This window comes from Anopheles moucheti, chromosome 2, assembly GCF_943734755.1.
Source record: "Anopheles moucheti chromosome 2, idAnoMoucSN_F20_07, whole genome shotgun sequence".
NCBI lineage: Eukaryota > Metazoa > Arthropoda > Insecta > Diptera > Culicidae > Anopheles > Anopheles moucheti.
In genome coordinates this window covers 42557653-42694241 of record NC_069140.1, presented here as the reverse complement: position 1 = coordinate 42694241, position 136589 = coordinate 42557653, and the positions used below count along the sequence as shown (strand labels likewise).

The 136589-nt window shown below is 43.8% G+C and overlaps 22 protein-coding genes across 29 annotated transcripts; 9 read left to right on the top strand and 13 right to left on the bottom strand.

Moving 5' to 3' along the window:
- Positions 1-2733: 2733 nt before the first annotated feature.
- Positions 2734-3967, bottom strand: LOC128297814 (protein D2-like). 2 transcript variants are annotated; one of them, XR_008287250.1, is made up of 3 exons: positions 3543-3967; positions 3133-3465; positions 2734-3068 (listed from the first exon to the last, which is right to left on the bottom strand). XR_008287250.1 is itself a non-coding variant. In XM_053033514.1 (2 exons), the coding sequence occupies exons 1-2, from the start codon at positions 3965-3967 to the stop codon at positions 3315-3317; spliced, it is 576 nt and encodes a 191-aa protein (XP_052889474.1). In that variant the 3' UTR covers positions 2734-3314. The 2 variants fall into 2 exon arrangements, 1 of the variants encoding a protein (XP_052889474.1); XM_053033514.1 differs by having other exon boundaries at positions 2734-3465.
- Positions 3968-48802: 44835 nt separating this feature from the next.
- Positions 48803-50126, bottom strand: LOC128296711 (sorbitol dehydrogenase-like). The gene is made up of 2 exons (XM_053032186.1): positions 49177-50126; positions 48803-49097 (listed from the first exon to the last, which is right to left on the bottom strand). The coding sequence occupies exons 1-2, from the start codon at positions 50082-50084 to the stop codon at positions 48914-48916; spliced, it is 1092 nt and encodes a 363-aa protein (XP_052888146.1). The 5' UTR covers positions 50085-50126; the 3' UTR covers positions 48803-48913.
- A 274-nt stretch (positions 50127-50400) lies between these two features.
- Positions 50401-51736, bottom strand: LOC128297222 (sorbitol dehydrogenase-like). The gene is made up of 2 exons (XM_053032829.1): positions 50709-51736; positions 50401-50634 (listed from the first exon to the last, which is right to left on the bottom strand). Exons 1-2 carry the CDS (start codon positions 51617-51619, stop codon positions 50451-50453), a joined length of 1095 nt encoding a protein of 364 aa, XP_052888789.1. The 5' UTR covers positions 51620-51736; the 3' UTR covers positions 50401-50450.
- A 1114-nt stretch (positions 51737-52850) lies between these two features.
- LOC128297474 (sorbitol dehydrogenase-like) lies at positions 52851-54110 on the bottom strand. Its single transcript, XM_053033118.1, has 2 exons — positions 54011-54110; positions 52851-53942 (listed from the first exon to the last, which is right to left on the bottom strand). Exons 1-2 carry the CDS (start codon positions 54071-54073, stop codon positions 52914-52916), a joined length of 1092 nt encoding a protein of 363 aa, XP_052889078.1. The 5' UTR covers positions 54074-54110; the 3' UTR covers positions 52851-52913.
- Positions 54111-55201: 1091 nt separating this feature from the next.
- On the top strand, positions 55202-56956 carry LOC128306530 (sorbitol dehydrogenase-like). Its single transcript, XM_053044103.1, has 3 exons — positions 55202-55716; positions 55785-56595; positions 56664-56956. Exons 1-3 carry the CDS (start codon positions 55623-55625, stop codon positions 56839-56841), a joined length of 1083 nt encoding a protein of 360 aa, XP_052900063.1. The 5' UTR covers positions 55202-55622; the 3' UTR covers positions 56842-56956.
- Positions 56957-57127: 171 nt separating this feature from the next.
- LOC128298095 (uncharacterized) lies at positions 57128-58379 on the top strand. Its single transcript, XM_053033830.1, has 4 exons — positions 57128-57347; positions 57424-57812; positions 57883-58036; positions 58106-58379. The coding sequence occupies exons 1-4, from the start codon at positions 57209-57211 to the stop codon at positions 58213-58215; spliced, it is 792 nt and encodes a 263-aa protein (XP_052889790.1). The 5' UTR covers positions 57128-57208; the 3' UTR covers positions 58216-58379.
- Positions 58380-58854: 475 nt separating this feature from the next.
- LOC128299572 (phosphate carrier protein, mitochondrial-like) lies at positions 58855-62295 on the bottom strand. Its single transcript, XM_053035575.1, has 4 exons — positions 62212-62295; positions 60441-60872; positions 59767-60107; positions 58855-59692 (listed from the first exon to the last, which is right to left on the bottom strand). Exons 2-4 carry the CDS (start codon positions 60798-60800, stop codon positions 59347-59349), a joined length of 1047 nt encoding a protein of 348 aa, XP_052891535.1. The 5' UTR covers positions 60801-60872; positions 62212-62295; the 3' UTR covers positions 58855-59346.
- A 994-nt stretch (positions 62296-63289) lies between these two features.
- On the bottom strand, positions 63290-67272 carry LOC128299404 (phosphate carrier protein, mitochondrial-like). Its single transcript, XM_053035365.1, has 4 exons — positions 67152-67272; positions 65612-66017; positions 64173-64513; positions 63290-64082 (listed from the first exon to the last, which is right to left on the bottom strand). Exons 2-4 carry the CDS (start codon positions 65984-65986, stop codon positions 63737-63739), a joined length of 1062 nt encoding a protein of 353 aa, XP_052891325.1. The 5' UTR covers positions 65987-66017; positions 67152-67272; the 3' UTR covers positions 63290-63736.
- A 463-nt stretch (positions 67273-67735) lies between these two features.
- Positions 67736-73880, bottom strand: LOC128310792 (sodium-independent sulfate anion transporter). 2 transcript variants are annotated; one of them, XM_053047511.1, is made up of 6 exons: positions 73816-73880; positions 70011-70220; positions 69517-69945; positions 68495-69446; positions 68224-68421; positions 67736-67927 (listed from the first exon to the last, which is right to left on the bottom strand). In XM_053047511.1, the coding sequence occupies exons 2-6, from the start codon at positions 70170-70172 to the stop codon at positions 67917-67919; spliced, it is 1752 nt and encodes a 583-aa protein (XP_052903471.1). In that variant the 5' UTR covers positions 70173-70220; positions 73816-73880; the 3' UTR covers positions 67736-67916. The 2 variants fall into 2 exon arrangements, with proteins under 2 accessions (XP_052903471.1, XP_052903470.1); XM_053047510.1 differs by having other exon boundaries at positions 67736-68421.
- A 201-nt stretch (positions 73881-74081) lies between these two features.
- LOC128296980 (V-type proton ATPase subunit e 2-like) lies at positions 74082-75013 on the top strand. The gene is made up of 3 exons (XM_053032519.1): positions 74082-74270; positions 74343-74390; positions 74466-75013. The coding sequence occupies exons 1-3, from the start codon at positions 74173-74175 to the stop codon at positions 74605-74607; spliced, it is 288 nt and encodes a 95-aa protein (XP_052888479.1). The 5' UTR covers positions 74082-74172; the 3' UTR covers positions 74608-75013.
- Positions 75014-75202: 189 nt separating this feature from the next.
- LOC128309992 (probable proline--tRNA ligase, mitochondrial) lies at positions 75203-76813 on the top strand. Its single transcript, XM_053046518.1, has 3 exons — positions 75203-75334; positions 75401-75664; positions 75732-76813. The coding sequence occupies exons 1-3, from the start codon at positions 75242-75244 to the stop codon at positions 76752-76754; spliced, it is 1380 nt and encodes a 459-aa protein (XP_052902478.1). The 5' UTR covers positions 75203-75241; the 3' UTR covers positions 76755-76813.
- On the bottom strand, positions 76338-77871 carry LOC128309994 (uncharacterized). Of its 3 annotated transcripts, none has more exons than XM_053046521.1 (3): positions 77558-77871; positions 77361-77480; positions 76338-76477 (listed from the first exon to the last, which is right to left on the bottom strand). In XM_053046521.1, exons 1-3 carry the CDS (start codon positions 77702-77704, stop codon positions 76451-76453), a joined length of 294 nt encoding a protein of 97 aa, XP_052902481.1. In that variant the 5' UTR covers positions 77705-77871; the 3' UTR covers positions 76338-76450. The 3 variants fall into 3 exon arrangements, with proteins under 3 accessions (XP_052902481.1, XP_052902479.1, XP_052902480.1); XM_053046519.1 differs by lacking the exon at positions 76338-76477 and adding an exon at positions 76764-77296; XM_053046520.1 differs by lacking the exon at positions 76338-76477 and adding an exon at positions 76764-77296 and having other exon boundaries at positions 77361-77474.
- An 81-nt stretch (positions 77872-77952) lies between these two features.
- On the top strand, positions 77953-79332 carry LOC128297607 (leucine-rich repeat protein 1). Its single transcript, XM_053033285.1, has one exon. It carries the CDS (start codon positions 78024-78026, stop codon positions 79308-79310), a length of 1287 nt encoding a protein of 428 aa, XP_052889245.1. The 5' UTR covers positions 77953-78023; the 3' UTR covers positions 79311-79332.
- Positions 79333-79431: 99 nt separating this feature from the next.
- Positions 79432-81284, bottom strand: LOC128299416 (60S acidic ribosomal protein P0). The gene is made up of 3 exons (XM_053035376.1): positions 81225-81284; positions 80914-81007; positions 79432-80615 (listed from the first exon to the last, which is right to left on the bottom strand). Exons 2-3 carry the CDS (start codon positions 80965-80967, stop codon positions 79722-79724), a joined length of 948 nt encoding a protein of 315 aa, XP_052891336.1. The 5' UTR covers positions 80968-81007; positions 81225-81284; the 3' UTR covers positions 79432-79721.
- A 349-nt stretch (positions 81285-81633) lies between these two features.
- LOC128305832 (protein arginine N-methyltransferase 1) lies at positions 81634-85425 on the bottom strand. The gene is made up of 3 exons (XM_053043452.1): positions 84950-85425; positions 84099-84868; positions 81634-84008 (listed from the first exon to the last, which is right to left on the bottom strand). Exons 1-3 carry the CDS (start codon positions 84963-84965, stop codon positions 83127-83129), a joined length of 1668 nt encoding a protein of 555 aa, XP_052899412.1. The 5' UTR covers positions 84966-85425; the 3' UTR covers positions 81634-83126.
- A 95-nt stretch (positions 85426-85520) lies between these two features.
- On the top strand, positions 85521-87265 carry LOC128297127 (zinc finger protein 431-like). The gene is made up of 2 exons (XM_053032696.1): positions 85521-85676; positions 85752-87265. The coding sequence occupies exons 1-2, from the start codon at positions 85569-85571 to the stop codon at positions 87111-87113; spliced, it is 1470 nt and encodes a 489-aa protein (XP_052888656.1). The 5' UTR covers positions 85521-85568; the 3' UTR covers positions 87114-87265.
- A 764-nt stretch (positions 87266-88029) lies between these two features.
- LOC128296943 (protein RRP5 homolog) lies at positions 88030-95008 on the top strand. The gene is made up of 6 exons (XM_053032478.1): positions 88030-88216; positions 88282-90542; positions 90615-91668; positions 91759-91807; positions 93498-94379; positions 94456-95008. Exons 1-6 carry the CDS (start codon positions 88124-88126, stop codon positions 94794-94796), a joined length of 4680 nt encoding a protein of 1559 aa, XP_052888438.1. The 5' UTR covers positions 88030-88123; the 3' UTR covers positions 94797-95008.
- A 2230-nt stretch (positions 95009-97238) lies between these two features.
- Positions 97239-104033, top strand: LOC128308158 (uncharacterized). 2 transcript variants are annotated; one of them, XM_053045464.1, is made up of 5 exons: positions 97239-97674; positions 100509-100875; positions 100955-101108; positions 101182-102274; positions 102360-104033. In XM_053045464.1, the coding sequence occupies exons 2-5, from the start codon at positions 100754-100756 to the stop codon at positions 102926-102928; spliced, it is 1938 nt and encodes a 645-aa protein (XP_052901424.1). In that variant the 5' UTR covers positions 97239-97674; positions 100509-100753; the 3' UTR covers positions 102929-104033. The 2 variants fall into 2 exon arrangements, with proteins under 2 accessions (XP_052901424.1, XP_052901425.1); XM_053045465.1 differs by lacking the exon at positions 97239-97674 and having other exon boundaries at positions 100298-100875.
- Positions 104034-104143: 110 nt separating this feature from the next.
- Positions 104144-110652, bottom strand: LOC128310405 (eukaryotic translation initiation factor 2 subunit 3-like). Of its 2 annotated transcripts, XM_053047036.1 has the most exons (4): positions 110488-110652; positions 109861-110035; positions 104736-105846; positions 104144-104650 (listed from the first exon to the last, which is right to left on the bottom strand). In XM_053047036.1, the coding sequence occupies exons 1-4, from the start codon at positions 110563-110565 to the stop codon at positions 104590-104592; spliced, it is 1425 nt and encodes a 474-aa protein (XP_052902996.1). In that variant the 5' UTR covers positions 110566-110652; the 3' UTR covers positions 104144-104589. The 2 variants fall into 2 exon arrangements, with proteins under 2 accessions (XP_052902996.1, XP_052902995.1); XM_053047035.1 differs by lacking the exons at positions 104144-104650; positions 104736-105846 and adding an exon at positions 106584-108851.
- A 402-nt stretch (positions 110653-111054) lies between these two features.
- On the top strand, positions 111055-112906 carry LOC128296827 (protein SET). Of its 2 annotated transcripts, XM_053032327.1 has the most exons (3): positions 111055-111284; positions 111367-111766; positions 111841-112906. In XM_053032327.1, the coding sequence occupies exons 1-3, from the start codon at positions 111279-111281 to the stop codon at positions 112176-112178; spliced, it is 744 nt and encodes a 247-aa protein (XP_052888287.1). In that variant the 5' UTR covers positions 111055-111278; the 3' UTR covers positions 112179-112906. The 2 variants fall into 2 exon arrangements, with proteins under 2 accessions (XP_052888287.1, XP_052888286.1); XM_053032326.1 differs by having other exon boundaries at positions 111055-111766.
- Positions 112907-113296: 390 nt separating this feature from the next.
- Positions 113297-114414, bottom strand: LOC128310499 (ATP synthase subunit O, mitochondrial). The gene is made up of 3 exons (XM_053047148.1): positions 114339-114414; positions 113708-114154; positions 113297-113643 (listed from the first exon to the last, which is right to left on the bottom strand). Exons 1-3 carry the CDS (start codon positions 114366-114368, stop codon positions 113488-113490), a joined length of 633 nt encoding a protein of 210 aa, XP_052903108.1. The 5' UTR covers positions 114369-114414; the 3' UTR covers positions 113297-113487.
- Positions 114415-115410: 996 nt separating this feature from the next.
- On the bottom strand, positions 115411-135978 carry LOC128299452 (elongation of very long chain fatty acids protein 7). The gene is made up of 8 exons (XM_053035428.1): positions 135375-135978; positions 122116-122297; positions 118708-118815; positions 118497-118577; positions 118239-118401; positions 117221-117357; positions 116590-116748; positions 115411-116491 (listed from the first exon to the last, which is right to left on the bottom strand). Exons 2-8 carry the CDS (start codon positions 122254-122256, stop codon positions 116294-116296), a joined length of 987 nt encoding a protein of 328 aa, XP_052891388.1. The 5' UTR covers positions 122257-122297; positions 135375-135978; the 3' UTR covers positions 115411-116293.
- Between the last annotated feature and the right edge of the window lie 611 nt (positions 135979-136589).

The window sequence follows — 136589 nt, the reverse complement described above, 5'->3', positions numbered from 1 at the left end:
AAAATTTAATTCAGTTGCATTCAAATAACTTCGCGCTATTATGGGTAGAAATATACAGGCTACATCCCTTTCTGGTGGCATCAATTATAATTTTTGTAATAAAAAAATGTGTTACTTCTATTACAAAACTCATACTTTTCTATCAACAAACCTCTCATCCTACCTGCAACGGAAAAACCCCAAATACTCCGGACTTTATCGGGATTTTTTCTCAACACTTTTATTGATCTAACGTTGATTGCCCTGTATGTTGCACCGATTGAAAATTTAACAAACAGGAATTCTTTTTTTTTTTTTTGAATTCACTGACTAACCGATAGAACGTAAAGTAAGCAAAAACGAGACCTGTCCTTTTTGTCACACAATGTCGATGGTGATGCGATGGTGACTGGTGACAAAGGCATGAATATCGAAATGAAACTAAATATACCACCAACAAACATGATTGAAGCAAGTTTCTAGTTCGTTTTACTCCATCTTTCCCCTCTGTGCCACAAATCAAAGTGCCACAGTTTATCATGTTTCAAATCGTTCACGAACAAAATATAAACCAAACATGTTGATATTGCCTACAGCACTCGTAAAGCCTGGCCAATCAGATAACCAGCGTGCGTCAGTGTGTGGACCTGCTGCCAAATGCAATACCAATTTGAAACATGTTACTTATATTGCTGAATTTTCTGTATTTTTGGTTTTTTATTCGTTCGCACCTGCGAATATACGCGAGCTGTACGCTTAGCGCGAACGCAGTTTCTATTTCGCATATTAAAATTTTGTTTACCTTCCATCATCCACCGGTCGTTATAACGCGGCGTTTGCTAACGGGTTTGGGTGGTTGGCGCATGGTAATATCGCATTCATCGCACTGAAGGGATTATCCGCCTCACAGTGTACCCACCACGTTGACCAGCATGTACGTGAAATCATTATAATGAACAAACATGCGGTGGATGAGCGTATGAGTTTCACAGCGATGGTACAGTTGGGAATCGAGAGCGTTGATTTTTTCTTTCTACCAAATTGTATCCAATTCCCACAACCCCCCCCAAACGCTGGGGGGGTTCTATATTCGTGTGCACTGGAATTTTCCGGCCTTTACAAATTTGTTTTTTTTTCTTCCTCTTTGTCCCATAATAATTGCGTTGATGATGTTTAATCTATTTACTTGCCAAAAACTCGTATCTGACATGTTCCGTTTACCGCTCGACACTGGTTGTGCCGGACGAGATTAAGGTAGCATGGCGCGGAGTGGCTGTTGATGCACATCTCGAAAAGAACCACGACAGCCCTCGATTTGTGGAACATGTCGCTATCAAACCACTCCACCATTATATAAAACGTGTTGGGTACATTTTTTAGAAATTCCATCTGAATGTAGCTCAACAGCAATGCGGAAGCGCTTGGGCAAAGAATCTTGGAAGCGAAACATTCTTTGGAAATATATTGTTCCCCAACGCAGATGGTATTAAATTCTAGCAGCAAGTTATTCACAATGAAGTTTAACATACTTAGAACAAATATTTTAACTAAGCAGATGCGTAAAACAATCGTTAAAAGATGAATTTATTTATTTTTTACCATGGTGCGATGTTGGTGAAACGTGTGATTATTTAATGAATATCTGCAATTCATAAATCTTGCCAAACTTTAAACATCTTTTCTGAAATATTAAAGTCCTTTCAAATATGTTCGTCAAGGTGTGACATTCTATTCATTCCTTTGGCAAACTTTAAATTTAAAACCTATTTATTGTACTAAAGCTCGAATAATCAGTCTGTATCATTCTTCTGCTTGATTTATTCATTTAATTTTTAATATTTTAAAAATAAGGATTGTACTGCTTCGCCCTCTTTTTCTATCATGTATTTAATATCTTACCGAAATAAAGCTTCACACAGCAACATTGTGATATTGCAACAAAAAGTATCATCAAAATCCTACAATGATGATATAACTGACTATATAAGGTGTGACTTTCGCCTTCCCATCAGACGCTCCAGCAATGTTTTGCATCGAAATGTATGCAACATTTGACCTACACGTCCACAACAGTTGCTAAATTACATTATGCATATCCATCACTCTCCACCAGAAGCAGAATAACACCACAGTGTTCCATGTTCGTACCACAGCATCAATGCGTCAGGGTAGCATGTCCCGCGCTATGGCTACACAAATTCAATCATTCCCTTACACGGTTTAGGCAACGAGATCAGATGCAATTTTCAACCACGTCCATTGCCCATCTCACCATCGCCCCCCAAACGGTGCTCCCAACTCGGCCTCAAAATGGAGTGCTACCGTGAAACATTGGCACACTCCAAATAACCTTCACGGTTGAAGTTAGAAGCAAGCAAACGCGTCATCACTTCCACACCGCGAAAGTACCAGAGAACCCCGCGATGGCAACGTAGAGCAACTTTTCCTCTCCGGGTGCGACTGTGGCCGGTAGTGCAGGAACCGCTTCCAGCTCGTCTGTAATGCACCAAGGGTAGCGCGTTTTTGCAAGTCTGACTCATCCGTCGTAATTCAATCTGCTTAATAGTGGCTGTACTGTACAGACGAACATGGACGAACATTGGATACATTCCGCAGCAAACTTCTTCCGTCCTCAACTCCAGCACAGTATTCAGCAAATTAACCATTAAAATTCATCAAATTAAAACATCACAAGTAGGCGCACTCTTTCTTTCGCTAGCTTTTACGATCTCTGGCTATATTACCTTTGTGCGGAGATTTTCCCATACCCGCAGGCGATACACTTTGACAAGCGATACTTTCATCACGAACGCGCGAACCGGTCGCAACCCCGAAAGCTGGGGGGGAGGAGGGTCAGCGCCAGGTCAATATTTATTCGAGCGCCCGGGATTAAAGGGTTTAATGATTTTAATATTTCAACGCTTGCAGCCCTTTCGCGGATCTAACGCATAGCAGCGTACGTCGCCAACAACAACATCACAGGCGCAATGTATAGCCGGTCGGTCAACATTGGAAGGTCATTGCCGGTCGTATAGGCGCGTGTCTGTGCCTTTCGGCCAAGTGGTTGAACACAATCAGGATTGGCGAATCTGTAAACGTACAGTAACAGGTACCGAATGGTGATTTGTAAACAAGGCGACCGTTTGACAGTACAATGAGTGGCGTTGTTTAATTGAGTTTTGATGATCATTGATCGTGTACCGTTTTTGTAACGTTGAACTTCATTACGCAGTGCAATGGCGGTTGTAGTGTTGGTGGCGTTGTTGATTTTGATTCCAGTAATTAAATTTTGACCGTGCACACTGCACACTGTTTGAAGTATTCCGGTCATACATTTAGTAATCATCCGATGCCGGAAATCTGGCCAGTATAACCGGCACAAAATCATCGTACTGCGCGATGAAGAAATTGCCCGCCACTGGACTGCCTAGGCTGTAACGACGGGCAAAATCTCGCGTACTGAACCGTATCCGTGGCGTTCGATTTCTGTGAACGAAAGATATTGTACTTAGTAAAAACACGCCACACAAGCCCTCGTTACAAAGCCACGCCACAAAACGTACTTGTTCGAGGTGCGGGGTACTTCCGAGTAGTCGTTCCATGATTGCTGCTGAAATACGAGAAAGATGTACCGGTGGAAGCCTACCCCGGACCGGGGAAATACCGGAATGTAGTCGAACAACGTCTCGCCATTTTGTACGTGCCGGCCGGGGATGTTACCAACAAGCCAGTGTGCAAACTCCCGGTTCCACGGTTCCATACGGCTCGGTGAGTCCGGATCAATCATCACGAGCGTGTAGAGTGCGGTCGGATCGGCATACCACTCCACCTTCGGTTCATCCCGCACTTCCGCCGGTGTCAGCTCCTTGCCGGCGTCCACCAGCTTCTTGGCGCGGTACACCACCTTAGCGAACGCGTCCGGTGCACGGTCGATCAGCACCGGCACGATGTCGTGCTCGGCAAAGAACTGTCCAATGTCTACCTGCATCACTGTACCGGCCGGTAACTGGTAAAACACTAACATCCGCGCTCAGTTTCAGTCCACGCCAATACAATGCGGAACACCGATAAGACACACTGAAGCGGGGCACTCTATCACTACGCTTGGCCGGACTATCACGGGCCGATCACGGTGAAGGTTAGTCCGAGTGGTAATACGGCCACAACTACCATCAAGCCCATTTGCCAATAATAAGCAGCATCCGTGTGGCGAACCAGACCGATAACCGCACAAAAACAACCCCCCAGGCCTAGGGTGAACTTCAAACCGAGCGAGAGGGAATCAGGGAACTGCATTAGACTGTGTGCGTCTTGCTGGTCACACATACAGCCACTTACCGGGTTAAGTGCAGGGATGCTCCGATGCACCACTGTTTGCAGCAAACTCGAGTGCACTTCGCTTATCAGCACTTCCGATCGACTAGATTACCGCACCGTTAGCTCATCCGCCACTGGGCCTTTGTAGGAGTCGACGCTACTCATTAAGAAGACGGATGCTATTTTTAGCCGGAATCATTCACTTGCTTCCGCAGTCAACCAATCGTGTAAGGTGAGGAAGTAGGTCAGTTAAATGTGGTTTCAACCATGCAAGCTAGAAGTACAAAAAAAAACAATAACACTGTTATTAAAATGATAGCAAATCCATATTTCTTCGTAGTTTATCAAAATGTGGAGTGTAAGAATAGTTTTTACACAAATTACAAATTGTTCTGATATAGATAAAGCTTTTTATTTAAATGATCGTGATGTTCTATATACCTTCAGCCCCCGAGATACGCGGTTCCTCTTATACGCGGATTCGCAGATACGGGGTTTGGACAAATGAGCAAGTTTATAAGTCTAAAGTAGTCTAGTGGTCTAAAGCTAGTAGCTAGTAGTCTAAACAAAAAGGTGAAAAATTGGTCAAAAATACTGTTTTTGTCATATAAAACATTTCTTTCTAACTTAGTTTAATGTAATCTTTCTAAAAATCGCTTGATTCGGTGAATAAATTAGGTGCAGTGAAGGAAGTCGACACTAAGTCTTTGAAGTATAAACGAAATTGCACCAGGATTCGATTTACGCGGAAATTCGTGTTACGCGGATTTTTTCCTGGTTATAGCGATCCGCTATAATAGCGTATCTGGGGGACTGCCTCTATATATATTGTATAATGATTTCAAAAAATTCAATTCAACATCCATAAATTACGTCACACTACTGGGGCTGTTTACTTCCAGCATGATTTGTTCCATTATGGGTTACGTAATTTGAATTAGAATGCACTTGAGGTTTGACATACATATTGATGAATATGCACCCCCCAAATAAAAACGAATGCCACATGTTTGAAAAGTTAAACAAATAATCAGAGTTCACTGCGCACCCGAAAGATCACTATGAAACTCTTTTCGGTAAATAAGAAGAAGCTATATTTTCCGAAAGCAAATTGGAAACTGCCAACTACAAAATTGCTTTTTGAAATTATTTTATACAATTGGATTGGATATTATTGGACTCTTTAAAAAATTCAAACAAAATTAAAACAATACAATTGTTTGTTTAAAAAAACGCAGATGCTCAATATTCAGTTTTTAAAAAGAACCCAGAAATTGACAGCGAAACGTCGTCGCGTGTTTTTTTTTAAAGTATTATATAATCCAATTAAATTGTTTTAAATATTCAATACTTTTATGATTTCCACATCCTGAAGAGAATTCTTTTCATCCAGTAGATTAAAATATGTTTTCTTTGAAAAAGTTGTTAATTTCTCGTTACGTTGTATACGGATCAGCCCTGTTCAACCTTGAGCCTTATTTGTTGTGTTTATTACAAATTATCAAGTATGATTAGAGACTGTTAGATGATGTTTATCGATTTCAAGAGAGCTCAAATCACAGTCCCGGATAAGTGCCACTGTTCATTATAATCTATCCACCTCAAACCGGGAGCATCAGAGCATGCGACTGCTGAGTAGTCTTTTTGCTTGTTCGAAACTTTGCTTCGCTTTCGACTTTTCGAATGATCGCTAGGGGCCGCCGCTAGGACAACAAAGTGTCGCTCAAAACTTTTCGACACACTGTGGCACAGCTGACCAACCAACAATGACGATTAGCAGCAATGATTCGCAATGTTTCGCCATCGTTTCAATCCCGGACCGGCCTGCTGTTACGCTTCCGGTGGATCTTACTTTACGCCACGGCGCTGGGTGAAAACGGCCGTGGCTGGCAAATTGTTGCATATTTTCCAAGTGTCCCTTTGCGGCAGTCCCGCTGACATGCCGCATAAAAACCCTCCGCCCATACCGGGTTTCCCAATCTCTAAAACTCTTATGCGTGTACAGTGTCAGTGGTTGCCAATAAGCGGAGCACGGGTTGTGGAGACGAGTTTGGCGCAACGGTGGTCGGACGGAAAGGAAAAATTATGAAAGCACCAACAATCCCAACCGTCGTGCGTCCATCGTTTCGGACTGCCAAATTGTTCGTCTGCCCCGTCGCTCCGTTGCGTCCCCTTCGCATCGTAAAACCCAGCATCCGGGAATGGCATGCCGACACAGCACGGAACCCACATCAAAGAGAACTTTTTGCAGCCTGCCTGCCTTCGCTGCTACCCACTGCGCAGAGATAAGCGCCGCCCTGTCACGGCCGTCACGGGGTAAGCAGAGTTGGTTAGAGTCTGCGGAAGACATTTTTGGCAGTAGTACACCCGCAACGGAACTTCATTAGCAGTATCATGCGGATGCAGACGGGCAAATTTTGGCGAGAAACGGTCAACATCTCGGGATTTGGGAATTGGTCAACGAGAAGGTTGGCAGAAGCAATGCAGGGAAACCACACGGTACGCAGCAATGGAAACATTGCTATCGAATGCCGTACATTCAATGCCCTCCGCATGACGTAGTGTACGGTGTGTACCTTTGACGAAGCAGTACCATAATGCTGCATGTACGTACCTGTGGTAGCTGCGAGAACTATGCGAGAACGATACAATGCATGATTATTACTGCCATCGGTGCAGTGAGGAGAGTTTATTTCCGTTCGCTATGCGATTTTAAACCACCCTGCTAGACTGCACCAATCCCTATCTAACCGAGCGCCATTGTGTTGAACAATATTGAAGCTATGATGAGCACGGACGGAATCGTACAACACTTGTCGCCATGTAGGACGTGAACGTGAAGGCTAAGTTTGTTGATAAGACAGCACTGGGAAAGCTTCGAGCAAGAGATTATCCTTGCAAATTTTGCCTCATTTCATATGCTTGCAGCTGAAAGACTTCCCCCGACATTGTTACGTAGCCTTTAAATTTGAATTTCGATTCAACGAGCTTGCAACTAACACCGCACTGAATCGGATGATGAAATAATTATTTATATTTGTTACATTATATTTATATTTATTATTGTATTTATAATTATTGTAGCAAGATGGAAACTAATGGAAATTATTTTAAAATTAATGCTAGTTTGAAATTTGTATATTATTCACCGAATGACGGAAAGAGTAAATTTGCAATCGGTGCTTAAAGTTGAGCTCTCTTGCAATCAATGCGGGAAAATCATGTTCTACTGTTAGTTATATTATTACGAAGCATTTCAGCATTTTATTCATGACGCCTAGGACGTATTGATTAAAGTTGTTGGAATCTAAATCAAGAGCACAATTCAATTCAAGAGCCAAAAATTCAGATTTTAACTCACTTAAATCATATTTGTCCATAATTCACTTTCCAGTCAACTTTCCTATATAAAATTCGAAAGTTTTCCTAATTTTGACTGTTAGATCGATATCTTTTCCTTTCTGAAAGATTATGTTTTGCCCATTCCTTGCTGAATCAGTAGGAAATTATTAGCTCTGTTAATTCTACGCCACATTACAGGTGACTTTTTGTTTAGCCAGAACGAATGTGTTAATCGGGTGTGATGGCTAAGCGCATCGACTGATGAAGGTGTTGGGGTTTGTTTCATTTTTTAAGATTAATTAGTAGATAGATGTTACACACATTTGCTCAGCTGATTTAATATCTGTTACAATGTCATATTTTAGCTTCCAATAGTAGAAAATTTATTGATCGTTCATTCAATAACGAATCGATCCAGAGAGTTTGTACCAGAGGGTTGTGTTTGGTGCCTTTCATGAAAGCACTCAAGACTCTAGGGCTGCTGTTAAGGCGATTGTTTCTACTGAATATATTCTAGCTACATACTAATGCTAACAATAATTCATAATAAATTCACAATCAGTGGCCTTGCCTTCAACAAATCCATCTATATGATATTTTTTATAGTTTTCCGCAACTTAACCACATACATCGAAAGACACAAATCATACTAACATTTACAAAAAAGGTGGCAATAAGAGCTAATTTTAAATATGTTTCATTGCAAAATATCACCTCACCGGCAGATTAGCTAAAGTAATTAGCCTCATCAAACCGTATTGTCTGTTTGATCCCAAAACTGCTGGTAAGATCATACCCTTTTATATGCTTCCCACTGTTAATGAGTAGAGCATACAGTGTATCACTTTGTTCCCAACTCGTTGTTTTTCATCACGTCCACGGCATGAAACACTATCCATGAGCATCATTTAAATTTCACAGCAATGAGAACCATACCGTACAAGCTCTATTCTTCCTGATTCTAACTTTTGCAAGATGATTTCCTTTTTCATTAGGACCACTTCCACTAAAGGTGTCCCGGGCACATACCTACTAGCTTTGCGCTTCATTAGAATGTGGTTTTTGTGTTATCTTGTGCTTTTTCTTTCTTCCTTTTCCGATTTGGATTTCATGTACATCACTCCTGCCGTGGTTCGATTCCCAGCATTCCGGTGTGTGTATGTGCTTCTTTGGTGCCATATTTTACCGACCGGATGTGTTGCTACTTCGGTTTAGTGCTGTTGCGTGTCCCTGAATGTTCTTTATGCATATTTATTCATCCGTCTATTTTCACCCCGCGTTCCCCGGGCATCCCCTCCGTGGTGTGTAGACCGTTCGGTATGGTCCAGTGATGCTCTGCTCTAGCAAATCGCAATCGCAGCCACCATCATTCGTTCTCGTCAGTTGAAATGAATTAATTTATTTTATCTATTTCCCTGTGTTCCACCGCAACTACTCGCCGACCGCACTTCTCGCAGCACCAGCATCAAGCATCGTGCGAACGTACGGCCGGCCAGCCTGCCAGCCAACCCGCCCACGGAACAACTCCTGTGTCGCATGTGTTACCGTGTATACCGTGTGGCTTATTTTAACCAAAGAGATTCTGTTGGAGCGAAAGCACAGCCACGCAGTGGTGCTGTGGTGCGGGTGGTTCGCACTCCCGGACGGACCAGGAAATTGTATCAAATCATTACGAACGCTAGCATTTCCTCCTTCTTCGTTTGGCAAGTCTTCAGCTAACTGGCGGTGTACCTCACACCACCGTGTACGATGACGTGGCTTCTGTTTGTTTAATATTAGTTTCGCAAAACATATACACAGCAACACACACACACACACGCCAATGTTGGCACCATTCTAAATGCACCCCTCCAACATGCTCTTTGCTCGAGCGAACGAGAGAACGGATATGCAGTACGGGAAAAGAACAGTCATCAGTTGTTTGTCTTTCACACCCCCATTCCCATCACGATGCCTGTCCGTCCGCTGCCCTTTTTGGGCAACCGTGTAGTGTAATCAAATAGTATCAAAACTATTTCACCCCAATGCCGCAACCACTTCCCGACTATCGGGGATGAGGAGGAGAGGAGTGGGACCGAACTAATTCGAGACAGATGATGGTCCTTCAATTATGTTGCAGAAACATTTAATTTATGGTACACTTAACTAACGACCTTTCCGATACTACCCAAGCACGGCCTGAGCATTGGCGTTCTGAGCATTGATAATCATATAATCCGCAAAGTCAGTGAAGAAACATTTGGTTATGTAAAAAAATGATGTTTTAGCTCGGTTTCTGTCTGTTCTGTCTGTGAACTGGATTGGCCACGAAAATGTTTCACAGTTCAGTTGGTGCTAGCACAAACTGCTGACCCCTGCGGGAAGGAAGTGTTGAGCAGGGGTAGGGGTACCACAACCGTTTGCTTCGAGCAAATATTTAAATTTATTTCTAACACACACACACACATACACACGGTTGCCCTGACTTTTTGACTACAGATTGAGGTAATGTCCACCGAAATTCACCTAATAAATTCCTTCCCACCCAGCATCGTCTCCCAGCGTCGTGTGATAAGTTTTCGCACAGTTTCGTGAAAGACTCCGGAAACATGTTGAACGCACGTCTGAACACCAGCCGGTATGTGTAGGTGTGTACGGCATTGGTTGCCTGTCCTGTGGCGTGGAAAACTGTGCAGGTAGCAGCACCGGCAGCTTTCTTCTCTGCCGTGTGCCTTTCGCTGCCGGTACGCAGATGATGTTCAGCGCGCGGGACCTTGCAGGGCAGTGAAAACAACATTCTCCAGGGAAAAACGAACACCTGCTTGACTTGCTGACACACGTTAGCAGTCAACGTTGGACGATCGCCTAGAACCATACCCGTGCCACCCAGCACAACCCCATGTGGACCCTACACCCTGGGTGAAGAAGGGCAAATATTTGACCGAGAAATTTTGCACAATTGCAAACATTCTTACATATTTATGCGTCGTCCACCGTTTCTGTATAAAGCCTGGTTTGGTCTTCCAATGATGTTGTGTCGCACGGACGAAGGTGACACCGCCGTGCTTGTGCTTTAAAAGTTCACCTTCCCCTTCGGCCACCTTTTGGGCGGATCGGGGTGTGTAGGCGACCAAAACAAACTGAACAGCGCCCGTAAGCCATGGTCATGTTGACATGTTTTTGAATGTTTGTTTGGTAAAGCTTTCGCTCACGGTTGTTATTGTTTTGGGTGGTTCTTTTTTTTCTTGCTTATTTTGCATTAATTCTTTCGTTCGTTCTGATCGTACTAATCTTAAAACAATGCGTACCATTTTATGTTTACCTTGTCTGTATAAAACTGTGACTACACATTGTTTGTCTTGTACAGTTCCTAATCGTTCGAACTCATATTTTGAATTTAAGCAAAAAATAAAAACAAAAAAAGAATAGTTTTTAACCCTTCAGATTTTTTTTAAATCACTTCTATTATTTTAACTATTAGTTATTTTACGAACATGTTTTTTTATGGTTAACCACATTTATGGTCCAACATATTAGTGTATTCATAAAAGTTTCTCGATCTAAAGACTTAGTCAGTAAAGCGAAGTATTTCTTCTTTATCGACACAATACAACCACAGAGGTCTAGGCCTAGCCTACCGTTTCTGGCTTTCTTTGATTCAATATGCCCCGTAGCCAGATAGTAAGCCGGAGTATTGATCCAGATGGGATTTTGGACCAGTCCTGTCGTGTGCAGACCGGCGCCGCTACTACTACAACACCGGGTCGCACTTTAGTGGTTTTAAAAGAACCACCAACATATTCGAACAATTTATCTGGATCATTATGTGTGCGAGGTTTTGGAATATGAGATCTCTTTGTGGTTTTATGTATTTTGTGGGAACATATAATATTATCTACCTGATTTTTAAGAATAATCACGACAATGCTTTGTTTTTTAATATACTTTTTTAATTTTTTTATTTCATTCTCCAACAACAATGGTCGTTTCTTTGTGTATGGGACTATAAAACTACAATGCAACAAGAACTGTATATAATGCACATGATGCACTCATATTACATATTGCTCTACCAACACGCTCACTTTGATTGTATTGCATACGTTCACGCCACCTTATAACTATCATTAGGCAGCAGAACTATACTGCTGCTAATCAAGCATCGTTTCTACACAAAAGATGCCAATTTGCCATCCAATATTCAAGCTACACCTTCCGTCGCTAATGTTTCCAGCAATGCTGTACGAGCTGCAAACAGGAAGCATGAATAATTTCCTACCCACACCGCAAAAAAGTGCAAGAACAATCCTTATCCCAGAGTGCTCATTTATACTAAATGAACCATCACCGTTTTTGCCAGCCCGGTTTCGTACCCGGAACCGGCGCGTAGGGTTCGCCGCGCTGAAGCAACGGAAGAAACCTTACTCTGGCCTTTACACGGCAGCCCAAACCCAACATCAACATCAACCCACAAACCGGAAGCATCCTTATTTTCGTTTCGCTGCGGAAAGGGTAGGCGCGCGTGGCTGGAGAGTGAACACAGTTCATCCCCCGAATGGTGGCAGTACTGATACTGTGTTGCTAGCAACATAGGGGGGAAAAAATGGAAAATTCCCCAAAAAAAATCTCTAAAGTAACTTGCATGAGAGAGGAATAGTTTATTCATTGCATGGTTTGTTTTTTTTTTTTTGTTTGCTTCTGTCTTGGAAATCTTTAACCGGTTCGCTCTTTACCCGAGCACTGGAACAGCAGGATAACGCCGAATCGGAATTCAGCATAGCATCACCGTCCCCGGAAAGCATCACAAAAAACAATGCTCAAAATTAACGGACCAAACTGGCCAGCTGGACGCCCTGATGAAGCGGGCAAAGAATTCTTTTTTTGCTTATTAGGAGAAAGCCGTTTTAGTTGTCTTTCACACAGTACCTTTGCTTTCTGCTTTGGTTGAATTTCTCTATTTTCATTAGCTCATCTGCACCACAAGATAACGACAGTGGATGGATGGTGTGGCCTCCCAGTTCCCATCCCATACACTTGAGGGTAGGGAAATTCGGCGAAAGAGCGATTCTGCCACGGTGGGTGGCATTTCGGGATGGGTCAATTAATGGAATGACCTGACCTCAGTCGCCACGCCCGGTTGTCCGGGGGGTGGGAGGGTGGAGTCTTCGCAAACCCCTAATTGCGCACCGACCGAAACCTGACCGACCCGTGCCGTACTAGCGCGACCGTGTCTGGGAAGCCTCCTTCTGATGAGCTGCCCTATATACGCTCTATTATCATTCAATTAAGTGAATTGTAAATTTGTGCCCATGTTTGTACGCGGGTCGCTGTAAACCCGTCACACTTAGCCGCCATGGAGTGAATAGTGAAAATGGTCTTCATCGTTCCGGCAAAGCAAAGCCAGATCGGCGACCCAACAACACCGTTGCACCTGACATGACAGGATGACCATCAATTTCCTAATTGACCGCTGAACACGCGTCACGGCTGAGCAAACTGTGGCGATGCTGCGGTCCCTGTCTTTATGACGATTGCGTTTAATTTAAGCGATTAAGCACAGCACTACAATCAAGATATTCTGCGCTTACCTGGGATGTCGTGCGTGCCCCCGGAGGGCAATGAAAATGTAAATCATAATTAAAGGTCTAACAACATTGAATTGAAGATTTAATTTTATTTGTTGCTTTATTTAGTTGAACACGATCGATGTAAATGAATTTGAGAAGCAATTGCGCAAAACGTATGGCTCCACATTACACGGCTGATTAGATGAAATAATAAGGTGAAATATTCATCAATACTACGGTCAAATTTGTGGCCAAAAAATTTATGCACTTCTGCTTACGATGCTTTACGATTCATTCACCCATCAATCAGATCGTTTGGATCTTTTCTTATGACCTCTATAGGAAGAGTTTTTCGTGTTAGTGCTGATATATTTAGCACTTTCGGGATCTGGATCGTAATGGAAAATGTTTCTATTATAAAATCATTCAAAAGATTCATTATGATCAAATAAAATCATAAAGCAAGCTATTTTTGAAATCGATTTTATCTTTCAGAAGTTATAGAAATATGGAATTAGAAATAGAAATTGCGAAACAATTAGATTCCAAAATTCCTATTTTAATCAATAATTTGTAAAAAAAATAGTTTGAGTTTGAGAAAAACCAATTTTGAGTTTGTCAATGTTTATTTCGAGTTTGAATGAAAAGTTAAACGAAACAAAACTTAAACACCACAGTGCTTATCACAGTGGTATCAATTTCCATTGCATTATTACCAGCAAGACTCTTTATTTGTTAGCATCTCTTGTCTCTCATGACATAAAACTGTCATAATCACCGTGAAAACCATTCACCTCGACGATTTTATTACAACAGCGAACGAATTTAAAATTCCCCAATTTCAAACCCCAAAAAAATGCTTCAAAAAAATACAAACAAATCCAAACAAAGTATAAAAAATACACACACACACACACACACATTTTGTTTCCATTCATTTCCCAACGTAATGCGTCTTTTGCAAAATTTTATCTCACGAAAAGTGGCTGAAATCGCACGACCGGATGATTGCACAACCTCCACCACGCGTACGGGGAGCGTTGCCATAGCACACACTCGACACTAGCCGTGAAAAAACGTGCAGACTGGGGCGTGAAGTGTTTCAGGGGGATGGTTGGCCTGAAAATGAATTTATTCAGCGTACCGCGCATCATCACCGGCAGCGGCACGGGTACTCCAGCAAACAAAAAGTGGCAAACTTTTTTCCGCTCCGTGCGCGCCACTCCGTGAAATCGTGACACAACGCTGCGCCGTGGCCTGCCCGCCCGCAGCCTTCCATCTCCCTGAAGCCGTGGAAAACTTCCAACTGACTGGGGTGGGCCTTGGGTGGGTGGGTAAAAAGGGGGATGAAGTGAGCGGAGGGCAAATGGCAAACAATGCATGATGGGTACGCTTTTCGGTGCGTACTTTTCACACTTCACCAAAATGTACGTTTAATGTGCGTACGTGTGTGTGTGATCGACTCAAAGATTTTATTTTTCGCCAAAGTCAAAGATCATTTGCCAACGCATACGTTTCAAGAAATTTATGCCATTACCCACACATCTGCTTCACTCTATTCAGCCTTGCCATTTTACGGGGTTGACGAACAATTTTCTCCTTTTTTCCGTCACTCTTTCTCTTCATTCAGACTTCAGATGCGTACGCTTTTAATACACGCTTCACCTCATCAGGTGTGTTTCATAAAACGCATCATCATTCTGATCGATGAATGTTAAAATGCTCAACTCGATACACACACCAAGGCATCGGACTAACCGGCCACGGTTGCATTCCTCACTGCGAGCGAAAGCGTGGAAGAAAACGTAACAACAACAACAAAAATGGTGTCTTCTCGCTCGGTCACGATGGGAACGTATCGCGTCACGGACCGAATGTCCAAGATGTCTCCTATGCGGTGGCCACTCTTATGCTCAGCCCGTCACTGTACCGTTACTTGACACCGTGCGACGGTTGCGTTCGTGGCAGGCAGCATGTTTGCTCCGGAGCATGGTTGCTACCCGGGTGAGTGGGTCTTCGGAGGAGAGTTCGATAGCGAGTAACGTTTGTTATTCGCATCCACTTCAAACAAAAACACACCGACAACAACAAAAAAGCGCAATACATTCCCCCATTGCACAGGTACCGGAATGCGTTTTACAGTACAGTACGTTCCTGCCAAACATCAAAACGGGTGTTGTTTTCCCTGTGCAGACAGGCACCACTGCAAAGGACACACACTGAAGGATTTTCGGTTTTTGAGTACAGACACGGAGGAAGGAATTTCGATCACTCGGTTCGTATGCGAGATGGCCCTATATCGCTTAGCCTTGAAGTCTTCGCAGACGTCGTACACATTTTCGACGCAAGCTCTTTGATGTGACGCAGCACAGTACGGGCGCGATCCCCGATCGGACGACGAAATTTCGGGTGAAAGCTTCCTCTGCCCTCAATCGCATTCAAAATCCCATTCTGAACGAGTTTTTTTGTGTTTTTCTTTTTTTATGGATGACAAAGAAAAAAAACACGTTCATAGTTCGTCATCAGTTTTTTTCCATCGAGTTAATTCAACGTTCCAATGTGTCACGAGCTTCTTTCTTATCGTGAGCGAAATATAGCGATATATGGCTACTGCGAAAGAGCTTTATTCGTTCATGTTCTACAGTGTTCACCTTCCTTCAAAGGATACATTTACACAGCCCGAACCATCGCAATAACATTATCGTTAGCAGTTACATACCGTGTCCTATGCGTTGTTTCTATTATTGAAGGTATAATCTGGACCTGAGCTGATGGAGATAAGCCGCTTATACCATGTTACACTTCAATGTAATCGTTTTGATGCGCCTAGCAGAACACTTAGTCATAAACAACATCAAAACGTAAATTAGTATGAGAGCAAATGACCTACAAAGCCTACAAAAAAAAAAAAGCCAAACCGTTTGGCAAAAGGGAAGTTACATTTTTGCGTGTTATTAAAATTAGCTAACGCTGCTGCCTGAGATTGTTGCGCTTTTCCACAGGTTTAGTTTAAAAGTTGTAACGATCTGGATTTTTTATTCTGCTTTATTGTTTGAAATGTAAAATATGAATCATAACAATCGTTTTAAAACAGAATAAATCCCACATAAAATCATCGAAAACCACCATATATGTTAAACGGTTCGCAATAAAAAATTTTTTAATACATTTTATTACAAACAAATCATGATTTCAATCCAATAAGCTACCGCTGTGGTTGATGCAAAATATAAAGAGGTAACAATTAGGACAAAAAATAATAAAACCCTGTTCGGAACTGATTGGTTCCATTTTCATGTAGCATGTACAATAGCAACAGCACTTCTCTCGTCCAATCTAGTAGTACCACGGAACAGTACCACCGTTCCATCCCATATGCTAATTAACGAGTACTGGCGGTCAATGTTGGAAATGGAAAAATCCTTCCCTTCCTTTTCGTCCGCAGAATCCGCAGAAAAAGTAGCTGACAGACCGGAAACCGCCCCCAACCGGTAGTCCCCAGTGGTCGATTATGCATGGGATTAGGATTTCACATCCACCGCAAACATCATCCACATGTGCCACGGGGAATCTTTCACCACATCTGTTAATTTAGCAAACAAAATAATCCACCACCCTTTTCCGGCTACCCATCGCTAACCTCACCCCTCTGTCCCACCTTCAACGCATTGTTCCCGCCGTGCTGACTGCCAGACTGAATGAGTTCCCGGCGTGGGGCAAAGCGGAGATGGCAATTTGCCATCCCACCGTACGTAGCCGCGCGGCTTTCATCGCACGAGCCAAACGATCATCCCCTTTTCGTCGGCAGCCAATCACTTTGTACTGCGTGCATATTGCCTTCGCCGTGCGGCAGGTGTGCGTGCCCACCGATCCGTGGAATCATTCAGATCGATTTAGCTTTTTGAGGTACGCCACACAATGAGCTAACCGCACGCTGACCGTTACCATAACAGACCGTACGACGCTCTACATCACACCGTGTGAAACCGCAACGCATAGCAAGGACTCAAACCGTTCCGATACGAAGGGTTGGATTTGACGGTGGATTATGTTTTCGATATTTCTGTCGGTTAACCAAAAACAAAGGAAGCGTTTTTATGCGCCAAAGCGAAATGGTTTGAGCGCATTAGCACATACTTCAAACAATAGTTCCGCTGCAGAGCGAGAGTGCTAGTGAATAAAAAAGAACTTGTGCTTATGTTTACGTTTCAATAATGTACACGAATATCTATGGAACATATTAAGCTAACGCAATATCCCACACAAATACTACAGCAAAGGTGGTTACACTATTTTAATACGCGCACAATATTCATATGAGACTCTGCATCACCTTCATTATGGCTTTCCACTTAATGTGTCACCTTACTGCTTTAAAATTGCTCTGAATATCTCGAATGTAACGGATGTTTGTAGTACTACATAATATCTAAAGATCAACTTAACATAAAATGTAAAAATTATTTAAAGTTATCAATTGGAAGATCGTTATCAATTGTTGATAATAAAGAATCATTTCTCATATGCTTGCTTTAATTGTTTTTATTTTATTAAATAAGCTTGAATTGCTGGACCATTAGTTAAAAATCTGGATTTTCAATGCAAATCTAAGAGCATTTTATAATATTCGACTTTCTTGCACGAAATGCTTTATCGATTTCTGATGTAATCAGTGAACTATAGCTTAACGCGATGTCAAATGTGAGTTAAAACCCGTGCAATAGACGAGGGCTATCAAATATACGACTTTCTTTTATCTTTATTCTTTTTCGCTATGAATGACTCTGCAACCAAAGTGCCTAGCCTACCTTACCCAAAGAATCAAATGTGCATGACACGTGGTCGGCTATTCATAATACGCTTAAGTAACAAATTCACCACCAGACAATGCACATCCAGACCAACAGTTCTTGTTTTAAATAAGAACAAAAATTTAGAATCCTATTTCAATTTCATATATATCCAAGGTGTCATTACAATATTTTTCAATCATTGAGTTAAATTTTCAAACCTTTTTGACTGTTTATTCTTTGTCATACATTAAAACATTGCCTTAAAATTAAATTAAATTTCAATTATCCTAAATTTTTTTACAAACAAAGAATATAATTTTATTGTTTTGCCTAACCAACCCATGCTGACGAATGTAACCAGTGACATCAAATTTTTCTGGCATTGTCAAACATACACAACCCTTCAAACGTGCCTCCAATGTTTAGGCTATTCTAGCGTGATTGTTACTATGACACAATTTCTCACTTCCTCACAAGGGCGCCCTTATCCCCGGTGCTCATCCGGCAGCGCATCCTCAATTATCCTCCCAGCAACATCCGCCCGGAGAAACTCGCAAACCTGACGCCGCCGGTGAAGAGTGAAATTTTCATCCCATCCACGCGTCCCCAAGGGCACTTGAGCGCCGAGATATGTTGTTAGCATAGCAGCCTTTGATGTTGCTTATCAACGGCACATTACATCGTTAGAAGTACCCGGGGCCGTACCGGGCTTCTTAAAGTTCAGGATCGAGAGTTTTGCCTAAAGCTTCAGTCAGGGGGGGGGGGGGGGGGGTGGGTTGGTTTCTTTTTCTTCACAATTCTCCTGCATCCACGTTTGCCGGCGTGCCTGAAAGCTTTCCATCGCACCCGGCATTGCCCTCGGGTTCGGCGGAGTTATTCTTGTACGACGCGCCGGAGCACTTTGATTTACGCCTCGTTTATCATTCGACACAAAACCACCGGTGTTCACGTGTAGCACCAGTTTCGTCCTACGGGTCAACTGTGTGCGTGGAGCGTGGCGTGGATGGGTGAGAGAAAATGAAAATTTAATTAAATATTTATTCCGATGCTGTTCGTTCGCAATCTTCGCCGGGGTACGGTAGCTTTGTGTAACATCTTGCTGCTGTACATAATTTATCCGCACCGCCACTGCCACTACTACTGCACGGGCCATTATACGGAGGGAAAGGAAAAGAAAATATGCTATCCCGCTAATCATTATCCTTAACCAGCGGGTTTCCGGTGGCCAGCTGGAACTTGCAAGTGCTCCGTCAAGGACAGACTACGAATAAACACCCCGGTCTCAGGAACAGGAACAGGAACAAAGTGTCTCAGGAAAGGAAGGCGAAAAACTAACGAACGCCAACGGGCGAACTTGGCCGGGGCCGTTTGCTGTCCATCCTGGCTACGTCATAATATTATGATTCAAGCCCGGCACCCGGCACGTGCACCAGTTCTGGTTCATTATTTTCTGGACAATTTGTATTTAAATTAAGCCCGTACTTTTCGAGCAACTTCAAACACGACGGAAAGTTGGGGAATGTACAAGTCCACTTTTCCGATGCGCTACCGCACCCGGTGAGGTCCTTCCTGATGATCGTTTCTGACATTTGGGAGTGTCAAGCGATTCGGCACCGGGCCGGGTGTCTCATTTCGTAATGTTTCGCGTACTTCAGCACGTTCTGTCAGCGACGCTCGGTGCGGGGTGTGCGGGATGAAAGTTTTATTCTTGTCCATTTTGACGCAGGGTAAAGGTTGCGCTTGAGAAGGCACGATGTTCAAATGTTTTAAAGCTTTGCAAAGTTGTAACACGAAGTGCAACTCCAGCACTAGTGCACGTTTGCAATTTGTAGCGTTCTATTCCCCCCGTTTTACTTGCCATTCTTTCTACACTACGTCCGCTGCAGTGCAATTATTGTATCGGAGGGAAAAAACGAAACAACCTTAAAATGGTCACTTTTTCTACAAAATTGCTCCCACTTGTTTGAGAAGTCGTTTTGGACACAGACGGGGTGAAAGCCAGCAAGCTGAATGTTGTTAGATTGCCAAAACAATCGGATTACGTCCTGGCCATGTAGTTTTACTTCACGCGGAAAAAAATGGCTTGTTCAGCAGTCGGTGCCCCCCTTAAGTTGCATTAAGTTTTCGTAACCAGACATGCTACCCGTAAGACGCACTGAAAGAACAACCAATACCGGAAAGAAGCAAACGGCTTGCAAGTGCGATATCCTGTAGCCGGAAATGAACCCAAGCATGGGACGTACTGCGTCCCGCTCGCCAAGCAATCGTTCACCTCCAAACGCGTTCCATTTTCCGTTTTTTCAGCACATTTAAACCGTTCCCTCGCAAAAAAAGAAATCATAAGCATTAATGCGTTTCTGGTGCGGCTTAAAAGAAAGTATGCCAAACAACCCCAGTGCGCACAGGGCGCAGGGCGGGTTTCGCTTTGACAGTTAAAGGCACACGGAACCGAACGGCCGATCGCCGTGCCTGCCCCGAGTCCAGGTCAAGTGAAATGCAATGTTCGCTGAACCCGTACCCGGTACCGTCCCGGGGCTCGGGATCCATTATAAATATCATCAATTTTCCTTTTGCCCAAAGCACGATGTCATCCTGGCCGGAACAAAACGGAGAGAAACACTTGCTTACCGGTTTTTGGCACCGATTTGCGCTACAATGCAATTTCCCCCCCACACCCATAAAGCGCACGGAAATAAGATTTACGTGCGCGAGGCAGTGAAGTTTGCTGGAAGCGGCAAAGTAAAGGCATTATGCAAACGACTGACATGAACCCACTTGGGGGTGGGGGGTAAACGGGGACCCGAAACCGAAGGAACGGTTAAATCTCGACCACAAATAAATCATGTCACTTGGAATATTGCTCCAGATAATGGTGAATCCGCCGGCATTGTTGGACACTGATCGTGCAACAACTGGTTCGCCGAATAATGCTGCTTTGCCAATTGCTGCTAAACCACTGCCAGATAATGGAGTGTTTTGCATTTATCGCGTTTTGGGTTGGATGTACCATTATTGCGATTTTACTAAGTGTGACAGAAGCGTTCAACGAGAGCGTTCATTTTCATTTGTAACATTGAAAAAAAAAAACAAACCCCTGCCCGGGGACACAGAAATGGTTTCTGAAACTAGTGTCTTAGAGCGTGTCTTATCAGTACTTTTTTATGTCGTAGCATTGAAAACAAATTGTCAACAAAAATATTCTCGAACAAACTTCGGTTACCGCTTATCAATATTCGTACCAATGCTTATCTTGTGTAGGTTGTTATCAACTAGCACAAATATAGACATTGAAGATTCCACAAAACATCTTCATTTAACAAACCATTCTTGAATTAATCTCCTCTTTATAATTGTGATGACCAATCAAATGAATGTCTCAAGAAATTATAATATTGTTCCAAAATTTCATCAGTTACTTACGTATGGGACACTCTAACCGCTTCGTAGTCTTAACCTGCTCATTGTACAGTGCCATCATCTGTTAATCCATTATCAGACGCCATTACTCCATCTCAATCTGCCATAGACCTTCTCATTGCGATGACTCCCTTGTCGCCCTTCTTTGCAGGGTTAAAAAGCCTTCTCAGCTTATCACTGTTAAACTGACGCCGAAGAAGTATTAGACAGCTTTAGACAATGTCCAAGTCTCAGAGGTGCCTATCAGTATTGACACAATTAGAAGGTTCCATAACTACCTAGCACATATCTCATCAGCAATCGAGTCGAACGGTCCTATTCACTCAAAATAGGTGAAATTTTGGACTAAAATTTGAAGAGTACGATCACCTACTTGTAGATGAACTCTGCATAATTAGGGTAACAAATTATTTTTCTACTGAATCTTATAATTAAATGCATCTATAACGTAGCCGAGCCATAACATTTCTTAAACAAAATCAGCTACCATTCACAAAAGATGCCAATGTACGTATTTTGGCTTCAGAAAGGCGAATGAACCATACACTCCAAGGTGGCTAATTTTCAATCTAGCTACGTACCATATCCGAACCTCCGATTAATATCCCCACAGACATTTCTTAAATATACAAATCTTTAGAATGAAGGCGTACAGGATAAACAAAAAAAAGATTAGAAAAACGCATCCCCATTGCTGCACTGGACTGGAAAACGATGCTGTTTAGTTTATTGTGCAGCGGAAATTAAATTTCATCTACCATTCAAACAACGCCGGAAGCGATTTTGTGCGAACAGGCGGAGAACTCCCACTCCCCGGCAATGTTGGCGTAGATGAACAGCAATGGAAACGCAGCAGAGCGGGCGGTTTCAAAAGGAAAACCATCATCTTCAACTTTATTTTCCGAGCATCCGAGCGGGCTTAGCAGTACTGTGCCACACCGTATTTCCGGAAAAGAATGAACCAGCAGCACTGGTACGAGCGTAGGTTTTAAGAAATTAATTTCATAGCCTGCCACTCGGCATCCTGCACTGTCGCGAAAACCAGACCCGAATAGTGTACCTTTCATTTCGTGAACGTTCCATCGGATTGTTGCAATTGTTTAGTCAGCTGCTCGGCTCGCACAATGCGCGTTATGCAGTGTGTACGGCTAAATTATATCACCGCCTCAAAAGGATGCTTCCAGCGCATCTTTCTTCTGATCTTTGTTTTGCAACACGAAGATAAATACGGAATGTGAAACATTTGCTTGCATTTGAGGGCGCTCGGTATGCAGCAAAAGTTCGACTGCCGGTTCGGGCGATGCACGGTATGGATGCATCTTAATCATGCACACAGCACAGTGAGCACACAGCAGTATCAAGTTTTGCAACGTACGAATATTATTTAAAGACATGTGGGCGTCCCGGTTTAAGCGGATTACGCAACGACTAATGTTAAAAACTGTTTTACAGCAGACATATTGTGTTTCATCATTTCGCGAACAGAGCACGAAACGGTACAGTGCATTGTGCCATCGTACGACAACTTCGCCATCACTACAATGCTCCACAAAACCGACCATTTCGAAGTGTGTCAAAACTGTTTCAACCACACTACCCCGCTAGCCAGATGACTCGTGAGCTGTTCTCGTGTGGATCTTTTTTTCCTTCTTTATCTACTGTAGTTCCTCAATCCGAATGCGATTACACCGGCATCGTCGGTAGGAAGGGTGCCAAAAACAAAACCATATAATGAACACCGCCGGTCTCTTCTCCCTTGGCCTTGTTTTTCACCATCCCCGATGTACTGATAGACTGAGGAAAATCATCTCAAACCACCCCTCCCAACTGTCTTTTTTTTCTCTCGCCACACCCATACCGTGTGCAAGGCACTGGAGGGAAACCGGTAAATGGTATGTGGCGTTACTGTGTTCCGGTTTGCTGATGATGAGACCGGAACGGCTCGGTTCGAAACGAAAATGAAAACGAAAAACTTGCCACTTCCCAGGAAGGAATTTATGGACGTTTGTATCCATCGAATGCAACTGCCAGTTGACATACGCTCTTGCCACGTCGTATGGCAGGGCAAAGAAGAAACTCGACATTCGGGGTTGTTTGTGGGCGCCAAAGTGGGTCACAGAGAGGTTTTGATACACCTGTTTGTGACATACACACACGTGCGGAGCTACAGCCATACAAACCTGAAGATCGTGATCGTGGCCATTCGGCGCTTTCTAATAAAAGTGGACTGTCAATGTTTTATTTTTTTCTCCCAGGATTAATACAATTAAACCACGATGCTGCACCGTATGTTTAATCCCGTAATACGCACAACATGTTTTTGATCCAGCGAAACAATGCCGCAATTCCATCAGTATGCAGTTCGGTGTACAGCTTAGCAATTCCGTTTATCCCGTTCAGCAAATGGTAACAACAGCCAACTTAAAAAAATAATAGTCTACTACTGCACAGAGACATTCCCTTTTGGACGAATGCTCCACGTGGATTAATTCATTCCGGTCTCACAAAAAATAAATGTTTCTCGAAGTTGTTCTCCCGCCGATAGAGGAAGGAATAGCGAGCCTGTTTTAGTTTTTCGTTTCCAAACAGAATGAAAAATGCTACTCGCGATGGCATTCCCCTTTTGTCATTCCACTCATCGGACTTGAATTTCTTCACAAACCTTCTCCCCGTCACCCATTTCTGCAGCGATCCGATCCCACAAAATCCACAAAACAAAAGAGCCCACCTCTTGAATGTCCCTTCCGGTGTCTTCGGAAACCTTGGTGCCTTCTTGATATCACCACATCCGGCACACTGGGACGACCGGGTCGCAAAATCTAATTCGACATTCCGAAAATCGTTCCGAATCCGTCCCGGGGCTTGCTGGATGGTGAAGGTGAAAGGCACAAACCGGAAACGAACCGATTTGAGCCAACTCCCACACTCCTCGACCAGTGTCTTCCCCAATGTTCGGGAATGATCGAGAAAAAAGCATTCTCAGCAAGGGGGGGCCCCATCCTAACAACCGGGAATCCATTGCTCTGCGTCTCCGTACCGGATTTGAAGCGTTAACTCCGGTGAGGAATGTTTTTCTTTGTTGTTTGCAATCGTACCGATCGGGCAGGCAGGGCCTTTGGTTTTGGGTGTCGGAATTTCGGGTCGCCACTGGATTCATCCGGAATGAACGGAAGAAACGGATCGGCTAAACTGAGCACTAACTAAAAGTGGAATTGGCATCAACATTCTACCGCACCTTCGGTAACGATGCTTTCCGTCGGACGTGGAATTTTAGTAGCAACATTAGAAGCTTCGAATACGGAATAAGAGAGATTACTATACACAAGCCAGACATTGATAGTGGTATATCTATTGATATTGATATTCCATTTCGGTTAGACGAGGTTCTCAGGAGTTGTGGAATATTTTTGTTTTGGTAAAAAATAACGCTTGTATCCAAAGTTGCACCATTAGTTCTACTATTTAATAATTCTTTGAAGCTATCCAATGAGCTATAAACCTTCTTTACTGCTTAATATTTGTTGCGTAACGTTTATACCTTCATAAAACCATCAGTTTTAACCTTCAGCATTAAAAGCACAAACGCGCATAGAAACCAAAGCAGTTTGAGTTATTTTAAAACAATCAAAATTAATTACACACTGTATAACAAAAAAGGACACTACCACATTATTACTTAAACCATATTATTACTTAATTAACATAATTATATTCCCTCAACAGGATGCCATTTGCACATACCATAATAAACTGGCCTGGACTGTTGAGGTACGAAACTAAACTACATATATCCTAGGTAACGTAACTTTATACCTCCCGAAAACATCCCAAACATTCACTGGAAACATTCAAGAGGATTTTTGGTTTCATGATACCACCATTGTGATCACCGGCACTATGGTTAGATACTGATGTCGACATGATTCTCCCGAGCATTGGTCACTCGGGGGTACCGTGAATAAATTTGTTTCCATGCTTATGGTTCACCGTCAGCTGACGTCCACAACTTCAACCGAATCTGGTTTATACCCATATCGAGACCGGACGTGCTTGAACAATTTCACCGAAAATCCGGACACAGGACTAACGCAAAAAGGAAAGGATTGTTTGTGTGTGTGTGTGTGTGTGTGTGTGTGTGTGTGTGTGTGTGTGTGTGTGTGTGTGTGTGTGTGTGTGTGTGTGTGTGTGTGTGTGTGTGTGTGTGTGTGTGTGTGTGTGTGTGTGTGTGTGTGTGTGTGTGTGTGTGTGTGTGTGTGTGTGTTTTTTTTTTTTTTTTTTTTTTTTTTTTACAAGGAGTTTGAAATCTTCAAAAGACACCACTAGGGGCGACATGGGATTTTTACCCAGTAAAAAACTCTCCTTGGACCCTCTTTGCACCCTCCCACGGGATCACCTCGCGGTATTACTTCGTGGGAGGGGCAGTGCTGTGGCACTCAGTCTACGTAGGACACGCTAGCAACAATAACACTCACGAACACGCACATTTCACAGACGCTCACTGTACACACATTTCAACGTTGAACACTGAACACTCAGGCGCGACCATTCAGCTGGTCCTCCCTCCACTTCCGCTGTAGCTCCACCAGGATCAGACGCATCGTTGTAGCTGTGGCTTCCCACAGATCACCACTCTGTAACATCAACTGCATCAGGTTCGATCGGCATACCTCCGTTCCGCATTTGTTGCTCAGCTGCTGGCGCTCCTCGGCGAATCTTGGACAGTGGAACAAGACGTGTTCCGCCGTCTCATCAACGTCCACGCACGCTGAGCACCGAGGCGAGGAAGCGTGCCGGAACCTATGTAGGTAGCTCCTGAAGCAGCCGTGACCGGACAGGAACTGCGTAACGTAGAAATTCACGTCACCGTGCTTCCTACCCAGCCATGATGTCACGTCCGGGATCAGCGAGAAGGTCCATCTCCCGCTCGTTGCGCTGCTCCAAGCGTTCTGCCATTTCTCCATCGACGCAGCTCTGTTTATCGCTCTCGCTGCTGCGGTGAGTGGTTCCCCCGATCGTGCTTGCCGAAAGTTCTTCCGGTCCTCCTCTAGGATGATACACAACGGCATCATGTTCGCAATCACGCATACCGCTTCATACGATATGGTACGGTACGCACTAGCAACCCGCATAGCCAACCGCCTATACACCTTGTTCACAGCATTTTGGTGCTGCTTTTCAGTCAGGATGTGCGCCCAAACAGGCGCTCCATATCTCAACATGGACGTGGCAACGTTGGCATGAAGAGACCTGATGCTGCTGCTCGGTCCTCCTATATTTGGCGTAAACGATGCCAATGCGTTTGCGGTGTTCATGGCCTTCCTGCAGGCTTCCTCGAGATGGTCCTTGAATCTCAGTCGGTCGTCGATTTTAACCCCAAGGTATTTGAGATTCCTGACAGACTCAATGCGTTCTGAGCCTACCATTATCGATGCCTTCTGAACCTCCTTGTGGCTGCTGATGAGTATGAACTCGGTTTTCGCGTGTGCAATCTCCAGCCTCACTGACTTCATCCACTCGTCGATCGTTCCGACAGCGTCCGTGGCTAGTAATTCCACCTCCTCGATGGACTCGCCGGTGACCGTCAGGGCGATGTCGTCTGCGAAACCGGTTAGCTGTGCCCCTGGAGGTAGTGCAAGGGTTAGCACGCCATCATACATGACGTTCCACAGGGTGGGACCAAGAACTGATCCCTGTGGGACGCCTGCAGTGATGTTTACCGTCCTTACGCCTTCTTCCGTGACGTACTGCAACACGCGTCCGTTGAGGTAGCTCCTCAGCACCCTGCACAGATACGGGGGAACACTCATGCCCTGCAGCGTGTGTGTGTGTGTGTGTGTGTGTGTGTGTGTGTGTGTGTGTGTTTTGTTTTTTGTTTTTGTTGTACATTTATTTTCCCACCACGCTCCACGCTAGCCTGTTCGTTTGCAAATCAGACGGCTCACCGGTTCCCAAATGTTTGGGTTCTTGGAAAAAAAACGCATAATTTCGCCTAATTTGAATGAGCATAACGATACCGTTTATTATCTGTACGCACCGATCGACCACTGGCTTCCGGATGATTGCCCCATAGGAGCTAACGAACCTTTTCCTCCGCACGGGGATGCTATATCGCCAGAGAGACGAGAACTTCTCGATACAGCTTCACATCACCGGTAGCAACTGACTGTAACCCTCGCACAGAACCCACCGGTCAAATAACCTATGCAAATCCAGGAAAAAAGCCCCGAATGCGATCTTTTGGTTTCCAACCCATGATATATTTCCTCACATGGCAAACACAAGAACATACAGGCTGGTCCCTTTTCCACATTTAACAAACATCAAAAAAAGTGTTACGATGCGGAACGAGCGAACCGGTCGAGGTCGGAGTGCCATCAGCTAGGAATAGGTACGGGGGGAAGAGAAATAAATTCAGTTCAACATATGATTTGTGAGCAATCATAAATACGATGAGGAATCCCAATTTGTCGGTTGCTCCCACCGCTAAGCGTCTTATTGATACCGAAATCATCCCATGGCCAGAGTGGAAACATCCTTTTTTTGTTGCACGTTGCAAGCTGAGCCAAGAAGGAAACAGTAAAACAATACTGCCTTAAGGAGGGATTTAAGGATTTGCGCAGCGCTTAAGGATGTGAACGGAACCGGAAAGGCACTCCACAGATGAGAGCACTATGGGGACGAATTATCGTTGTGAATTTATGATACACCGATGCTAAACCCGTACCACAGTCCCGTACGTACGGTCTCATTTGCAATCGGTTTAGCGTGGGATGGGTGTATTTGGTTAGGGCCACACACGGAACGTTGTTGGGGAAGTAACTGCCGGACAATAGGACATGCAATTATGATCCGTGCGGAAGAATTGGATTGTGCTGTTTTTACTGATTTACAAAATATTAAAACCTTATAATTCACTTTAATAGAGGCATTTAACTAATATTTGATCAATAATGGCAGAGATCTCCTTCTACCCTCATTACAAACCGTATGCTTAACTACATAAAATTCCCAAATTGAAAATTGAATAAAATTTAGGAATATTAATTGAAACATTTTTATTGAAAGTAAAACAGATCAAGAACGACTGTTATATGTAAATTAAGTCCGAAAGTAAGTTTTTTGAGTGTTTTCCAAATGGCGGAATGTGCCGGGAAAACGACCAATTATTAACACACCAAGAGAAGTAAATTTTCGACGTACAGCTAAAGAACGTGGTTGAAAATTTACTTCCCCTTAAGAAGGTTCTGCATTTTTTCTCAAAAAACAGCCATATAAAATGGCTTACAAACGATTGAAAATAAATTAAAACACGATCATGTTAAAAAAACCAAGTGTTTCCCTGGCTGGTGCTTCACTTTACCACCATTCATTTTAACAAAGTGTCCGACTACTCATCGAAGCTGAAAATTGTATTTACTCATTCTAAACGCTGCACACGCTGTGCATTTTATTTTGCCTTTCCGATTACACTTTCCTTTTTCCATTTGTGACCACCCTTTACAGGGAACCAACATGGAAACAAGTGTACGGTCGATTCGGAGCCATCTTTTGGCGCGGTGTTCTACACTACACCACCACGTACCGCTTGGTCCGTCCAGCTGTTACACTTACCCGCGTGCAGTACGTCGTACGGAAATCGGTGGAAAACATATCGCCACAATAAATTCGGACTGTAATTCAGACTTGCTCACTTTGCCTCGTTCGCACGAACGTGGCCACTTGCAGCCACTAACAACGGTTTCTTCGCAAAAAAAAAAACATACAATCATAGAATTCTGTCCTTTCTCAATAGTACTTCAACATTGTACTGTGCCTGATTTTTTTTTTCTTGTTGTACAACCATCTTTCACACAGTTTTCATACATTCACACCGAATATCACCATTTGTGGTGTGGGGGTGCATGTTTGCTTCTGTTCTGACCTGACGGCGTCTACTCTGACTGTAGTGGGTTTTACGACGCTTTTTGCCATCATTTTCTATTTGCAAAAGCAGAAGCAACAGAAAATATTTTCCCCTTTTGGTAAATGGTTTAAAGGCAGAAAAAAATAAGTCGAGCCACACTGCCACACTTACGCTTGTCTGTTGTTTTTTCTAGCACAGCCAGTTTTGTTTTACTGTGCCAACGAAAAGAAAAAAGTAACACTTCTTGCTGTGCTTTCACATGCCACACGTTGTAACATCAACATCGTTAAGAACTCTTTTGAAAATCAACAACAGTGACCAACATAAAAAAACGCAGCTATGCCACGCAAAAAAGTGCAACGAATGCGTCTTCAAACGAACATTTGTTGCACCGAGTATTTCAGCACAACCGCACTTGAAGCAAAACGCTGCAAAACCATTCTACATCAAACATCCCGCACCGAATGACTAATGTGCTGTGCGCGGACAGACAGAAAAAAAACAACCATCCAATGAAAGTCCTCCAGAAAAGGCGATTTGAAAAGAACGAATTTACGCTGGCATTGTTGTTGTTGTTGTTTTTTTTTTCTTTGAGCTCCCCTAGATGCGCCTTTGATAGAGCAAAATTAAACGCTTCAATCACCGAGACCTAGGAAACCTCACTTTGCTAAAGAGAAAATGCAATGCGTGTGCGACAGCTTTCCAGAGAAGCAACAGCAACTACAGAAAAAAAAAATCACCATCCCTCCCTCGGTGTTCGAGATGGACAGCTTTCTTAACGAGTTTTGCCATCAACGGGAAGCTGGCAGCTCAATCAAAATGTAAATCAGTTTGATCTAGCAGTTCGTTCGGTCCAACTGGAACACAAACGGCCTGCGAAACTTGCGTGGTTTTGTTGGCAACCATTGGACAGCTGTGACCAAAACCACGAAAGAAAGCGTCTTCATTAGAATGCTATTCCGCTCAATAGTGATCGGCATTGTCCGGGAGCAGCAATTAAGACCAAACCCCGTGCCGTCTGCGAGTGTACGCTTGAAGCTCACGCACTCACCATTGTCGGATCCGACCAGCTTTCCCGTGTTTGATCCGACCGTTGGTAGGCAATTGTTTTACTGGTGTTAAAAATGAAGCTACTTTTCTTTTGTAGCTTTATTTTTCTCCCTTCTTCTTTAGACGAGTTTTAGACGACTTTTGCTTCTCACTGCCAAGAAAAAAAATGAGACCTAATATCAGTAGAACCTGCAAATATGGAGCAGGTCTCAACGCCAGCAGCATTAGCTTCTGAACTGCGCTAAGCAGTCGTACTGTAAGACAAGGGTCGCCTATTCATAGTGTTCCGAAATACCTCCTTTACCTTCCAATTTCTAGAGAGCATTCTGATTCAATGACTTCCACCAAAAGATGTAGACCTCCCCCGAAATTCCTTCTCCATTTCCCACGCGTACTCCCGATCGCCCATGAAGACAGAAGGGCACACCAAACCATTCTCTCGCATGTAATTCACGCCCTGGCTCACAGGCAAAAGTTTTCCACTTGAATATGAAATCAGCTTCCCAGTGAATGAATTTCAAATTGGGTGCCGTGCCCGACTTTTGGTACCGAAGCTCACAAGGAAATCAGTGTTTCAGGGTGGTGACGGTGACGGAAACTTTCAATTTTCTTCCTATCCCTTCTCCGTCCCATGCCCTGCATTACCACCGCGCAATCAGGCAATACAGTTGGCAATGGATATTTAAGTCACGGTACAAGCATGGTGGTCTAATTCTATTCAGCTCATCATAAATGCGTGGGATGGATGAAGCAGAACTTCATCCGAGCGCCCACACAAAGTACGCCGGTACAGGGACAAACAACATTCTCCTGTGAGCTTGGGCCACACATACACTCCAAAAAGTACTTACCGTAATGTTGATACAATTTCTTAGCTCAACCGGTCGTTGAATGTTGCTATGACCTCTGGCTGAAACATTGCAGAAAAACACTGCCTGAGAACACGGTGGTGGTGAATGGTTCGGTTTCTTTTTTGTCGCTATTTTCCAACTTCAACTTCACTTCATTCGTCAGCTTCCTTCACTACCTGCTACCACGCGAGGGATGATGCTGTGGGCTGTGGGAAGACAGAAGAAGGCTTTTGTCTTAACCGGGGCCTTTACGTTGTCTCATTCACACATCAGCTTCCGGAGCCCTTTTGCGGTGCCTTTCGGTTTATTACGGAGGTACCACACCGCCGAAGAAGGTGGCTAAAGTGATGCAATGGTGTTAGTGTGGCTGCAGAATACCTATTCTTCTGTTACGGGATCGGATGAGAACTTTCGCAGCAAAAGCATAACTAAACTAAGGCCTACTAAGATGTGCATCTTTGCGCTTTGCCTGGTGCCAATAAACGGTAAATTTTTTTTTGGAATTTGAAAATTTTCTAACAAGTGTTTAATTTTAACATTAAAAAGTAGTATCAGCTTCAATCCGAATGCTACATTCTTTAGCCACCCGAGACGAAGAATTGCTCAATGTTACATGGCAAAAGCAACATCTTTTCGATGCCACACGTTAATGGTGCTAATTTTGGTGCGAATCAAACGTGTGAACAGCGCAACGCTACACCCAACTAGCCCAAATTCCAGCGAGAGAAATGAACGAAACACCACGAAAGGTTGGGCCCTCCACCTTGGTGCGACCGACTTTGTACGGGTGGCCCCCTTTTGCAGACTCCAAGCGTAGAAAATGGGCGATCGTACCAATACCACCGTACACGGGTCGCTTCTCGCACGCCGTACACGCAAGTTGGACGATCGCTACAATGGAGCAAAGGGTTGAAGGTGCCCGGACGTGATGAATGGACAGGAATGGAAGAAAAAATTTTCCCAAAACGGAAAACCATGCTTGATGCTTCTTTTTTAATTAATCTTCTTTCTCTCTCTCTCGCTCCCTATCTCTCTCTTTAACGACCTTTTTATTTCAACACAATTTGAGATGATGGACACACTTTTAAGGCTTTTCTTTCGTGATTTTTCTCGCCCAACGCGTCACTCTCTGCCATGGTGCCAGCATCACTTTGCCATGTTTTACCATTCTCTCCCCCCCGAAAGAAACCAATTCACTGGGAGACACATACACAGACACACTTATATTCACCATCAGACATCACGGAACGAACATGGTCAACCCACATAAACCGTCGTTCCAGCCGCCACGGTAGATGCCACGGTGTTAGGAATGGATCTCGCCCGTGACTACGATGGTGATGATTTCCACCGATCAACAGATCTTCGTTGCACGAACAAACATCACGACAGACGCACAACTACAGCACACGGCCCACGAACTGCACCTGACCTTTGGCTGACCCAACTTAATTCTCCACCAACACCACGCATCAAACAGCACTTAAGCAATTTATTCGATCAAACAACGCTCGACCATTTTAATGCGTTGCTTTTACCATCGATCACGAACCACGCATTGTGAAGGTGAAAACACCACAAACAAACAAACACACAACTCTTCCGCTCACTTCTATGATCTTGTAAATTTGGGAGTTTGATGAACTTTTCTACTTCTTTTCCTTCATTCATTTATTTATTTTTTCTCACCGAACCTTTCACTCGTGCTTCGCCTGCGTAAGCAACATCGATTTCTTCTCGCGTCACGGCCGCACCGAAACGTTGACGATTTCTTGATCGCTTTTGTTTTTTGCGCACCCTGTCGCACACGACACCGAATCCACAACAACCCGCGGGACCGACCAACTATAGCTCCGTCGGATGTTTCACCTTTGGAAATGGCGATCCAGATTCCGGTTCTGTTTCGACTGCCGCGAGACGCACATGCACTGGCGCAGTCGCGCGTTGCTTCGCGGTACACCTAGAAATGACGAATATTGTCGCGATCGGGCCACTGCACAGCCTGCCCGCAGCGTAGACAACCGTTTGATCTCGGTGTTGGTGTACCGTCCGCCCAGAAGGGAACTTGTTTGGCAACTTTTTCTCCACACCACCAAGTACGACGGACCAGCAATGGAGTTGAAGTGTGGTGAAGGTTTTTTTACCTTTGCTTTTGAGTAACGTTTCTTTTCCAAGTGGTCGCTCTCGCGGCTGACGACTGCTGGAGATGACGAAGAGCGTATATGCCAACAAACAACACAGCGTGGCATGTGCAACACCATCACAGTTAACCAAACGCTCTGGGAGATCCCCGGTCGGAGACGCGCGATCATGTGCGGGCAGGTGCGTGAAGATCGGTGGTGGAAAGAAAATGGACACGAAGGAGAGACACAGCGCAGGGCAAACAATAAATGCCGGTAGAGATGGTTCGCATCTGGGTGAGCGAAGGGACGGAAAGGGAGAGACGCAGCGCGCTGTAGCATAAAAATGGTTTCGTATGCTACGCGCGCAACATAAACACATACAGCTACCGCAAGTGATCACGCACACATACTGGGTTGGCGAGAGTTGAACGCTGTAGATCAGCTGTTCCGGAGTGATCTAGAGCAGGGGCGCTCAACATTTCCTTCAATTTAACTTAATTTTGCATTAAAATTTTTGGTTCGGTGATGATGCATTAACATTGATTAAAATGATTTATAAATATGTGTTAGGATACCAGGATGAATATTTGAAAATACGACATTGCCGTCATAATAGAAATTAAATAAAAAAATAATATCAGGAATAAGAGCATCTATCCTGCATTTTATTTTATTTTTTCATCTAAATTTCACCTAAGGAAATTTAAGCTATAAGCTATAAGTATATAGGAGTTGAGGAAATCAAGAACCGGACGAAGAAATCGCCACACATAATCAGCTACACAGTTCCTCTTACCGAGAAACAATCTGGCTGAGATTTAGTATCTACAGCGATTTCTTGCCATTATGCGCTAAAGCCCCAGAATACGTAGAATAATTAACTATTAATTAGTTAAGCAAAGTACAAATAATTGCATCGTCGGAAAATCGCATAGCTAATTTACATATACCTTGAGATTTTGGTTCCTCTACTCTTGAAATTATAGTCAACATACTCAACAACACGTTTTAATCAACACATAGAGTGAACGCTTTTTGTTAAAGAATTTAATCACGAAACACACTGATTAACAACAAACTGAGCAAAATAGTTTTACTGTTTAGTTTTAATACAACACCAGCGGCTCATAAATTCCTAGCAGAACCTCATTCCATAATAAATATCGCTACACCAGCGCTTATCCTCTCTGCAACATTCCTGCAGCTTTCAAGGCACCACCAAAAGCATTCACCTTATTTTCACCATCCATCCATCCCGCACAAGGGGTAGTGGGATTCAATTACGACATAAAACCGGCACAAAAAGCAGCATAGTGGCAAAGCATGAAAGGCAACGCAAACGGAACGAGTAATGGCAACCTTTGCCATTCCATTCGACAAGTATGAAGGCGAAAGAAAATTAATTTGCTTTATCAAGTCAAACGACAACGAATAGGTCCTAATTCATTCGAGGGTTCTGCCTGCTGGCTCGGCCCCGGGAAGCCTTAGATACCGGACCGGGATTCACCCGGCGAGGGTGCCCGCGTACGGCCAGGGGTTTGTATTTTTGTGTCTTTAGATGGTTGACCTGACCCGTGAACCGAATCCCCGGACGGCGAAAGTTTCCACCCGCCCTTCCGGTCCACGATGACGATCAAGATATCAAAAGGAAGACAACGCAGGCTCTAAAGCACACCGTCACGCTGTCCCGGCATATGGTTCCGGCAAACGGTTCACGATCCTGTAGCGCCTCCTGTGCCGTTTCCTTTTCTCATAATGATTTTCGTTTTTCCCTCTTTTTTTCCTTTGCGCGAAAAATAGATTTCCACTTCATTTAGTATGATTAATGAGGATATACACCCGCTGGTCGCTTTCGGGTTCGGACCGTTGATGGGTCAAAATGTTGGGCTGGGCTTTTTCTTACTAAATTAACACGCCTAAACATGTTATGCAAAAAAAAATACAGGAGAAACCCAAAAGCGAGTCCAAAAGATTATGGCATGAGGCTGGTAAGAACTGTAATAAATTGAATCATTAAAGATACAATTTCAATTGCACACGAAAGCTCGCTACAATTAATGAGAAGGTATTTACTAGCATTTTAAATGCTTTTCTTTCATTTGTTTTGCTTACTTCTTAGAAACTGGTGCGACAACCGCAAATGGAAGCATTTATATTGTTGACTTGTTTACTTCAATTTCATACTATTCATTAAAATATTACAACAATTTTATAATTTAAACAATATTATATACCTTATCTGACAAAAGATGATGTTTTTTGATAATAGAAAAAATCGAAATAACTTCACAAAGCAGCTTTAAACGCAAATGTTTATGTTTGCAACTCGCGTCTCACATTAATTCATGTACACCAGAAATGTACCTTTGCCAGCATTTAACACCACAGTGATAAAGCTTAAATTCTTAGCATAAAAGTCACCATTGGCAGGGTTCACTAGCGCGTCATTAAATTAGAACTACTTGATGGCGTTTAACGATGTGCAGCTTTTCATTTCCCTGCCAGTGGCACCATTAACGTAGCTTTGTCTGATTTATTACCTCACCTTCTGCCGAGAGTTCCCTGTTCTGGGCTGTATGGGTACGGTTCAAAAGATGGCAGCTGGGAAGAGTGAATGGAAAATGTTAAACAAACGCAAATAGAGCACTGGAATACATAATAAGTATGCAGATGAGAGAGTGCGTGAAAGCGGAGCTAGGATTCCGTTTAGCATCAAACTTTACAATTCACTACCTCATACTTATTCATTCATACTGCGCAAGGGGAAACAAAAGGATTTCTTCGAGCAACATGGCGACCGCGCGACGAGATGTGGGTGAAACTGTCCCTTATCAACTGACAAAGTCTGCAAACTTAAGCGTTGTAGAAGGAACGCAACTTCCCACTGCGTGCAGATTGCAGATGAGCGACAGAGAAAGGCTTAACAGAGCAATGTCAACAATTTTCCTGGCCGCACGCTTCCGTAGGACATGAAGCGTGAATGGAGAACCTCAAGGAAGGAGCATCGGTAACCTTCACCGTCCTCCAGGTCAACCAGGACGTTAATACGTCCGGCACTGGAACCCTCCCGGTTAATTCCGTGCCTAATGATGATGGAATGTCCATTTCCGACGGAAGTGAAGTGTAAAGCAACTGTGCACAGGGAAACGACCATTGCCCGGGAGAGGGGCGGACAGTTAGTAGTTATTAAAAACTTGCTGTTGCTTACATAAACAGCGCCAGCAGAGCTGTGTGCGCGAAAGTTGGACATCCAAATGGAGGCCGCTAGCGAAAGGATTAACGGAGTGCGTTGGACGTTGATCTGGTCAGAATGACGGTATGTCGAGATTCTTTCCCACCTTTCAGCGACTACCTTTATTTACTGCTAATGCTTTCATTTCATTTCACGCCTCGCCCCGTTAACGTACCGGGTTAATGCTCCATAAAGGCTTCTTTGCCATGGCTAAGGGTATCTCGGAAGCAATTAGCACCGCTGTAGTGACGTGAGCACGGTAACAGCTAAGCTGAGGGCTTACGGTTTTGTGATAATGATAAAGAAGGGGTAGCTTAATGACGTTCAAAGCACTGCTGGATGGGGTGGAAATGGTCACTTTGTCATGGTGGAAAATTTTGCCACATTCGTGCGTTGATAACGAACAGACGATTTGATTGCTAGTGAGAGTGAAATAAAAGCGGTGGATGGAGTTTTGAAATGGTTTGGTTTGGGGATAAAATTCTCGTTAACTTGATCTTAGGATTTTGTTAAAGTCAGCTCATCGTTAAACTAGGATCAACACAGTTAGTTGAGTACAGGTGAACTAAACAGCATGAATCACACATTTGAAGTGAGATTTGTTGTTTTTTAAACATGCTACAATTACACATACTCCGAAGATAATATTGTTTTACAAATATACATAAATCTCTCTCTTCTGCTAGTCTACAACAGTAGGAACTTTATCCTGCTATGGCTGACTGCACCTTATTTATATTATTTGGCGCTAAATAAACCTTTGATCATATTTTAACAACAAATGTGTGTCGTGTTATTCTTTTTTTTTAAACAATCCACATGAAGAAAAAAATCATTATAGATATGATTACATTGTACGCAACAAGATAAAATAGACATCATACAAAAAGTATAAATATAACAATATCAATTCAACCTGATTTGAAAATTGCTAAAGATTATTAAGTTAAACATATCTGAAGAACAGTTACAAAATGATAAACTCACTAATATTCATATTAAGAAATCAACATGGTGCGTGCCAATAAAAATTCTATGACATCCTTGTTAGAAGAATCTGCAGGTCCTCGGAGGTGTTGGCCAAACATTTCTGAACTCAATGGCTTTTAAATAGCCCGTAATTGGATAGTAAGTCCTGCGAGCGGGGTAGAACGATACCGCTGGAATTTTGTGCTGATCCTGACGTGTGAGAAATTGGGACCGTTACCACTGTTACACCAGGCCGCTCTAATAGAACTTTGCTGCACACTGAAACACGTGCCAAGAAAGCATTTAGAAGTAGTAATTGAGGTCTTACTAGTGAATGTTAGTTTGTTACGACTAACCGAATCTTTACACTCGTAATGCAATTTAATCAAAAACACCTATTTTTTAGGCAAATAGGCAATTGGCAAAAATGAAATGTATAGAAACTCAGCGAAAATCCTAAAAATACCGCCTTTATTGAAATTTACCCAAGATTACATCACTACTTTTAGCAATACGGCCTGGCCGTCCATGAATAAATTAAAATAAAAAATACATCACTACTTTCAATGCTAATATTTTTAATTATTTCACTTAAGTTCGTCTTAGTTTCTTAAATGCTTTCCTAGCTTTTCATAAATATCAAACAGCTACAAATCTCTACTCTATGTTCTCTACAATAAGCTATAGAATAGATTTCTCGTCAATTCCTTGTCTACATAGAAATTTATGGACATTGTGATATGTCTGCCTTCATGGTTATATAGTTTTTCTGTTTCATTGTAGATATTTAATTTGCAGTTTAGGTGTTTTATTCAAATATGAGTTGTTTTATGAAACTTTTAGGTATAATATATAATAAACTGCAAACCACGCGGTAATATACTAGGACGTACAAATTGTAATAGGGTCAAAGCGCAACTAAACCTGACCGTTTTTTAAGTAATTAATTTCCGAAATTAATCAGGCTAAAAATATCAAAATAACAATGGAACAATTAAGATAGATTAAGATAGACGAATAGAAGACAGATATTAAAATAATCCTATGAATATGCGGTCTGTTTAAGCTGCGTTTCAAACATCACACAGCTCATATTCGAACCTTGCACAGTTGGTCCGCCTACATCTATGCAATCGAACCAATCATCGCGTCGTGAGTTCTTACCAATTATCCCGAGAATATTTTAAGATATTTTCTAACAATGTATTTTTACGTTGAACATCGAACAATTTTATTAAATAAAAATTTCTTTGTTCATACGACGTTCGTATACCAGTGTTAACATGAGGTCCAAAATACACATTACAGAACGAAAATTGAAAAGTCCAACAAGATACAAACCAATTTCCACTATATTAACAGCATTCCTTTAGTTTGCAGGAAGCAAAACTACACTACACGGAATTAGCGAAAAAGAAATATTAATTGATTTCTCAACCTTTTTTAATTCTTGCTTCCTCGAAACACTTGCTTACCCAACCACCCAACATACACACGCATCCTGGGCAGGGCAAAACATTTGCGCTCCGGTTTCGGTTACGCCCGCCCAACGATCGGTGTCGTGTTGCGATAAATTCACCCAAATCCAATTAGGTCACAGTACTTTATGACAGTTTGCGAGATAAGTTTTCCCCTGCAGCACTGAGCGTGTATCGTGCGGGAGAAACTGTTCCGGTCAGCTGTTTTCCGTACCGCAGCGCTTTTGTATTGAGCACGATCGGGACTTTAAAATCTGCACCGGTTTTGGCAAGGGAAAAGTTTCGCCGGAGTGAATGTACGGGGCAACCTCGGTTTAAGATGCTACACTGCACCGCCCTGCCGTGGATCTTTGCCGTGTTCGCGCACGGAACGACCAAAGTGAAAACAACAGCCCGCCCTTAAGTTGCACGCTTGTGCCAGCACCACATGGCACACGAGTGCTTGGGTGTTAGTTGTAGTCGAGGGTGGAACGCTGTTTTTGCTACCGTGCTGGTATATTCTTTTTCGGCCATTTTTACCCCACTCAAGACGGTGTGTACGCTGGCGCTGGTAACAAGCACGTTGGCGCCAAAACTATTGATGCGTTGTGATGATGATGGCAATGATGGTGTGCATGATGGCGAATGATCATGATGGTGCTGGAGCGGTGGTGCTGGCTAGAGGTCGTACCATTGGCAACATTTCACTCGGAAAAGGAAGCAGCAAAAGCAAAGGAGATAAAACTTAATAAATTACCTTCACACCCGGTGGCGGTCGGACAGCGACGAGCTTATATCCGGGAGAAAGAAAAAAAAACCGCTCCGTCGGAACCGTGCACGGAACGAGGCACGAAGTGTGACACAGTGACACGGTGTGGGAGAAACGAATCCGGAGTGACTGGTAAAAAAATGGGAGAAAAAATGGAAACTACTGCTGGAAGAATAAAGAAACAACCAAATCTCCCTCCCCATGAGGATCAAACCTAGCGCTAGCGAAGAGCTAACCGAGTTTGAACGAGAAAAACGAAACGAACCAAAAAAAATGAAAGAAGTTAAATGATATTCGCTTTGGAATCATTTTGCCACGCTCTCCGGATTGATTTCAGTCCTTCGAATGACTGTTTGGGTTCCCATTTGGGCCACAGTTCTCCATCGTTCTACTGCGTTCCTCTGCCAGCGGGCGCGCTTCCGGATCACGTGGAGGCTACGGACAGACGAGATAGTGCTGGAACTTCCGCCTGTAGCTGGTACGTGGCTACGGTTTTGCGATTGATATGCGAAATTCCTCTACAGCAAAGAGCTGATCCAGGATGATTCCTTGTGGTGGTTGTGCATCGTGTGTTGGGGAAAAAAATGATAGCCCCATCCTTACATTCGACGGCACTAACATAGGGACGCATTTCAGCACATACTGTGGCTCGACATGATTGATGAAGTGAGGATTTGGCACTATTATGAAAAATTTCTTCTCCGTCTACGTGCCAATACTATTCGCGGTATTATGATGTGCGAACTAGCAAACCGGGGGCATACGGATGCAATTTAACGATAAGAAATTCCCTGGTCGTGCGAAATGCACCGTGCATGGTAAGAATGATTGGTTGTTGGAAGTAAAATCAATATCCCACATATCTTCATCATAAACGCAACGCAACGAATGATTGCCATTAGCATGTTGGTAGTATATGTTTAACGCATACCTCTGTTTGCGCAGCAAACAAACGTCAAGCTAATAATCAGCCCAAAAAGCATCAACAAATTCCCAAACCATCCAAATAGCCCTAGCTTTTCCGCAGAATTTCCGCTCCCGTAATCTCAGCTACGTTATCAATGTTATTTATATCGTATCTTCCCTGTACGACTGTTGGCATCGTTTCGTGTCCGATGAAGGGATAGAATCATCCCACAAAATCCCTTTCATCAATTTGTCTCTATTAATTTTTGATTATGCCGTCCCATACACGACACGGCGCACGGATAAATTTATGCTGATGCCGGCGAACATCACATCCAACATCATGCGGGGAAAAAAGAAAACAGTGAGCTATCGGTGGAAAAAAAATACATTCCAGTATCCTTTGCAGCTCAGCTTTCATAACCGCGCAGACGAACGTCAGCGCATGATGAGGATGAGCTTCTCAACATACACACACATTTATACAAAAACGAGGGACAAATTGTGCAAACGTGAGTGGAAAGAATTTCGAATCGGAAAAAATCCCATTTCCTGTGTCATAGGCTAATGTGAACGAAATCTAAAACTGATGACGCATCCTTTGTAGCGAAGTGATCTAGTAAACGGTTTTAAATGCGTGCCTCATCGTAGTAGCTATAGCGAACATTCAATGCTGATCGAACGATTCGAAAACAGTAAGTAATTGGTAACTAAAATATCCCACTGTGTAGCGTAATTAAGCGTCGAACGTGATTGATCAGTTTACTTTCGTGCACACAGCATTAGTACATTTCCAGTACCGACACAAACAATGCCTATTACATAAGGCTAACGTTAATTAATACGTGCAATATGTGGACAATGAGGTAATTTTCAGGAGTCATTTTGAATCGAATTATCAATTAGCACAGGGGTGAATGAAAACTTTGGATGCAATGTTGATAGTTACAATAAAAAAAATGTTTATAATGGTGTATGATTGATCAATTTTTGAATTTTTCATTAAATTATTTGTCTTTCTGAGGCTGTGTAAAATTGCCAGCATTTTTTAGCCACTATACAGTAACTGCTATCTATAATAATACAACATTCTATTAGAAACTAAAGAGGTTATTTGCGTATTATTTATTTTGATGAACAACATTTTTCATCTCAATACTTCTACATTCACGAAAAGGACTCATATCCTTAAAAATTATTTAAAAAATCACACAAATGAATGTTTGTACATGGTTTTCATACTTGTCATTGCTCTACCCATTGGCGTTTCGTCAAAAATCGCTGGCATCCAAAACCAATTCTCAGAACTCTCGTCAAGTACCAGCAAACCGTGTAAATACTTCATGTTAGTTTCAAGTCAATCGGTTGATTGATTTTCGACCTATCTTGAGTTGAGTTCGGAGGAAAAATGCAGTTGCAGTATCCGTTTTCGCTTGGAGAGGAGATTACACTTTGTGTCCTAATTTGGCTATTTGTCGGTGTATTGATTTCTATTATGTTAACAGACATTTCTGAGACCTGAATCCTCGAAACAATACAATCAAAACGTATTAATTCTTTGTATCTTCCCTTAATTAAACGCATTTTCCTTGAACTCATTTTTTTCTCGCCATTTGAAACATTGACAGACATGTCTTTTGCTTATGACAGATGCCAATGCTCAGGGCACTGTGCGCTTATCTAATAAGCCCCGAATGCTTTTATTTTATAGCTCAGTCCTAGAACACTCCACGTTGCTTTCATACCGCCACAAGATACACAATTTTGAAGGGAGCACCTTCATCTGACGTACTCCATGTACATCCCTTCCTGCTGCTTATTATCAAATGTTCCAATCTAATCTGCAAACATAAATGTTACCAAGAGGAAGCCAAAAACCATTTACCATTGCAGCTGTTGGTGCTTTTCCTTTTTTTTTCTGTCCCGTCAACCTGTCATATACCGGCACATTTCATCCTCCCATGGGATCTGTCAATAATCGGGCGTACGTCGTTCGGTTTGGAGTTGGATCGCGCTGGAACGTGGGTACAAACATTTGGCGTGTTGCATAAAACAGAACGCCTTAACCCTCTAAACCACATTGCCAGGCACGAGATGCGATGAAGCGAACAGGAAACTTCGCACACAATCGCAAAATCTTACCAATTTTCCGGTGTAATTTGTTCACGCTTCTTACACATTTTGCGTTTTATTCTTGCACACACTTCTACGGTTACACGGTTGAAGACAACAGGCAGCGGCTCACAGGTTGAGATGTCTTCCGACAGTGTCAAAAAGTTTTAATTACTTTTTTGCTTTGCTCGGTTTTCTTTTTTTTTGTTTTTGATTATTGACTGAATCCTTTTCGAAACAACGTAGCGGGAAATGTTGGCGGTGGCATGATCAGCCGAAAATTCACCTGCCGACCATATTTACTTTATTTTGGATGATGCTGCAAAACGAAAACTTTTCCATCCGCTTAGCAGTATGTACGAAATTGAAGCAATTGAGGAATATTGGTAAATATTAACCAACAAAACTTTACGCTTGTGTCAGCAACCGTGAGCAATTGAGCCGGTTTGCTGGAAGGTAGTAAATATGTACAAAGAAGTCCTTCCGTTATTTGATCAAGTGATGTCAGTGCTAGTAAAAAAGAATTTATAATATTTAGTGCATTCAATACATACAGATTCCATAATTTTGCTTAATCAACTCCAGTTCCGGATTTTCTGCTAACATTTTGTGGGTAGTTAATACGTCCATTGAAATATTTCAACCAGCTGAACGAGTTTTAGATCAAGATGTGCCTCATTCAATTATGGTATGAAATTAAAAACAATGGAATACAACAAGATACTTCAAGTTAACAATAAAATGAAATATTCCATTTAATCAACTGCCAACATTTTCAGTCCAGTATAAAACGAATTCATCAACGCAACGAACAGTACTAAATTGGTCATTACTTTTATTTAAGTGTTTGCCGTGCTTGTGCTAATGTGTGGATCTAATTAAGCACTCACCTGCATCCGTTTCTTTCAAATTAACAGCACTTTGCCGGTTGAAATAAAGCAATCATGTTCTTCTTTACTCAATCAATCTGCCGGTGGTATGGCAGGTGGACCAAGGAATGCCACAGTGGGTAAATTTCGAACAAATTTCTGGATAAAATTGTGTGTTTTTATTGGTATTACACCATTTATTGGTATTACAAATCAACTAGAAATACAAAAAGACTGTGTAAGATAACTGTGTAAATAAACACAATAACTTTACTTAAAAAATCCTTTCATGCAAAAAAAGCAAATAAAAATCTAAATGGCAATATTAAGATGCTGCAAAAGCCACTCTCTCTCTCTCTCTCTCTCTCACTCTCTCTCTCTCTCTCTTCTTCTTCTTTCTTCTTCGTAACGACCTACTAGATCATGAAAGCCATTTCTGGCTTACTAGACTTATTTTATACCACATAGCTGGATAGTCAGCTGACACCCCGGGCAGGAATGCAAAAGAATTGCATAAATCATAATGTAAAAAAACCTCTTTTGTACGAAACTAGATGAAAAGGTTTTCCCAAAACAGCCGAAGAAAATATAAAATAAAATAATTAATTACGATGGGGACGCCTAGTACCTGGTGCTTCTGGCGCAGCTGAGCGTTGATGTAGAAAATGTCTTATGTGGTTTCTTGATTATACAAACTTTCTAATAAAAGTAGTTCCACTTTAATAATATATTAATAGTTTTTCACATATTAATTCCAAGGTCTAGCTTTGCCTGTTATTCCAACAGTTGCATTTTCTTTTTTTCAATCTCCCATGTATGACGGATTAAGGTATATAAGATTATATTTTAGGACTTTCAAATCCCAACCAAATGCTCATCGTGCATAGCTGCGGAAACTTTTAGCTGTCGTATTCCGATGATAAATAAGGATCATTTGAATCTCCCTGGAAACGTGCCATCGTGAAGTGAAAACTCACGACACTTCTCACCTGCCACAGCAAACATTCAAAAAAGCGTAAAAGGTTCACGCATCACCGATCAGTTAAAGGAATGAGCGTTTCATGGGGGAAAGTTTTCCAATTGTTTGTCAACTGCCTGCATGTTGGTAGCCGTTGTGTTACCAATTTTAATTTAAGATTTGATCCTCACTCTTTCGCTCAACCTGTACCATTAATTTATTCTTATGCTTTTAGTTGTATGAAACAAAAGCCCAAACAAACAATTGTAACGGTTTTGCCTGTAAAGAAAGGTTAAACACAAAACAGTACGACGGCGAGTGAGAATGAATACGATGCGAGAGCGTAAGGAAACGACAGGACAAGGAAATAAAGTAAATGCACGAACGAACGTTCAAATAGGAAGAGTCGTCCCGATTGTTACTTCTTGCGCTAGTTGCTTCCGGTTTATTTAACCTTTCTGGCTCTGCCGTGCGAAGGAAGAATGAGGGAAAGAAGCTGTCACAAAATTCATGACAAACTCCCCCATCCCAAAAAGCAAACACAAATTTAAACCATCGACGACAATGGTTGGGATGGGAGCAAAGCACAGCAAAATGCGTCTGACGACAAAAAGAAAGTGATGAAAGCGAAAAGGAAAAAAGAACACAAAAACCAAACGCTTCCTTCTACCGGCACGAAACATTAGGACAACTTTTAATGAGTTTCACCGGAACATGACAGAAAAAGGGAACGAAAGCAAGCGCGCCGGGACTAAACGGGGCTGGCCCGCCCCCTCATTCGACCGTATTTCGACCGCGGTTAAGGGACGTCATTTTGAAGGGAAACAATTGATTTCATTTTTTACCCCCGCCCACTAATCCACCCCTCGCTACGGTGACAACGGTGACACATCGGCTTGAGTAATGATCGACCGATGGGAAAGGTTGGGAAACGGCTCGGCAACGCCAAGGAATACAATCTATTTGTAACAGGAGCGGGAACAAAAAAATAAGCAAACCATTCGAACGCCACCGGCCCAAAAACCCATGACCCTAAAATTGACCCCAAAAACACGAGATGAAGTTTCCGTTTTTATCGGTTTCGAAAGTTAATTGCGCGGGTTTGCGTTTTTGGTGTTATTTTTTATGTCCTTTCGTTTTTATTTTTGAGATCAGCTTACTTCTTCATTTCATGTATTTAGTATCTTTCTACGCACCTTACACAGCATTCGAATTCGCCATGCGTTTTGTGCGAGCGTTAACGTGAAACATTTGTGTAACACCGGCAAATGTTACATTCGGCGCCTCTATTTCGGTGCTTACGATTGTATGTGTGTGTGTGTGCCGTGATGATGATCATAAATCTTGTATTCTCGAAAAGTTCGGTTTCTTTGGCAGCCATTGCTGGGGAGAGCAACAAAACACCCAGCACACGAACCGGCACCATCGAATCGGACACCGGAAACATAAAACAAACACGATTGCGATTAGATATCGGTGACAGGCAGGGCAAAGGACGATAAATTCAAACGCTCCGTTGACTGCGCATTGTCACAAACCGTGGCGTGATCCATTGTTTTAAGGCAACGAAACAGACGCTAAACAGGCGCACCGGGCCGTGCAGGGCGCTGGCGACGATAGTTGATGCCGTATGCTGTCACTTCCCGAAAGCTTTCAATCCGTTTCTCGCGAACGGGCAAAATGGTGGGAAAAAGATTACGTACGCATGTCGGTGCGTCCGCACACTTTGCTAATACATTTCCATCATCCGTGGTGGGGTGTTGGGCAAGTTCGGAAGGAAGGCTGAAGGCTTTTGCCGCTACAAATAGAGTGAAAACAAGATTTATGAGCTCTCTCAACTTCAAAGCCCCCTGTTACGCATTTTCGGCGCTAGCGTGTGTGTTTGTCGGCGAGCGTGAAGAAACACTACCACAAGCGTTACAATGTCCAAACTCTTAAAAGGGTGTCAAAAGGATCAGCAACCAAAGCAGTACGGCGTCGTTCCGGTACCAGGCACTGTGAAAGACGGCTGTGGGAAATATTTCCCAAGTTCACAACACGACAACGCCGGAAACACGATACGTTCGCCGAAAAGGGTGTTCCGGGTTGGCCGTGATGGGGCACGGAAGGCTAATTTTTAGCCATCCGCTGGTAGCTTCAACTGGTGGCATATTGACTAAGGCGTTCTGGATGGAAGCTGACATTCACTTTCACTCGCAGAGGATGCTGAGGAACAAAACACGCGTCGTTTCGTTGCTAAAGTAGGTTGGACACTTTGTTATGGGGCACCCTTTTCTTTTTGTCGGAATCAAAACGTCGGACGGGGAGAAGAAAGAACTGGGCCACGAAACATACGGCAAGGACATTCGGAAGAATAGGCCGTTTAACTAATCTTTTTATTGCCCTGCTGGATCTTGTTTATAGCGCGCTACGCGTGAAACGTGAGCACGATTGGGAAGGAGATTCGTTGAGTATTCAGAGTAATTTACGCCTATTTTCGTCAAGTGCAGGCTGTAGTATTCGTGGAAAGTTTTGTATAGTAGTATTTACGGCCCAACTCGGCTTATGTTTAGCGATTTGATCTGGCTGACACGTGAAGTCGCGGAACAATTTGTCCATTCCGCTAATAGCAAGATATTATTCTAGACAAGTAATTGTGCCTTGGAGCCTTATCGTTGTTGGGAGGTTAAATGTTTCCTGATAAGCGCATTAATTTATTGAAATGTTTCTTAAGACAACAACAAAAAATCAATCATTCTATTCTTACACCATTCCATAAATCCACCATCATGGATGGACGGAATGGATGCCATTTCGCCACCACGACGAATCTGCTTCAATCTCTTCCCCAGTCAAGCCGTCAGTACTAACAGCGTTGTGCACTTCGGTCAAACCTACGCACTAAGTGATTAATGTACTTTGCAGCAACAAATGTATTCCCCTGTGGAAGTAACGCAAAAACACTGACAATTAATGAGATTGCTTCGGTTTAAATGATTAATCTTTTACGAGGAAATGAGATCTGACATCGTTCTGCCGGAAACGGATCCAAACAGATTTAATGTAATTAAATCGACAAAACTTCGAGTTGATGCGTTAAGAAGATTTTCTCTAATTTGTTTTTCTTTGTTCTGCCAACAGTTTGCTGGCAATAATAGAATAAATGTTTCACATCAAACTTTTAACAATGTCCAAGCCTGCGTCCTGTGTTTGGTTGCAATGTTATTCAAATAATGGAACACTCCCAAAATATTTATGATAAATGGATAGCACTATTCTAATGAGTTTTACTGTAACCATAAATGAAACAAGTCGATAGATTGTTGTAAATAGTGCAACGTTATTAAGGTATTTTCAAGGTATCTAGGTCTCCCAGTTCTGACTTTTCTTGACCTTGTTTTTCCGTAGCTGGATAGTCAGCCCTGCGTACGGGGAATTGATCCGGATGCGATTTTGAACCGGTCCTGTCGTGTGAAGACTGTCACCACCCCATAATTAATAGTATTTCGGTAATCAAAACGTAAATGTGATAAGTGATAACCAATCTTTACTGTCACGTTTTTTGAATGTTTCCCTGTTTATGTTTGCAATGGGGCAGCCCGATACGCTGTATAGCAATATCACAAGCATGTTATAATACTATTTAAAATACAATAATACAATTCTGCCTCCAATTCCTGGACCTGACTAATGAGTAAACAGTCTTTAAAAGCTCAGTTTTTAATAGTCAAATCCCATCCAGACCTAATCTCCCGTAGTAACTGACTATCCGGCTACGTGGTAAAATAAGTCTAGTTAGCCAGAAATGGTAGGTATATGACCTGGTAGATCGTTACGCGTAGAAGAGAGAATTATTCAGCATCAATAGTACTTGTCGAGCAATATTTCCAGGGATTCTATTAATTTTATTGCAACTAAAATTTAACGAATGTACCTGTTTTATTTTGCTTAGGCTTTTTAATTTCTGCTGTTTGCTGCCTTTGGCATAATATGTTTTTGTCTCGTCTTGGATTCGTCCGGAAAAAAACCAAATACTCTTATTTCAATTCTCTACAACACTTGTTAATTATTGAAGCATTAAAGCATCCGTGCTATGCTGGCAAGCAACCGTTGGTTGTGTACAAGCTTTAAACAACGGTCAACCCATTACCATTCAAACACATTTAACGGGAGAATCAGAATACGTGTATGTTTAATAACTCAACCATTATTAGCTTATTAACGATAGTTTTTAATGTTTAGCAATATATTTTGTTTCTCAAAGGATGAAAAAAGGGACAATTTGTGTTCAACACGTTTCACACATTGCCCCGGGGTCCTTTATTTACAAACGCTTACTGATCAGTTGATAAACTTTGTAGGGTTGTTAGTGTCCCGCGGAACGAGATGGATCATAATTTTAATTCCCTCACCCTGCGATGCAACCCGAAATGCCTCATGCACGTCCTGCAGGTCAAAATGGTGTGAAACCAGTGGCTTCACGTCGACGTACCCGCTGGCGACGATTTCCAGTGCGGCTGGGTAGCTAAAATTTGGTGAAAAAAAAGATACACATTAACCAATCGCTGACGTAACTTATCGACCGTCGCCGGTCTCGTACGTACTCGTGATTGTAACGCATGGCAGTGGTGATTTCGATTTCCCGCGAGATTGCATCCACCATCGGCAGCTGCACATCTTTGTTGCCCAATCCCACCAAACAGATGCGGCCGGCGTTCCTCGTTGCCTTGATCGATATGCGCATTCCGGGCTGCGAACCGGAACATTCCAGCACACGATCGGCTGGACCACCCAGAATCTCGTGGATTCTTTTCACCAGATCGTCTTCCGTGTCCTCCTTGCGTATTCCAATCGTGCCGGTAACACCGAGCTTTTTAGCAATTTCTAGCCGGTGTTTCGCATGCTCCAGATCTAGAATCACTGTACGGGTAGCTCCCATCGCTTTGGCAGCAATCAAACACACCAACCCAATCGGGCCCGCGCCAAAGATGACCACCTTTTGTCCCAAACCTATCTGAGCTCGCCGGCCCGCATAGACGGCAACCGCCAACGGTTCCAGCAGTGCGCCCTCCTCCATCGTAACATGGTCCGGCAGCTTGAAGCAACAGTCCGCATACTGCGCATAGTAGTTCGAACAGTTGCCATCATGCTTCTGGGTCGTACAATGTTTCCCATCCAGACAGATGTTGTACTTGCCCACTTTGCACAGATCACACGTGCGGCAACCGGCTGCCGGTTCGATCGCGACCCGATCGCCCACCTTCAGGTGCGTCACTGAGCTGCCCACCTTGCGCACGACACCGGCCGACTCGTGCCCGAGCACTATTGGTTTGATTAGGCGCTGGGCACCGAAACCACCATCCTTCAAGAAGTGGATGTCCGTACCGCAGATACCACAACTATCGACCTCCACCACTACCTCGTTAAAGGCCGGATCCGGTATGGGACGCTCGTCCAGACGAAGGTCATTTGGTCCGTAAACCGTGGCGGCAAGGTTTTTGTTCGGTGCCATCGCAACTCTGCCTTCACAAACACTTTCTGCACCGCGGTTAGATAGATGACCGGCAGCGTAACCCAACTAAGCGCGTGCCGTGAGGGACACGAGTTTATATAGAGCCGGCCGCTATTTCCTGAGCATGTTTGTGTACGTTCGCCCGACGTTGACGTCGATGCAGGCGCGTAATCAAATATGTTAACGATTACGTTTCGCGATAAAGCCCAACCAATCCGCAAGATGCCTGTGCGATAGACAGCGTTATCAAATGGGAAAACGTTTCGCACAAAGCTTAACGGAGGTGACATCTAATAGCTCAGATAGTAAGGTTCAAGATACTCAGCAAACAGTCCGTTTTTATTGACATTTTTCGATTTTACTAGCTCAGTTAACAAACTTCGTCGGGTTGTTGGTGTCTCGTGGAGTAAGATGCACCATCACCTTCAAACCTTCGCCCGATGCAGCCACCCGGAATGCTTCGTTCACGTCCTTCAGTGCGAAATGGTGTGACACCAGCGGCTTCACATCGACGTACCCACTGGATACGATTTCCAAGGCGGCCGGATAGCTGGAAGTAAGATACGATCGCAACGTCTATCGTTAATTCCGCTCCATTTAGACATCGAAGATAGCAATACTCACTCGTGATTGTAACGCATAACGGTGATGATTTGAATTTCGCGAGAAATTGCATCCACCATCGGTAGCTGCACTTCCTCCTTGCCCAACCCGACCAAACACACGGTGCCGGCATTGCGCGTCGCTTTGATGGATATGCGCATTCCCGACTGCGAGCCGGTACACTCCAGCACGCGGTCTGCCGGGCCGCCCAACGCACTCTGTATCTTTTTCACGATGTCCTCCTCCTTGTCGGCCGCACCAATCGGTATTACTTCCGTAGCACCGAGCTTTTTGGCCACCTCCAACCGGTTACTGGCCTTTGCCAGATCCAACACCACCGTTCTGGTCGCCCCCATCGCTTTCGCCACGATCAGTGAAATCAGTCCGATCGGACCGGCACCGAAGATGATGACGCTGTTGCCCAACCGAATGTCCGCCCGCCGTCCGGCATACACACCGACGGCCAACGGTTCCAGCAGTGCGCCCTCCTCCATCGTAACGTGGTCCGGCAGCTTGAAGCAACAGTCCGCATAGTGCGCGAAGAAGTTCGAGCAGTTACCGTCATGGTTCTTCGTCGGACAATGTTTCCCATTCAGGCAGATGTTGTACTTGCCCACTTTGCACAGATCACACGTGCGGCAACCGGCTGCCGGTTCGATCGCGACCCGATCGCCCACCTTCAGGTGCGTCACTGAGCTGCCCACCTTGCGCACGACACCGGCCGACTCGTGCCCGAGCACCAGTGGCCGGATAAGCTTTTGATCGCCGAAACCGCCCTCCTTCAGGAAGTGAATGTCCGTACCGCAGATGCCACAGCTGTCCACCTCCAGCACTACCTCGTTGAAGGCTGGTTCGGGTACCGGGATCGAAACCAAGCGCAGATCGTCCCGACCGTAACACACGGCGGCCATATTTTGCTGCGGAGGAGCCATGTTTTCGCCAGTACCTGTACCGTTACTGATGATGTCGTACAAAAGGAAGAGATCTTTTATACTAAATCCAGCAGTTAGATTATTCCAGGAACTCCCAATACCCCAACGTGGCGCCGACGATGGGTAGATTATTGCAAAAAAACAGTCAACAATTGTATCTACTTTCTCATCTCGCTAAAAGGGTCGGAGGCCATTTTTGCAAGGTTATGTAGCTGTCAATAGTGCATCAATTGAACCTGATAGTAGTCCGGTTTGCTGGTAACATTGTTCGGAATGTTACGATCGCGACCGTAACATACACACAACCGTTTGGTCGCTCAGGCACGGGGCTTTTATAATCATTTTGAGAAAGCGCACCCATATGGCTTTATCATTTTATTAGTCAATACTAACACATCGCCCTGGTCCCCGTCCATGTTTGAAGTCGTATTCTGGAACAATTCCTAGGTGGATCATTAGATGTGTTTGCTTTTCTAAAAAAAAATATCACCACTTAGGGTTTGTTGACTGCGAGGTAATCTAATTCGGACTTCTTTCAATATTTTCCGTGTTATTAGTATCAGTTGCATGCGCGTATTCCCTAGCATTTATGATGGTTGAAAGGTTATCTAATCGGTTGTGTACATTAAACCGAGGGGAGCTACTCTATTGGTAGCACACCCCCTGCTACGGAGGAGGCTGTCGATACGTCAACATTGATGGGGGCCTTCCCTGCTGATACCGATAATACTATTTTCAGTCGCATCTAAAAAATCGCCTGACTGGTTCGAACCGACCGGTCCAAGTGCCAATCCCGCGCACCACGTTGGTGCCGTGCGCCACTCGAGACTCGAGTGTCAGAGATTAGCATGGCAGATGTGTCGGAGTACCGGGCCAATCAAATTACCCTCAATGATTGTTCATTCGCATACGAATGAGATACAACCGTGTCCTCCCTTTTGTTGCGATCTTTCATGTTGGTCACAGTAAATGGCCTATCATTAGCATCGCGGAAAGAACTCCGTTTGAATGTGGCGGAGGTAGAGAACAGTAGGTCAGTGATGCACTATACAAACCATTAAAAAGGCGTACGCTTTGAAGATGGAAACATCTGTAACCACTATCAGTAGATACGGCCACAGCAGAGCGCTATGTAGCGTGACGCGGAAGCGGCCGATCTGGAATGCAGGACACGTTGTGTTGATCATCGTACGATTGAATAGGTAAACACTACAAAGATTTATTGACGCAACATCACAACTTTACAACTTTACTGACATGCCCGTTACGAATGCATATCCTTTCGACTGGAGAGTTACACCTTTCGCTTGGGATTGTTTTTGTTTCTTGGCTGACAGTGGATCATCACCTTTATCGCACCGTCCAGACCGTACCGTGCGGTCTTGAACGCTTGCTCCGATTCCGTCAGCTCGTAATGGTGTGTGATGAGTTTGAGTGCGTCGATCGTACCGTTGGCCACCATTGCCAGTGCGGCTGGGTAGCAGTTTGCATAGCGAAATGCCGTTCTAATGTCGATCTCACGTACCAGAGCGGTCGTGATCGGAATACGCTGCTGTATAGCTCCGATACCGACCAGCGTCACTACACCGCCCGGGACAGTAGCTACAATACCCAGCTGAACGCAGGCTTCGGCCCCAGTACATTCGATGCTAATATCGGGCGCCGTACCGAGCAGAAGATGAATGCGTTTCACAACATCTTCCTGGGCATCGTGTCCACTGACTGCCAACGTGGCATCGGCACCGAGTGTTTTCGCCAGCTCGAGCTTGCTTTCCAACAGATCTATGACGCACACCTTGGCCGCACCCATCGCTTTTGCTACCAGCATCGTAACGAGCCCGATCGGTCCGGCACCCAGCACCAGCACCGTATTACCGATACCAACTCCACCCCGTCGACAGCAGTGTACGGCCACGGCTAGCGGTTCCAACAGTGCACCCTCCTCCATCGTGACATTCAGTGGCAATTTAAAGCAGCAATCGGCCGCGTGCGTGTAATAGTTGCACAAATTCCCGTGACCGGTCGTCGCACAGTAGATACCTTCCGGGCAGAGATTGTACCGACCGGCCTTACAGTGTCGGCATGTCCGACAGCCTATGGCCGGTTCGATGGCAACACGATCGCCCACCTTCAAATTCGTTACGTGTCGCCCAATTTCCAACACTACGCCGGACGATTCGTGGCCAAGCACTAGCCGGTCTTTCAGCTGATAATCGCCAAACCCACCGTGCGAGATGTAGTGCACATCCGAGCCACATATTCCCACACAATCCATCTCGATCAACACCTCATGATCACGCGGTCGCGGTATTGGGATTTCTTCCTGTAAACGGAAATTTTGCGTCACTCCTTGGCATACTTTCTCTATTCTCGATACTACACTCTGCTCACCACACGGAAATCTTCAACTCCATGAACCACACCAGCCAGATTTTTAACCTTCCGTTGTGCCATTCCGTTACGCTGCCGATCGATGCTAGATCGTGTACTCGCTCACTCAACTCCGTAGCTATCGTCAATACCTACTGATGCACCCGGATCATCCTGCCGCGGCTTATGTATTCAGCCAGCTGATGCATGCTGACCATCGCGCGCATTGTGCCGGATGATCGATGCGTTCTACTGACGGTAGAAGCGCTGCAATGGCCAGTTGTTGGAACTAGTCACGTGAAAAGCTAATCAACATCACAACATCTTCTGCGCGAATGAGGGCAAATTGGATCGGGATGGACATTAATCACCCGTCCGCTAACGTCATTCATTAATCGGATTGCATTTTTATTGGATCGAGTTTATCATCATGCGCAGCTACAAAAAAGCTAAATTATCATTAGTTAAGTATGTCTAAAACATACTAGTATATACAACGTTAACATACGGTTGTTGTCGGTACTTGGTACAATTCAGTTAGGTTGATTAGTACTTTCGCATAGATTAGAACTGATAAGAAAAGTGTACTTTTGCTTGTTGCATTGTAGGGACGTCTGATAAGCCAATAAACCGGGCATGTTGGTAGTAAGTTCCTAGTAATTTGTGTGGGTACATTCTGTCGATATGGAAACTTTTACAACGTTTTGGCCATAATCTCGTTCCTTCAAAGCAGTTTGAATTATCAACAAAATGTTGGTAAATCAATGTGCTACTGCGATTGCTTTTCTAAATTAATCGTAGAATTACGAACGATATTTTTTAATTGAAATTAGAGTAGCAATTATAAACAAGTAATAATTATTCACTGAGTGTAGAATTAACACTCTGCATGACCATGGCCTACGGATGTCAACAAACTCGAGATGTTATGTAAACAAACTGCGGTTAACAGTTCTCCGTGCCGTGCCTTCCTTATCGAATGGACTGGTGGTTTATCTTCTACAAATTCTTTTCCGATAAATCTCTTGATTGGGCGTTAAATATTGACCAGACAAAACTCATTTAATCTATATACTGCCACTTCGTCACACAAACAGAAAAAGCATTAAGCCAGAAGTGCTCAAAAGTGAATTGTCTTCTGCACACGTAAGTTTTGCATATTGAAGTTAATCAATAGTACATTCATTATGTTGTCGGTTATTTTAGATGAAGAAGTAACGTAAATACTGTACGTAGCTACGTTTCATCGAAATCACAGCCATATTTGTGGTTTAATCTATGCACTCAAGTTGATTTCTACAGACACGTTCTCTAAACTGTATGGTTGAGAGTGCAGCAAACAAAATAAAAGCATCTGGCCTACCACATCTACCGCGCATACCAAGTGAACCAGGGTTCCAATTGTACATATAGCGCTGCTGTCCCTTACACATCAAAGTCATTTTTGTGTCCCGGACAAACACAGCGCTTCCTATCGACACCTCACCCGTACCAGCGTAGAACCTAATAAAACATCGGCAGAGTGCTAGCCGCAGGCGAGATAAAGCCGGTCGCTTCGTGGGGTTCGATTACAGTCGCATTTGAAGGTTCGGACTGATCACAACACCGTACCAGATCGTTCATAACAACTCCAATGGCCAACAAAACTGACAATCTAACCGCCGTACTGTACGGCATTGAGGATCTACGCTTGGAGCAGCGTCCAATCCCCGTTCCAAAGGAAGATGGTAACAATCGGACTCTATTTTCCAAATTTGATAAGCATACTAAGAACATATGTATGCATCATTTTTAGAGGTCCTGCTGGCAATGGATGTCGTCGGTATCTGTGGTTCAGATGTGCACTACCTGGTGAAAGGACGCATCGGTGATTTCATCGTGAAAAAACCCATGGTCATAGGCCACGAAGCGGCAGGAATTGTGTCCCAGGTAGGATCCAAGGTGAAGCATCTGAAAGTGGGTGATCGTGTTGCGATCGAACCCGGTTACGGATGCCGCACGTGCGAGTACTGTAAGAGCGGTGCGTACAATCTCTGTGCGGATATGATATTCTGCGCCACGCCTCCTTACGATGGTAATCTGACCCGGTACTTCGCCCATCCGGCGGACTTTTGCTACAAACTTCCGGACCACGTAACTATGGAGGAGGGAGCCCTGCTGGAACCGCTCTCCGTCGGTGTGCATGCATGTCGCCGGGCAAACGTTGGTTTGGGTTCGCAGGTGTTAATTCTCGGTGCAGGCCCCATCGGTCTGGTAACGCTTATAGTGGCCAAATCAATGGGTGCCGGTAAGGTGCTCGTTACCGATCTGCTACAAAATCGACTGGACGTGGCGAAGGAGTTGGGCGCTGACGAAACGTTCATCATTCCGAAGGATGCGTCCGAGACCGAACTGGTAAGGGCTATTCATGAGCTGATGGGTGGCGCACCAGATAAAACGATCGATTGTAGCGGTGCAGAAGCAACGGCTAGGCTAATGATTTTGGCCACTAAAGCTGGAGGTGTGGGTGTTATGGTGGGCATGGGTGCACCCGAGGTGAAGCTGCCACTGGTGAATGCACTTGCTCGCGAGGTTGACATCCGTGGTGTGTTCCGGTATTGCAACGAGTAAGTATTGGCATCGTTGATTTCATTGGAGGAAAAAATAATTACAATTCTTTTGCAATGCATTTTAGCTACCCGGTGGCTTTGAGCTTGGTTGCAAGCGGTAAAGTGAACGTAAAGCGGCTCGTTACGCATCATTTCAACATTGAAGAAACGGCCAAAGCTTTCCATACGACCCGTCACGGCGTAGATGGTGCCATAAAAGTAATGATCCATGTGCAACCAAAAGATAAAAATAATCCGAAATAGATAAGTATGTGCGATAGAAAGTAATAAAAGAAGGATGCATAGAAGGGTCGTAAATATGGTGTCAATAATGATTAGTTACTGATAATTTAAATGTTCTTCGTAAATTTTGGGGTTTTTTTTTGTTCACTGTAGTAGATTGTATAATACAAAATAATTTATAAAATTTTACGTCACTATTCAACGCACATTGCTGATAATTTTTAAAATCTCCGAAGAACCCTATGTGTCATTTTCCCTCACACGAACTGCAACCGCTAGGCACTCGTTCAGCTGTCAAAACAAAAGTTTGCTTGCGTTTGTTTATGTCGAAAATTTCATATGTTCTTTGGAAAAAATTTACACACCGAAAAATATTCAGCCTTGCACCATGAATGTGATACAGTCCAACATTTCCACCACGATAAGAAGCTTCAACATTTCGGACGATATCCGAATCGAGGTGAAGAAATTCCGCACCAATGCGAGCATCGATGAGGTTGACATCGAGGACGACGAGGATGATATTTGTAAGTGGCAGCAGCAATGATCCAATTGCCCTTGGTTTTACATTGTTCGTAATTCTATCTGAGTGCCATTTTTCAGCCGTTATTCAGAAAATTCACAAAACATTTGCCGATCCGCACAGCACAACGTTTGATCCGGCCACGTTGAAATCGATCATTGCACGGCTGGATGAGATTGAAAAGAAGCTGGAAAATGTGGTGTACATAAACCAGCAGGCAGACGCGCTCGAGGCAGCCGCACGACAAACCGGAATCGTTAGCTTGCCCTCTGCGGGAGGCGTTATTGTAGGCAGTACGGGTGACGAAGGGTTGGAACTAAAGCTGGAACTCGATTCCGACAGTGAGCTGATCGGCGAATTCATCGAACAGGACGAACTAAAGCTGGTCGAGTTTCCCATCAACCGAATCGAAGAGCTGAAGGAGCTCGAGGAGTCCATCACATCGGACCAGGAGTCATTTGTTTCGCTTGTAAAATTGTTTTATGCCACAAATATGCACTGCCACTTCCAATCTCATCTGTTTTATTGTATTCTCGCAGGTTAATTTCATCGGCAGCACCGTACAAAAGTACAACCGCAATCTGGAACTGGTGCTGAAAGATTTCATCACAGAATCACTTATCAACGAGCTTGGCTACAGCACCACCAAGGAATCGATGCTATCGTTCTACATCTTCAATCAGTTGCTCTACGGTGAGTTGCCATGTGAAATATAAAGCTATGCTTTTAGTTATTTATGCAATCTTATATACTTCTTGGCAGATATCTGGAAAAATGATTACTCAACCTTAAACGACTACAACAACAAGCTGAAAAATATTGTAATTAAAACGCAAAATCGATTTTTGCGATTAAACAAAAACAAGAAATAGGGATGGGCCGGTGATATACTTGTTGGCAGCTCTTGTCTTACAAGACTTGACCGGTCCAAAACCTCATCCATCGCAGCCAGGACTAACTATCCGGTTACGCGGTAAAAGTAAGTTTAATACGATCTGGTTACGATCATTCTACAAAAAAAAATACAAAATGTAGATTAATTCAATGTTGCGTACCTTTTTCTCTGTCCGCTTAAAGTTGGATAAATGCGTGAATTAAATTATTCCAGAGGGTTTATTACACTTAATTTCTAGGTAGTAACTACCGACACGTTCAATCTTAATTTGGGTATTTCCAATGGTTACCGCCTGGCCATATCATCAGTATTTGTTTTTTAACACGGCGTTGAACGAAAAACGAGTATAAACTCTCGATTCTCATTTACTTATTACGATTATTTGCCACAACGCAGTTGTTTTCCCATCTCTAGAATGAAGTATTCACCCGCATCTGAGGTGCTGATATTCCAACACTCTTTAATAGTGCCCCTCTTCGTAGTTTTTCTCAATTGTATATTTACTGACAGGAAACCACACGCCTGGGATGGTACAAAATTCCATCCGGATCATTTCCCCGAAGCAACAATTCTTCAGAGGAACTCGGAAAATTTTCCCACTTTATACACATTAATGGTACCGTCTAACTTTCCTTTTATTCAACGACTTTGGTGTATTGTGTGTAGTGATTCACTTCTTTGGATCTATTCCCTCGCACAGCAAGCCAACACCCGGCCTGGCTGCAGCCTTGTTGACAGTAAGTAAGCCCACACAAGACCGCGGACTCTTCTTTTCGAATTTCAATTTGCACACGATGCAATACTGGAATCTACTATGCCACCACTGTTTTTACTGTTTCACTGTTTGCTAATAACTTCCGCATAGCGAAGTGACTGGCGAACAAGACGTGGCTTGCAGCAGGAGGTGTTCCAAGCGACTAGATTTTTCTCGTGTATAGTTTTTTTTTTCTTAAAATAGTTGGGCATTAGATGCATTCGTGCATTGAAATTGAGTGATGCGAAGATATTCATGCTTAACAGAAGTTATTAAAGTACGAATTTGGGAACGAAAGGAAGAATGGGAAAGGTTTAGGATAATAAGGTGAATGAGTGGTAAGGGTGCTGTGGTTTACTGCACTCCAAGCTTCTTTTTCAGCGATTCCGGCATCTCTGGCGGAGGTGGACGGGGGATCGAGAGGGCTACCTTCACACCGTCATAGATGAACCACTGCAGGGCGGTAAGCGTACCGATCATGATGATACGCGGCATAAGACCGTTCCACATGCCCATGAAGCCAAGCTGCTTCGCCACGTCGAATGCGGACGATCCCTTAGCCTGGTTCAGCTTCGATACAACCACATCGGCCGGGTGGGAAACGATGGCACAGAACACACCTGCAATGTAACCGGCAGCGAACGTCACCACTAGCTGTTCACCCTTCGAGCACTGGTCGCGTGGCTTCGGTACGACATAGCTGTGGAAATGGGGAACAATGTTAGAAACCGTTCTTTCAACCAACCGAATAAGAGCATTCGCATCAACACTCACGCATAGAGCAGTTCAACGGTCTTCTCAAAGCAGGCGAACTTCATCATCGTGTACGGGATCTGACGGCACCAGAGCGGAACGAGACCCTTGTAGAACGCCATAATACCCTCCTCGCCCATCATCTTCGGCATCGCTTCACGCATCGTGTTGGCGTATCCTGGCATGGTTTGGATCTTAACCTTGGCCGCCTCGAACGGCGACAGCGCCATGTCGGCGAAGAATTCGGCCGATGCCGATGCTCCCAGGTACAGCCAGGTGCGGTAGAGGTAGGCATTTTCCTCACCCAGCATGTTGGCGTACTGCACCTTGAACACCTCATACAGCCCGAACTTGAACGCACCCTGGAAGAAGGGGGAAGAGCAGCGTTTACAGCAACGGAAAGCAAACAGTTACGCTGTGCGATGCTGATAAGCGAACACAGAGAATGTCATCGCAAGATCACGCTTATTGGTTATTGTGTGGAAGCGCACAATGTGACACTTGTGTGCTAAGTCTATTAGTGCTCATTATCTGGTGGTTAGTGAAAAAAAGTGAAGCGTCCCGCGTGTGCGATGCAACTGTATACTTATGACTTATGGATTAGTATTGAAAAAAACATGAGATGTTGCAGAACGAATACAGCCCTTTCCCACAACATCGCTTGACAGAGAATGCTTATCACCCGTGGCTCGTACCTGTGCCGAGTAGCCGAAGAACGTCGGTGCCCATCCTTTCACAAGACCACGGGAACCATCCTCGGCGAGCGTCAGCTTGAATCCATGGAACACATTCTTGTACTTGGCCTGGTCGACCTGCAGCCGACACTTGACCAGATCGAGCGGCACAACGAACGTGTGCGTGGAGCCGCAGGAAATGATACCACCGAGACCGCACAGCACGAAGAATTTGGTCGAACCGAACTCAACCTCATCGCTGGCAGCGGCAGCGATCGAGCGACCACGTACCGGTGCAACGGTACCGGCATCGCATTGAGCCTTCGTGAACGGAGTCTTGAATGGCGAGTTACGGGCAGCGTCCAGCAGTGCGGTAAACATGGTGTGGCTGTGTTTGTATTACTTCGGATACTAACCGACGACCAACAGGTGCAACTACTCGGTGTAGGAGTGCTAAAGCAGAAAGATAAAACAACAGAATCCAACATTAAACTAGATGCACGTTAAAAATAAGGTTAATTTGTCCCATTATGTAAGTCAGCCGTTTCGAAACCGAACGTCATCAGCTTCCGATCGGTGAGTTACGATTGTGGACCAGAAGTTAGAAGACGTCACAGCATAAACAAAAGATTCCCACCCCCAAGTCCCTAAACTCTCGAGTCCTTCGAAAGACACACATCTGAGAAGGGTTCAATGTTGCATAATGACCTCCTTTTGTGTTCTCTTCACAACGGCTCGTGGTTGCTCTGATTGCTCGTAAAAATAGTTGTAACCGTGTAACACGCGGCGACACAACGAGTTTGTAGTAATTGCAGAACGTTTTACTCGTCACCGGGCCGGATGATCCGAAACGATCTGTTGCGTTCGATTGTCTAATTACAGCCAAAGCGAATTACTTTCGCTATCACCACACACCGTCGTCCTCTTGCATCGTTCGCTCCATCCCATCGTTGTTCCTGCCAACAACGGCTATATCGAACCACCGTGGTCTGCTGGTTGTAGTAGCCATATGCAAGGGAAGAGCCACATCTCGTGCAGCTAACCGGGATAGTTTCTTTTGTCCAAGTTCAAGAACAACCCGTTTCGAAATGTTTGCCAACGGGTAACGATCGACAAAGCGGTGATGATGAGTAGGACGAGGACAAGTGTGTCTAAAATTAAATTTCGCTCCACGCGAAGCAACAAGACGACGACATTGGGGCGCACACACCGCACATCACCACCTTCATCCATGGCGCTTTTTTTGGTTCGCAACCAACTTGATGTAATCGATTCTATAACATTTTCCAGCAAATTTTCGAGCCTTCGCAAATGGTTAAATTATGTTTGATACTTCTCACTGCACCGTAGTAAACGAAAATACTATTTCGTGCGTGCATATCGCATGGTATGCCCGTTTTGAAATGATTCTTTGATTACATAACCTCAAGCTTCTTTAATACATATGCATACAACACGCAACAACGCGACTGGGAAAATACGCTTAAAGATAAACGATATTTCCTCGAGTTTCAGTACGGCGTTAGAAGTTCTTTAGTTTCAATCCGAATAACTTGAACACAGTTCCATCGGTTGCGTATCGCTCCGTTGCGCAGGAAATGTATGATGCTAGCAATTTTCTTGGAAGGATTATCCTACAAACAGTAAACTGTTCGTCCACTACACCGTCTTTCGCACGTTTTTTATCACACCACAATTCGCTCACTACGATTGCCTCACCACCAAAAATATACGATAACGGTCTACTTATCCTTTTTTCCCACCGTTTGTGATTAACCGGACTGTGCTTTACCTTCAATTTCCGTCGCCTTCTGCGATGCGAGATCTTTCCGTGCTACGGTCGCTCTGAACCACGGTTCCGTTCAGCTAATGTACTCTGGCTGGCCTCTGCTAAAACCCAACGAGGGGGGTTAGTGGGTTTGGTACACGATCCCTCAATGTCCGCTCTCTCCTTGCCATCTGGCGTGCGTGTGTATTTGTGCAACAGCGGAATACATTATTCGTACCGTGGTCGAGACACGAGCGGATCTCCCGCAGATCGCTTTTTCCATCCGTTTTCAGAAGGAAAATTCTGCGAGCATATGCACATGCCGTTGCTGCAAGAGAGAAAAGTAAGATGAACAGACTGAGTACATGTCAAATAGTGAGAGAAAATGTGAAGGTTTCGCGCGTTTGCAGTGAAATGCCACCCTTCACAGGCAATATATGTACGGAACCAAGCGAGAGCAAAAGTATCCCTTTTACTTCTGATCCGCAAATGCTCCCTCTTTCATTATTTTATTCTCGTGTAGTAACATCATGTGATTCGCGTGGTTCCGATAGAGATGACATTCAGTTTCCGTGGCAATCAGCACGCTTCAAGTTGAGAAATATCCGACGCTTCCATTGATGACGTCCCCTTAGACAAAGCATTAGCGAACGTGTGTTTCGGGTTTTATCAGCTGACGAAGGACAACTGCCAGCGGATTGTAGTATTAACCCACTTACGGAAATGGGTTTGAAATGGCCGTAAAAGTTACATGCTCGATCATACAGCACAATCTACATTGACTTGCAGCAATGTTTTGGGTTTTCCGACCAAAATGTCCTCACATGTAATCATCACAATGCAGTAGGTGAATTTTCTTCTCTATTTTACGTAAAAACTGTGTCAAATAGTGAGAGCCGAACGTTGCATAATTAAGCGTACACAAGCAACAAATTTATCGATCACCCACACGTTGTTGTAACACGCTGCATGAATTCAATTGACACCAGGAGTTCCATAACTCAAACATTTCTCCTACACGTACCAACGAAAGACGAGAGCGACGGGGCGAATAGAAGGACATTTCTCACGTAACAAAAACACATTAAACATGCTGTTATGTTTACTAATCGTATCGTAATTCACACGGTTTCAGGACTTTATTCACGATGATGTTGTCGCACTGTGAACGCAAGGCTCGCTAGGCAAAACCACCAGGGCAACTATGACCGCACGTTTCACACTCGCACAAGTAGTAGTTTTTCTTCCCATCATTTTTACCATAAAACAAACAGCGTTGGGTACGCTAACGGAATGAACTAATCGAACGTTCGGTTACATTGCTTCACAAAATATCATTCGGTAGATGGAATCTCCGAGTCAAACGCTCTTTTTCTCACATATCATTTGCATCACGTCACAAGTAACATTTTCACTTAAACACCTTGAAGCCTTGCTCGGTAGTACAAAACATTCCTTTTCCATTATTCTTCCGTGTTACTCAGCACGAGAACCACCGAGAGTGGTGCACCATCACTAAATAATTAACTCCCTTCACTGTAGCTAAGAATTACTCTACGTTCAGCTTCTTTTTCAACGACTCCGGCATCTCTGGCGGTGGTGGACGGGGGATCGAGAGGGCTACCTTCACACCATCATAGATGAACCACTGCAGGGCGGTCAGCGTACCGATCATGATGATACGCGGCGTCAATCCATTCCACATGCCCATGAAGCCAAGTTTCTTTGCCACATCGATCGCAGATGATCCCTTGGCCTGGTTCAGCTTCGATACAACCACATCGGCCGGATGCGACACGACGGCGCAGAACACACCGGCAATGTAACCGGCAGCGAACGTTACCACTAGCTGTTCACCCTTCGAGCACTGGTCACGTGGCTTCGGTACGACATGCCTGTCAAAGGGAAGAAAGTGTGAGAAAATGAAGAAAATTTTAGTACAAGCTTCTCCTCAACACCCAATAGCAGATCCTAGTCATACGTACTTGTACAGCAGTTCAACGGTCTTTTCGAAGCAGGCGAACTTCATCATCGTGTACGGGATCTGACGGCACCAGAGCGGAACAAGACCCTTGTAGAACGCCATAACGCCTTCCTCGCCCAGCATCTTCGGCATGGCTTGTCGCATCGTGTTGGCGTATCCTGGCATGGTTTGGATCTTAACCTTGGCCGCCTCCAGAGGTGCTAGTGCAATGTCGGCGAAGAATTCGGCCGATGCCGAAGCTCCCAGATACACCCAGGTACGGTACAGGTATGCATTCTCTTCGCCAATCATATCCGCGTACCTGATTTTGAATACTTCGTACAGACCGAATTTAAAGGCACCCTGGTAAAGAGATAAGTTTTTTATAGTGACAAGTATACCAAGGGATATTTATTGAAGAATTTGAAATCAAATTCTTTTTCAATAAATTTGTTCATAACTAATTTTATCCTTTTCCATATTTCAATCGTGATTATTAAAATTAAAAATTATTTATGCGGGAGACTCTTTTGTTAACAATTCATATGTAAACTGAAATAATCCGTCCCAAACCGAAATGATGTTCAGGTTCAGTCAACAATCCATTAAGCTTTTAACACCATCAATGTTTTTGGTTGATTGGTGATTTATTTTATCTTTTGATGAAGAATATTTTCTTTTGCAACAGAAACTTCATAAGTTTTTTGGGGATGTATTTTGGTAGAAGCCCCACGATATTACGGTTTTCAATTCCGAATCCTAAAATATTGGCCGACGTCACAGACAGGTTGGTCAACGGTTCCCGGGTGACATTGGCCTGAGCAGCTTCTAAGCATTCCCAGCGTTTTTTCAATACGGCTCAAGGCAGTAAATAGAATTCCAGATATCTTAATCGTCGAAAGGAATCTTTATGCAACGCTTAGATTCTCCCGTTGTGCGAAACACTTCTCACAAGGAGTACTTCTTACGAGGGAATTCATTTTTCAAGATTGAAAATAGTTTTATCATCTACAACTATAAGCATTATTGATTTAAAACATCCCTAAATGCTGCACAAGGCAATGCACAATGCATAAACCGCTTTCCATGCGGCCGTACGTTGGATTGCGTAAGAGGCATGATGGCATGTGTCTACAGTGAACCGCTTCAAGGCCAGTTCAATTACTCATACAACGGCGTACAGCGGAGTGCCGCGTTAAAACTCGCATGAACGGAATCATCTCACGCTCGCACATCGTGCAACTTGTATTAGAAGTGATTCCCAACCTCTTTTAGCATTCGATTACCGTGCCAAAATAGTCACATGGCTTCTTACTCAAGCAGCACAGCGCTTACAAAAGCTTCAACTCCCAGAAAAGGTCACGGGCGGTGGTACCAAGGCAAATGTTATGTCCATCACGTGAAACATGATAAGCTGATATCTCTCTTAAGCCTCCGGTAAAAGAAAAATACTTATCTTACCTGTGCCGAATAGCCGAAGAAGGTCGGTGCCCATCCTTTGGCGAGACCGCGAGCACCTTCCTCCGCGATGGTGACCTTGAATCCGTGGAACAGATTCTTGTACTTGGCCTGGTCGACCTGCAGGCGACATTTGACCAAATCGAGCGGTACAACGGCCGTGTGCGTGATGCCACACGACAGGATACCGCCAACAGCGCACAGACCGAAGAATTCGTTAGAACCGAACTCTACCTCGCGGCTTGCTGACGCAGCCTGGACCGATCGGCCCGGTACGATGGCCTTTTCCGTGCTGGGTGTACCATCGTCGCACTGGACACGTGTGAACGGTGTGCGGAAGGGTGAGTTCCGTGCGGCATCCAGCAGTCCGGCAAACATGATGGTATTGAATCTTTTGTCCTAGCGACACCTGTGTGTGGAAGAAAAAGCAAATACTGTCATGGATTAGTTTTTTGTTGCAACGCCTGCTTTTCTTATGCTATGTAGTGTTAAATCGATATCAAGTGTCCGGGGGACATTACGACATCACAGGATGGTGAGAACGCAGCCGTATTTTTCACCGATGAAAAAGCTTACAACGAAGCCACACGTTTGCGATAAGATAACGTCTTTTAAAACACCGTATTTTCTGTTCATGTACGGTTATATAAAACCTAACTCCACATTTTCAACAAAATTGCGTAGTTTTGTTAATACCGTATTGCAAATAATGATACAATAATTACATTGTTAATAACAATAAGAATTGTACGACAATTGATTATAATATGCTGATTATTTCACTTTGGATATTTCCAAACAATCACAATGGAGCAAGGATAGCATAAGGAACCGTTTGAATCGTTGAATATCCTTACAAATCAAGCTACGGCCAACTCTTCGAGCTCATTATATAACCCTTCGAAAAAGCCGCAACATGTCGTAAGCGCTATGCTCGTGTCTGGAAACTTTCAAGCTTCCTGTAATAAGGGTGAGGGTTTTGCACAGCCAAAAGCAGAAGCTATCTCGATAGTACTCCGTTCGGAAAAGTTCCGCTTTTCGCACTAAAACGTTTTGTTCACACATTCCGAAGCATTGAACACACAATTAACGCCTCCAGCTGGTGGTCAAACGAAACCGGTGTAAGCCATTGCCCCGGCGAGTGCGTCACGAACTGCTACAAAAACACAGGGGTAGGAGAGTTTCTGTCACGTGGAATTGTCTGCGTAGCATATCGCCGGAACATTCTAGATGCGGTTCGCTTTTGTAGTCCGAACATTGTAGTACACAATTGTGTCGTTCTTCATAACAACAGCATTTACAACACATGTAAACTGCTTTACTAATGGAAAAGTTCCTTTTTGTATGTCACAGTTTACGCTAGATGCTGGTTATTACCAATCACTCACCAATGGCCTTGAAGCTCAATCAAAGCGCATAGCAACCGAGAACGAATGCTATGTTACAGCATTGTTTTATGTTGATGTTGAACGCTCTGTTTTGCGGATATGAATGTGCTGTATATTACCTAAACATATTTTACCAACTAGAACACTGAACTTACCGGCTCAATCAGGCAGAGAACTGGTACCGCAAATGGCTGGCTTTCGATTAACAGCTTTGCGCACAATTTTTCACCTAGTGATGGACTGCTCCAGCCGGAACGAAAGCTCCGAACCAATCCGCTCCAGGCAATATGCTTCGAATATTGATTGTTTAAATTATGTTTAAAAAGTCTTACAATCTTGCTATAATTGAAACAGGTCGTAGAGGAAGAAAACTATTAATCTTCCTTAATGAAATAAATTATTGACTTTTGTTGTTTTTTATTTTACTTGAAAGCTTTGAGGAATCCGCTCCAGTCACTGGATGTTCTGTGTTTCGTTTTATCCGGGCATCCATTTGTTATTTTAAAAATTCAGTTGAATTGTTGTGCAAATGCTTTCCGAGATCGCTAACAAATGCATCACGCACAAAATAAATGCCCAACGTTATAGAATAAATATAAACCCTGAATTATCAACAGTTGTCTTGCATTGTACAATAACAATCGGCTGGAAACAAATTATTATTAGACACCAATCTGTAATCGGGTTTCGTTTCGGAATTCTTCCCAAGAGAACAAACGCGATAAATGACCACGGTTAATTGTGTTTTTTAACGTCGTTTAATTTATTTATGTATTCTTTACATTCACAAAGCTTGTAGAAACATGGTAAAACAATTAATTCGATACGCTGGTCAATGGCCAATTGGTAATAATTCCGCGAAGTAGTTTCGTTTTGTGAGAAATCGTCTTTGTCCAGGAGTGCTTTTGCGTTTGTTTATCTTATCCTACACCTATATCCGGTTGGTCAAGATAGGGGATACAAACAGAAAGGAACATCAACACTGCTCCGCACAACTTACAAACATAACACATATGCAATGAAATTTTGTCCGATGGTTGAATGACGCGTAACACTAAACGATTAAATGAATCAAACGAATGCACATCTACCATTTACACATTTACAGACACACGACACATAGAAGGCACGTTCTGGGATACACTTAAGACAATTCGATATCAGCGATGGGCGGTGTACGTTCGGGCGATAGGAGCGGTGTAACGACTTCGCGCAGCTCATGCTTACCTCCCTCAGCGGTGGACAACTCTTGGAGCAACATCTCTAGCTCGTCATCATTACTAACTTCCAGCAGGCTGCTTTTCAGGGTTTCCTGCAGGAGCTTCCTTACCTCGCTTGATGACCCATATATGATCAATGGAATCTTTTTCTTTTCCAGCTCTTTACGCAGCATTTGCAATCCAGTCGCGGCAGTGTAGTCAAATTCTAACAAATAAATATTCAATAAGTGGATATAAACAACACTGCAACACGTTAGAAACACTTATCCCACACTTACCGTTCACTAACCGACAGTCGAACACGACCGGAATGTTACCGTGCTGTTTGATAGCTTTAGACGTAACGTTTCGAACCCACTCGACGGCAGGGAAATATATAACGCTATGGTTTGGACGGATCAGAATGTACTGCGCACCGAGAGAAGTATTCGCAACACTAACGGTCAACAATGGACGAGCAGTGCGATATACGACGAAGGCCAGATCGGTCAGCACTCCGGCCAACAGTCCCAGCTCGACACCGACGATCAAACTCAACACGAACGTTACGGCGCCCGGGATTAATTCTCGTTTGTTGCAGCGCCACAACGGTCGAATTACTTCGTACTCAATCATAAATATGACCGCTGATATGATCACCGCACTCAGGGCGGCTTTCGGAATGAATTGAAAATAGGGTGTTAGTACACCTAATGCCAGCAGCACCAGCGCACCTGTGTAGATGCCACCGATCGGGGTCTTCACACCACTGGCATGATTCACAGCACTGCGCGAAAACGACCCGGTAACTGGAAAGGAACTGAAGAACGATCCACAAATGTTGCTCAACGAAAGGGCGACCAGTTCACGCGTCGGATTGATGCCGCTTCCACCGAATGCTTTCGATATGGCCACATTTCCAAGCACGGCAATGATTGGGACGAGCGCAATCGAGGCACCCAGCTCTTCGATCATACCGGTAAAACCCAGCTGTACCGGGCTGGTTCCATTTGGTCCTCCACCTTCCGGCAGAACTGTACTGAATGGTGGCAGCTGGAAATCCGGTATACCACTCTTAACCGTGCCTGTCAGGATAAAGGGCCGTTCACCTCGCTGATCGTAGTAAAACGCAACGAAACTAGTAATCAACACTACCAGTGCGTTCCGCGCCGTTGCAACTAACCAGCACACAAGCCCTACAATTTTACGTCCTCTCGTAGCGTCTGCGGGTGTTTTGATGTCTTTCAATTTCTAAAACAAGAGTGTCATAGGTATAGTTAGTTTGAATGGAGCATCTCCAACAGAGGCCAATATATCTTACCCTCATGGCGAGCAGTACAGCGATTGAGACGACCCCGAGAATACTATCGGCTACACGTGCTTCGCCAATCTTTTCAAATACAGTGCGCACGGTACTGGCGAATCCTGACCCAGAACCGCCACGAATACCGAGCAACGCCTTCAGCTGAGACGCCCCAATGATGAGCGCCGTGGCCGATGTGAAGCCCACGGTAACTGGGAGCGAAATGAGATCCACCAGCGCACCTAGCCGTAAAACGGCCATTAGCAACTCCACCACACCGGACAGGAAGCACAGTAATATAGCGAGCTGTGGGCCAGAATCTCCACCGTAGCCCGTGTGTCGACTGGTCATGAGCGATAGTAAAGCAGTCGGTCCAATCGTAACCTCACGGCATCCGCCCAACAATGCGTACACTACCCCACCGATAAAAGCGGAATATAAACCATACTGGGGAGGATCGAGGAAACAAGTTAGGTATGGGAATACGTTTCCCCTCTTCCGTATTATCTTACCTGTGGTTCCAACCCGGCAAGCGTCGCGTAAGCCAGCCCTTGTGGAAGTACTGTCAATCCAACCGTTACACCGGCGATCAAATCCGCTACCACAAACTGTGCCGTATATCCGCGCAGCCAACGTGTCCCAGGAACGACACGTTCCACGCGTGACAAACCCATGTTTCAGTGGCGTTCAGCTTGCTTCTGCCTCGGTGCGTATGGTAGATGCTGCAAAGGTAATAAAACACGGCAATTAGTACTACATCAGCATCACTATCACGGGTACTAGTTTTACTCAACGATTCGGGCTTGTTTTTGCGTTTATATTGTCACAACTGTTTTCAGGTACACATTCTTCATACGAATAACAACGCATCTGGCGCCGAAGTTCAATGTCGCTTATCGCTCATTCGGATATGAGTGCTGTTTGGAGAGATGCGCGTGTAATAAAGTAAAATGGAACACCGTTTCCCCGTAGTAAGGATTGTCTATCCAGCTATGTCTAGTGAATCTAATCTGCCATACTACTATACTATAATATACTACTTTATGATACTATACTATATAACCTATATTCTAAGATAATTTTCTTTACTACTAGCCTAATAGTGACTAACTTTTCATTATAGTTTGGCCACATAGAAAACATTGTTCGCGCCTCTTTTAAGCTCATCCCTGTTCTTTAGCATTTTTCAAAGCTCTCTATGTAGGAGAGAATGTACTAACACCATACCAGGGCAGATACAAGATAGTTCATAGAAACAGTGTCTTGCCCTTATCACTAACAAGCTCTGCAAACGGAAACAGAAGCGAATAGTGATAGCTTTATAACTTCCTTTTAATCTCTGCAGCTACAACGTTGTTAAAGATCAGGCATCTGCTTACAAACCCACGTGTAAACAGTCGGCACCGCATCATCGCGTCGTTGCTCTGAGCATGGTTTTGATTGCCTTAGTACTTTTGAATGCTTCCTCAACAACCACAAAAAGCCAATGGATCAATAAATTTACTAACAAAAAAAAAGCATACCCAAACCCGATCAGACACTGCGGCCGATTCATTGGGCACCAGGAGACAAAACGGTGGAATTCCAACATGTTGTTATGTTGTTTACGAAGATGAAGAAGACAATTTGAAAAAAACCGGCTTTAAACCGGCTAAAGCTTGACCATCCGGAAAGGGGTTTGAAGGAGACTGGAAGGGTTCAACCTCACGCAATCCTCGAGAGTGAGAGGGTTTGTAGGCGCACAACCATGTTTACCCAAGGTACTCCCCAATTTTTTCGCCGAACTTTACTGTAGCGCATATCCTACACAGAGACGAGCCCGTTTTATGAGTGTGTTTCTTTTCCTCCAAAATACCTTTCACATCCTAACAAGTTACCGTGGGATAATTGTATCCTTCGTACAAACTGTTGAATCACTATTGAAGATTGTATGTCCGAAAAAACTCGAAGCCGAGGAGGTTGAGGAGGTATAATCTTGGGAGGTGCGTATTTTTGATGAGCTCTTGGATTGAAATCCAGAATCGATATGCAATTTCACCATCGGCAAACCAGGACCGATCGGAAAGGAGTTTAGAACGCTAACGTATCATCCACCACGAACCAGTCTCATCCAGATAAAACTAGCCTTTGGTGCTTTGGAGAAGGAAAGACGAGAAACCGCGGGTCTAACCAGTACGGTATGACCCTCTTTTGTTAGGTTTAACCTTGGGATGAACCAAGTAATGCGTCGATTGACATCTCGTTTTTCGTGGATTTTTATTTGGAGCCTGCAATAGAGCTGTGTTGTGTAGCAATCACGGGGGCCTGTTTTTATGCGGTGCTTCAATCACAAACGCGCTGTTTATTCTGTACAAACATTAATAATTCTCCATTCAACCTGAAGTTGGTCACAACTATATCTACACTTAGCGGCAAACACGTGTACCACGCTCCGTTTACGGTGTGCCACACACTTTGACAAACGGCGTGACGCCACATAGAAAATCACCATCATTACGAATCGCTAAATGAAACGGTTCTACCATATCGAAATGGTAGAATATAACGCCAAAACAACCATGCACAACAAAACGAGATAATTATGGGACGGTCATATTCCAATGTTCAACACCATTTGGATGATGGGCAGTGGGAAAAAATACGATCACAATTACAATTCGGTACGGTAGAAGGAGCACGAACGCGATCGTGTGCGTACAAGATTATAGCCAGCCTGTTAGTTAATTCACTACAACCGGAGGAGGAAGAATGATGCCAAGGATCAGAGGATCATCAAACCGGCTAACCATGAACTGGTCCCAGTTCGCACATCGTTTGTCAGAACCATTCCGGACAGCACATTCGATGTCATTTTTCTAGCCGTTTTGTCTTAGGAATGTGGTTTAAGCGTTCAAACACTTTCACTAATTATCACTTACCGTGCGGGCAAGGGCAAACAGTTGAAGGAAGTTTTGTTCTACGCTTTACAGTTTTACTCCCCAAAGCCTGCAGGCTGATAGTACCTTCTCATTAGCCTAACGCTAGACCTAACTCACTCGAGTTCGTTCCACTATTAAGGTTAGTATCTTAAACCACGTCCTGTTGAACGTACGCATGTGCGCACGTGGCTGCAAAATGCGTCACTCGCGTTCCTTCTGCGTTACCGTAAAGAACGCGCAAAACTAATGCCACAAATGCTAAGTGCCGAAACCGTTTTCGATATAGGAGCACAACTTTTCGAACCTGTTCGCCTCGACGTCTGGAACGATACAGCGCACGAAATCATCCGCCGGTGGGGTAACAAAACAAACCTCCAGCAACGGAACCGTTTGGCGAGCTGTGTTCGTGAATGGAAGGCTTACGGTGATGGATTGAGTGGTGTGGTCGCGAGGCACTCTCGCGATCCAAGAGAGAACTTGATATTTTCGTTATGGATCTTCATCCTTTTTTTGTCCACTTATGCTCGAATGTTAGAGCAAACGTGTAGGATAACATAAATTTGGGCATGATCACAAAAGAAGTTTGCGTTATTGTATGATTACGCTAAAACCCAGTGCACCCATTGGGGTCAATGGGTGTATGAAATGTTGCGTAATTTACCATATATATTAACATCCTTCAGAAACACGTGTTTATGTAATTTTCAAGAAAATCCACCCACGTACGATGGTAGCCTTTTAATCAATTTTCTACAGTGCGTCTTATTTTTTATACAAAACAATCGAATCAAAACGGCTGCGAGTTTACATGAATTTAAACCGCCACGAAGGAGGATCAGATCGCAACTGGATCAACATTGTCCCGACTATCCTGTAGCGTACATAAAATAGTCATACAAACGATCTATTAAATCTTCTGAAACAACCTAACATACATCCCCTGCACGGGTTTAAAGCCGACATGTCGTTTTATACAACACCCTTAATTTCCTTAATAGACTTCTTAACAGCTTGCTTTTGTGGTTCTTAATGGGATGTAATTTTGTTGCTGTTGCGATACACATTCGTTGACCTGATTTGATACAAGCACTGTTTATCATAACACACACTGAACAACATGAATAAATTAATGACTACGGTATGGATCAGTGACACCGACTATAGCTGAGGATTAAACAAAAAAAAACTAAGCGCTATTTTAAATGCAGAACAGTTTACAGATGATTTAGTTCACCAGAATGCTACCATCTAATGCTACACTGAACAAATCAGTCTCGCACGGTTTCTAACGATCGTACCGATCATTCCTTTCCTGCATGATCACTAGCCCAGCAGGGTAACTTTTCAGCCAACATATGAAACGAAATTTTGTGCAGTAAAGGGCACATAATATTCTCACCTTTGCCGTGCCCATCAAACGTATTTTGTTGGGCGATCCATTCTAGTACAACAAGGCTTTTCCGTCGCTCCACGCAGCACAGCACAACAAATGAAGTGTGCAAAAACAAATTCTCCGAAAAACAAACGCAAAAATAAACTCTTCTCCCAGGTGGCATATTTTGACAGCTGATACACCGAGTTGAGAGTGACAGCTAGCAAGAAAAACACAATCTCGTGACGTCATTGTTCAGGTCTGTCATGTGATATTTTTCTCTTCGCATCTTGAACACCACCGAGAAAATCGATCGATCCCGTGCGGGATAAATAGTGGTTTTTCTGGTTGCTAAAATATCCCCAAGCTTTCCCGGATACTATCATGGGTGCTTCAGCGTTGCCGATTATCATTTTCTCGGCCATCTTCGGTGTGGTTGGCATTGTGCTGCCGATTGTTGCACCCAAGGGCCCGAACCGTGGGTGCGTATCCTTCGTTCATCATGGGTGAGGAAATGTTTGTGATTCATACTGACCGTATGTCCTTTTCCATAGGATCGTTCAGTGCGTGCTTATATTGACGGCGGCAACGTGCTGGTTGTTGTAAGTAGTTCAACAAATCATCAACGGCGCATTATGATTAATTACACCATTCTTTTGTATCATTCCTCCTACCAGCTGGCTGTGTTGTTACATGGCCCAGATGAATCCTCTGATCGGTCCGAAACTGCACCAGAATACGATTCTGATTATGGCACGTGAGTGGGGCAACGCACTGCCCGATATGGATGGTTATCAGCCTGAACATACGGATCACTAATCGGTTGCACTGCCACAACAGGCGTATAACATCAAACGCCGAAGCTTAAGATCCCCTCGGTGGAACACATTCCCATCTTAACTGCTATAGCGAACAAATTCCGTGTACACTTTAGTCGTTTTTCAAGCATCAAACAGCATTAAAGAACTAAGCATGGATCGCCAAATACGATCCTATCTGTGTGACCTTCATCAGAAATGGGAGCACTTTCTGTTAAACTCCTGAATCCAAAATTAAGTACGTTTCATTCAACCACTGCTGGCTCCCTTTCGTTCAGGTACCTTTGCAAGGTGAACATGTATAATTTGTTGTGTTTTATTCGTTTCTGCTGGTATGATTTACCCCAGAAAGATGTATTATATGAATAAAGTAACCTAAATCCCAAAAGGGTTAGTAAACAAAGACATTTAAAAAATTATAGTTCTCTCGTGAAAGAAATTCATATATCGAAAGTTATTACAAAAATTCGAAATGCGCACGGAAGATGTTATCTAGACAATATTCCTCTGACATGTGATTTGACTAGGTCGCAGCTGTGACGTATTGGCGAGGACCCTTTATTTGTTTACATATTTGCACCGATGCTTTCAGTGTACGATCGTCGCAGTTCCTCCAGCGGCGAGAAAGATAAACGATGCAGAGAATTTCAAAATTGTTTCAACCAGCTTTAATTACTCCGAAAAATGCCACTATTAAATCACAGGACATCACTTCCAAAAGTCAACGGGTATTTTTCCGGCTGTAATAACTAACCATAGATTGTGCTATTTAAAACAAGTTGTTATTTTCCTAGCTTATGCTGGAACAAGGGCTCATCAGACAGGCAGGTAATGGGACGTTTCATCTATTGCCGCTCCTACAACGATCTCTGCAGAAAGCAATAAATCTAGTCGACCGGCATATGCAAGAGATTGGAGCACAAAAGCTAACACTTCCACTGCTAACGTCGGCGGAACTGTGGAAGAAAAGTGGTCGCTTAGGTTCGAGCGATAGTGGAACGCCAACAGAGCTGCTGCAAACTACCGATCGTCATGGAAAGCTGCAAATATTGGGACCGGTATGTTTAAGCATACTTGGAAACTATCCAGAAACTCGCAGTTTATGTATTTGTTCGTTTTTTTCAGACACACGAAGAATCAATAACGTCGCTTCTTGCAGCCATAGCACCGGTTACATATCGTCAGTTTCCACTCCGGCTGTACCAAATATCGACTAAATTCCGGGATGAAATGAAGCCCCGGTTTGGGTTGATGCGGGCAAAGGAGTTCCTCATGAAGGATCTATACACGTTTGACGTCGATCGTGTCCAATGTCGAGAAACGTACGAAGAAGTGAACGAAGTGTACGGTAGACTGTTTAGCGAAATAGGAGTCCCATTCGTTAAAGTAGCCGGAGACAGCGGAACGATGGGTGGTTCGGTGTCACACGAGTATCACTTCCCCAGCGAGTTGGGGGAAGATCAATTGATTCGATGTACCCGCTGCGGTATGCACTCGAACGCCGAGCTGTTTCCAACATTTGCTCAACGATGTAAAAGTTGTAACGGAAACGAAATTCTCGAACAGCAGCCAGGCATAGAGGTGGCACATGCATTCATCCTGGAGGATCGATACACAAAGGCACTGGGTGCTACGTGTCTGCAATCTAATGGCAAACCCACTCCTCTACAGATGGGATGTTATGGTATCGGAGTGACACGTCTAATTGCCGCCTCTATTGAGGTTCTTTCCAGCGAGAAGGAAATAAGATGGCCAGCTGCCTTAGCACCGTACCGTGTTTGCATCATTACCCCAAAGGCGGGCAGCAAGGAAGAATCGCAAGCATCTCCGTGGGTTGTAAAACTTTACAACGATTTGCAAATGATGAAGCACTGTAAAGGAGAAGTCATAGTGGATGATCGCACGCAGCTTACGATTGGTAAAAGGTTACTGGATGCACGGAAAATGGGCTATCCAATCGTCGTGATCGTGGGCTCGAAAGCCACCAACGAGGAGATTTTTGAGGTACACAATTTAACCACGGCTGAAGAGCTTAATTTATCCTACAGTGAAACCTTGACCACAATCGGTGCAACTTTATCGCCAGCAAGCAAGAAACAAATCGCCCTAACACAAAAACATGGCAACAAAGTTGCCCAAGAACTGTAGCAGAGTGAGATGAGTTTTGTTTATTAAACAAATTCCTGCAGCAATCCGCTCACCCGGGTCAGAAAGTATGCCTTTATGATGAACGCTAAAATTACAATCAAACATGACCGAGAACGCGCACAGTCACTTACGACCGAGTGCATCTGTACGAGCGATATCACAAAGTACATCAGCACCAGTATGATATGGATGGCCATACAAGTCTCGGTAGAGCTCCCCCGCCAGATGCTGATCGGGATGAACATAAATTTCCCGATACTTGCTAGAATAACACCGTGCAGTAACATGTGCGGGTAGGTTTTTCCATTACCCGTCTCCTTTGGCGCCGTGCGATGTAGAGCGCGTGTGAACAAATAAATAAAACCATACAACAGCAAAAACCCCACCACGAAATGGATCGTCGAGAGGTAAAACCCTTTCTCGGACAGGAAAGGATCGTTCACGTGCGATCGATAGCTGATGCTCGTTATGCCGCGAAATGCATCCGACCAGAAGCAGTAGGCTTCCAGCAGTATAAGAACGCAGCCGATTTTCCAAAGATTCTAAAAAAGTAGATACTGTAGGTAGATAAGCGGGCCAACCGTACCATTTTCTAGGTACGCTTACCTTGCAATCGGAGTTGTATAAAATATGTCGATATGCGGGTTTCGAAAGCAGAATTAAGTCGATCAGTATGATAAGCACCTCAAATTCAATGTACTTGTCTGCTGGTTTTTTGCACTTCTCCTGGAACAAATATATAAATCATTGTCAAGCATCAGGTCGTGCATGAGGTATCGCTGATGTGTATGTTTCGTACTTACGCATTCTATCATTTTCCATGCTGTAGAGCTGATCTGACGATACAATCCTGAAACAGGACGGCCGCAATTGATGCATACGAACTTTTTCTCACCCGGTTGATGCTTCAGTAGATCAAAATATCCTTGAAATGGTAGTGATAACTTCATTTTCGTTTCCTTAATCAATTGGCGTTTTCTCCTTCTACAGCCGTAGTTGGTTGTGTCTTCCTAAGATCCTTTGGGTGGATTCGAAATTCCCATGGTTACAGGTTCACTTCCGCATTTGTTCAACCTTCTTCGCTAGGTATTGTTTGGTCGAGTACGAGATGTTCGGTTGCTTTGATGAAAATGCACAGTTCAACTGTCACTCGCTGTCAAAGTGAAATTGGCGCAAACACAATCGAAAGCAGAGTGTTCTGAGCGGAACAGCTCCCGGAAAAGTTGTGGCAACGAATTTGTCCCGTATGTGTCCTACCGATTATCGGCAATGAAGCTAATTTGTGAAACCTGCACCATTAACCGCAGCGTTCCGGGAGGTAAACGAGCGTTCCTGAAAACAATTCTGGCAATCGGAAAAGGATCCGAACGCAAGGGGGATGAAACGAAAATCATGCTAATCACGACCAGCAACAAAAGTGGCACCAAGTACAACGCACTGAACAACATAAGCAAAATATTCACCCGCTTTCTGGATGAGGGGAAGGTTACAATTTCGTTCAACACCCCCGCACACGATGTACAGATTAAAAGTGATAAAGTACAGCTGATGGCATTTTTAAAAGTGCTGAAACTGGTGCTCACTGGCGGTAGTCAATCGGCTAACCCGTCCCAGTGCATTACCGTTCCTTGCCCAACATCAGCGCCGCTTCGTTTACCTTGCCTCACGGTCGGTAAGAAAAAATCATCTATTTTAGACTCACCGAGCGTCCTGTCCACCAAGTGCGTCATTGCGAATCGAAAGGATTACCCAACGAAAGGATTTTCCCGACTGCTCGTAACATTGCAGATCTCCGACATCAAGCTTACGCGCTTTGACTCAAAAATATTGCTGTTGCAGAAGCTGAGGAACTTAAGCTTATCGAAAAACTGTATCCGAACCTTACCGCGTGCGCTTGGCCAGCTGCGTCTCAGTGAACTAGATATATCCGGCAACAATTTGGCTGACTGCAGCTGGGAGTGGTTGCTTGAGTCGAACATACAATCATCACTGGTCCTACTAAATATTTCCGACAACGGGTTGCCTTTTCTACCGATTAATGTGATACATGCAAGCCAATTGGAGGTACTGCAAGCGGATAACAATCACATCCGCAAACTGCCATTTGCGCTTTGCAACCTGAGCCGAATGCGGATTCTCTCGCTGGCGAGTAACTGCATCGATGCAGTACCAGAAAGTTTTTCCAGATTGCGACTGGACCGGATAGACCTATCAGGGAACGAGCTGTACTCACAGGGAGCGACCGTACCGGATTTGCGTTTGAATACATCGAACACGCAACACCGCCAGCCATCCAGCCTGTTTGAAATAGCCGCACACACGGTTATCTTTAAGAAAATCCCATACACGTTGCCGGGGAAGATACCGTTCACCGTGCTGGAGCTGTTGCGTCGTGCGCCTCTATGCAGCTGTGGCCGACCGTGCTTTCAATCGAAAGTGTACCTTCGCACGAAAGTGCTTAAGCTAAACTGTTCCTACATGGTCATTAACTCCAACCATCAGCTATGGGCAGATTGTGTCTATTGCAGTGAAAAGTGCTTGCGGAGACTTTACTAATGACCGCGAACGTTCCTCCTTTACCGTAGCTAAGCTAAACTAAATAAATAATTTAATACTCACGATGATTAAACTAGTTTTCTTTCACGATAATTTGAAAGAATATCGCCCAATGTTTTGTTTCCGAATTGAGTCTTGCGACTCAATGCAGCTTTTCTCGTAGATTTTTATTATTTTCTCCAGATGGTTTTGCAGAAAAATACGTATTTTGGTACGTAACAAGGAAGGTCAGCGTGTCGCCATCGGGCCGTCCCCAGCCTTGGCGAGTATACGCCGCTATTACAACGCCCGTGCCAAAGTAGATATAGCTCCGAAACCACCACACATGGGAACAACACGAACAGCTCCATATACCACAGCGCACCCATAGCGGAGATGTTAGCAGAAGCTCTCGATTCGGTGCTGAGGAAATTAATCAAACAGACCGAAGCCCATATCTTCATCCTCGGATTCGGACTCTTCCTTCTTTTCCTCGGCCTTTGCTGCCGGGGCTGCGGCGGAAGCAGCCGGAGCAGCTGCAGCCGAAGCACTGGCAAACTTGCTCGGATCCTTGATGAACTCCTTGACCGTTTCGGCCTCCTTAAACTCAACCTCGGTGACGGCGGCAATGGCGAGCAGGTTGCGGAAACCGTTGGCAATGCTGTGCGGTACCGAAGCCAACGTCGGGTAACCGATCTGGAGCGAAACGGCAGCCAGGTTGGCAACTCCGGCCTGGAACTTGGCGCGCAGATCCTCCGCCTTGATGTCGAGGATTTCCGGCGAGAAGATCGAACCGGAATCGTACACCTGCTGGATTTGCAGACCGTACGAGAACGGCGAGATGTTCAGCATGTTCAGCAGCGTGGCTTCCGAAGCGCCGACCTTGTCGCCCGGCTTCAGGATGGGCACGTCGTTGATGATTTCAATCGTACCCTTCGAAATCTTAGTCGGGATGGACAGTGCCTGGAAGAAGGAGGTCTTCTCCGGACCAAGACCAGTGTTCTGGGCCGGGATGACGACCTCCAGCGGAGCGATGGCACCGGCACGAGCCGGGGCACGCACCTTGCTCTCAGTCAGCTTGTCGCGGACCTCGGCCAGATCGCCCTTCGTGAATACGAAGCCAACGTTGCCCTTGATGTGGTTGAGCAGCTTCTCCAAGTTCTGGTTGTTCTCCAGATGTCCGCGGATGGCCTTGCGCATCATGGTGTTTTTACCCATCAGCACGACGGCCGATCCACGGAGCGACATGCGAATAGTTTGCATCTGACGGGAACCAACATTGTCAGCACCGACGATGAAACATCTCGGGTATTCGTCGAGCAATTGCTGTGGAAAACAACACCATGTCATTAATCATACCGACCGACCGATTTGTGAGGTTATGTTTAGCCAGTGATGCAAAAGTGCGGTCGAATTAACGCATCAGACCCGTTTGCTTGAAGCATTTATCGCACAGCCAAATCTCCTGGGTTCAGCTTTGTTCAAGCAAGGAGCAGCATGTACGCATATTACAGAGTAATGATCATCATGTAGCGTAAATTCAACACATAACCAATCACCACCGCGATAACAACAGCCAGCTCTCACCTATGGCTCGCTCATCACCTTATAAGGTTATACGTACCACGACTTTCAGGAAATAATTGGACTTCCAGGTTGCTTTGTCCTCCCTACCCATCTTGATGTGATAATAGGGACTTCGTAAAGAAATTTAAGAACTAAAAAGGACAAAAAGCAACATTTCATTAGATATTGACAATCATTACCACGTGGAATTATATGCGAGTTTTGAAAGCCTTTGGTAGTCATATTTCGTACAAACGAAACAAGACCTCGCGCTAAAATGATTGCTTCAGCTTTGATCAGCAGAAGAATTAGAAAAACGAATTGAATTATACAGAAAATGTATGAAATTACCACAGAATTAGTTCTTACCAAAGCGAAAGCTATTGACGTATCAGCGTCTGCGGACGAAATGGACGAATTGAGCCGAGACCATCCCTACTCACTCATTTCGGATCAGTGAACAAACAGCTCCGGAGCGGAATGTATCATTTAAATATTATGGCATACAGCATCTAAAACCGTTACACAGCTATTCTTATGGCAAATTTTCGTTTTGTACGTGAACTTTAGAAAACGTGTTGGAGCAAACCAATATGGGTGGTTTCAATAATTTTATGTGGAGTAAAATAAGTTCTCTGGACATTCTTAACTTGCTTTTCATACAAAACCCTTCTCTCTACTCTTTTCTGTTAAAAAATAACCATTCAAAATCACTAACAAGTTTCGTCGAATCGTCACTTCCAATAGCCAGAACCATGTGTTTCACTGTTTTAAATTTTATTGAACTCTGCTCTAACAATTTTTGTCAAGCACGACTGTAAACATTTTAACTTTAATCCATACTACATGATCGTCGCAAACAAGCAACGCTAAAGAGATGTTCGATGTTCAACGTATTTTAAAATACGTGAGCGAACACCAAATTACAACACGTTATCGCGTCAAATTTTGCTTTATAAAATCACGTTTACGATTCCGAGCTATAGTTAAGATATTTCCTTAAGCACGCTTAAGCGAGAGCAATTAGTAATTGTTAGCAACAATGGGTAATTGTTGAATGGCTACGAATTCTGCTATTTGCAGTACATAACTCGATTATGTGAATTTATTTACGGGTTTGAATGTAAAGAACAACACTTCAGAAAATGTTTACTAGAGATGTTTCGTTAGTTAACGAATCTTAATACGAGATGTACTGCATTCGATTAAAGCGTTATTTAACTTGCCAAATAGTTCTATAGCTTCTCAGCATATGCATTGGCAACGGCGGATCAATGTGAACCAACAGACGACAATATGTTTAAATGCAACATTTTCAAACCAGCTTTATGGCCTAGACTATTGGTCGCTACCACGAGTCACACCACAGGTCGAGCTTTTTCGAGTGATGAACGATCCACTACTGTTAGATAGCATTTTAAAATTAAAGCTTTATCCTGCTCTGCGAACCGGAACAGTGGTTTCAGAGCGTTCATATTGTGCTGTTTACATTGTCCTGTCCTGTGAAGGGTTTTTGATAGTCTTTTGGGGCCGGATCCGAAGAATGCAAAAGGTTCGCACCGTCGGTTTACTACTTCCTTGTGTAAGGATTTCACTTCCGTGACAAGATCATCAGATGATCGTTTTATTTAATTTACTAGGGATTGTCATTCGTTTGAAATCGGATATTGGGAAAAGTGGCGTAAGTTCACAGAAAGAGTGTGAGGAAAAATCATATTTCAATCTTATAATGTGCGCCTGTGTTGGTCGTAAGTTTGTTGGCTGGGGCACATCGATTTGGGCAAAGTTCTGTGTGTATAAAAAACAAACCAGAATCCTGTTACTATATTATTAACTTTTTGTTGTTGTGTTACTAGTTGCAGTATTTTTTTTCCATAGTTTCCGTTGCTCACTTCACAACCATCGTATGCGTGCGTGTTGCCTTTTTAAATAGAATGAAATCTATGAGTTCCTGTTTTTATCCACCTTTGCGTAATATCTCTCCCGCGCACAGCTCAGCCGCTGTATGATTAGCATTTGGTAAAACGACATTCACATGTTTGGTCAGAAATACTAGCAGATAAATGTGTGTACGTGACGTTCTTCGGCTATGTATATAATCATCGAAAATTTAAAGCTTTCATTTCTTTATCCATTTACCCTACGTGCGTAAGTTGGGTCGCTTTTTGTTGGATTGGAGAGTTTCCGATTGCATTTTATTACATCTTTTCGCTCGCGTGCAACTCTTGCGTGGTTGCGCTTTTAACTGATCAATATCAGTATTCCTACCTGCTAGTTAAGTGTATACTTTAGAACCGTGTTCAAAACTTCAATATTGATAAACAACGAACGCACGTCTTTCGGATCACGGCGGCAGATAAACTTTCCGCTGATTGTTTGCCCTTCCTTGACCGGTATCGGTTCCTCCAAGTAGAAAATTGTCTGCTTCCAGTGGGTCGGCCGTGAGTACGGCGAGGTCGAAAATTCGATGTGTTCCGGTAGTTCAAAAAATGTGTCAAAGTACCCAATCAATGCGGTCAGCTGCGTATCCCGTTTGACTTTCAGCTCAAACTCATAGCTAAAGTTAGGACAGTCTACGTCTACTTCCATCAGGTCGAAGTTTGCTATAATGTTCGCGTTTGTGACTATGTGCTCCGGCTTACACACTTCGACCATCGCTTCCCGGAGCACCTCCTTCTTCATGCAGGACATATCGAACCCGTACACGTTCTTCCAGAAGCCGATAAATTCATTGTGCCGCTCAAGATCACCGTATCCGGCGATGCTGATGTTACAACGGTTTGGCAATATTAAACCACCATCTCGGAGGTATTGTTTGCGAGCATATATGACACTATCCATCATACCCTCGAACAGCAAAAAGTAACCCATCCATTCGGACACAATGATATCGACCTTTGCTACCGGCAATTCCGTGTCCTCCAGCCGCCCTTTCACAAACCGTATGTTGTCGATATTGTTCTTGCGCACGATATCCATTGCCTGGTAAATGATATCCGACTGATCGACAGAAATTACCTCCTTTGCTCCAGCCTTCGATGCGAACATCGATAGAATGGCCGTACCGCATCCCAAATCAAGCACCGTTTTATCCTTCATAATGTCGGTATTACGCAGGATCGCATCCCGATAGCTCGAGGTGCGCACTTCATCCTACAAAAGGAAAAATATATTATAATCATTCGAAAACATTCGAAAGGGAATTAACTTGGTTTCAAAATCAATAATCACAAGTCTACCTACACTCAACATATCATGATGAATTCCAAAGTGAGAGTATGTGTTAAAATAGCTCTGATCATCATCCACGGACACGCTGCTGACACAATGCTCCAGCTTGCGCTTGATCTGTTCCAACTTTTTATCACCTCCAGGACTATCTTCCTCTGCTTTACCATTCGGTGGCTGCTGCTCGGCCAGCACATTGCGAAAGCTTTCCTTCATTTTCTCTATACTGCTTGCGGCATGCTGCAGCAGGTTTTCCTTCTCACGAAGTTGCGCCGTTAAGTCGTTAATAATTCCCTGTAGTTTGCGGTACTGGTCCGTGGTAAGCGTCATCGTATCCCCGATATCATTCCCATTGTCTTTCTCTCCTGATACACCATTACCACCGGTACTACCACTGCCATTATTAAGCATAATTTCATCCAACTCGTCCAGATCGAACATTAACCAAGTTTCGTTCTCCACCGGTTGTAAATACTTATCATCAGCCCACGGTAAACTGCTGCCTGTAGCCGTTTTAAATTGTTCCGGGGCTGGTTTTTCGCGCCGAATATAGTTGATCATTTTAATGTACGAATACTCGTCCAGATGAAACCTTCTTCGAACACCGGCAAGATCAAAATCGTGCTGCTGTTTGGCATGACGTATGGCTACCGTCATCGTTGGTGAGATGGTTTCGCAGAACAAACATTTCACCGGATCGTTTTGTTCCTCGGCAATCTCCCATTCGTCGTCATCCCCGTTGGAATCATCTACCGTCGTATCCATGTCGCACAGTGGAGGGCAATCTGGGAAATAAATTTTATATTAGTAATTCCTAACGCTAGTACCAGTGCCGCGGCCACTATTGTAAAGTAAATATCTCTTACCTTCTTCATCACTCATTTTCAGTAAGATTACAATTAACTTACACTGTAAGCAACTGGTGCAGCAGAATTAATATGTAAAACCAGAGCAATACCTACACAAAACCTCACCGAAGTTCGGTAATATTGAAAACAATGTATCTACAAATCTTTGCCACACGCAATCAGCAGTCAGCAGTAGATGTTGAGGGAAAACAGCAAAACCACACTCGAAAACACGATTCCGCGAGCGGATCGAACGAAGGGACCCAGCACCGAAATCACCGCACTGCGCACATGCTTTTGTTGTTGTTGCCACTGTACCGCGTTGATTGACAGTTATTGTCAAAGTGCATGCTTTTCATGTATGCATGCATGTATTTTCCGCCCGTTATACCTGGAAAAAAGTTTCGAAAAATGCAGGCTGCTCTTTTTGTTCTAACGATTTATTGTCGCGTCGCTCGGTACAGAGAGAACTAGAAAAAATCCCGATTATTTTTCAAATCCCGACATTAACGCCATTTTTGATAGCTGTCAGAAAGCTATGAGCCGATGACAGTTTTACATCCCCAATGGATATTTGTTGACAAAATCATCAAGAAATAAACAGCAAAATTTCAAGTATCACAGAAAAGTTCCAAGAATGAATGAAAAATGTCGCCTTTGTCTATGTGGTTTGCCAAAAGATACCGGAATATCGATTACGGACGAAGAATTGCAGAAGGAATTGGAGAATATCTTCTGTTTCGATGTAAGTGTATGGTTCTGTGAGTTTGCATTGTTAATGCTGATGCTTAATTGTATTTCTACTCTGTTTCCAATGAAGATCGTGTACGAAGAACAATTGCCAACACACGTTTGCAAAACATGCCGAAACTGTGTATCGTACATATACTCCTACTGCCAGAAGATTTTAGAAAATCAGCAGCAATTGCTTGGTGAAGCAAACAAAACCTTCCTACAACCAGCACAACAAATGAATATCGATGATTTGTGCGATGCCGTTCTGTCTGACGAGGAAACAAGGTCTATTAAAAACGAAAATTTTGGGCAAACGCCAGTTAAGTTTGATGTCGCTCAACTTGCCAATTCGACCAGAACGAAGAATGAAGAAATACTAATCCTTGATAGTAACGATGAAGATGTCCCTGTACAAGAGGAAAACCTGCAGGATGAACCACAACAGTGCAGGAAGGTTGAAAATAACACCGGTGGAAATGGAAAAAAATCACGTGCAAAACAATGTGACTACGAAAAGATTATACAGGATTTTTTTAAGCTTGAATGTGAGATCTGTTCAGCGTCACTAGATAGTTTTAGATCCGTGCAGGACCATTACCGCGAGGAGCACAATACTAATGGGTATGTGCGATGTTGCGATAAACAGTACTTCATTCGGTCTTACTTGGTAGACCACATCGGGGCTCATCTAGGTTCAATCCGGTGTGACATTTGCCAAAAGAGTTACAAAACCAAACGGTACCTTCAGCAGCATATGATTGAAAGTCACAGCCAGGCGGAGGATAAACCTTTTAAATGCACCCAGTGTCATATGACATACTCAAAGGAACATCTGCTAAGAGCACACAGGCAAATGCACGTGAAGGTTCAATGCAAAATGTGCCAAAAGGTGCTGTCTAACCGTAATTCACTCAAAGTACACATTGCTCAAGTGCACAGCGGCGATGGAAATCAGATTTGCGCCACGTGTGGTAAAATGTTTCGAACGAAACAGGCCATGGATCGGCACATAAAGTTGCATCATCAACCGCAGCTGGTTAATTGGGAGCAGTGTGGGCAGTGTGACAAGTGGTTTGACTGTAATCAAAACCTGAGGAAACACATCAGACTGATACATGACCAAAGGGGGTCTTTTCCATGCGATAAATGTACTCACCAGAGCATTACCCGGCGGGCACTTTCTCATCACAAAAACCGTATACACAAACAGAAGCAGCTGTTTGAGTGTGAAAACTGTGGAAAAATGCTCAATTCGAAGTTTAGCCTGCGTGAACACTTGGCTACACATTCAAATGTTCCGCTTTATTCCTGTGACTTCTGCGAAATTACGTTCAATTCGAATGCTAATAAATATAAGCATTACAAGAACAAACACTTTAAAGAATGGGAAGATCTAAAACAACAAAAACTTATGCAAAAAATGGCCACCGGTATCGTTAGCATATGATTGCATCACACGGATATGTGTATCATCGCGGGATGGCGCAGTGGCATCCTAGGATGGTTCAACATGTAATCTTGTAGGCGAAATGACTTACACGGGGCCTATTTACGAAGGAATCGCTTGAAGATACACCATCTAACCGCACAGCTTGTAATACAGGAAAGGAATAAAGAAGATTGAAATTAATACATTGCGAATAGATCTCTTAACAGTTTAGTATTTCTGTAGAATAGCATTTTAAATAAATTTTATTTTCTGGCTACTTTCACAGCGTTCCAATAATCCAATAATTTGATTAGGGACTTGCTAATATTACTTGCATCGAGTTCTGCTACAGGGTTAAGAGCTGAAGTTTTTTTTCTTGGTTGTTAAGGTATTCTCAAATAACTCGCATTCTGGCATGCCGTTGCCGTGCCGTTGAGTGTGCCAATTACCACCACAGTATATCCAAGATTATTTTCGCATGGACAAACAGAATTCTGTTTGCGGGTGTTTGGGATTCTGAGTTGTCCGAACATGGAATGATAATAATCGATAATAAATAAACACAGAGCTTAATTGTCACAAGGACTGCGGAGCTTTGAAATAGGACCGGGCACCCTGTTTTAAGCAACGAAATGACTAACAAAGGTGCAAAGAGTATTACTCCTGCGGCAGAGCAAGCTAGTTCGGCGATTGTCGTGCCTAATGAGTGAGTAAATAAAAGTACCACTCTCATTTCATCAACAATAATATAAATTGATTCCAGTTGTGCTATAGGAATCTACCAAAACCAGATGCTATGCCAATTCATGATTTTTTACTGTTTAAATTGTCTTCCACGCGGTTTTCTGATTGACAATCTATGATTCGTTCATGTTGAATGTTGCGGTTATAGATTACTGGCAGCACTGCTCTTGCTGATGTTGTCATATCAGTATCGTGCATCAAAACACGCGGTGTCGTGAATCGTGCAGCAATTTTTGTAGTTGATTGTCCTTATGCCAGTTACAAATCGAAAATAAAGTTTCAATATGATTAATGTGGAACCAGCTTTTCCCCGTGGGCATAAAGGACCAACTCACGGTCGAACCAACCGTATCACTAAACCGAAGGCTTCTGACAAGGTAAGACAGATTGCCGGCACCTTGCACTGTAGCCACGCACATGTTAATGTTTTCTTTATGTTCAGCATTATGGTGCTACAATTCTACCAGAGGAAAAGGTTCGCCGGCTTCGCCCCGAACAGCGCCGCCAATTGGTGATGAATGAAAAGAAAATGGACGAAAGTGAGACGCAGCAAGCATTAAATGCATCGCATATTGCGTTTAGCAGGTTTCCGATTGGCATACTAGCACTGGCCTGTGTAAAACGCATCACTAAAACGGATTTAGAGTTGACGTTGCCTGGGCGTATTACGGGCTATGTGCCCATTTCTAATATATCTGATGCATACTCCAAGAGACTGCAGGAAATGATCAACACTGGTTCCACCAATTGTCCTTCATTGAACGATCTGTACAACTGTGGAGATCTGGTGTACGCGAAGTTGCTGCACAAAAATGCGCAAGGAGAGCGAAAGACAATCCTTTCGCTTAATCCAAGTGAATTACATAAGGAATTTGCACCATCGCAGCTCGTCGCTGGTCTGGTACTGGTGGCAACTATCGTTAAGAAGGAGGATCATGGATACTTTATGAACGTCGGTGTTCGCAATGTGCGCGCCTTTTTACCAAATGAAAATCTCGGCCAAAATCAGGATGATGTGGGACGCAACCTTTTCTGCTCGATAGAATCGGCGACCATGGTTGGTTCTGGAGCAACGGTAATTTTGAAGGCGTTTGATCCGAATGCTCCCCGAGTATTGAATGTCGAGGAAGTAGATATGGACGTGATAGTACCAGGGTGCAGACTAACATTCACCGTCGGTGAACCGGTGGAATTTGGTCTACGAGGAATGCTGTTTGAGGATATGGTTCCCGCGTACGTGAATGCAAACATGCTCACCAAAGTAACGAGCACTCCGGAAAAGTACAGCATGTTCAAGAAGATACCAGCTACACTGTTGTACGTGATGCCCATTACGAAGCAAGTATTTGTTTCCTTGAAACCGTACACGAACAATCGGGTCGAAACGAATGTGACCTATAGTCCCGGTACCGTAATTGACAAAGCTTACGTAAAAGCCGTTGATGGTAGCGGAGTTTGGTTGCAGTTTGGGAAGAAGCAGCGCGGTCTACTTCCTAGAAAAGTAATAATGAATCAAGCTGCTTCATCGGGTAATGTTGACGAGAGTGTAGTAATGGGTAACTTTCAAATCGGTACTACTCATAAGGTGTTTGTGCTTCATTATGATCCGCTTGAGAACACGTACATAGTAAGTAATGAGCACTACGATCATGATGAAGTACGGACCCCGGACGATATCATTATCGGCAACATGTACAAATGTCGGGTACATAAAATTGTCAAAGGAGGAGCTCTCGTTACTGTTGGCCATGTGAAAGGATCATTAAGTTACGGATATTATGATCAACAGACACCTCTTAAGCTCAACAATACCCTTTTAGTAAGGGCAGTTCAACGTGATTGTGGAACGCCGTTCATCACATTTACTAACCTTCCGGCATTGCTGGACGAAAAGGCAAGCATTTTATATGACTGGGATCAACTAGATGCCGCAAAGAATGATCAAAGCTTTCTCGGTATGGTTACCAGAATAACACCCGGGATTGTTTTAGTAAGATTTTTCAACAACATTAGCGGGCTACTAGATAAAACGCAACGCCAGATGGATGTTGCCAAAGTGGCTGAGCTTCGTGTAGATACCGTTGAGAAATTCACGGTGATTGAGTTCGACAAAGCAACCCGAAAAACCTTTCTCACAATACCGAACTCTGACGAAAAGATTCATTCGGCTATCATCGTTAACGCCACAATTACCTGTGTGCATGCCACCGGTGTGGATGTGCGTACCGAGCATGGCGAAACTGGCACCGTCCCATCAGAATGTTTCTCCGAGTTTGGTGAACATAATTCGCTTTACATGAGACTACTCCAGGAAGGACAGACGCTTACCTTAGTTAAGACGAACCCCGGTACGTACAGCGTCCGATTGATACCATATTTCAAGACGCATCCCATGCATGTCGAATCGGTGGAAAGAGGAATAGTGTTGAAGGGTAGCTGCATCACCGTGAATGGCGTACTGTATGTAACTCCGCTGCTTAGCAATTTATCGGAACGAATCGAGATAAAGACGAATGAAAATTATCGCAAAGTGGAGGACGGTTCCATCGTCATGATGCGTGTGTTAAATGTGAAAAAATCCTCCGCCAAAGGATACGAACTAGACGTGAGCACAGGGCTGCATAATGTATGCGAAAATGGAATTATGGACGTTTACAGTTTCATAGACGAGTATTTGAAGGACGTTAATAATTTGGTTCAAAGGTTTGTACATACGGCGCAGTGTTCATGGAGAACGATGATGTTAATCAAAAACACTATTTTCTAATTTTGCAGATACAAAGAAGCAAAACACGCCTTTGCCAACTATACAATCGGTCAAGCCGTTGAATGTGTAATCGAGAAGATCATTCCAGCGTCCAACAAATACGCTGTGATGGTTCATGCGATCGATAAGAAATCGAAACACGCTGCAATAGGCATTGCCACCACTGTCGTACCGGATCAGTCAGCCACATCGTACAAGTTGGGCAAAAAGGTGCCCGGCCGTGTCGTGTGGATCGATGTGGAGCGAAAACTGGTACATGTCTGTTTGGATCAATCGCTGTTCGAGCATATTGTGCCGTTGGATAAGCAATTGAATGTACAAATATCAAAAGAGCTAAAGAGCTATTGGGTATTATTTGCTAATAATTACGTACGAATATGTTGCCTTCAATCTGGTCCACCAAACGCATTGTTGATTGTACCGGTGAAGCATCATTATAATGATATGATAGACAGTGCAAATAATACCGACAATTCGGTCGAAGTACGATTGGTGAAGCAATTGGGACAGATGGTTCTAGCCACACATGGAAAAATGTTCCAATCTTTTTATATGTGCCGTGCACAGGCACGTGCTATGGTAGGTAACGGACAACCCCAACAAATAGCACCTCGTATTCTCTCAAATCGCCCATTGATTCGTTGCCGTCAAACAACGGACACTTTTGATGAAGCATCCATGCTTGAAGAGGAAGAAACGGATGTCACCGACCAATCGGATTATAATAGCGACAGTGACACTCCGCAGGAAGAAAAGGATTCAGGAAACTCGGACGAGGATAGAAACGAAGAAGAAGCTGATGCCAGCTATGACAGCATGGATGAAGATGAGGACGAAGATTACGTCTACAATCATGATAAGACGGATGATGAATCGAGCCCCCCAACAAGAAAAACCAACGGCACGAACAACGTTAATCAACAAAAGAAAGGTTTAACTTCAAAACTTTCTAGTAACGGAAGTAATAAGTCCAAGCTGAAACGCATGATCGTTGCAGATGTAAAGGAAAGTGCCCCACAGGAGCATTTGCCATTGAAAAAGAAGAAGAAAATATCACCTTGCGCGGATCTAGAATCGGCTGCTGTTGCGAAGCTGCCTAAAAAGCTATCGACAAAAGCTACAAAGGTTGAAGGAACGATCAAAAGTAGCAAGAAGAAGACGAAAAAGACAAAATCCGCAAAGAAATCCATACTTCTAATCCGTAAACTTTCTGCCCAATAAATCTTCGCGTAAAGATAATATTTCGTCTACTAAGCAACAATTAGCCTCAGCTCATAGATTCGTCAGACATAAACAAACAAGTCAACTCCCTTGCACCAGAGCATTACCCGCAGGGCATGTTTTGGTCACACACACAGTATACATAAAGAAAATCAGATATTTGAGCGTATTCATTCATGTAACTTTTGCGAGACGGCGACCATACTCTCAAAAATAAGGAAAGAACGGCCATTAGACATATGTTACACTCATCATGTAATAAAGGAAATAAATTGAAACAAAGAAAGTCTCTGTACGTTTCGTACGGTGCAGGTATCCCAATTACGGCTGTGATATGTTATCTTTGTGAAGATGAACATGTTTTAAAAATTGTTAATCAACGTTACAACGTTGCTGCTGCATTAGTCCTCTAAACCGCCCACAGTCGAGTACGACGGCACTTCCGTTGCAATATTTAGTTCTTTCTGATGGTCACATTAACGCCGTCACTCCATCTCAATTTGTGCATACAACACTCTCTCTAGCCATGCGAGAACCATACATATAAGCAACGAACGATTCAATGATGATATCCTGCGATAGACGTTTCAATGCTGTAGATCATACAGGCTTCTCTACGAATAGATGAGCTTATCATGGAGAACTTGATTAGTCGATGGGTGCAGCAATCAACGAAGAGACAGCACAGAATGCTTAAATAACTGCCAGACGTCCAAGGAGATACGTTGTCGAAAAATTGTTGGTACAGACCATCGTGATGGTCGTTTACAGCAGCAGTTCTATGTTGAAGATCATTGTTATTAGAGGTGCCCGGCACCTCTACCACTTGGTCCGTTACACTTCCATATCCTAAGCGAATGGGAAGCCTACTGTGCAATATGATTCGGATCAACTCACTGTGCTGGTATTCTGTTTGAAGTTGCATTCCGTTCTTAATAATACTCGTATTCAGAATACTCTCGTTGGGAGTATTTGGTCTAAATTCGTAAAATTGTCTTAAGGCAACGAATGCTAACTTGGCCAAAATTCTGAAAACAGTATGTAGAGAGTATTCCTAGTATACTTGGCAATAAGTCGTCCACGCGATTGTCGGAATCATAAACTTAAAAAAACAATCATGCTAAAAGTTGACAGATCCATCTTATGCTGGCAGCACTGCACTTGTCAAAACGGTATCGTGCATCAAAACACGCGGTGTTGTGAATCGTGCTACAATTTTGCTAGTTGATTGCCTCTGTACCAGTAACAAATCGAAATAAAAGAAACAAAATGGTCAACGTTGGTCGTGGGTTGTCTCATGACCCAAATAGACGAACGAATGATCGAACGAACCGTGTCACGAAACCGAAGGCTTCGAACAAGGTAGAACAGATAGCCGGTACCTTTCACTGTAGCCACTCAGATGCTAATGTTTTCTTCATGTTCTGTTCAGCATGCCCGCACTGGCGAACTGCCAGTAGACAAGTTTCGCCAACTTCGCACCTATCAGCGACGTTCAACTTTTAAACTTTCTAGTAACGGAAGTAATAAGTCCAAGCTGAAACGCACGATCGTTGCAGATGTAAAGGAAAGTGCGCCACAGGAGCAGATGCTTTTGAAGAAGGAGAAAATTTCAGCTGTTGAAGCTACAAAAACAGCTGCTGCTGCGAAGCTGCCAAACAAGCAAACAGATAAGGCCGAAAAATCTCTACTTTTATTCGGCAGAGAAACGATATCGAAAAAGTCAACATTTGTAATCGACCAGCTGGATGGAGAGAATGATTTCTACCTACCGCAGCTTGACGGTACGGATAATGACCATATCGTACCGCGCGATAGTAAACTGGGAGCTAAAAAGCGAAAACGCATTACGGGCGACAAAGGACTTCCAGGTGCGATCAACTTTTGGGATAGTACACCCGTCTACAAACGTTCCGTATCCGATTCGAGCGACAACGAGGCCGACAGCAGTGACAACGAGCATTGTGACTCTGTTGGTAAAAAACGAACCACCGGCAAAGAACGGTTCGAGGCGATGAAGCAGGAGGAAGAACGGTTACGAAAAATAGAGGACGAGTTGGCCAACCCATCGTCGGATCCGCACACACCGGATCAGTTCGAACGACTGGTATTGGCACAGCCAAACAACAGCATGCTTTGGATTCGTTACATGGCCTTTCATATGGAATCGGCCGAACTGGACAAGTCACGAGCAGTCGGTCGAAAGGCTCTCAAAGCTATCCACTTTCGAGAAGAAACTGATCGTCTCAACATTTGGATGGCGCTGTTAAATTTGGAAATTCGATACGAGACGGTAGACAGCTTCAAGGATCTGTTGCAGGAAGCGGTCCAGTATAATGATGCATTTAAAGTGTACTCGCGCGCAATTGATATTCTAATCGACTGTCAGAAGCATGCCGAGGTACAGGAGTTCCTAGAGCTGCTGCTGAAAAAGTTTCGCAAACAGAACGATATGTGGTTTCTGGTAGCCGACGCATGGTACCGTATTGGACAAGGGGGCAAAGTGAAGCCACTGCTTAGCCAAGCATTAAAATCATTGCCAACAAGAGAGCGTAAGTGTTTTTTGTTCAGATTTGTTATCGTTTCTCTAATGCTATTTTCTCTATTTTTCCTCACTTTAATCTACAGATATTCCAATGATTGTAAAGTTTGCCTTTCTGCACAATCGTAACGAGAACCGGGACGAAGCACATCTGCTGTTCGAACAGATTCTGACTTCCTATCCGAAGCGTACCGACATCTGGTCGCAGTACATTGACATGCTGGTGAAGGACAATCTGGTGGGAAATGCGCGGCAAATTTTGGAGCGTGCGATCATGCAGCGGCTACCGATGAAGAACATGAAGACGCTTTACACCAAGTACGTAACCTTCGAGGAAAAGCATGGAGATCGCGATAGTGTGCGGCGTGTGAAACAGATGGCGGCCGATTACGTGCAAGCTCAGCTGAACAATGCTGGTATAAAATAGGTACCGGCAGAATTTTAAATTAAAATTTTTTTTTGTTACATTTGTTTTGTTTTTGGTTTTGTATATAACCGTAACTACCGTGATACGTAATTACTTGCGTATTAATATGCTAATACAGTTCCGAAAACAGTACAGTACAGGTTGCAAAAACGATACCAGAATAAAATCCGATGACGGCTCCAGAGTCAACTAGGGAAATAACGATAAATACAAAACACAAGTCGACACCTACATGCGAAGCGATCTAATCCGAATACCTGCAAGGCTCCGTACTACATCGAAAGTCGAATGACTAACAGCAACACATTATGATTTTCCTGTTAGTTTTCTGTGGGGTTTCAAACTGTTATTACATATTTTTTCAGGTTTTCTAGCAGTTGTCCTCTGTAGATGGATTGTCCTGCTTTGGAGTTTCTATAATGTTCCTTCAAGTCTTACAGTTTTCCTTCTTTTTTGGATTGAGACGGATTCTTTTTTAAGGAGTTTTTAACGACAAGGTGGTTGACTAGGTGTTAAATTGTGTGCACTCATAGCTCTAACCAACAATCTTTTTGTTGGCAGAGTGCAATCAAAATCACGACTAGCTAGCTTGATGGTTTGAACACGACTACTTACTACTATTTCACCTATGTTACTTCAACTCATTTTCGTTACTGCCAACACACTCTATCAATCCGAAATCCTTTCGAAGATTTTTGTATCGGATTGCATCGGAAAAAAAATTCCCGGCATCGTCACATCATCAGTTGTAATTAACTGTATCAAATAGGTAGGAAGACGGCTAGGAGAGTGAAAAGAGCCTCTAACAGTTATTCAGTCTGGTCATGTTTCTGTATCGTTCTACCAGCCGACCATCCCGATCGATACGATCAAGTTGTTGATGCGACAAATGGGTACGTATTATGGTTGACTTGCACGAAATCGACATATTTTCCCACAACGCATGACGCGACGAGAATCTCACCTAAGGCAAAGCTGAAGCGTTTCCATATTCAGAATAAAAAACCACGTGGGGTTAATGGACGTGACGGACGTTCGGCTGCAAAAATCCGTTTGAGGCAATGTTAAGCGAAGGGGTAGGACGATGTGGACTGTTTGCCAATTTGCATACCGAAACTCTACTAAACTCTGGTTAAACATTCGGCAAATATATTTATAGAAACCGCGTTCAGCCAACCCTCGAAGCGTGCTTTACAGTGAACCTACGCATAAAAAAAAACTAACCACAAGCCAGAACGCAAATTGTGTATTCGTGCGCTAGAGAACAGCCGTACGGCTCTGAGTTTGAATTGAATTATGCACCAATTCGTTTGGAAGTGGACAAAAGTTCAGTTTAGGTTTAGTTGTTGTTGAAGGTTTAGTTCAAAATTTTATCATTTTGACTCAAGCTCAAAATACTCGACTCAAACGCATCAGCTGTTGTCGATACCTCTCTTATAGTATTCTTCTCATTTGATTGTAACAGCTCATAATAGACCACTTCCGGATGGTCCCACCAAACACACCAAATGAAGGAATGATTTTCAGATGAAACTAATTTATTTTAACCGATTTGAAGCAGTTTGCTGAGTTACTCCAACAGTCTTTGCGAGGACTTCTTGGGTTTGTGCATGTATTTTTTTTTAATATGACCGTTGTACAGTACCTAACATACTCCCAATGTTAAGTCCACATTCGCTCGGTTTCGCTCCGTAGTCACTATTTCGTTCTCTCATATTTTTAGCGTTAAACTCTTCGACGGTTGTTTAGCATCTTTTCCTCGTACGCACTCCGTCGGTCTCCAGTAGTAGCAGTATGGTCTTAGCACAACCAGTAGATGGGACCGTGCGTGTATGAACCAAACCGAAAGCAATAGAGTCGTGTGAGTGTGAACAGTGCGAAAAGATTGCTAATGGTTTTCCGAAACCGGGAAAGTCCAACATCCATCAATCGATTTGGGGGGAGTGTATCGTGAAAAGTTTAATCTCAAAGTAAGACCTAAAGGTATGCGAAGCCAAGAAACAGAAGGGAACCATTGTGCGTGTTACATTTGAGTAAACAAAGAAAATGCTGCAGACTGTAAAAAAAAAAGAAACAGTGTGCTTACAAAACGCACGTTTGATGGGAAAAACATTGTAACGTCTCAAAACATTGAAGTACATAGATAGTGCGTAGGATGGAAGCAGGCCAGCATAATATTGCCTATCGTGCGATTGTAAATGATCTGTTACAGCGAATATAGTTTAACACTTGGAACATGGAACTTCCCATCTAGGAGGCACCTGTTTGCAGGCCCTCCCTGCAACCGACGTCCTTATGTAATGTTGCTTCTGTACTGGTTACTAGGAACATAACAACATCCTTAACCATAGCAATCGTGACAGCACTACTACACTGTCAACGCCGTTCGTCGGTGGAAAGGATATCGATTTTCACAACCACCACAGTCCTTACGAAACCGTTCGTCAGCGAATACGCAACTTAGTCGAAACGGCGGGCAGCAGAGGTATTGTCGTCGGTGCCGGCTCAAAGCATTCTTATACCGGCTGCACTCAACGTTCTGTCTATGCAGTTCTGTTTTTCTGGCAATTCTGGCTCATTAAAAGGGGATAAAATAAGTGCACAGTGCAACAGTGTGGCAAAAAAAGCCCTCGGGGTGGGTTTTACAGCACGGAAGGACTCGTTCCCATGCGTCAGTGTTGTGTTGTTCCTCAGAGGGACCTCACCCATCATCGTTACATCCTGTGGATAGAATTGTTGCAGTGTTCTGCGTATCGGTTTTGCGAAGCGTAAAACGAATTAAAGCTGCTCTTGCGTGTTTATTTCTTCGGTTTATTTGTACGTGTATGACCGTTTTGGCAGTGTGCCATACAGCGAAATGGAATAGCAAACAAAACCGGTAAATATCACCCATCAGCTGGCCTATGGTATGGGTTGTTCGGAAGCAACAAATTGGCACCTTTTCGGCGGTGTAAAACCTAGGGAGCTACTATTGGACGAGGAAGTTGAGAGTTTGTTGGTTGGTTGGTTACGCTTGACTATCATTACTTGGAAACTTGTTCTTGGAAAACCAACCAGCAGCCTATAGGTTGCTTCCGTATCTACAACACGCGGTTCAATTTTTATCCGGGTCATATCAAACCCGCATGTAGGGAAAATTTTTTTGCATTTGTGGTTGCTTTTAGTTTTGTGTTTTTAACACCATTGTTTTGCTGTTGCCTTCTAAGTTCTAGCTGATAAGTTACCGCAAATAATTTCGTTCGATCTAATTGTACCTTACCGTATCACATCAGCGGCTAAGGCCAAGCCGCCATGACATCGAATGAAAGTCAACATAAAAATGCGACGCGAAATAGGCGCGTTTCTGTATCAGTAAGTTCTATCATGACAAGGTGATTGCCCGATCGCAATCAAATTGAATGGCAGCTACAAAACAATCAAACGATTGAAATATTCTACGAGCACGCGGGAATGGGCGGGGGCCTTTCGGGCAGACGCATGTACCGCTATGACGTATGCTGCAAACAAGCGATCGCATCTGATCGTGTATAGCACGTGTTTGGAGCAATTTCATGCCAACTTCGCGTTGACTGTTGCGCTAAACCAGTGGTCGGCAAACTTCTCGGAACTGGATTGGAATCTAATATATATCCACACATGGTAAGGTTTGTTGTTGTTTGTAATTTTTATAGAGAATGTGAGCTGTTTTCTATTATATAGAAAATAGTATGCAAGTTGTAATACTAAAGAGCCTAAAAAGCTAGAGAGTGATCTCTTTCTTTAGAGTGATTTCCAAAAGGTGGAACAGGGGGATAAAAGGAAAGCTATCCCAAAGGTATTCCCCCTCCACGTGCAGCTTTTTGAATTTAGAGATCCCAACTACCATTCCGATTTCGGGCCTCCAAACAAGTTAATCAGCCAGTGATGCTATCGATCGTTATCGATCGTACAGTTTGATACAAACCCGGAGTTACCGAAACAACAGAACGCAACAGATTCAGAAACATCACATGTTGTCGTTTTTCTTTTCAAGGAGAGTTTCAACAATGTTTAATTCTAACCAATCAACTATAAAGTTCAAAGTTAGTTGCAGTTTGTGGTAAAATTTTTACAACCTTGGCATGGGGTGGATTATTTTCGATGAATAATTACAAAGAGCCGCATGCTATGCTGTGCATGAGTGCTGAGCACTGCTTTAGGCGATGAGATTGACCATGAACAACCCCATTTGGGGAATCATTTTGCATGCAAACTAGTGATGCTATCATTTATCAGTACGAGCAGTAGATTATCGCGTGGAAAACCAATGACACTATACAGAACCGTACAGGTCGTGGGCTAGTATACACCGGAAGCACTGCACTGTGAACAGCAGTTGTGTCCGAAATTATCGGTTCGCTTATATTACTGCACACTCAAAAATCGAGAGAAAATTATGCGGCTCCAATTAGTGTGGATTCATATGGAATTGCTATATGTTGCAGTCCAACGCTTATTCGTTGATATTCTCACTGTAAAGAATTTTTACTGTACCGATCGTATAGAGCAGGGGGTTCCAAACTGCGAACCGCGGGACCTCGACAGGCTCCCACATCTGTGTGAATGGACCGCAAGTTAATGTGTAAGTGGCCCCCGGCTACGGTAGTTTGCCGCTCATGGGCTGAAAACTTTGGAGAACCCTGGTATAGAGCACGTCGGCAGAACAGCAAGCCCGGCAGTGTTGCGGGTTTCTTGACTTGGCCTTGACTGGATTGTGCCACCCATCACCAATTTAGTAATGCGTAACGCAACTCACAGATAAGGCCCAAGTTTACAAAAAGGAAAGAAGATAAAATATTTGCTGGGATGGAAGCTGTAGAACAGAACAAACATTCGCGTAGATGCATGTTACGTGACACGTAACGGAGTAGTGCGCAGATACTGCGATCGTTTAGACAGAGTGATCATAACTTGGGATTCTGTATTAGTCTTACAATTGCATGATGTCTGCGAACGTTCGTTATTTGTACGATAGGTTGTGCTTAGGGTGCATTGTTTAATCAGCATTTTGGATCTAATCAATTTGGATGAATAAGCAATCAGCAGTTCCAAAAATTGATCATATTGTATTTGACGTGTTGCTACTTAAGCCGTCGAAATAGAGCGATTAGTTAATGTGTCTCATGCAAAACAAACTTCTTTATGGAGTTCACAATTTGCCCACACTACACTAACTATATTTATATAAGACCGAGTACACCTTTCACTCTTTGGAGAAGGAAATGTCTTTAAATGAATATGAAATGTTTCTCAGATTAAGTTATCTTGAGTTATAAAGAACACGACCTGGCCGTTCTTCTTGAATACAAAATAAACATATTCATATTTTAATGTGACTCATATTTATATGCAAACAGAGTAGTCTTTAGTTATACCGTTTTGCTTCTAATTCAGTATGATTCATGTCTTTATCGTATTTAATTCCAACTACACATAAGTCACATACTATGAACGCTGCTCTTTTTTGGTTAACGACGCGTATAAATATTGTCTCAACGACACCAACCGATAACTCTTCGCTTCGAAAGCAAACATGTAATTTAGAAACTGGTCGTGACCGTGGTAACGAGGAGGACAATATTTGATAACTCATCTTCTCAGCATTTGCATGTTGTGAATGGAATCCGGGCAATCCAATCGAATATCGATTTCGTGTTAAACTGTTAATTAATTTAATTTTCGTTTCTGTGTAAGTGAGTAACAATCGGTTGAATGAAACAACAACAGGCGCGAGAAGCTGAAGTTGAGCATTTTATACGAGTTTAACTAGCAACATGAATGGTATATAGTTTTTCTACAAATATGCCATACATCACATATGTGTATGTTCAACGAGTGTATGAAACGCGTTTGGAAAGAATACTTCGTTGAACGAAGTTCACCAGTGGGTTTACAGTTTCGAGCGCACAAAACGGACGAGCCCCGTACTACGCTGCATTATGTACCAGTGTCGCAAATTTACACGAAGAAATCTGCTCTTGCTGCTATCGATCGGTGTAGTATATCTGCTACTCGATCACTACTTCAATGGCGAGGACTTTGGAGATAACAGGGAAAAACTGTAAGTATCCCGAGTTGACGATAATGGACAACTAAGTGTTCAAAAGTATCTTTACAATAACCTTTTTTTATTCTTGCAGTGTGCTGATCGAAGAATCAATTAAATCGCTTGCCAACCAGGGTGCATGCAAGATGCCAAGTTTACCGGTGGATTCGCCGGAAATGTTGAGCTTTCTCAAAGATGAACCACCCATCGATTGTGGAAGCGAACTCCAAGACTGGGTAGAATGTGAGGTTCGTGTTGGAAATTGTCCTTCGAAATGCTTTCCTTGCCATTGTAGCTTTCTCTGTTTCTCTCGTTGTTCAGAAAGCAGTTTGTAATATAAAGCCTGAAGTTATCAAGGAAAAGGGTAAGATTACCTGCGACTATGCAGACATCCTTCGGCAAAGTGACTCTAAAGTGTCCTTTGGAGAAACGATCAGCACATCGGGCAGCTACACACTGCAGGGCAGTGACTTTGTGCGCGCCAAGTGTTGGACGGACAGTCGTACGGAACGGTGGCAGGGCTTGCTGGTTGGTATCCGGCAAGATGATCAGTTACGAACACGGTCCAGCTGGAACAAGGAATCCGCGCTTAACGTGCTGATGCTCGGGTTCGATTCGCTCAGCCGCAACGCGTTCCAGCGCAAGCTACCGAAGGCGTTCAAATACCTCACCAGTTATCTTGGGGCGGACGTACTGCAGGGGTACAACATCGTTGGCGATGGGACACCGCAGGCACTGATTCCGCTGCTGACCGGGTTTACCGAACTGGAACTGCCTGACACACGGCGGCGTATGAAGAACACCGAATACGTGAACGTCTATCCGCTGATCTGGAAGGAGTACGAGAAATATGGGTACGTGACCGCGTTCAATGAAGACGTACCGAACATCGGTACATTTTCCTATCGGTTGAACGGGTTTGACGAGCAGCCGACAGATCACTACATGCGAACATACTATTTAGCGATTGAGGCGTACCTTAGCTACTACAAGCGGCTGTGCGTTGGGGCGAAACCGCGCCATAAGGTGATGCTGGACTATACGCGCGACTTCATGACGAACTATCGGCCCAGCACGCCCCGGTTCGTGTTCAGCTTTCATGGCGAGTTGTCGCATGATTCGATCAATTTGGTCGGTGTAGCGGATACCGATCTCACCAACTGGTTAGTGGAGCTGAAGAAGTCCGGAATTTTGAATAATACGATTTTGGTGCTGATGTCCGACCACGGGAACCGTTTTGCCGAGGTGCGCAACACATTGCAGGGCAAGCAGGAGGAACGGTTGCCGTTCTTTAGTTTCACCTTTCCCGACTGGTTCAAGGTGCATTACAAAGAGCAGTACGACAACTTTCGTCAGAATCTCGATCGACTCGTAACACCATTTGATGTGCACGAAACGCTACAAGATATCTTAAGTAAGTAACCGGTGAAAGTTTGTATAATGTTGTATCTTTGCATTCGAATTAACGCTCGTTTCAATATCTCCATCTCACCATGCAGCACTTCAAACGCTCAAGGCCAAACAGAAGCCTGCCATATCACGTGCCATCTCGCTGTTCGATGTTATACCTCAGAATCGGTCGTGCGCTGATGCGTATATCGAGCCACACTGGTGTGCCTGTTTAAATTGGCAGCCGATTAACGATACGACCTCGTCGGAGGAAGTGTTCCGATCAGCAAAAACGATCGTCGATACGATCAATCATCACACCGAGCGACATCGAGGGATCTGTGCATTGCTCACGTTGGACGAAATCCGTTGGGCGGCACGTTTGCAACCGCACGAAGGATTGGTACGCTTCAAACAGAACCGCGACACGGACGGTTTTCTGGGCGATTTTTCGTCGGACGCGATACGCGTGCCTCACGACATGTACCAGGTGAAGCTCGTTACAAATCCGAGCAAAGCGATCTACGAAGCAAGCGTGCTGCACGACCGGGTGAACAATCGTTTCCGGGTGAAGTTGGGCGATATTTCGCGCATCAACAAGTACGGCACACAGGCAAACTGCATCTACGAGCGGGACCCGGAGATGCGTAAATTTTGCTACTGCAAGGATGACCATTGAAATGCTAAAAACGCTTTCTCCCACTGTACATTGCGGTGTTTTGTAGTTGTTGTGCTGTGTCCTTGTGAATGTTTGCTACCCAGTCTTTTACTCCAATTATTACCCAGTGGTCGTAAGTGTAGGCTCTATTTGGCGGTAGACTGTGCAGCTTACCTCCTATTCGAAAGGACAAGTGTACTACCGTTGTCCTACTGACTGATCAGCAGGGTCGAGTGCTGTTACTGACAACATGGTCGCTCTCTACCCTCCAAAAACCTCAGCCGCCTTCTTACTCGCTACGCTTCATTTTGGGTACACGGTGAAGGCTTCCTTTGTAAATACATTTTACCTAACACATGTCCAGGGAAAAGATAGTATAGCATTACTGCGGTATTAAATGCAATTCACATTAGTGTTTTTTGATATATTTAAATCTTATTCGTGGATCGAATAAATCGATTCTCTGCAACAACCGGCGCCAGCGACCGTCGATTTGCAGCTGTTAGAATGTTTAGGAACCTCCTCACCAAGTACACGCTAACGTAACGGAACAAACGTTCGAAAGGTGGGAGAGCTGCAGTACGTGATAGACGGACAAATTGTTCAACAAACACACTAATCCTCCTTTATCGGTATGTGTCCGTATGCGGCATCATTTATGCTTCATGCAGCTTAAAGTATATAAGTGTGAATCTCATCCTTGTTGATTAGACTATGGTTTAAGGCATGCACAAAGTGTTCGAAAGAATGTAACAAAGTATCATTGTGAATCTCTTTTTCTGCAAAACAATTTGGGTTCTTTACTTATTCTAGTAGATCTGGTGTAAAATTTTGATAAAATGGACTTGTGGTAGCGATGTTCAGCAACTCAGTTAGGTTAAAAGTTTAGTTAGACGGAGAGCAAGTAACGTTTATAAATTTTTTGTTAATGCGTTAAACGCGCTACCGCCTTTTGGTATAAAATTTTGCACTGAAAAATGCTACGAAAAGTTAAACATATTGGTTTAGTTTCGCATTCGGATGAAGCTTGATGAAGTATTGACATAGGTTTGTATCCTGTTGTTCATATTTTGCTATTAGCAAAATGGATTGAAAAAAGTGAAATGAAATAAATGCAAAGCGTTCTTCTAAATAACTGCGTTACCGTATGTAGCTTGATGTTGATGTAATATTCGAATTTCTTTCAAATGTATAACGGCAAAAAATTTACTAAATTCCATTATTTGATTTTCTGTGAGTATGTGTATCTTTTTATGGTTCTTTTCATTGCATTTGCCTCCAACTGTGTCATTCCCAACCGATCCAGATAACATAGTCCTGCTGCGTTTGGTAAACCGCTTGGTAATCTTCTAGTCATCGCACTAGCAGTTAAGAATCGCGATTGTTTGAATAATCGGTATCGAAACGATTCATGGCTGCTCTCCTTTACTGAATTCACCATAAGATTCGTTGCTGATGTTGGTTGATCATTGCCGTTGGTGCTACAGTCGGTGGAAATGGGTAAACAGTCCATGGTTCTTCCAGGTATTGTCGGTAGAACCGCTGACTTCGTCTAATACAAAAAAGTAACACTATCCTACCTGCCTCCCAAAAGTTCTGTATGTTGTTTTGCGGTTACAGTGAGTTTCTGCTAGTGATATTGGATTACGATTTGAAATGTAATACATGCAGAACGGTTTAAATTAATTTTCCTTCAGTGGCTCGATGACGGTACCGCCGCGAATTTGTCCCCATCCAATTAAACTAATGAGAGAAGAAAAAAAATGAACGTTAGAACTCTGCCGTCCAACATGGCATAATGCACATAGGTCTTCCACTGTAAACTTACCGCCAATGATTCTCGACACGTCGGCTGAGCGCAATCTTTTCGTTCTTCTCTGTGCAGACAGGATTCGTAAGAGCAATCTTGGCTAAATCGGCACGTGTGGCCACAACCCGGCCGCCCGTGCTGAGCGAACCAATATTAACCAGTAACATTTCGTGCCGAACTAGCTTCTGCACCTTGGCACCCTTCTTATCGCCCTCGGTACGTACACCGAGCAAGCGTTTCAGCAGATAGTACGACACTTCCAGCTCGATGAAGATGTTAGGCAGTGCACCGACCGCACCCAGCACCTGACCCACCAAACGATCAGCGCGGCAAAGCGTTGGTTCGATCTTGGTACCGACACCGATCAGCCCACCGGGCACAGCGAACTGTAGCTCGTTTTGCTCCGTATACAGCGATACGATTTTCGAGAAGATTGGCTTACACGTCAACCGGCCCTCCGCGTCTTTGCTCACCAGTCCCGGGCGAACCTCAATCTCTTGGCCGACCTTAAGCACTCCGCGCAGGATCGAACCACCGGCAACGCCACCCTTCAGATCGTTCACCTCGCACCCGGGTTTGTTTACGTCGAACGAACGGATCACGATCAGTCGCGGCGCATCGATGAAGTTACGCGGCGGAATGGGAATCTTCTTCGTGATGTACTCGCACAGCACCTCAATGTTATACTTGAGCTGGGCAGAAATCGGAATGATCGGGGCACCTTCCGCCACCGTACCCTGCACGAACTTTACGATCTGATCGTACTGCTCCTTTGCCTGCGTATCTTTCACCAGATCGATCTTGTTCTGCAAGATGATGATGTGCTTCAGCTTCATGATCTCAATCGCAGCCAAATGCTCGGACGTTTGGGGCTGAGGGCAGGATTCGTTGCCCGCAATAAGCAACAGGGCAGCGTCCATGACAGCGGCACCGTTCAACATGGTGGCCATAAGAATGTCGTGACCGGGGCAATCGACGAAGCTGACATGGCGCACCAATTGGAAGCGACCGGTACATGCCGGCCGGTAGCATGGAAAGCTATCGTCCTTGCTCGAACCCCCGGACGTGAAGCACGTCGGTCGGAGACATTTTGGATTGTCACACTTGTAGATCTTCGCGTTAGCATAACCTGTTAGATGTAATAAAAGAAACACAAGTACAATTAATGGTACATTTCTATTTAAACAATATATATGAGTGTAATATCACTAACGAAAACCCAAATGCAAACATAAGCCATGAATTTAGCGATGAAACGATTTCCTGATGGATATAGATAACTGCCGTAACTTATGCAGGATCGACTGAACATGCAAAATGAACCAACAACTTACACATTGATAAAAAATAACGAGCTACATTTAACAATTCTCACTGCTCTTGATGTTCCAAAGTCATACATAACGATATCTATTTAATTTCCATGATTGCGTTATCGTATACGTACATAATTTCTTTAAAAATCCCTACAATAAACGATACATAATTGACTATTGCATTCTAACAACATTGTTCCCCAAATAATACCATTGTACATATAACAATATAATATTACATATTCAAATATATGGAACCTAATATGGAGATTATTTACAGCACAAGAACAGCTAACACTGCAAAAACTCCCCAAAACTAGCTGTTAGGCTAGATCGTCAGGAGCAGCGAAAGATGCAAGATATTTCATCGCAAAACTGATAAGTTAGTACAATGTAGGTAGAAATAAGGTTAAATAGTATAGATGCAAATGAACGAATCAACAACACGCCCTAATCTGGGTTTAAATCTCGGCACACTGACTACGACTTGTAAGAAGAAAGAAAACAATACTTGAGGATTATTAAAAGAGTATTATTTCCATTTATTCCGTTAAAATTCATGACCATTCTTAATGTATACACAATGATGCAAGGCAATACTGCCATAACTTTCAGAAAATGAACTTTCGGCAATTTGCACTTCCACACCGGCATTCGGTAACGCCTTTGGTATTGTTACGAACACTATCGTTGATGGTAGTGTTTCCTGTGGCATCATCGACTCCCCCGTTACCATCTAAATTTTCCACTCCCTTCTTTGCGCTAAGCGATACATTGCTCGTCGTGACCTGGGCGTGATAGTCGAACGTAAGCTCTTCACCGATTTCAATGCGCCGTAGCGCAAAAAATGCCAAACGCGGCAGATAAGGATCGAGACAATCGATCCACACCGACCATATGCCACAGTTGGGATCACATGAATGGTTGAAGAAGCGCGTCACATTACCGTACCGGGCGGCGTCCAGCGTGTAAGGATTGTCCGTACCGTTGAAGTCTAAATCAAACAGGTATGTTCGACCGACGGCGTCGTACTCTCGGCCTCGTTTTTCCGCCTCATCGTACGATATCACCTCGCCGCAGTACTCCGAAATGTATTGTCCTTCGGCTATAACAGCATTCGTCCGAACGCCCCAACCCCGCCCGTTTGACGTTTTGAACAGTGTCAGCTTACATTTGCCCCCGTTTTGTACCACTCGGTTCAGGCAGTCCGGGCCACATTGACACTTTTTGTTGCATTCGTAAATAGGAGCACCGGGTCCTAGGAGGAGCCGCTTCTTGACGCTGTAAGCAAACCGACCCTCGGACAGTTTACCGCAGCAGGTGCTTCGACTGTTGCATGGACTACATTCGCAACCGACTGGGGGATCGTTCGGAATGGAGATTCCTTCGGCGGGTATGTTCGCTCTAAGATAGGTGAAGTTATTTGGCGGTGCATCGAGATCTTGCTCGTTTTCCACCACTATACGTAGCGTCGGTTCGTGCTCGTTGATCTGCTGCTCGAACTGAAGCAACTGGTTTAGCTGGTCGCGTCGCTTAAGGAATGATTCTTCACGGCACATATTCTTAACGATGCGCTCCCATATAGTCTTACTGCGGGCACGGATACTGTTATGCTTTATTTTGGCCAATAGGATCAGATCGGCCCGTAGTTCATTCCAGTCGTACTGTTTATGCTCTAGCAGTATTTCGTGAAACGATTTGCCACTCTTCTCCACCATGTTTAAATACACTGCACTCTTTTTAATGCCATCCTTTATGAAGTCTACCCAATATTGCCAGTACGAAAGTTGATCGGTCAGAAAGTGATCCAGTAATGAGCAGGAAGTCACGTTGCGGAGCGGTTCCCAAGTGTTATGTTCGCTCGGATATCCAAGCCATTTTACCAAAAATGCAGGTGTGTCTCCTATTCGCTGGATATCTACGATCGCTTCCACAGTGTACTCCTGCTTATCTAGAGCGGTAGAAATTTTTGTTTGCTTTCTGTGCTTGATTGCACCGCTCGAGCCGTTAAGAGTTTTGTTGTGTTGAGTCTTGCTTTTCGCGGGCTTTGCGATGGACGACTCGTTCTGTTCATTATTCGTCGTCGAATCCGATAGTGATCGCGAAAATGGCAATTTGTTGGAATTGCTACTAGTACCACTGCTCGTCGTCGATGTCGTGTATCTTTCTAAACACTGTTCCTCGCCATTATCTCTAAACGATGGTGAATAACTTGCCATTTGTTCCCCATTTGTTTCAATCAATTCGTCACTAGTGCTAACGTTCGATGGTGGTGTGGTGTATCTTTTAGACGATATTGGTTCCTCTTTCATCATTGTTATCGCGGGAATGGAGTCAACATTCTTGTTTATGGAAAATAATTCGTCCGTACTATCGGTACTACCCACGTATTCCCCGCTCTCTTCCAGGGGCTCTTTTTTGATATGATCGAACTGTTGTGAGGCACGCTTTGTCCTACCGTGAATAGTCCAGCTCAAGGAATGTGTGTGTTGCACCACTGGACAAGATTTTCTACGATCGCGAGTTCTGCTAATACGCACTGGGGGTGAGTTTTCGGGTGGCGACATTTGAAAAAAATCTAAAATTTTTGCCTGTTTCATGCGTTGCGATTCACCGGAACATGTTGGACCTTCCTCCGATCCGTTCGTGACAGTCGAGAGTTTTCGTTTCCTGCTTACATTAGGTGTAATGCAAATGCTATCATTTGTACTACTGTGGCTGTACGGTGGTTTATACTGCTTACGTATCTTTTCTAAATAACTTTCCATTTCTTTTGGATCATTGATTAAGGTATCGATAAAACTCATCGATAAACATTCTGGTACGCGACGTCAACCGCCGAAGAAACGGTGCGCGAAGATGCAGTTGCGTGCATATGTGTGGCGCATGGCGAGATGAAGAGAAAGAGAGAGAGAATACAGAAAATTATAGATAAAATATTTATTTCAAATGATTTAAAAAAAATAAAGGGGGGCTTGATATACCTATAGTTCGATACTATTTAACAGACATTTTTATTTAAGTCACATACTAAGGCAAGAAGTACTGCTTAACTAGCAATGGTGTTATCACTGTCTGTATTTTCTCTTGCTTTCTTTCTCTCACCTCGGGGCACAACACGCACACGGCATTTACACGCATCCTTATTGTACGACAGATCGAGTGGAGTGGACAATTTGTTTTCCCGATGATGTTTGCAAGGGATATCCCTCATGAAAAGAAAACCTTGGTCGTATGTGCCGCGAAATTGATTAACTGCTGCATTGATAGACAGTGGAATGGTTTGAATCCAGATATAAGAAAACTCAAACAGGATTTGTAGTGGATTACACTGAAGAGTACAAACTGATGAAAGCAAGACAGAAAGCAAACAGAAAATAAAGACATCATAGGGAACACATGTATGTACAAATAATTATATCCAACGCTGCAAACAAACCCACGATGATAAATGCTTTCGAACAAGCACAAAAAGTACTTGCCAGCTGTAAATCTGATCTTATCAACAAAGAAGCCAAATTTGGGAATTAGTAAACCGAAGTTTTAGTAAGTCGTTGAGCTATGGTGACTTTTGCATGTTACATTCAATTAGTAAAACATACTTTGATGTTTAGTACCACAGCTGTTTGTCATGGTGTTTGGAAAGGGATCATAATGATATTGAAATCACTCTCAACCCCATTACTACAATATCTTGAAGCAGAAAGTTTAGGCGATAAAAATAATGGTACAAGCATCGTCAGAAAGAAAACATGAAACAAGTGACATGACCAACATACTTAGACAGTAGTTACATTCAACATATTACAAGTTGCTCCTGCACTTACCGAGTTTAATTGTAATGTTGCGCTCCAATTCGTTCTTGAAACGAACAGTCTGCACGCCCGAGATGGCTTTCACGACTGTCGATTTACCGTGTGCTACATGACCGATGGTGCCAATGTTAATTGTAGCCTGTCGCGAAATAACTTCCGGCGAGAGCGGTGTCAGCTTCGTGATATCCTAAAAGTAGAGCCCGATCCCCCAAAATTAATACAAAAACATTAAAGGTCATGTTGAAAGCCTAAACCAGTATCGGAAATATAAAATAATTCATAAATAGTAATCGTGACCACGAATGGGTATACTTCCGTACAGATTACCTGTCAACCATTCCGAACACCGGAGCGACGCAACATAACCTCGAAATAGACGTTCAAAGAACCCATTGCATCAGCACGGGCGAACACTTTTATTTTAAAAAATTGCGAACCTACAGTTTGTGGGACGGTCGTATTAGTTGGCCAACATACTTTTGCAACTAGTTGATAGAGTTTCATTTAATTACAATCTAGCCAAATGATCGTAAGGTGAAACCGTCTTGTTGGCATCTTTCGAGGCGAGGCAGTAGGCCAAGCTGAGCCGATTCCCGATGGTAGGAAAAGAGTGAAAAAGACACTACGGCCCGCACTTACCAGCTTCGAAAGGTCCTGTTGCTGTAGATGCGGTTGCCCTGTAGTGGCGGTGGACGTTTGTTGATCACCGGAGGACATTTTTTTCGGATAATTTCACGCGTTTCTCTCCCGAATTCCCGAACTCCAGAATGCAGCTTACAAATCGAAAACCTTTGCGCGCACACATACACATACACGCTTTGATTGACAATTGCTCGCATGCATGCGTTCGTGTGTGTGTATGCGTTTTAGTACAGCAGGGTACAAACTGCCAACGTAAACTGTGGTAATTTTCTTTGTAAATTAAAAATGATGTAAAGCTGTACCGTGCCAAGTTTTGCCAAATGTTCTCATTGCAGCAAATGAAGCAAACGAACAAATAGCTCTAGTGAAAAACCGTCCATACAATGTTGGGCATACAAAATAAATAGTTTGGAACAAAACAACCGCAGCATTCGTACGGCCGTTTGCAGTAATCGAATGCAGCTTGTAAACGTAGAGCATAAAATGTACTGGTTTTTCTCTGTATGCCAAACTCGCTCACAAGACGTCACATCGTGAAAAAGCATAATTGTTGTAAAGCACAGCCAACCAACTTTATCCGGCAACAAATTTTATCACCGATAACGAACAAAACAAAAGAATTGGAGTTAATTAGGTGCAGCCAAGGAAATTGTACTTCTGCAGATTCCACCACACCGATTAGCCAGCGTACTTTGTGCTTTGTGGAAACGCCGGCGATTGCACTTGTTGTGTTTGTGTGTGTGTTATGTTTGTGTGAGCGCGCGGCAAGTTGCTTGGCGCTTTTTGTTATGCTGGTAGGGTAGAGGGTGAATTAAGGATCTGAACAGTAACATATACTCCCTTTCTATTGTTTCCCGAATGGCATCGGCCGTAAAGAAGGCCAAGAAATCGGCCGAAGCTTTGGTCGATGAGTCGGAGGCACTGGAATTGGTGGACGGTTGCCAAAACTCTATTGATGCCTTAAACGAGCAGGCAAGTGAGGAGATTCTAAAAGTGGAGCAAAAATATAACGAGCTACGAAAGCCCCACTATCAGAGACGAAACGACTATATTAAGCGTGTGTCGAATTTTTGGATCGTTGCAATCATGAATCACCCTCAAATTTCTTGCATCTTAGAGCAAGAAGAAGAGGATTGTTTGCAATATCTGGAGAAACTTGAAGTTGAAGAGTTCGAGGACATCAAAAGTGGATATCGAATTCTTTTCCACTTCGAAGAAAATCCATTCTTTGATAACACTGTCCTGACGAAGGAATTTAAGTTAGGCTCAAATGGCGGTATGATTCTATAGGCTGTTGCAAACAAAAGGCTTTATTCAAACGAGCGTTATTTCCGGTTTTTAATTTTGCAGAAAGTCCTTCCTCGACAAGCACCACGATCAAATGGAAACCGGAACACGATCTTACCAAAATGCTGCCAAAGAAGATGGATAGCCATCGTCGGAAGCGTGGCCTGGAGAATCGCACCTTTTTCGATTGGTTTACGGATAATAATGATCCCATCAACGACGACATTGCTGAACTGATCAAGGACGATCTGTGGCCGAACCCATTGCAATACTATCTCGTACCAGATATCGAAGTTGAACCGGAAGACGACGAAGACGGAGAAGGGGGAGAAGAATTCGGCGAGGAAGGTGACGAAGAAGAGGTCGACGAGGTGGAAGATGAAGAGGAAAAGGCTTCTTAGATTGTGATGGGAAACGGATCGTAGGAAGCAAAAAGGAGCAAGATGTTATTATTCTTTGAAAAACACATCAAGGTATAAATCCTGAAATATCGATGGAAAAAATCAAATGATTGCAGTGTACGCATTGTCGTTTTAGGTAGTAGGTGAGCTAGTAATTAGCGAGAAACAGAAGGAGTGGCAGGACAGACAAATCTTCAAATTGAAATTCCATAAACTATTAGACTAACATTATTTATGCTCAGTATTTTAAGCATACAGCAAGGATCTGAACACTTGATGGTCAGTATAAGCGCTGACGTTCCTTTCTGTCCTTCGCTATGTTGAGGCTGTCCATCATCACCTGTCAGTAGAGGTGTTTGAAGCTGTTCTTTTTAATGGATGCTACTTTCCCTTAACCGTAACCGTGAAATGCACTTTTCACTGGTGTGATCAGCTGATCTTAGCAGACCTAAACGCAATGTAAACAAGAAACTTTTCTTAGCGCAACTAAAATTTCACTTACAACAAACCCGGGTTATTAATTATTGCACATTTGTGAAATTTTTATATTTATATATATATATCAACTCGTGTATGTTAACGATGACTGAAAGTTGCATCCGTTAATTATCACCAATAGAATAGACTCGAAGAGCAAAACAACCGCATAATTGTAGTATTATTTTGCACTTCGGGAATGGTTCTTTCCTTAGTGATTTCGCTCATTACGTGCTAAATATATTGTCTTTGATGGAAACTAACAAGAAAAAGTTTGATTACAAGTACTTACAAAGTACTAACCCGAATAATTGTACAATGACAAGACTCGTGAAGTTGGTCATGTAATTAGAAAGATGCCGGACGATCAACGTATCGTATCGGACGTATTTATGTATCGTCCATATGGTTGGTCCTATTTCAGGTGGAATAATTCCGCTGATTGCTGTCCTGATTGTAAGCATGTTGTATATACATCGGTCACTAAATTGTTTGCCAGGTTAAACAGGTGATTTCTGCATTAACCAGAATATGCATATCAGTTTCATATAACTGCTGAGACTGCTGATATGCTACACTTGATTTATACGTGCTTGTTGTGTATTCGAATGTGCACACAAAAAGGCTCTGCAACTATTGAATCCTTTAAGGAGCTATTATTTTTATTTTTTCGGCTGTACTGAAGTTATATTTCTATATGACCAGTATACTTGCAACGATGGCCGTAGATTAGCAAACATTGCAAAACACTAGCCGCACGCTAGGACGTTACCGCCCAGTGTCTCCCGTAATCCACACTGCTGGACAGCATGCTTCATTGCAGGTTTCGCTTTTAAACGGGCGACGTAATGATGTCGGTGTACTTCTTGATTTTGCTGGCAACGCTCATATCGACATACTTATCACCAATCGAAACAACCATACCGCCAATCAGCGCTGGATCAACATGAGCCGTCAGCTGGATTGTTTGGCTCGGCTTCAGGAATGCCTAAAATAGTATGCGAATCTAATTAGTAGAACAGGTCCCATGGTTCGCCATTACCCATCATTACCTTAAGAGCATTTTCCAGCTGCTTGCGCTGACCATCGTCCAATGGTTTGGCCGTCTTCACTTCACACACCACCTCACCCCGCTCAGCGGCCATGATCAACCTGAATGCATTGATGATGCCGTCCAGACGACCGAGGCGTCCGTTTTCTGCCAGTACAGTCAACAGATTACCGGTGGCAGCGTTGAACTTTACCTTCGCGGCAACATCCTTCAGGGCGGCGGCCTTCACGTTGCGTTTCGTGGTCGGATCACGCAGCAGATCGCGCACCTTCGGATCCGTGCGCATCTGGTTCTGCAGTCCCTTCAGGTCCTTCTCGACGGCATCGAGCGCCTTCGTCTTCGAGGCAGCCGAGTATAGGGCACAGGCATAGCGACCCTCCAGGCCAAACACTTGCACCGGTGGTTTGACCAGCTGAGCGGCGGCGGAGCTGGTGCTTAGTTGGCGGATCTGCAAATGTTTTTGCCGGAGTTAAAATTACATAACCCACATATTGTGTACCCCAACTGGCCATCACATAACCTACACTCCGGTCCAGCGAGTAAGAGCATGCGGTGCATTGGATGAAAGTAGGAACTCATTGCCAAGGAACATCGCTGACCGCCGTAGATTTGGAGGGAGGGAAAGTACTTACCAGTACAGTGAATTTTCCGGATGCTGCCATTTTTCCTGTGTCGATGCAGATGGATAAGACAATTTCAAGGCGATTGTTTTTGTCAAACTAGGTAAAAAAGAGGTTGCACAGTAGGTCATTTCATATTTGACATGCTGTCACTTTTTGTTGACATTTGGGCGCAGGACGAAACCGTGTGATTATTGCAGTTTTAAAATTCACGTTTTAGTAGATGTACAATAATCATTTTATATTATTTATTTTTTGGATTCTATATCAAATTATATTAAACACACTCTACTTTTGATTGAACTATTTTTGTTCAAATTTTCACCAACCGTACCTCGCGCATTTTCCCATTTCTGGATTTGTTATTTAGCTTTTAATTTGTCTTGTTCGCAATATGTTATCGTTTAACATTGATAAAGTTCATATTAATACAAGTACAATGCAGTTTTAAAGCTCGTTTTAACGAGCTAATTTTCAAGTTTTAACACTTAATATTCATGTGAGTACATAGAAAATTATCAAAACAAATATTAACGTTAAAGTTTGCGTTCGATTTAACGACAAAGCTTCACGATTGTGCCTCAATCGCGCGCGAAAGCATAGATGCAATGTAGCACAACACAAAGAAATTCTAAATTTGTTTTTAATAATGTTTATATAACACATTATCTTTAATTAAAAAATCCATTTCAATGCATACATAAAATATTTCATCATAATGGAAAGGCGATGGGACTTTTTTGGTATGTATGAAAATCATACGGATCAATCAGCTATAAGAAAATGATAAAGATAAACAGTTTTCAAGATTAAACGGCTACAGCTACAACGACCATTGTAGAGATATATTTTCTACTACAAACATATTTAAGAAATCTAGAATGAAATCATTCACGACCACTGGTTCAAAGGTTACATAAAATCAATTATGTAAGGAGAGAGTTTTTATTGCTGTCTGAAAGTTACGTCTGTTTCGATGTGAGGTTAAATGCCACATAAAAAGTGGTATCATCAAGCAAACAAGTGGCCACTAATTAAAAATGGAACCAAAAAAACACGGCACACGATTGAAATTATTATTAATTTATTTTTTATTATTAAGATTGCATAGTATTAGCTTTTTTGCATACATTTTTCACCAATACCAGTTTTGTACGAGCAAAACGAATCGCCTGGCTCGCTGGAATTATCGCTGACTGCTTAACGATTCGTTACATACTAATGAAAGAAATGATTCCGTGCGGCTATCGAGACCATCGCTGAGAGTGAAACCGTGTGCGTATCATTTCACGTTCATGTGGCAACAAAATTCAGTTAGGCACGATCCTTTGTGGTTAGCAATCGCTTAGGGTTTAATAATTTACAGCTGACTAAAACAAAAACAGCAGTACAGCAACGAATATCCTCGATCATCCTGTGAGCTTGATCGCATGTGTATGAATGAATGAGCTTCAATCGATGTGTCCTTACAATACAGTACAAGAAATCTTTGAACATCCACCGGAACGATTCACAATCACGCACGGTTTGATATCATCTAACTGACTTACGACACTAATTAACGCTATGCTTGAGTCTTATCATCTATAGACGTTTGCTCTAAAGCCGCTACAGCAGATGCTACACAATGGTCCACCCTTAAGTAGTAGCCGAAATGTAAAGCAAATAAAATTCGTCCCTAATGCTATTGCAAAGTCGAAACCGGCCGGATGAAAAAGCCCAATTTCATTCCTTTCAAATCTGTTTCATTTTGTTCAAACAGGCATGTTTCACTGGCAGCGTCCAGGAAGTAATCAGCGGTGAGCTCCCGGTGTTGGATTCCTAGTGGGCTTGATGCCGATGGGAGATAATGGCTCCTGGTTTGCGCGTTCATCCACAGCCAGTGCGACAAGCCCACGCTGCGAGAGCTCAGAACCGATCACAGTAAGAGGGCACCGGTTTGTTAGCACCGTTCCCGTCGAGCGCATCTAATTACTACCGAACCCGACAAACGCACGATGCCGCGTGGTCGAGTAGCTGTCCTCCATCGTTTTGTCGATGGTCTGGTAGAAGTCCGGTTTGCCGTTGCTGTGCGTGGTCGTATGTCCGTTCGCGATGTTCTTGTTCGGCACCGACTCGAGGTTGCCGTTGGTGAGTGCCATCTGTTCAGCCTTTTCCTTCTTTGCCTGGTGGGATGAACGATAAAATAAATAAGGCGCGTGAGTGGTGAAATGGTGAAAAAATAACATCGCCGGATCGAAAGGCGGCCTTGGCAACCACTTACCTGTTTTCGCACGGTGTACGCCTGTTTGTAGAAGTTCGAAAACAGGAAGTAGAACATCACGGCGTGAGCTCCGATGAAGTAGGCAAACGCGATCGGGTAGTTGCACTCGTTCCAGAACAGCAGCTGGAAGGCATGGCCCATCACCAGAATGAACTGGACCTGTTGGAGGGTTCAAGCGGAACATGAAACAGTTGAAACAATGAAGAAGCAGTACTTTTGGTTTCTTCAGCGTGTAACATAACTATACGGTCCCCTTTTTGCGAATTTACAAATTAGTGCAAAAGGATAAGAGTATAAACAGGACTGCAAAAGGACTTTGAAGAATATAGATGATTCGTGAAATAACGATGTGCCTAGCGATTTGTATCGCATACAGGCGCATGTCGATCTTCGTCTATCATATTATACAATGAATATTGAAAAAAAAACCTCAACCTGGTGAAATAATACATAATGTTGTGTGTAAAAAGTAGCAAAATTTGATCGTGAGTCTGTTTTAAAAATGCATTGCAACTTCGTATGACATCATGCGTATCTCTTTCGTCAACTCTTCTCTTTCATTGTCAGTTAAACAGCTGATGGTATACCTATGTTACGCACAGTTTGTTCGAGATGCAAAGCTTCTACTTACCATTTGGAAAACTGTGAGATATTTCTTCCACCACAGGTACTTCTGTACCTTCGGTCCCATCGCGGCCAACATGTAGTACGTGTACATTATGATATGCACGAAGGTATTCAACAGACCGAAGAAAGAACTGTGTCCACCTGCGGAGGGAGGCGAGGAAGAAAGGAAATAAAGACGAAAGTTTCGATTAAAAAAAAACCATTTTAATTGGTTTGAGAGCATTCCTAAGCTGGATGCAAAATCAATCAACCACGTTGGACGCCATTTATTCTCCGCCTTTAAGCCGCCCCATGCAAATCAGCATGATGCTGCATCATTTGTTCTGAACAGCAATTCAATGAGTTGGCAAAACTGAAAAAAAATCTTCCCTCGGAGGTCAGCGGCAGAATTTGTTTGGTCTGGTTTCGTTTGCCTTCGCTACATTTCGTCAATGGCCGAAAGTTTGAGAAGGAAAGGGAATTAAAATAAATACCCCTGCTACCACTTAGTCACAAAAGGCCAAGTACGGTAGCAAGGTGCGACACGCCGTGAGTGAACGTGGCTGCTGAAGTGACACATTAAATCTTGGCGCGTCTAAATGAGGCGTTTCTACAGTGACCTATGGGAGTATACCCATTCACGGCATTGTAATGATAAATGAGCATGTATATACATATTTTTAAAACGCTGATACTGGCTGCCCTGTTGATGGCAGCTTGGTTCAACGACAGCGTTAATGATTTGCTGCGCTAAAAAAAGAAAAATAATTTCTTCAGCTCTCGCCGAATGTACGGCGAGATTGTGTAAGGTATGAGAAACACCTGGTTGGTTGCTGCTGTTGCCGCTGGTGGCAGTAATCAATACGTCGCAGAGCCGTGAAAAGAAACACGCGCGGCATTAGAGGCGTTTAGGGTCGCAAGGGTCCGCATCTGTAGCGTGTTCATGTTGGGCAAACAAAGCACCAAAGTGCAAAAAAGTCACCAAAAAGCGCTCCACGGCAGAGTCCGTTTGTCTGTTGTTGACGTTGACGCCCAATACTAACCTGGCGTAAACTTAACTCCCCACCAAACCGAAGCCGGCATGATGCCGTGATGGATGACGTGCAGGGTCGACACCTGATCGTACCGTTTTCGCATCACGAAGAAAATGGTATCGAAGAACTCGGTGAACTTGGAGAAGTAGTACCACCAGCATCCGGATGCCATCTGTGTACAAAAAGGAGTAGAAAACCGGAACATGTAAAGGTGCTGAAGCTAAATAAACCAACCCATAGCAGCGACCTCCCCCACGCTTCACTTACTCTCATGGCCATTGGTGATCGGGAGTAATCGACCGGCTGACAGCGCAGACTGTATCCGGCGAGCCATCCGGAAATGCATGCCTGCGGGACAAGAGGGAATCGGTTAATGTGTTGCTTGGTTGAAAAGTGAAAGGCGCCGAGTTGCGCGGGGTCAACGAAACTGCCCAACCTTACCGTGTTTCGGGTTCGGGCATTGGGCGAACCTTCTTACCTCGTAAAACAGCCACGTACTGAACAGCACCTGCAAGAAGTTGTACACGATCAGCACCTTCCGCAGCTCGAAGGGTTTTCTGTTTTCCATCAGCTTGGGACCAAGAACCTGTCAAGGCAATAGGGAACGGTGGCAATCAAGAGCGTTAGTAATGGTGCATCCATGACGAAGGGAATTCCCATCTCGGATGAAATCTAGCGAGTGTCGTTGCACCGTGGTGCAATTAAGCATGAGTTCTAGCTAACGAGTCAATTGCATAGCTTGTGTTCCATTCGGCTCAGGTTAACGAACCTGTTTGCAGGTGAATGACTGAGAAATGTTGCACGGGAATGGTTTATTTAGGGACATAAGATTTCTATATGATGATAATGTGGCTGGGCTTACAACCATACCATTAGGTTATTATTGAGAGATCTTTGTCCCTTTACCTTTCATGAAATCCAGAAGAATCGGCTGACTGTAACTTCCTAACTTGGGATAGGAAATAAGTTCCTGAGCACTGATGTTCATCGAGATGCTTTAAATATTGGTAAACAGCAGATAAATGCTCGTACTTTGACAACAATGTTCAAGATCATCTTATTTATGAGCTTCTTGCATTGGTTTTATGAGCATACTGCTACAAAATGTGTGCTTTTTTCTTCATTTTAATATATTTGTTTTACAATATTGCCGTGCAAAACAGAAGTCGAATCTTGAACACTAAAGGTAATTCGTGGAAATTCGAGAATAGCTTATTTCCGCTATCCACCATAGTAGTGTATGTTGTATTTTTGAACGAGTTTTAATAGAATTACATTTACATAAGAATTATATTTCTTAAGTAGATGTTTAATTGAAACTACATGAAACAATTTAAAGTAAAAAAAATAGTAGTAAAGCTCTCTCATGAAAAGAAACATAAAAATTACATCTTTTCGGTTCTTAAAACATTATTGTTACATTAATGGTAATATACCCCGGATAGGGTGCGCTTTCACTGTTCGGAGATGGAAATGTCTCCAAAACATATGTGAAATGAGCTTGGATGAAGATTCCAAAAGATTTCGTTCCAATAGATTGTTTATCCGTACATAATTGCTTCATAATAACGATTATGACGGCGGAAGTTCACTAAATTTTCAAACATACTGCAAAATAATTATTGTAACTACTGTAACAAATCCATCCCAATTGTACTGCTTCAAATTGTATGTTTTAAGCAAGAGTTTGTGTTGTAGTGATGTGTAATGAAGAATTTTATTTTTAATACTTCTTTCTGTTTCTCTATTTAACTCTCTCCCATTTGGAATCATTTCCCTTTTACGGTAAGCAAAGGCCACGTTTGGGACATAGAAGATCTCTTGTCTAAAGGCTCTAAGTAAGTTAGTATACAAAGATAAAGGGTTTTAACCGATACATAAATCCGTCATGATTCGTTGGTTGCAACGTCCGCCGGAAATGCAACGCACCATCCACCACCCAACATGTCCTTTTCGGTTGATAGCTTTTGGAGGATGTGAGCCGAAATGAAAACCTTGCTCCGAATCCCGTCACACAGCCTAAGACCATAACATTGAGTGCAAATGGACTTGTGAGGCACATCAAACGCATAATGTTGCACACCGTCCACCGGTTACGTGTGGCCAATCGAATGACAATGAACTTGGTACAGCGCTCTTTTCTCTCCGTTCAACATCGGTTGTTCAACCATCAAAGTCATAACTTTGTCACGTTTCAATTTACACGTCCTCTCGGCATGTGAACTCGAGGGGCCACACGGTAAATATAAAATCATTGAAGGTTAATGTGATAAACTCATCTTGGATAGCGAGGCAAATGAAACGGAATTTTCTGTAAGAAAAGAAAAAGGACCGTGCTGAAGTGATCCGTTCGTGTGAACGGGGCGGGATGTTTCACGAAATCGAGTATACCATTCACTTGTTGTTTTATTGTTGCTATTCTGCAAGGTCAGTGCAGTGCAATCGGTGAAGGGACTTGGGAGTTTGAGATATCGCTGAAACTTGCCGCCATCGAGCTCCCACTGTCCGGTCCCTTTTTGGGAGGGGGATGCATGCAGAGTATGATGGGGTTTGGTGAGATTTGTCTCAAAAGTAAATGCATCAGGACAATGCATCCCGCACGGTGAAGGTTTTTTTGGTTTACTCTAGTTGTAACGCAATGGAAATCCTGCAAGAAGATTTATCTTTGAATGGAAAGTGATACAATGACCTTATGCTGGGTCCGTACCGTAGGTAAAGTAGAATTTGGTACGGCTGAGATGCAATGGTCTGACAAAGTGAACATCATCAAGTGTGTTTTAGTTACAGTGGCAGCACGTGATGTTTTGAATTTTAAAATTTTAATCATCCTGTTGGTCGGATTGGAGAATGCAGCCATATATGGAAATAATACACACTAAGTAAAATACCAGCGCCATTTCACTACACCAGAGTAAATTCATTTTAATTCTGTACCTTGTGTTTTAAATATCTGGACTATGAGTTTTGTTTTAATAATTTTAATTTTTAATTAATAATAATAACATAACATTTACTACACGATTTGTATACTTTTTTTTCTTAATGTCTTAGACCATAATATTGATAGAACAGCGTGCAAAATTTCAACGTACAAACACCTACGAACTACAACATTGTTCAAAATGTAATTCTACTAAGACGTACTTCTTCAGAACTATTTTTAGTACTAATATCCAAGTACTGAGCTAAATAGCTCCGTTTGACAAGCTGAAGGCAGCCAAAAGCTTCAAATCAATACTGTAAACAACACTGCTATTAAGGAAGCATTTTGAACAGTGTGCTGTATCGGTTAGAATGGTCTCATGAAGCAGCAATGTGGTTTAACTCCAGCACTAAAATATGTCAAGAGGAGCTTCACCAATGCTGCTTGGATCATTTTTCAGTATATGACCGCAATAAAAATAACAAAGAGCTTCACTTTTCCGATCGCTGGCATAGCTTGGATGGTTTTAGATAGCTGCAAAGCTATAAACATGAGTAATTGTTTTATTTTTATTCTGGATCCAAAACCCAAACACTGAAAACAATGAATAACAGTTTCTTTTTTGTGCTTTTGTGTTTCGAATGCTTAAAGAGTTAATTTTGGTTTGAAAACAGCTAAAACATACTATTAAAGTGATTGTTTTTAGAACGAATTACTGGCAACAAGGTATAGTTCCATATTCAAACCATATTACAAAAAAGAAGTAATAGTTAAAATTGCACAATACTCTAAAACAACAACAAAATCCACCATCCACATAGCACTGTCCAGATTTTTAACTAAAGTATTTACTAGTAGTAATGTGGAAGCAAAAATCGATCTCATGTGGCGTTGTTCATGATTCAACCGGTAACTTGCTAGCCCATCTCGTAAAGAAATGCCATAAATTACTTCTGTACCTACCTTAACGAAATAAGCATAGCACAAACTGATACCGATGGTGGGAAAGGGAGAACTCATCAGCGGCCAATCGCGCGTCCTTGGATCCGACAGTTCGTCCATCAGGTACCGCCAGCCCTGGTGCACGTTTGTGATAAGCTCCATTCTGTATCGGTGGTTTATTTTATGCTATCCTTCGAGTATTGCTGTAAAGAAGAAAGGAAAACATGATACGTGCATTAGTAAGCAGACCTGGTAGCGATAGTGAAAGGATAGTTCTAGAGGTTGCCATAAAACTAGAAAGTGCTGTGTTGCCCCGGGCAATGATTACTCTCACTTGTGCAAATGTTCGGTTTGCCGCAATGACGTCAAACGTCGCCCGGTTGCCCGGAGACCGTTTCACACTTCCGGAACGGGAGTAACTGCCACAAGACGGTTTGGTTTATTTATTTTTTCCTGCTTTACTTCAAACACTCGACACTGTTTGTGTGGGATTTATTGTATGTGCGAAGCATTTACACAGTTGGATGATTATTCGCATCGTTACGCGTACGCGAAGTTGGTGCAAAATGAGCGAGCGTGGAAAGTTCATACAGCAGGAGTGGCTTTTAATTTATTGTAAACATTCATTTGTAACCGTCTTCAATTCAACTATTGCCGCATTGATATACATTCAAAACCCTCTTCGAAGGTTCTTCGATTGACTAGGAACTCCACTTCATCATCATCGTCTGCCATTTAGTTGAAGAAATAACACATGTGTTTTTTATAAAGCTCGCAAAACCATCAACCAAACCCCGGAAAGCAGATTTGAACGGCAACGAACGTAAATCCTTCAAAAAACTCCCATCACATACGGTTGTAAGTAATAAATGGGTATGATAAAGCTTCGATCATAAACGCGCGCTGCTTCCGCTGGGGGGTATTCCCCGTCCATAGCTGGTTCCAAAACAGCTGGCTGCAGTAGCTTTTGGATCGATCGAATTCGCTTCGCACAAGCTCAAACAATCCGTAAACTTGTCCCCTGATCTTGTGTTGTTGTGCCCGATTTCCTGATGTTTGCATAGCATCGTAACAAATAATACAAATCCGGCTCCAAACACAAGGATCTGACTGGTTTTGCTGTGCGTAGTTCAGTTTCGCAGAGCGCATCAAGATCGGGTTGGTGTGTTGTGTGTGTGCGGGTTGTGTGTTTGAGATAGGAAAGGCCGGTTTTAGCAATCGTTCAGCAGGAATGAATATTTATTTCAGGCCTGAAATAGAATGCTGCATACGAAACCAGACGTCCTTCTGGGTGTGGAATAAAAGTTCGCAAATAACTGTAGTTGTTACCGGAATATGGAAATCGTTTCAATAGGAAATGTATATTTCGATGCTTTTCGAAGTTCGAGGATCGAGAAAAGGATATTGTATAACTTTGAAAACACGGGGATGTAGTGTTTTTAAGTGTTAAAGTACAAGGACTTGTTTCGATCTCCAAATGTGTTTTTTTATCAACGTTCAAACTTAAATTGTTTTTTTTTAAATTGATTTTTGTGTTGTCATCTTAACATCTTAAATTTGAAATAATTGTTAAATTATTCAGTGTGTTAAATATCCAAGAACGAATCAAAATTCGTTCAGATCATCAAAATCAAAAATGGTATGGTGAGAATGGTAAGACACACATTCAAATTCGTTGATGGTAGAATTTTAACATTTGTTTTCTTTAAATCCAATTAAGAACGAGTGTTTGAAGACATGATCAATTTCGACTATTTTTTCAGATTTCATATAAAATTTTCCTCATTCAATTTAGTCCTTGCGAACTAAAGACTCTGGAAGAAGGTTAATGTAAAGATAGTTGTGCCGGGTAAAGCACACATCGTTGTGTAGAAACGTCGACAGTCGAAGAAGCAGTAAAATGATATAAAATAATGCACAGATGGGCAGGACCTTACCAGCGCGTTGCTAATGAAACACACCGGCACGGATTACGGTCAACGCTTCTAGGAGATGTCCTACATCAAGACACCAGCCCCACGGCAGAACGATCGACGTTTCGTCATACATCGCAAACTGCTGCCAGATCGCAGACTAAAAGCAAAAGCAATGTAAAGGCGTAAAGGTCACCAAAAGGAGCCGTAAGCGATCGTTTTATTATACACCTTCTTGGCCTCTGTACCAATTGCCAACCGATGGGTCACCAGCCGAGGTTGGTGAACTTTCGTCAGTTACCTTTGTGATGGCCATGTTTTCTACCAGTGTTTGTGTGTGTGTGTGTATGATCATTGTGCCATCGCCCATAATGAGATGGTCAGTAATGGTGCCCATATTAGCAGGTGCACTCGCCGTCTACATACAGCCTTCAGAGGTCGTTTGTTTTATTTCGTCTTCTAATCGTGCTGACCCCATATCCACGCTTCTCCAACAGCTGGCGGCGCAGGGGCTAACGTTGCTGGACGATGGGCGGGACATGGATTCATTGCAAATGAACGTCTTTAGTGGCTCCCGCTGGGTGGGCGATGAGTTCGCACAATGCTAAAGAAGGTCAAACAAAAGCACCGCGCACCGTCATGGCGTTTGCCCAGGGGGGGTTCGTCGCTTGCCGCGCCGTTATTTAGAATCTTTCGTCACCGTCGTGTGCGACGGAGCTCCGTTACAAGGGGCGCACTTCTCGGATGCTTTGACGCAGTCATTCTCGCGTATTCTCGCGTTGTCCGTTAGTCGGGCATATCGAGGCATCAGCTTGCACATGCTGAGCACGCAAGACAGGACGCAGATAACACTTAGGTGATTAATTTGTTTAGCCATCTCGGCACACGTACCCGGTGTGAGCAACGTTGCACGATGTCACAGGGCGTTCGAGTATCGATGAGTTCCATTCGTTTCACCCCTGTGCGCGTTTAAGCATGCATGGGAGGACATCTTTATCCCCCCCCCCCCCCCCCCCCCATTCCGGTATGCTCGCAGGCTATAAGCAAGCTGGCCACACTGCTAATGTTTCTAATAAAACTCGCATACGGCCAACCATGCGGAGCTGGAGCAGTTTATGGTTATGAAAATGATGCAATTTATATGCACCCCGGCGAACGGGGAAGTAGCAAGGTCACGCCAAGTGGCGTGTCCAGACGCGCCCTTTTTGCGGACGCTCCTTCGGATTAGAAACTCGAAATAGCATTCATAAGGCGTTTCGGTAGGGTTTTGCGCAGAGACCGCTTGAGAGCAATTTGGCGTAACGGGCCGGAAGGTCGTTTTGTGTGGAACAGGGTAGATCGGAAAGATCGATTAGTCCCAGCGGTATGATCGGAAGATATAAGACCTCAAAAGTCAGCCTTTTCAGGTCGCAAAAGCGAAAACGATTACTTAATGTGATTTGTTCATGCAAAAAAAAAAACCCACCACATCTAGGACGTTGCTCGTGGCCATCGTACCATAGCGAACCCCTTTCCGAACGGGAAGGTTCATTAGCTTGCTTGACCTCCGGCAGGAGATGGGTAATAAAATAAAATCCTTCCTCCGAATCGGCGGTGCGCTAGAACGAACCATTTAAATGGTGAAACGATTCGTTAGTTCTGCCCCACTCACGATCGGAACGCAATCCATTCGATCCGTGGCGTTATTGTGGATTTATTGCTCGGTGCCGCTCAAGATCGAGGTTTCGATTTGTGCGGATCATTGCACCAACGGACGATTGCGCACCGGTAATTCATGCACGTGTTGTCACTTTTTTGTTGGTCTCTATCTGCTCTATCCGCCGCCACCGATCGGTCCGTTGCACGGTTATATTAGTGTTGCGGTTTGGCAAAAAGTTTGTGCACGCTGTCATAATTAACGACGACGACAGCCACAACCAGCAAACGACACCAACGTAACTCGCGATGGGGCAGATGGTACCGTTTAATTGACGCGCCTGGTTTCCATGGCAGATGGGTTTGCAACACCAATTGCCACGCCGGTAACGCGTTGGTGAGCGCATTCCGGTGCCTGGTTGCGGCAAGATTGCAGCCGAAATGGGGTCAATGGCAAACGGGCAATTATTGGACGCACCGTGCACAAGCAGCCGTACCGGGCAGTACCGAGTTGGGATTACCTCTCGCAGGAATGTCAAAGTCAGTCATTTTTGCAGCAGTTGCAACGCTGTGGTTTGTGGAGAAGCTGCAATGGGTTCGTACGCAAATTTGCAACGTAAAGTGTATGCTTTGTTGTAAGAACTTCAACTACAGCCTCATTTCGTATGATTAGTTGGGACGTTGAGGTACCACCTACGATGATCTACGCATGCGAGTATCAAGACCAACTTTCTTGGTGAATAAATAAATCCACAAAGCGTCCGGTGCGAATACGAATGGTGAGCTAAGGAGCAGTAAAACGCAACACCCGCGTGAATAATTAATAGATTTTTACCGAGCTTGTTTAGCTTATTAAAATGTTGTGCAATTTCGCGTGGATATAGTTGGATTTTTGCGTCTTTGCGCTTCTAATTTTAGGATTCGGTTTGCGAAATCCGGCTCCGGTATTGATTAAGATAGGGGGTGTGGGCAAATTGCACACGGCGTTATCCGCACGCTTGCAAACTGGTTTAGGGCGCGCTGCTCGGTAAGTAGGTTGAAATGTCAAGGAACTTGAGGAATGATTAACAATTATTACAGGAACGCAAGTCATCAGCAACAGCAACGCACTGCAGAACACTCCCTCTTATTGCGAACCAGCAATTGATCGGAGGCGCTTGTGTGCGCATCCATTCGCCAACGGCAACAGCACACTTCCAGGATGATGGAATGATTTGATTATAATCAATTAATCTGCATCCTACTGTGCGAGAAAATAACAACATATCGGTTTATGAATATGGAACAATGCGTGTGCGATGCTGTGCGACGCAAAGACGATACGATCGCGTCGACTATGGAGGTGATCGTAGCGAGAAGCTCTCGAGCACGCTGAGACAGAATACGGGGTTAAAGCGAAGAATTCCAGCGAAGAAACGGGCGAAAGGAAGGGAAGCATTAAGTACCGGGCTTGTTGACAGTTAGTACACCCGACAGGGGGCGCTGTTCTAGAACTCTCGATGTCTAGCCGTTCAATTGCACTTGATGACGTTACGTGAACGTAATCAGGTCCAAGCAAACCCATCACGGTTGGTTGGCAGTGATCAATTACCGTTAGTAAACAAGGGGTGCAGACAGTTGGACAAGTTTTCTATGGCCTGACACCTGCCATTTGCTTGGAGATGTTGTATGACGTTTGATTTATTTGTTGTTGGGGTGGTGTTTTCGTCCCCTTGTTTTTACTTTTCCGGTCTTCACATCACTTCCATGCGTAGTGGTGACAAAAAAACCCCCCTCGAGCAGATCTGAACTTCAACTTGATCTTGATCAGTGGCTGGTGGGCAGGATTGTTGCAAACGGGTAATTAACACCACTGCCAGATCCCCCTTTGCCGATCGTCACCTGTGTGGTGACAAAGGGAAGGAAAATTCCTTCAATCCACCCCTGAAAGGCCTGAGTGCCGGTGGTGACGCATGGCAAGCTAACTGTTTTTCGTTTCCGTAACGTTCAGTCAACTGTTGCATAAGATGGGGCGTGCTTTTTTTTCTATCCACCTCCGATGGAATGTTTAGCGAACAGACGCATAATGGTGTGAATGAAAACATGTTTTTGCTTATCTTATTTATTTTCTGCCGTGCGCAAATATTATTACCATTTTAACCCATTTTCCAAATGGTTCATTTGAAACGATCGTATCGCCGAATTAATCCATCAAGTGTGTTTGCGAGTGCACGTCGGTGTTTGTGTTTGTTCAATTTCGGACGCTTGGACCATTGGCAACTGGCCAAGGCAGAGGGTCGATCATCATGTCATTGCGTTTGATGCTTCATTGCAAGTGTGAAGATTCACACCATGCAAGGGTGCGGTGTGTTGATGTCGAGGTTTTTTCCGCATTGTTTAAACGTATGATGGTGGCTTGCCACTTTGTACCATTCCATCAATGCCATCCCCGCTAGGATGCTGTGCCGTTCTATCGCTTTTGACCCGATTGCGGTATCAACCATGGCAAATCGAGTCTGTTGGGCAAATGAAAGGACCGTCGCCCATGGCGTGGCGTGATGATGATAAGCAAACATGAAACAAACCCAATGCTGAATCACATACAAACACACAGCCACACGTCGACTCCAATGGTCCATCCAGGTGTGATGAACAACGAAACGCACTTTAAGCTCACGGGCACGTACGAAGATACATCCGTGACCGGTGACCGGTGGTAGCGTTTCGGTTGGCTTCCTTCATCGGCAGATGGCGAAATGCGCTAGGACCATGCTCTAATCCCTAATGGGCACACTTTGTATGCTGTACAGATACAGGCAGTGTCGGCGTTTGGGTGCGGGTCTCGCACAGCATTGGATTTTTAGCAGAGCATTAGCACGGCTAGACCAGTTCTTCCATCCTCAATGGGGAATGGTGAATGTATCCATGAAGCTTTTCAGCCTCCGAACTCAGTGTTTCACTATGTTTACTATATGTATTCACTTAATTGGACTGCAATGTAATGGCATTGATGAACATAAAAACTAAAACAACTAAATCCACACAACTTCCCCAAAAAAAAAACTCATTGCTATGCGAAAACCAATATGTGCTAAGCCTATGTTTATGGTTTACTAATCGAAATCTATAAATTCTCCAAAAAACCTAAGATACCATCCGATTTAAAATGTTCGTCAGGTTCTCTTCGCGTAATTTACACGGAATGACAATTCTTGTCATTATATTGACTACTTTTTGTACGCCCAAAAACACTCGCCATTGTGTTTTAAATTTAAACATTCAACGCCCGGAGCTCGTCAAGTAGTAGCATCTTTTTTTTTCTTTTTCAGTAGCATCAGTTCTGACGCAACCCCAGTGAGGACACCGCAATCTCGTGTCTCCGTGGGAACCTCAAACAGTGCTCAGTGGAAAATCCCATAAAAATGTACTTTTTGCTAATTCTTGTGAATTACCTGTTTGTTGAGCTTTTCGGTGTATAAATCCCCTGTTATGAGTCAATGTGTTTTATTTTCTAGACTGAATTAATTGCTATTATGCTGGAAAAATTGCAGTTGATCTTCATGTTTTAAGTCATAACCGGGAAGTTTTTTCTCAGGAACTTCAAATTCGTACTCCAAGCACGCGTACCTCACGCACAATAAGGATGGTTTGGAGCCCAAAAACTTCGCCTGAATTCCAACACGCACAGATAGCGGCAACCAGGTGGGTGGTACAGTTTTCAAGGCTAATTAGGATCGTTTGCATGCACGCCAAAGGATCAAACGTGCGGTAACGTTGCCGAAAATTGCGCATCGCGTTAGCCAAAAACTGCGCCACACCCAACCGAAAGCTTCGATCGACGTGCGCGGCTAAATATGCATGCTGGTGCATAGTGCGAGAGAACTGCACGTTGCCCGAGAACTTGTGGTCGACCTTCGGGTGGCCCGGTCGGCCCTTTGGTCAGCGTGTGTCGATGGGCATGTTATTTGCATTGGCCACGCTTATGCGACCCCCCCCCCGGTTACGTACATGGTACGATCGGCATTCGAAGAAGAAGCGGCCCAATCGAAGGCCCGTACGACACGTTTATGCTTTAACGTCCTCCCGATGTGTATCTCATCGCGCAAACAAACAACCTTGAGCTCCGGTCTCGCCCAACATCGGCAAAACTGCGAAACCGCTATCGGTGTCTGTGACCGGTCTGACCTAGGGTAAGAGACTGTCCGGTTGGCCGAACGGGCGTCACATACTCACACACGCACCTCGACCGATACCTCCCTAAAGCGCCGTACCCTGTATTACATCATGTAATGGCCATCGAAATGGAACCAACCTGGAAAACTTGGGCGGCTCGAAAAGAGGCCACCGGCCCATGGTTGCAGCATCCGAGCCGGGTGGCCCGAAGAGGTGGCCCGGGTACGGTACGGATTTGAATGAGCCGTTTGTTGTTATGTGGCGAGCGAATATGCGTAAAGCGCACGAAGCGAAAGCGAAAAGCGGCACGAGAGTGAAAAGCAGTAAATGAGCAGCAAACCACGAATCAAAAAAAAAACAAGATGCATTATTCATCGCACGAGGTTTTGCACGTCTTTCACGCACAAGGGACGCTTGGGTCGTTCGATGAGAGTCGGTCGAGAGATGCAAATAGCGCGAAGTGAGGGAAGAAAATGCTGCACAACAACAACACTATGGGACGTCGGAGTCCCAAACCCCCTAGACTCATAATGATCGTCGTCACAGGCAATCGCCCAACGATCGATTGATCGGTGCAAACGGGCACTGGGATTAGGTCATGGTGTTTGCTGTTTGGGACTGCCAAAAAAAAAAATAATAAAAAGAAGGAGAATTGCTATTCGAACCATTCCAAGCAAGCGGGTAGAGTAGAGTGTAAAATTAAATGGACGCCAAAATGGAGCAATCCATACCCACACGCGCAACCTGCAATGACACTAAATTATCGCAACCAGCCAGTGTACGGGTGCGAAAGGTCATTTAGGGTGCCATTTGCCGGTTGGAACAATCGACCCGCGAGGGAAACTGAAGAACCGACGGACGGGCTGCAATTTTATTACATGATTTACAACCACCTGCCCGCTGCTCGCCGAAAGCTTCTCGTGGCTTATGGGGCAGCATCTTCAGAAATAAAATAAAAAGCAACTCGTATAGACAGAAGCAAAAATCAAACAACCAATATGCTGCTGGCCTGGCGAATTGATCGGCGAATGATGTAACGTTGCGCATTAAGGCATACACTTCAGCGTGGAAGCTTAAAGAAGTCTTCAACAATGGAGAGAGCGTTAAAAAACTACCCTCCCAACGACAACAATGCTTTCAATGTTGTATATTGGTGTGATTGTGGCCTGGTTGGTGGGCTTTTGGGAGATATCTTAGCAGTGGAATAAAACAAGATGCGTAGTAGTTGGTGGAGCTTTGTCTTCTCTTCTTAATGTCCATTCTAAGTTTAGCTAATTTTAGCGAAACCCTCTCACCTTCTTCGGAACCTGCTGGGGAATGACATCAACTTGACCGCAAGCCGTACCATTAGTCTTGCGCCTCTATTTTGTGACGCTCGTTTTGGAGTGTGATGATATTAAGTTCTTCAGACACACTTCATCCAGAATGCGACTCAATTTATCACTTGACAAAACGTCATCGGGAAGATGTCTCTGCGGTACAAGGCACTTAAGTGTGTACGTTGGGACAATTGTCGCGTAGCAGGAAATAACCACAGTTATAGAGCGGGTTTTTTTGACATTTCTCTTATTGCCTTTTGTTAGAATTATTTGTGAACGAGCCAAAAAAACAATTCTTTTTGCCTGCTTACATCAATGGAATTCTTATGAATTGCGTAAAATTCACACATCATCTTGCAAGCCTTCAGGCTGCTGAGCATATTGGACGTAGCGAATGCTCTGGTCGATGGAGGGCCTTCAACTTTGAGAAATGACAGCTTTAAAGTGGTGCTTTCCGGGAGATGATTGCGCTTCGGCCTTTTTCAATCTGGGCAGGCCACTAATGAGACCCCGAAAAAAACCCCTATTAGAAAACCGTGCCAAAAGCATTCGGTAATCGGCAAAGGAAGCAGCTTCGCGATAAGTTAATCTCGTCACCTAATTATTATCCACCCAAGACGAAACCATTTTCCGAATCGTTCGAGCGTGGCGCGACAACACCTTCGGGGTTGGGCCCAAAACGCACATCACCGGTGGTGGTGATGCATTTGCTTTCGGGTGGATCTTCCGTTGGTTGGGTCAGTTAGCACCGGACCTTGACAGAAACATTTTCACGATCAAACACCCAATTCCCACACCGACGGTGGCTTGACGCAAGATTCGTTCCGTACCGGTGCCGAGGTTAATCGATGCGGCATGATTTTCATTTTCAATCGCCCATTTTTCTTCCCGCCACGAAATCACCGATCAACAGCTTGAAAAGTCCTTCGCCGTCGGAAGAAGCCGTTCCGTTCGATGACCCGGCGCGCGCGTTATGGGGTGGGCCACCCTTGAGGGTTATCTGAATCTTCCGGTCGTCGAGTGGAACCGTACGTCGTTATCCGTCTCACGACGGTTTTGATTGATTTGCGGGATGTGAAGTCGAAACGGTGTGCACGACACGTGGCAACAGTTGCAGGGGGCGCTAAGGAGGTCACGCTCGCTCGGCAAAGCGTTGCTTTCACTAGGCCTGGCACAGTGGCGGGAAGTGAAATGAAGGCATTTAACGTGGACGTTGCGTTATGGCGGTGTTTCATTAGTTCAGGCTATTGTGTGGGAAGTGACACCGTACCATCGGAAGGCAACTCTCGGGGTGTTAGGCCACACAGATTCACTGTCGTCGGGGCAATTGCTTAACACGTTCGGGAGAAGCGCGAATCAGTGAAGTTTCCTGCGGGGTCCATAATGGCACTATTGCAATTTGCAAAAATTGTACGAAAGAAGCAAAAATGTTGAAAAATTTGCCTTTATTGCTTGTAATAATGATCGTCGCATATGTCGGGATAAAAAAATTAACGAAAAGTATATATGAAAAAAGATAGTAACATATTGAACAAATTAAAAAAAAGGGATTTAATAAAATCTATTTGAGTTGTCTTAAACCACCAACTTTTCGAGCAGTGGATAGATTGTTTTAACATGGTGCAACAAACAAGAAAAAATCATTGTTTTACTATGAAATGCAATACTTGTCTAGCTCATAGTACAAAATTACTGATTTATTGTTCATTGCTAATTTCTACTAAAGAGTATGTAGCATTGATTTAAGTATTAAAATGAAAACGATAATTTTATTCGATAAGTGTCTAAGAGTGTCACCCATTTTAGGGAGATGTGGTACGGAACGTGTCACTGGTTGTAGTTTGCACTGGGTATACATTGATTAAAAATGATAATTATTTACACCTATTAGGGTATTGTTGGATATTACCTAACATTCATTAGAACGAGCATCGGTTGAGATATATGTTGATATTTTGCAAAACAAAGGAAAAAATATGAGATATTATTGGAAATTTACTTGAAGCTTTGTAACAGTTGTTTCTTTTTGTGTAAATAAAAAACTTAAAATTGTATTTAATTTCCCTAAGTAACATGAGGGAAAAGCTAAGTAACAGTAACAACAGTAACATCACCAGACAGCTCAAGATTTTAATAGAGAATAAGTATGCATTAACAAATCTTTTCAGCAATTACACACAAGACAAGAAATCAGAAGCGGTCAAGTGGTCTCCGATACACGCTGATGTTGAAATGTCTCAGATTGTGTATTAATTGTACTAAATTCAAGTAAAGAAAAATGGCTTCGAATGCAATTTAAAATAATTATTTAATACAGTATCTTTCTTCAATAAATGGCGTCCGGAATACTGTACGAGCCAATTAGTTATGTCGAGTTGACAATATTGCCTTATAATTCTTTCAATCCACTTTAATAGTACATCTAGGGAATTATTAGTATACTATGAAGCTGGCACCAGAATATTATGTAATGCCTGTACGTTTAATTTCGTCACAGTTATTACGATTAATTATTGTTTTAATCGCGATAAATTTGGTACATTTATTAAAAAAAAGATCACTTTAACAACATTTTAGCCCAAAACCCATTTAGAAACAGTTTTCTTATCATCGCTTTCGTCCGGTTTGCCTTTCGTCACCATTCCACACCTTCGCAGTTTCACCGTTTCGATCGATCGAGGTTAAAATTTCGCTAGTTTTCTAACACCTTCACCTTTCGCACATAATTTTCTGCACACTTGCACTTGTGGCGTTACGTTCAGGTGAGAAACACGGGCCGCCAAAACGTTCACGCTCCGTCCGCGGTGTGGCGGCAGAATAAAAAATGCGAACACGCAGCACTTAATTGTGCCTTGGTGTGTGTATGTGTGTGTGTATGTGTGTTTGTTTACCGGTGCGAATTATGCCCCGTTGTGTGGGCCATTGCTGATCGATCCCTTATATTGGTATCAGTTAACACCGTCACCGGGCGGGTTGTTTATTTTCCGCTTGTGCATTTGGGGTTGAGTGGTGTTGTTTGAAAGCGCCTTCTTTTCCTTTGGGACGGGACGGATTGAAAGGGGAGCGATTGGGGGAGCGGCCGGTGGTGTTTGGTTCGGTCAGGTTTTTGGATCGTACTCAAATGACCTTTGGGCCATGCGCAGAAACCTTCATCTTCAGCGCGTTTCGCGTTGTGGATCATACCAATTTAACCACACTTTGCACATCCGAATCGCCTTGATCGAGTAGCATTTATTTTCATCTCGCTCCAAACCATTCTTCAGGGTCATCGTGCGGGAGTGGGGGGGGGGGGGGGGGGAAGGTGGCGATAATGCGATCAGTGCCCCACACCCAGCCAAACGTTCGCTGGCTGGCTGGGTGGGTTGATGCAATCGGGCGGACATATCATTTCCTTCCATTCCTGCCATCCGCACGATAAGGTAGCCTCGAAAGTTGAAATAAATTAACCAACACGACGATGACACACCGTACGGTTGGCATGGACCGCACCTAGCCAAACACAAAAGGTCTGCCGATCACCGGTGACAAGGCGGGAACAAGGTGATGCTGCATTGCTGCAGCGCAAGGGTGGTGTAGTAGGACGCCACAATCCCAACCGTTCGGCCGAGTCCGGTCCCGATCGCCGGGTTTGACCGAATTTCGCTTACATAAGAACCACCGTAAGATCCGTGCGATTGAGTTGCGGGAACTATCCGCGTAACCGACGGGCTTCTTCGCGCGTTTTGTCGATTCGCTTCAGCCGGAACACCCCCCGGGGCGATGGCAAAACGTCCCACCAGGTTCCTACCGGGTGCCGAATTCCTTGGGGCCGAAACCGGTTCCGGAGATAGGCCGAATTAAACACCTTCTTTGAGGCCTTCGTGCCTTGTACTGATGCCATTCCAATCAATCACAAACCACAGCGACTGCCGATCATTCGCTGAATAGTAGGAAGGCGATCTTTTTTTTTTTTTGGCTGTAAAACACGCTCACATGCTGGTGGGTAAAGAGATCACCCTCCCCTACCACCGGGGAGTAACTTATCGATTTCAAAGAGAGCGAAAGTAAAGCTACACAGTTGGAGATGTCCAGACGTATGTTTTACAACATTTTCGGTATCGTAAATTCCCCGTAGGAAACACACACGAGTCGCATCAGCGAAATTTAAAATATCTAGCTTCACATTTCGGCTCGAAAGCATACCGATCCAGGCACAGCAAACACACGCACCCACTCGTGCACGAGTGTATGCTAATGAGAGTCCTAGAAAACTGGGACTTACCTTTCTAATCAATTACAGCTCCCACAGAGCGCCACAGTATCCCTCGAACGGGCGTCGAGCGAAATTGTGCTGTCACTGGGGATGGTACTGGGGAACACAGACAGACACTAGTGCGCGCAACCTCACGCAACGATGCTGACCGGTCAGTCAGTGCCAGTAAGGTAGTGAAGCGATCGAATTTGGAACAACGTCAGCAGTGTTTGATAAAATTCACAGCCACACCACACGAACTGTCGCTCACTAGCGCTGATTCAGCACCGGACAGGTGGACGGGGTGCTAATCGGTTTCCGTTACAAAAACAGCCGCACTGGGAATCGTCTCCTTCTAAAGGGAGAGCACGCTTTGTTGGGTGACGTTCGGCTCCGTATCAAGACCACTGCAAAACACACACTGCCACCGGAGGCGGATGTTGGAATTGTCCTTGCCGGGCAATCGCCGTGGCAATTGGTCCCGTGACACTAAACACTCACGAACTGTGGTAGAACAGCAAGTTCGGCACACATCCACGGACACGACAGGCGCACGAATACACACGGAATAAATCCCAGTACCAGGATCAGTACCCACAGTTGTGGAAGTCAAATGTATCCCTCGGGTTTGGCACCACTCTGCCTGAACCGATCCGTTCGACGTGAAGCAGGCGACTGTTACGAGCGAAATGAGTTTTCGGCGATCGAGCCATCGTTGTTTTATATATCGACCCCACTCCGCCCGATCGCAACCACCCGGCCGCCGCGGCGCCCCTGTTTCCCTCCACTACGCTGAGGCCCGGTACGATGGCGGCGGAAGGTAAGCGCACGATCGCACACGGCGGGCGCTGTTCGCGACGGATACCCGCAAAGCGCGTCCACCGCGAATCGCTGGATGCGCTGGTGGAAATGGACACCCATACAATACGGCATTAATCACTACTACTACTGCTAGTATGACTACTACCACCACTACTATCCCTTCTACTAAAAACCAGAATTCTTCGGAGTCTGGAGCAGCCGAACGGAAGCGAACGGCGAAAAGCCGGTTCGGAACCCAAGGGAACACCACACAAAAGCGCCCCGTTCGCATAAAAAAAACCCTTCGTTTGCTTGCTGCGAGGTGCCCGTATCGTCGGACGGATGGAAATTCCAAACGAGCTCGTTACAAATGATTCGCCGATTCGCCCGTATCTTCCACGGTGAGGATGCTCATGTCGCCATGTTGTCTTGGGGAAGGAAGTT

Excerpts from the sequence above, each read along its gene's own strand:
- LOC128297814 (XM_053033514.1), bottom strand. The coding sequence starts at position 3,967 with ATGCAGGTAGACATTGGACAGTTCTTTGCCGAGCACGACATCGTGCCG. Across the intron at positions 3,466-3,542 it reads GTACCCCGCACCTCGAACAA|AAATCGAACGCCACGGATAC; the intron begins GTACGTTTTGTG and ends TTTCGTTCACAG.
- LOC128296711 (XM_053032186.1), bottom strand. The coding sequence starts at position 50,084 with ATGGCACCGAACAAAAACCTTGCCGCCACGGTTTACGGACCAAATGAC. Across the intron at positions 49,098-49,176 it reads GCCATGCGTTACAATCACGA|CTACCCAGCCGCACTGGAAA; the intron begins GTACGTACGAGA and ends ACCAAATTTTAG.
- LOC128297222 (XM_053032829.1), bottom strand. The coding sequence starts at position 51,619 with ATGGCTCCTCCGCAGCAAAATATGGCCGCCGTGTGTTACGGTCGGGAC. Across the intron at positions 50,635-50,708 it reads GTTATGCGTTACAATCACGA|CTATCCGGCCGCCTTGGAAA; the intron begins GTGAGTATTGCT and ends TCTTACTTCCAG.
- LOC128297474 (XM_053033118.1), bottom strand. The coding sequence starts at position 54,073 with ATGGCACAACGGAAGGTTAAAAATCTGGCTGGTGTGGTTCATGGAGTT. Across the intron at positions 53,943-54,010 it reads GAGTTGAAGATTTCCGTGTG|GAAGAAATCCCAATACCGCG; the intron begins GTGAGCAGAGTG and ends TTCCGTTTACAG.
- LOC128306530 (XM_053044103.1), top strand. The coding sequence starts at position 55,623 with ATGGCCAACAAAACTGACAATCTAACCGCCGTACTGTACGGCATTGAG. Across the intron at positions 55,717-55,784 it reads CCCCGTTCCAAAGGAAGATG|AGGTCCTGCTGGCAATGGAT; the intron begins GTAACAATCGGA and ends CATCATTTTTAG. Across the intron at positions 56,596-56,663 it reads GTGTTCCGGTATTGCAACGA|CTACCCGGTGGCTTTGAGCT; the intron begins GTAAGTATTGGC and ends AATGCATTTTAG.
- LOC128298095 (XM_053033830.1), top strand. The coding sequence starts at position 57,209 with ATGAATGTGATACAGTCCAACATTTCCACCACGATAAGAAGCTTCAAC. Across the intron at positions 57,348-57,423 it reads GGACGACGAGGATGATATTT|CCGTTATTCAGAAAATTCAC; the intron begins GTAAGTGGCAGC and ends GCCATTTTTCAG. Across the intron at positions 57,813-57,882 it reads AGGAGTCATTTGTTTCGCTT|GTTAATTTCATCGGCAGCAC; the intron begins GTAAAATTGTTT and ends GTATTCTCGCAG.
- LOC128299572 (XM_053035575.1), bottom strand. The coding sequence starts at position 60,800 with ATGTTTACCGCACTGCTGGACGCTGCCCGTAACTCGCCATTCAAGACT. Across the intron at positions 60,108-60,440 it reads TCTTCGGCTACTCGGCACAG|GGTGCGTTCAAGTTCGGGCT; the intron begins GTACGAGCCACG and ends CCCTTCTTCCAG. Across the intron at positions 59,693-59,766 it reads ACCGTTGAACTGCTCTATGC|CTATGTCGTACCGAAGCCAC; the intron begins GTGAGTGTTGAT and ends CCATTTCCACAG.
- LOC128299404 (XM_053035365.1), bottom strand. The coding sequence starts at position 65,986 with ATGTTTGCCGGACTGCTGGATGCCGCACGGAACTCACCCTTCCGCACA. Across the intron at positions 64,514-65,611 it reads TCTTCGGCTATTCGGCACAG|GGTGCCTTTAAATTCGGTCT; the intron begins GTAAGATAAGTA and ends TCTCTTTACCAG. Across the intron at positions 64,083-64,172 it reads ACCGTTGAACTGCTGTACAA|GCATGTCGTACCGAAGCCAC; the intron begins GTACGTATGACT and ends TCCCTTTGACAG.
- LOC128310792 (XM_053047510.1), bottom strand. The coding sequence starts at position 70,172 with ATGGGTTTGTCACGCGTGGAACGTGTCGTTCCTGGGACACGTTGGCTG. Across the intron at positions 69,946-70,010 it reads TTGCCGGGTTGGAACCACAG|TATGGTTTATATTCCGCTTT; the intron begins GTAAGATAATAC and ends GATCCTCCCCAG. Across the intron at positions 68,422-68,494 it reads CGACTGTCGGTTAGTGAACG|AATTTGACTACACTGCCGCG; the intron begins GTAAGTGTGGGA and ends TTTATTTGTTAG.
- LOC128296980 (XM_053032519.1), top strand. The coding sequence starts at position 74,173 with ATGGGTGCTTCAGCGTTGCCGATTATCATTTTCTCGGCCATCTTCGGT. Across the intron at positions 74,271-74,342 it reads CCCAAGGGCCCGAACCGTGG|GATCGTTCAGTGCGTGCTTA; the intron begins GTGCGTATCCTT and ends CCTTTTCCATAG. Across the intron at positions 74,391-74,465 it reads GCGGCAACGTGCTGGTTGTT|CTGGCTGTGTTGTTACATGG; the intron begins GTAAGTAGTTCA and ends TCCTCCTACCAG.
- LOC128309992 (XM_053046518.1), top strand. The coding sequence starts at position 75,242 with ATGCAGAGAATTTCAAAATTGTTTCAACCAGCTTTAATTACTCCGAAA. Across the intron at positions 75,335-75,400 it reads TCACTTCCAAAAGTCAACGG|CTTATGCTGGAACAAGGGCT; the intron begins GTATTTTTCCGG and ends TTATTTTCCTAG. Across the intron at positions 75,665-75,731 it reads AGCTGCAAATATTGGGACCG|ACACACGAAGAATCAATAAC; the intron begins GTATGTTTAAGC and ends CGTTTTTTTCAG.
- LOC128309994 (XM_053046519.1), bottom strand. The coding sequence starts at position 77,704 with ATGAAGTTATCACTACCATTTCAAGGATATTTTGATCTACTGAAGCAT. Across the intron at positions 77,481-77,557 it reads CATGGAAAATGATAGAATGC|GAGAAGTGCAAAAAACCAGC; the intron begins GTAAGTACGAAA and ends TATTTGTTCCAG. Across the intron at positions 77,297-77,360 it reads TATACAACTCCGATTGCAAG|AATCTTTGGAAAATCGGCTG; the intron begins GTAAGCGTACCT and ends CTACTTTTTTAG.
- LOC128297607 (XM_053033285.1), top strand. The coding sequence starts at position 78,024 with ATGAAGCTAATTTGTGAAACCTGCACCATTAACCGCAGCGTTCCGGGA.
- LOC128299416 (XM_053035376.1), bottom strand. The coding sequence starts at position 80,967 with ATGGGTAGGGAGGACAAAGCAACCTGGAAGTCCAATTATTTCCTGAAA. Across the intron at positions 80,616-80,913 it reads ATTATTTCCTGAAAGTCGTG|CAATTGCTCGACGAATACCC; the intron begins GTACGTATAACC and ends TGTTTTCCACAG.
- LOC128305832 (XM_053043452.1), bottom strand. Across the intron at positions 84,009-84,098 it reads TTCATCATGATATGTTGAGT|GATGAAGTGCGCACCTCGAG; the intron begins GTAGGTAGACTT and ends TTCCTTTTGTAG.
- LOC128297127 (XM_053032696.1), top strand. The coding sequence starts at position 85,569 with ATGAATGAAAAATGTCGCCTTTGTCTATGTGGTTTGCCAAAAGATACC. Across the intron at positions 85,677-85,751 it reads AGAATATCTTCTGTTTCGAT|ATCGTGTACGAAGAACAATT; the intron begins GTAAGTGTATGG and ends TTTCCAATGAAG.
- LOC128296943 (XM_053032478.1), top strand. The coding sequence starts at position 88,124 with ATGATTAATGTGGAACCAGCTTTTCCCCGTGGGCATAAAGGACCAACT. Across the intron at positions 90,543-90,614 it reads GTTAATAATTTGGTTCAAAG|ATACAAAGAAGCAAAACACG; the intron begins GTTTGTACATAC and ends CTAATTTTGCAG. Across the intron at positions 91,808-93,497 it reads GAAATCCATACTTCTAATCC|ATAAGGCCGAAAAATCTCTA; the intron begins GTAAACTTTCTG and ends ACAAGCAAACAG.
- LOC128308158 (XM_053045464.1), top strand. The coding sequence starts at position 100,754 with ATGTACCAGTGTCGCAAATTTACACGAAGAAATCTGCTCTTGCTGCTA. Across the intron at positions 101,109-101,181 it reads AAGACTGGGTAGAATGTGAG|AAAGCAGTTTGTAATATAAA; the intron begins GTTCGTGTTGGA and ends CTCGTTGTTCAG. Across the intron at positions 102,275-102,359 it reads AACGCTACAAGATATCTTAA|CACTTCAAACGCTCAAGGCC; the intron begins GTAAGTAACCGG and ends CTCACCATGCAG.
- LOC128310405 (XM_053047035.1), bottom strand. The coding sequence starts at position 110,565 with ATGTCCTCCGGTGATCAACAAACGTCCACCGCCACTACAGGGCAACCG. Across the intron at positions 110,036-110,487 it reads AACAGGACCTTTCGAAGCTG|GATATCACGAAGCTGACACC; the intron begins GTAAGTGCGGGC and ends CTCTACTTTTAG. Across the intron at positions 108,852-109,860 it reads CAACATTACAATTAAACTCG|AATGTTTATCGATGAGTTTT; the intron begins GTAAGTGCAGGA and ends GTCGCGTACCAG.
- LOC128296827 (XM_053032326.1), top strand. The coding sequence starts at position 111,349 with ATGGCATCGGCCGTAAAGAAGGCCAAGAAATCGGCCGAAGCTTTGGTC. Across the intron at positions 111,767-111,840 it reads TAAGTTAGGCTCAAATGGCG|AAAGTCCTTCCTCGACAAGC; the intron begins GTATGATTCTAT and ends TTAATTTTGCAG.
- LOC128310499 (XM_053047148.1), bottom strand. The coding sequence starts at position 114,368 with ATGGCAGCATCCGGAAAATTCACTGTACTG. Across the intron at positions 114,155-114,338 it reads CCGGAAAATTCACTGTACTG|ATCCGCCAACTAAGCACCAG; the intron begins GTAAGTACTTTC and ends AAACATTTGCAG. Across the intron at positions 113,644-113,707 it reads AGCTGGAAAATGCTCTTAAG|GCATTCCTGAAGCCGAGCCA; the intron begins GTAATGATGGGT and ends ATACTATTTTAG.
- LOC128299452 (XM_053035428.1), bottom strand. The coding sequence starts at position 122,256 with ATGGAGCTTATCACAAACGTGCACCAGGGCTGGCGGTACCTGATGGAC. Across the intron at positions 118,816-122,115 it reads GCTATGCTTATTTCGTTAAG|GTTCTTGGTCCCAAGCTGAT; the intron begins GTAGGTACAGAA and ends TTGCCTTGACAG. Across the intron at positions 118,578-118,707 it reads GTACGTGGCTGTTTTACGAG|GCATGCATTTCCGGATGGCT; the intron begins GTAAGAAGGTTC and ends CTTGTCCCGCAG.